This window comes from Oryzias latipes, chromosome 12 (assembly GCF_002234675.1).
Source record: "Oryzias latipes chromosome 12, ASM223467v1".
In the NCBI taxonomy this organism is placed as follows: Eukaryota; Metazoa; Chordata; class Actinopteri; order Beloniformes; family Adrianichthyidae; genus Oryzias; species Oryzias latipes.
In genome coordinates, this window is record NC_019870.2 from 12095024 (window position 1) to 12227223 (window position 132200).

The 132200-nt window shown below is 38.3% G+C and overlaps 7 protein-coding genes and 1 non-coding gene across 21 annotated transcripts in view; 6 read left to right on the plus strand and 2 right to left on the minus strand.

The window, feature by feature from the left end:
- Positions 1–19380, plus strand: part of golga2 (golgin A2) — a 22100-nt gene extending 2720 nt beyond the window's left edge. The window contains exons 2-28 of one of the 8 annotated variants that reach the window (XM_011481743.3): positions 11–163; positions 1016–1084; positions 1955–2107; positions 3056–3102; positions 3313–3376; positions 3656–3715; positions 4245–4325; positions 5416–5454; positions 5542–5604; positions 5913–6006; positions 6112–6218; positions 6648–6706; positions 6853–6994; positions 7188–7277; positions 7359–7466; positions 7549–7636; positions 11324–11466; positions 11559–11777; positions 11952–12065; positions 12205–12429; positions 12505–12604; positions 14405–14496; positions 14719–14941; positions 15028–15189; positions 15278–15384; positions 15612–15795; positions 16025–19380. In XM_011481743.3, coding sequence (XP_011480045.2) covers positions 11–163; positions 1016–1084; positions 1955–2107; positions 3056–3102; positions 3313–3376; positions 3656–3715; positions 4245–4325; positions 5416–5454; positions 5542–5604; positions 5913–6006; positions 6112–6218; positions 6648–6706; positions 6853–6994; positions 7188–7277; positions 7359–7466; positions 7549–7636; positions 11324–11466; positions 11559–11777; positions 11952–12065; positions 12205–12429; positions 12505–12604; positions 14405–14496; positions 14719–14941; positions 15028–15189; positions 15278–15384; positions 15612–15795; positions 16025–16293 — 3255 coding nt within the window. In that variant the 3' untranslated portion in view covers positions 16294–19380. The remainder of the gene's footprint in view (positions 1–10; positions 164–1015; positions 1085–1954; positions 2108–3055; positions 3103–3312; positions 3377–3655; positions 3716–4244; positions 4326–5415; positions 5455–5541; positions 5605–5912; positions 6007–6111; positions 6219–6647; positions 6707–6852; positions 6995–7187; positions 7278–7358; positions 7467–7548; positions 7637–11323; positions 11467–11558; positions 11778–11951; positions 12066–12204; positions 12430–12504; positions 12605–14404; positions 14497–14718; positions 14942–15027; positions 15190–15277; positions 15385–15611; positions 15796–16024) is intronic. The other 7 variants (XM_020707641.2, XM_020707642.2, XM_011481745.3 and 4 more) reach the window with 7 other exon arrangements.
- Positions 19381–24900: 5520 nt separating this feature from the next.
- On the minus strand, positions 24901–68647 carry dnm1 (dynamin 1). Of its 7 annotated transcripts, XM_020707646.2 has the most exons (24): positions 68567–68647; positions 68261–68480; positions 58965–59038; positions 58492–58641; positions 58142–58345; positions 57815–57913; positions 56828–56988; positions 56592–56734; positions 56383–56518; positions 55057–55124; positions 53439–53577; positions 48313–48399; positions 47062–47132; positions 46932–46983; positions 45728–45739; positions 44218–44247; positions 43825–43938; positions 30709–30818; positions 30411–30522; positions 29690–29704; positions 28779–28949; positions 28432–28673; positions 27997–28200; positions 26541–26885 (listed from the first exon to the last, which is right to left on the minus strand). In XM_020707646.2, exons 2-24 carry the CDS (start codon positions 68419–68421, stop codon positions 26855–26857), a joined length of 2586 nt encoding a protein of 861 aa, XP_020563305.1. In that variant the 5' UTR covers positions 68422–68480; positions 68567–68647; the 3' UTR covers positions 26541–26854. The 7 variants fall into 7 exon arrangements, with proteins under 7 accessions (XP_011480053.1, XP_020563305.1, XP_011480052.1 ...); XM_011481751.3 differs by lacking the exon at positions 26541–26885 and adding an exon at positions 24901–25361 and having other exon boundaries at positions 68261–68646; XM_011481750.3 differs by lacking the exon at positions 53439–53577 and adding an exon at positions 52187–52325 and having other exon boundaries at positions 68261–68647.
- mir199a-3 (microRNA 199a-3) lies at positions 40003–40105 on the plus strand. Its single transcript, NR_107149.1, has one exon. It is a non-coding gene; the product is annotated as a microRNA 199a-3 (primary transcript).
- Positions 68648–71147: 2500 nt separating the features above from the next.
- LOC101158040 (cip1-interacting zinc finger protein) lies at positions 71148–78176 on the plus strand. The gene is made up of 16 exons (XM_004074750.3): positions 71148–71326; positions 71757–72009; positions 72457–72584; positions 72718–72917; positions 73165–73294; positions 73465–73546; positions 75064–75155; positions 75260–75336; positions 75426–75623; positions 75711–75841; positions 75957–76050; positions 76137–76241; positions 76346–76477; positions 76568–76646; positions 76731–76852; positions 76931–78176. The coding sequence occupies exons 2-16, from the start codon at positions 71852–71854 to the stop codon at positions 77438–77440; spliced, it is 2238 nt and encodes a 745-aa protein (XP_004074798.1). The 5' UTR covers positions 71148–71326; positions 71757–71851; the 3' UTR covers positions 77441–78176.
- Positions 78177–79608: 1432 nt separating this feature from the next.
- On the minus strand, positions 79609–80913 carry c12h9orf16 (chromosome 12 C9orf16 homolog). Its single transcript, XM_004074753.4, has 2 exons — positions 80565–80913; positions 79609–80142 (listed from the first exon to the last, which is right to left on the minus strand). Exons 1-2 carry the CDS (start codon positions 80641–80643, stop codon positions 79868–79870), a joined length of 354 nt encoding a protein of 117 aa, XP_004074801.1. The 5' UTR covers positions 80644–80913; the 3' UTR covers positions 79609–79867.
- Positions 80914–81525: 612 nt separating this feature from the next.
- Positions 81526–83502, plus strand: surf2 (surfeit 2). Its single transcript, XM_004074752.4, has 6 exons — positions 81526–81697; positions 81926–82077; positions 82211–82314; positions 82673–82861; positions 82961–83079; positions 83184–83502. The coding sequence occupies exons 1-6, from the start codon at positions 81623–81625 to the stop codon at positions 83271–83273; spliced, it is 729 nt and encodes a 242-aa protein (XP_004074800.1). The 5' UTR covers positions 81526–81622; the 3' UTR covers positions 83274–83502.
- A 997-nt stretch (positions 83503–84499) lies between these two features.
- On the plus strand, positions 84500–92626 carry surf4 (surfeit 4). The gene is made up of 6 exons (XM_004074751.4): positions 84500–84754; positions 87238–87424; positions 88606–88682; positions 88778–88821; positions 89471–89657; positions 91496–92626. The coding sequence occupies exons 1-6, from the start codon at positions 84707–84709 to the stop codon at positions 91760–91762; spliced, it is 810 nt and encodes a 269-aa protein (XP_004074799.1). The 5' UTR covers positions 84500–84706; the 3' UTR covers positions 91763–92626.
- Positions 92627–95042: 2416 nt separating this feature from the next.
- Positions 95043–119611, plus strand: ass1 (argininosuccinate synthase 1). The gene is made up of 15 exons (XM_004074754.4): positions 95043–95173; positions 96199–96330; positions 98841–98909; positions 99315–99503; positions 101228–101284; positions 101362–101436; positions 101967–102037; positions 102142–102172; positions 107035–107125; positions 110729–110813; positions 112656–112720; positions 114673–114804; positions 116077–116233; positions 119089–119154; positions 119260–119611. Exons 2-15 carry the CDS (start codon positions 96229–96231, stop codon positions 119306–119308), a joined length of 1239 nt encoding a protein of 412 aa, XP_004074802.1. The 5' UTR covers positions 95043–95173; positions 96199–96228; the 3' UTR covers positions 119309–119611.
- The last annotated feature ends 12589 nt before the right edge of the window (positions 119612–132200 follow it).

Here is a 132200-nt window from a genome sequence, read left to right on the forward strand (position 1 = left end):
TGTCTCCCAGCTGAAGGAGTTTCAACAGAAGAGCTCTCCTGCTCCTGGAGGAGGGGAAAAGGGAGGTGGAGGTGGTGGTGGTGGTGGAGCAGGGGCCAAGAAAAAAAGGAAAATGAAGGGCCAAGCTGACGCACCTTCAGCAGACAGAGACTCTCCTGACACAGTAAGTTTGTAAAATGCATTTTATTTATATTTTTCAGGGGTCAAATTATTCTCTGTTTAATAGTTTATTTGCATTCTGGCTGTGTCTTATTCAAACAAGAGATTTAGAAAAAAATACTTCATGGTTATCTTATTTTAGTTGATGAGATTACAAGCTAATTTAGGTGATTAGCTGCTTTTAGAGACTGCTTTATGTTTTTGGATCTTCAGTCCTGCTGCTGCTATGGGATAACTGTTCTGAGTTCCTATTATTTGGCTAGTTTTATAACTATATTGTGTACGTACTCAAAAGTCGGCGTGCTCTTTTAGGACACACACAGATCAAACATAGTTGGAAGCAGTCATTGCCAGACTCCGCGATCAGCAATGTCTGACAAAGTTTTCACTTTAACATGCATGTTCAAAAAGGAATGGAAGCCAAAACACACTCGAACTGATACACACCGTTGTATATTTTAAGCCTGGAGACAAGCGAACACACAAACAAAAGTTGTATTAGTTTGTTTTTTTTATATGTAAGTTTACACATTTCAGTTCATATCTTGGTGCACAGTTGGTTGACGGGCTTTTCTTCTTTGTCGCCATGGTTACATATTAACGTTTGTTGCTGCAACTAAATGGATAGCTCCATCTAGCAAACCTGTACCTCATTTAAATGCATTTTTGTGTGACTGATCTGGATGACGATGATGTAAAAAAAATGTTGCTAAGTATTTTTTTCCTTACTCACTCACTTTTTGACTTACTACGGCTAGCTGCTTCTCTATGTCCCTTTTTTTCTTTAACTATCCCGTCACCTGACATAGTTCCTTTTTCTGCCACATCTCTCTGTCTTTTGTTCTTTTTCCTGTAGTTTGACAGTTTTCTGAAAGCTCTTAGTCAAAGCAATGGAGTAGTCCTCTCACCTAATGGCAACTGTCAGGTGAGCATCTGCTGTCTCTTTCTGCTCTGCCCCTTTCATTTATTACAACTCCTGAAGTAAATCTTTTTTGGTGTTTGATATTCTACTGAGCTGCTTTGCTATTTACACTTTCATATAATAAAGCAAATAAAACACTTAAAGGCGTATGAAGTGGACTCTTCACCAGTGCTTTTTCTTCTTTTGGCTTTATGTAATCTTTAAGAGGTGTTCTTTAAGAAAACTTTTTGACAGTTTCTGGAAAAACTAAAAACACAGTTTTATATTAAAGGTTCCATAAGTTCTTTTTGTCGTATTTTTTTCTCTCTCTCGCTCTTTGACATGCAATCATTTTTTAAAATAGCCAAGTAATCATTATAGATAATCTCAAATATCTTGACTTGAGTCACATGGTGAAAAATGGTACCTGATCATCCACATTACCCAGATTTCTTTCCGGCACCGACTGTCTCCATTTGATCCTAGCTTTACAGACTTTGTGCCTAAAGGTTTGACCAGAAAAAAAAGGTTTTAAGCTTTTTTGTGTTCTGCATAGCTCTGTCAGGTTTTGTGCATTTTGGACTTTAAAGAATGCATTTAGGAATTTACAAATATAACTTGCTGAACTCCACTTTTGTTGCAATTAAATTCCAAAGAAACATGCTTGGGGACCAGCATTTTTCAAAGCAGCTTTGTTGTCACATGATGACAAATAATTAGTTTACAAAGTAAAAAAAACTTAGTTTTTTTACAGCTAACAGGTTAATGTGTTTTTAAAATGAACCTTTTCTTTACTGGCATATTAAAGATTGAATAGTGTTGCTTCACTTTGCTTATCGTAGGAGCTTTTAGTGAGCGTGTGGATTTTGTGTGTGTGTGTGTGTGTTGTCTCAGACGCCCGCTGCCATAGAGCCTGCCAGGTTTCCAAGTCCCCAGTTTTTGGAGGAGCCAAACAGCGAGCCTGAGCATGGCGCTCCTGTGTTAAAGCCCGCTGTTGCTAACCCCGCTACTAACCCCAAGTCTGACAGTCACATCACTGACCTGCAGGTGTGTTTCCCATCATCTACCTTCTCCCACTTTTCTCCGCTCTACCAAACAAGTCGTTTGTCCTTTTATTGTGCAAAAGTTTGTCCAACAGCAGTGACTAATGACTGTTTGATTTGGAATCTTTTGTACGCACAAGATGAAAACAGAGGCTCTTTGTATTTTCAAGTAATCTTTAAAACGTGGTGTCTTGAAACATGAAAAGATACACTAAAATATGTAATCAAACAGTCATTTATCAATAATTTATTCGGTCCGTGTGATTTTTAGTAAGTTGTTCCTTAAGTTCTCAAATGACATCCTCTACAGGTTTAAGGTCACATTGATTTTTCTAAAGTAAAGTAACGCTATTTCTTATTTTGGAATTGCTTTCGGAAATGGAACTGGTTTATTTCACGCAATCTACAAAAAAACCTAATAATGCCAAACAAAGAAATTTTTAATATATATATATATATATATATATATATATATATATATATATATATATATATATATATATATATATATATATATATATATATATATATATATATATATATATATATATATACTGGACTTATGTTTTTTTTTTGCTTGAGAGTGGGAAGAAGTACCGGTATATGTATATAATCCCACCCCTGCTGTGTTTCACTTAACTTTTTTTTTACATAGTTACCATAATCCTTTTCTTAATTTCTATTTGGAGTTTATTATACTTTACCAGTGTAAGTGAAGATCATTTATTAAATCCTTATATATTATTAATATCAAATAAACTCGTCAACTTGTTGGGTACCTGAGAAAATTTTGTGTTTTTTTTTTTTTCTAAAAAAAATCTTCTTAAGTTTGTGTTCATTGAGTCCTAAATGGATATCGTTATCAAAAAGGCCCAATTTATGCAGTTTGCTTCCAGTTTTTCTCCTTTGTGTATCTCTGTGCTTCCCTCCTCTGCTTCTGTTCCTCCTGTAGGAGTATCCTGATACCAACTGCAACGAGAGTCTACAGGAGGAAAACAGGTGGGTGTTTGTTACTTTGGTACATTTTTGTGTAGTCATACAACACATTTGTTTTTTTGCTGGGCATTGATAATATGATAACAATAAAGCAGTATTAAATGATATTTGAAAATGTATATATGGATGTCTACAAAAAAAGCAATGCTTTTGCACGTATACAGTAAAATGCTAACGGTTGGCCTATAACGCCTTCTCTGCATCATCCTGCAGGCCGCTGTCTTCCACAGAGAGCCTACGGCAGCTCTCACAGCAACTGAATGGTCTCCTCTCTGAGGTATCAACCTTCATTCTGGTTTTGCTTCTCCTTTGTGTCCAAATGGCACGCTTTTATTTTTTCTTCTTCTCAAGTACGGCTCAGGTTTTACCATCTCAAGCTTCTATATAAACATGGTTCCCAAGTTCAGTAGAAGTGCTTAAATATGTCAAGCTTTTTAAAAAAAACATTTGAATGTCTTGATCACCTTTTCTTTCAAACTTTTAACATTTTGTAAAAAAAAAATTTTTCTAAGAGGGCTTACATCTGATACATCTGCCTGTCTTTGTTTCGTTCCAGTCATCTGCTGCGTATGTGAACGGGGAGACCGCACCTCCCGTCAGTGAAAAGGAACTGGAGGTAATACAGGAATGCTTTATTTCCTGTCTGTCATGTTGGAAACAGCCTTTGGAATTCAAAGCAGTAGCATTTTATGAGACATGTTTATATCACAGTACAGATAGACCATCAGACAAGATATGATTCTGTCAACAAAAACAAACTATAATACTAATATTTTAATAAATACATACAAGTACTATTATTTAAGTTTTTTTAGGATGGTGATTAAAAAGTAGATTTCAAGTGTTTAAATCAAGTATAACTAATAAATAATTTCAATTATGCTTTGAAAAGGTCCTAAACATGAACAATGATCACTTTAATACTCAATCATTTTGTGGATGATTTGTGTCACTTCTCATCAGTGAAAGTATTTGTTTATGATGCTGTCGTTTCACTCATGTTTTTTTTTTTACTCACTTTTGAATATTGTTTCTCCTTCATATTCTTTTCTTGACTTCTGTTCCTGCACTTTATCCATCGGTTTCATTTATTTCTTTTTGATGTTTTCCTCCCCTTTTCCTCGATGCATGCGTGCACGTAATAGAGTCGGAACCAGGAGCTTGCGGCTGCCCTGGAGTCCAGCAAGTTAACAAACTCTCAGCTCAATACCAAGCTAGACCAGCTGGTAAGAAGCTGCGTTGTTCTGCATGTTTTTCTTTCCTTCCTTTCACTGTTTTTTTCCCCCATGATGTTATGCATGCCATCTGATCAGACCACATTATTAAAAAAAAACAAATGAAGTTGAGTGAATATATGTGAATATATTCCAACTAAAACAGACATATAAACACAAGATTGTATTTTTCTTTAGTTAAATAAAAACCATGTTATTACCTCAGATGACCAACAACACAATTAGCAAATAGGACCGAGTATAGAGGCGGGAAAATAGAAAGCAGACACTGGCTGCTGATTAAATGACTGGTCATAAGTAAAATAAAAAAGGAAGATTTCTTCTCCATTGCATTCAGACTGGTGTTAACTATTTCAAGGAAAAACAACCGGAGGGATCATGGAGAAGCAGCTGTTTCTATCATAAGGGTTTTTTTCCAGTGTGTTTTTGCTGAGTGAGTAACTTTAGTTTATGAAACATTCAGGATAGACAGTTCTCCCAATTTGTTTTGCTCTATATTTTGTGATCATTTGGTTTGATTCTTTAGCTGTAGGACATTTAACCCATTCCAGTTATCTGTTTGACTTTTTCACATGAAAGCTCCAGTCACAAGCAAGAATGAATGAGCTGAAAAGTTATTCATTTTGTCCATAACAATGTCGTCTTCTATATTTAATTATAGAAATTTAATGATAATTTAGTCAGTAAATATTAACACAGCATGAATATTATTTGTCTTATTTTAACTTTGCAAACCCAGGTAACTTATTTTGACCTGTAAAATAACATTTTTGTTTTTTTTTTGAGTGTTTTGTATTTTTCGCAACGTAAGAACCTCGGTGCGTTTTGGCCCGAGCTTTCAACTATTAAATGGTTTGTTTGAAAAGAAATTATTCATAAATCAGCTGAACAGAAACGAATCAGACAATAAATAAAAAAAATATACAATAAAATTAACCAAACTTTGCATCGCAATTTCCTTGCTGGCATGCTTAATAGGTCTTTTTTTATTACTTATTTTGTAACGTGTATTTTACAAATAAAATACACTTGCGTATTTTTAAATATTTTATTTCTTTCTTTTCTGCTGTTCTTCTGGCAGGCACAACAAACGCAGGAACTCACAGATCAACTTCAAAAGGTGGGATGTTTTTCTCTCTATTTGTTGTACCATAGTGTAGTCTGACGTTTGCTGTGGTGTCCGCTCATCATGTTTACTTTGTTCCAGGAGCGAAAAGAATTTGAACAGAGGTTTTCTAAAGAGCAGGGAGCCATTCGGGAACAGTTACAGGTACATTTTTATTTTATCCTAAAGGGAAAAAAAACCTCTGCATTTTTCTTGGAGTTACATTTTAAGCATTCCTTCTATGTCACAACAGTTTAAACAAAAGATTTCCAAAAGGTCTGAGCGTTGGTATTCAAACACACCCTTTCTCTTTCAATAGGAGTCTAGAATCTTTCTAAACTAGACAGAAAAACAGAACTGTGTCCATTGATTCTCTGATGACCTTTATCTGATTCTACTTGTGATCTAATTAGGGGCTTGTAGTCAAACCACATGCTAGTATTTAGCTCTAAACTCTTGTGTACTTTCTCAAGGTTCATATCCAGACTATTGGTATTCTAGTATCTGAGAAGTCAGAGCTGCAAACGGCACTACAATACACACAACAAGCGGCACGACAGAAAACAGGTGTGTGTGTGCGTTTTTTTTCAATATACATTTTCAAAGATCTTAACTACGCAGCAGTCATTTGACTATGCGCTATTGCATGTGTACATCTTTGTGTGTGTATAGTTGAAGCAGAGGAGCTGAATAACCGTCTGCAGGCGACGAAGCAGAGAGTGTCAGAGCTGGAGCGGACCCTTTCTTCTGTCTCCACTCAGCAGAAGCAGTTTGAAAAGGTGACAAACCACTGATTTGTTTGTCAGCGGGTTTCTCTAATGCAAGCTAGCACACACTCACTGGCTACTTAAATATGCACAGTTCCATAACCAAAAGCAGTTCTTGCATTCTTCCTTTTACAATCTTCAATTGTGTAGGATTTTAAGTTAAAATAAAAATAAAGAGTTCACCTGTTTATTAAGCTTTGAAAAATGGAGAATTGTTACAAAGCTGCTTCACATTTAGAGTTTTCATAATTTGGCAACTTTTCTCATATCACAGTGCATCAAAATGCTTCATCTTTGCAGGTGTTCCAATTAAAAGTCCAGTAAGATGTAAAATGAAAAGGAAATTATTTTCAGTTTTACATTTTCTGCTCTTGTTGTTGTTTTTTTTTTTTTTTTTTCAAATTCTACTTCAGTTATAAATGCTTTGCTATTTGTCTGCAGTCCCTAAAAGAAGTGGAAAAGGAAAGGGACGGCCTCCGACTTGAAGTTTTAAGATTAAAGTAAGTAATTATGCTGTAAAATGAGCGGCTCAAAGATTTACCTCAATATAAAGTTGTGTTTAAATTGAATTGGTACTGAAACCGGTGTATCGGGCTGTGTACAGTATGATTAAGTTCCCAACAAATGACCTGTTAAATGTTTTCAGCAACTTGAGTGAAGAGTCAAAACAGCAGAGCTCAGAGCTGTCGGAGCAACTGAAGCTGAGTAATCAGGATAATGCTGCAATCAAGCTGGAGGTGGAGGACCTTCGCAAGAGGCTGGAGATTTCTGATCTCATGTTGCAACAGGTGAGTCCAAATGGTCCGATTCTGTGTATCGTAAATTATGTTTTAGTTGGATTTCAGTTGTTTTCATCTGGAGTTTCTTGGAAAAATGTGTACATTTTTATGATTAGAGCTCTGTTTATGAGTTCCAGTCAGGTTGAGCTAATCAGGTAACATTTATATGTATGCTTTCTTCTGTATTTTGATTTGCCTTTAGTGTTCAAACCAGTCAGATCCCACTATTGCCAACCAACAAGTTCATTTACTGCTGGAAGAGAAGCAACAACTGGAGGCTGTAAATCACCAGGTCGGTTAGGATGTTGCTGAAACTATATTTTGTCCAAACTGCAGATTCTGATCCTGTTTGTTGTCTATTTTTTTGTTGTAGCTGATGGAGTCCGTCTCCCAGCTGAAGACGGAGAGAGACTGTTATGCTGAACAGATCCAGAAGGAGGGTCTCCTATGGAAGGACAAAACGGAGCAGCTGCTAACGCAGGTCCAGAGCAGCTAACATTTTTGTGGATTCCACTCTAGCTGTTGTTCCTGTGCAAGTAACCTTTTTCTTTCTTCATCTGAAGGTGACTTTGGTGGCAGAGGAGAGGGATAAAAACATCAACCGAGTGCTAGAGCTGGAGGCTAGCATTGCGGAGCTAAAAAATGCTGCAGGTGAGTCATGCCCGCTTACCTCTGAGGCTTCACGTTTCCTTGGTGTGAACTTGGGACTTTAAGGCACACAAGGATTAAATTGTCCTGAAGGTTGATGTGTGGAGGGAAAATAATCCAACAAAAAGAGAATATACTCACTACTCACATCCTCATAACGCGTACTCCCGTCTAGATTACATATTTATGTTCAAAAATGACCTACTAAGAGTGAAAAACAGTGATATTGGAATTTGTGCAATTTCTGACCATAATCCAGTTACAGTGAGTCTCTACTTGGCTGGACAGAAAAGAGCCACTGTTTGGAGATTAAACAATAACATCTTAAATTATCCAAATATCAAAGATAAATTAAGCTATGAAATTAAAGAATACTTAATACATAATGATAATGGTGAGGTATCACCAGGAACTCTCTGGGATGCTCTAAAAGCAGTTCTGAGAGGGAAAATAATTAGCATCTCATCCTACCAGAAAAAAGCTAATCAACAGAAACTGAAGTGCTTAGAAGAAAAACTGTTAAAACTTCAACAGGAGCATTTCCAAAGTGTAAAGACCAAAAATAACACTGAAATTATAAAATTAAAGAAAGAAATTGACGACATCAATACACTGGCGGTACAGAAAAAACTTGTTTTAATGAAACAAAAATACTATGAAGTAGGCAGCAAATCTTTGAAACTTCTATCTTATAAACTGAGAAAACAACAAGCAGAGAGAGCAATTTATAAAATAAAAAATCCTTCAAGTAAAAAAATTGAAACGGACCAGGAGAAAATTCAACAGTGTTTTCATGAATACTATAAAAATCTCTACTCAGAAACAAACCTAAATAATAGTGACCAAATAGATGCATTTTTAAAAAATTTGGATTTGCCAACTCTAACAGTTGAGCAAAATGAAAAATTGCTTACAGCAATTACTAGTGAAGAAATTCAATTTGCGATCAGAAAACTAAAAAGCGGAAAAATGGCAGGAGCAGATGGGTTTAGTCCAGAATGGTATAAAACGATGGAAAACTCATCTAATTCCAACCTTATTAAAAACATTTAACTGGGTGATGGAGAAAAAAATGACTCCATTGTCTTGGAACGAAGCAATAATCTCAATAATCCCCAAAGAGGGAAAGGACAGACTGGATTGTGCTAACTACCAGCCAGTTAGTGTTTTAAACATCGACTACAAACTATTCACTTCTATAATATCACGGAGATTGGAAACAATTCTCCCAATGCTGATACATAAGGACCAGACAGGATTCATTAAACAGAGACAGACACAGGACAGCATCAGGAAAGTACTAAACATAATTCATCAAGTTGTTCAACAAAAACAGGAGACTCTAGTGATCAGCCTGGATGCCGAGAAGGCATTTGACTCGGTGAGGTGGACCTTTTTATATAAAGTACTCGGCAAATTTGGCTTTTGCAAATCAATCATTGAGACAATTTCAGGGTTATATAACAAACCAACAGCCAGGATTAAAATCAATGGAGACCTCACTGAGACGATAACCTTAGAGAGAGGAACGCGGCAGGGATGTAACATGTCTGCCCTTTTATTTGCATTATACATTGAACCTCTTGGGCAATGGATCAGGCAAAGAGCAGACATTAAAGGAGTAAAAGTTTCAGGAAAGGAACAAAAGCTTTCCTTATTCGCAGATGATCTACTATTAACTATATCTCAACCTACAAAAACTCTACCAATAATTATGGACTCCCTTAAAGATTTTGGCACTCTGTCAGGATATAAAATTAATGTAAACAAGACACAGGTTTTAACTTTAAACTACAGCCCTCCTCAAAATATTAAAGACGAGTACAAATGGGAATGGCAGGCAGACTCAATTAAATATTTAGGCATTGCTCTGCACAAAGATTTTACAAAGATGTTTGAAGTGAACTATGGACCACTTAACACTAAACTACAGTCAGATCTACAAAGGTGGAATGCAATACCATTTTTAGACCTTCACTCACGGATTGACTCAATAAGAATGAATATATTACCACGAATGTTATATTTATTTCAATGTTTACCACTTCCCATACCCCAAAAGCAGTTTGTAGAATGGGATAAGATGTTATCAAGATACATATGGAGAGGGAAAAAACCCAGAATTAAATATAAAACCTTACAATTAAAAACAGATCAGGGTGGCAGAAATCTTCCTTGTCTACAAGACTATTTCTGTGCTGCCCAGCTGAGGCCTCTTATCTGCATGTGTTCTCCAGTTTACACTGCAGGGTGGAAAGATCTAGAGCTGAAAACTTTTGAAAAAATGCCATTAAAAGCTTTATTAGCAGATATCAAGTTACAGGGGGAACTTCCTTTACAAGATGACCCCTTACTGAATATGATGATTAAAACCTGGAATGACACAGTTAAAAAATGCAACTTGATGGAAGACTCAAAAATTCTCAGATGGTGTGCGTACGACTCAGAGTTCACCCCCAACAAATATGATGGTAGATTTAAGTTATGGATTGCCAAAGGGCTAACTGATTTCAACTCATTTGTTCATAAGGGAGCATTTCAAACATTTGATACCCTAAAAAAAAAACACGGGTTAATTTCTGACGATTTCTTCAGATATCTACAGGTCCGGCACTATTTCAATCAAAAAATTAAAATATCCACAGATGACCCAAGGTTTCTTAAAACTTTTAAAACGTTAATAAAAGCAATATGCCCTACGAAAATAATTTCTAAGTTATACAATAGTATCTTGTCGCACAAGGGGGAGAACACATACTATGTAAAGGAAAGATGGGAACGAGAAGGACAGCTCACTATCACAGAGGAGGATTGGGAACAAATATGTCGGAAACAATGGATCACAACAGGATCAAACATTTGGCGTGAATTCTGTTGGAAAAGCATAATGAGGTTTTTTACTACACCCTCTCAAAAAAAATACCTAGGAAATAGTAAATGTTGGAGGTGTGGTAACAATGGAGCCAATCACTTCCATATATTTTGGGACTGTGTGATTATCAAGAAGTATTGGTCTGACATACATGAACATCTGCAAAATGTGTTTTCTATTGTTTTCCCCTTGTCTTTTGAAAGTCTGTTTTTGAGTAAAATTGATGGCCTAGACAACAAAAATAAGAAACTGCTCTACATTCTGCTGGCAGCCAGTAAGAAAGCAATAACCAGAAAATGGCTTAAACCTGAACAACCAACGACAGAGGACTGGATTGATGTGGTACAAAGAATTTATATAATGGAAAGAATCTCACACTCTTTACAAATACGGCTGGATGTTTTTTACGCTACTTGGTCTATATGGACAGAATATGTTAAGCCTGTTAGATCAGATTTCATCTGAAATCATGTCATATCATTTATGTTTTGAAGCTCCCTGCTTCCTCACATGTTCCTTTTTTATTTATTATTATCTTGTTTTTTTTGTTTTTCAATTAAAAAACTGAGAAAGCATGAACATTGTAACACGTCAAAACAATGTACAATTTATCCTGTGCTTTTTCAATAAAAAATAAATTTGAAAAAAAAAAATTGTCCTGAAGGAAAGGAGCTGAGAGCAGACGAGTTTACACCCACAAAGCAAACAGACTGTTCACAAGTGGAAGAATGTTTTTCAAGGATGTACAAACACTGCACTCAGCTACTTTAGTCTGTTGTTTCTTGTTAAATGTGATAAACTTTATCCTCCCATTGTAGCCTTGTTATCTGCAGAGAAAGAAACACGAGATCATCCAGAGCCTCCGACGTCCGGGCCGTCCGAGCAGGAGGTGGCTCTGCAGGAGGCCCTCAGCAACTTACAAGAAGAGAAAGAAGCTATTGCTGCACAGTATCAGGCACAGGTACAAACTGCTTTTGCGAGTAATGACTGATTGTTTTACTTTCGCAGGCGTAACGTTTCAGTAACCGTTCTCTGTGGTGTGTTTCCTTTCAGCTGCGAGATAACGAGCAGCTGAGTCGTCTGTGTGCCGAGCAGGAGGCACGTCTGGGGGAGTTGGAGCGGCAGGTTGAGAGCCAAGCCCACGAGGAGGAGGACCGCCGACGCATGTTGGAGGATGTTCAGTCGGACAAAGCCACCATCAGTCGCGCTCTCACCCAGAACCGCACGCTGAAGGATCAGCTGGCTGAGCTGCAGAACGGATTTGTCAAGCTGGTACATTTGTGTAAATTATAATTATGTGGTGTGTAAATTAAATTGTAACATTTTTTTTTGGGTCTTTCTAGACCTGGATTTAAAAAAAACCAGAGAATATGAATGTCGTGGGATCTCTGAAAACTCCAGCCTTTTTTCAGACCAAATCTTCTCTTGCGTCTTTGAAATTTGCAGACAAATGAGAACATGGAGCTCACCACTGCCATCCAGTCAGAACATCATGTAAAGAAGGAGTTGGCCCGCAGAATGGGAGAGCTGCAGGAGGAGCTGCACAATGTGAAAGAGCAGGTACAAACCAAAGACTGCTGATGGCTTTAAGTGATCAATTCACATCTGTTAGTTATTAGTTTCATTAAAAAAAAAAAGAGAGAAACTGTTTGGGGCATAAAATACTTATGTCACTCATTTCTTTGTTGTCCTGCCCCAGATGGAGCTGAAATGTCAGGAGGTCCAAGGTGCAGTGGAGCAAAGAGACCAGGTGGTAGCCCACCTGCAGCAGTACTCTGCTGCCTACCAGACACTGGTCTCTGAGCGGGAGCAGCTCCACAAACTGTATCTGCAGCAGTGCCAGCTCCTGGACCGGCTGCAGCATGACGAAAGCCAGGGGCGTACACAGCTGGAGATCAGTCACAGTCAGCTCAAGCAAGCACAGGTGCGATTTACAAGTGGGATCCCAGCATGTGCATCCAAAAAACGGTTTGACTTTCTTTTTTCTTTTTATATACAGGAGCATTTGGAAAAGCTAGTCAGAGACAATGAGGAGTTGAAGGCTGAGGTGATGGAGCTCCTCAACAGCTCAGCTCTCATGTCATCATCTAGAGACCAGGGTAAGGCTCCCCCATCAGGGCTGTGGTAGGATTCTATTTACCCCCATGTTTGTGTTTCACTGTAACTGTCTGAGAATGACAGTAAGACACATATGGCGGTACTAAGTACTACCACCATATGTGTTTCACTATCACTCTTCATTTTTCCGATGAATGAAAGTTCTCTTTTCAGGAATTACAGTGATATGTTTGTTTGTTTTTGTTCAAGCAAACTAAATAGGACGACTAGTTAGTAGGGGTGTAACGATACAATAAAATCTCAATTCAGTTCGGGCTGGGGCTCGGTTCGGTACATTTCGGTTCGGTACAGCTGTTTTACAAATCTGCATGATATGAACTGCTATTTTATGAACTCTTATTTTAATGTTATTTATTGTGTCCGTTTTGCTGCCGGACACCTGAATTTTTCCCTTGGGAGATTAATAAAGTTTTTATCTATCTATTTATCCATCTTTTTTCTGTATTTTTTCGGTACAAAAAAAGGCAGGAAAAAAATGACTTACAAAATGCATTTATTGGTTTTACATAACAATAAATAAAATTGACCTATGTAGGTGATCTGCTTAATAAAATAAGAAAAACTATGGAACCCAAAACTTTGGATAATTAATGCTGGCCTAAAGAAACATTTTAACTTGCACATATTTTTTCCTTGTAGACCTGATTGTTACAGTCAGGTGATGCCGTTTTAATTCGTTAACAGATCAGATGTGTTACCTGTGGCTTACGCTATGTTTGTGTAACAATGTCAACACACAACATTCGCCAAAGTGCTCCCACACAGGAGAGCATAAGGAGATGTGTGTGGGGGGGGGGTCCCTCATCTCTGGCCTTGCGTCTGCATTAGCCATATGTTAACATGTTTACTTTAAGTCCGTCACCTAATAGTATCTCAGAGGAAACTAGGCTAACATTACTTCCGCCTCGGCGCAAAGTTAATACTGTGGCGACCAGGGGGTTAGCCCCGCCACTAAGACTTTTCAAGATGAAGAAGTGTGAAATCTTGTGTGTTGAATTCTTCCCCATCACTGAGAGAGCTGTGAAGAGAAGTGAAGTTCATGCTGTTACGCTATTCGTGCGTGTTCACAAGAAATCACTTTAAGTGCCGTAAAGGAGATGGAGCAATGCATTTCTGTGTCTACCTCTCCCTCTCTGAGACTGTTTGAGGGCGTGTGAAGTATGGGGCAAGGACAATCAACGCAGCTAGTTCATTAGCAGCTCGGCTCTCGTTTCCCAGCAGTTGGGTCATTACAATGCATATGCGGGGGGGAAAAAAGAAAAAAAGTACCGAAATGGTACAGAAGTGAACCAAACCAAAACAGTTCGGTTCAACTACGTCTATCATTACACCCCTACTAGTTAAGAGTGCACCAACCTACTTTCCCCCATGATTTGGTTCAATCCTCATCCTCGGGTTACAGTTTTGTTTTGGTTCAATATATGATATATGTATTGCAAAACCACAACAAAAAAGTACAAACTTTGAAACCTTTTTTTTTCTTTCTAATAAGTGAGTAAAAACGAAGACAAACTCTTCAGTTGGCTCATACTAAGCCTGGTGTAATGTTATAAACCAATACATAATAAATCCTTAAAATTAGCACAACAATTGCTTGACATTGTCAACATAAACGTACTGGTATTGAGTAGAGATGGAGAGATTCACTTTCCCCATGATTCAGTTTAACATAACGGTTTGGTTTTGAATTGTGGCATCCTTACTACTTTTTTAAAGTGTTAAAATGTTGGCATGATTGTAAAATAGGGACAAATTTATTTATTACATTTCTCATGTTTTAGGAGATGGAATCGAAAGTCAATCGCTGCAAGAGAACCCGGAAGAGTCACCCTCCATAGTTATTCCAGAAGACTTTGAAAGCGGAAAAGAGATGGTAAAGAGTCTGTTATATCATACAATTTAAAAAAACAACAACATTTGGTTGACCTTTTTTTCTTTTTTTTGCCGTCTGTCCACTTCTTTGTTAGTTGGAAGCCTCAATGTGTGTTAAAAACAAAACTCTCGGTTGTGGCATTGAGGTTTTTATTGTTTACAGACAAAATGATTTGTTTATTGAGAATAACTTTACATTACATGTCATTGATCTAATTTTTAGGAGGATTTCATCCATGGTGCTTTGGCACAGTTGAAAGCAGAGAGGGATGAGGCCAGGAGGCAGCTGGAGGAGGAGCACAGGCTCCACATGGCAGCCAGACAGCAGGCCGCTGTGGCTGTCAGACTGGAGCAGCAGCATCACAGCCACAGTGCCGCTCATCAACATGAGCACAGCAGCAGCCAGGAACAGTGTGGTGACTGTGATCACAAACATGAGCATTCAGGTCAGAGAAGAAAAACAACAAAAGTAGCCTTTAGAATCACAACGCTGTATAAAACCTAAAATACTCTGTGCTCACGACTTGATCAGAAGGTGGAGTGCCGGTAGAAATACATCAGGCCCTGCAAACTGCGATGGAGAAACTCCAGCAGCGGTTTATGTCGCTCATGCAGGAAAAAGCTGACCTGAAGGAGCGAGTGGAGGAGCTGGAGCATCGCTGCATCCAGTTATCTGGAGAGACGGACACTATAGGTATCAGGGGAACTGTCCTGAATGTTGACTTTTTTTTCTTTCAGCTTCTAAAACGACCTTTTTTTGTTCTTTTTCCTCGTCTTTTCAGGAGAGTACATCGCCCTTTACCAGAGTCAGAGAGCCATCATGAAGCAGAAGCATCAGGAGAAGGAGCAATACATCAGCATGCTCGCCCAGGACAAGGAGGAGATGAAGGTCATTCACAAAAACATTTTACTGCCTCACTACAATAAGGAAAACTAAATTTTCTTCTAGTATGTAATACATTTTATATTTAATATCCAAATAGTGTGGTTGCACTGAAGAAAGCCCATCATAATCAGTTAAATGTTGATTTTAAAAGCATTCCAAATGTGAAATCATGGAATTATCCGTTGAAAACTTGACATGCTGCTCCTTCCTATCTGACATCTGTTTATCAGGCAAAGCTGGCGGAGCTGCAGAACCTGGTGATGAGGCTGGTGGCTGAGAGGAACGAGTGGTACAACCGCTACACTGGAGCGGCAGCAGGCGCGGGAACAGTGAACCCCGATCTACTGCCTGTTGGAGAGGATCATGCACCTTCAGAGCAGCAGTCGCGCACACACACAGAACTCAGCGGAGCAGGTAAATGGCAGAGAGATGGGTCCCCGTGAGAAGAATTTTAACCCTGAGCTTAGAAAATGAGGTCTGTCTTCACTGCAAGGAGTGGATAAAAACGTTTAATGCACTTGTGTAGAAGTGCACAAGTTTGTTTGCATGTCTGCTATGAATGTGTAAGAACAATTTAGAATGTCCAGGAGAATACTTTGTTATGGTTTGTAATAAATTTCACAAATGACTTCTCTCTCCATAGAAGCCATGGAGGCCGTCGCTTCTTTTGAGCGCTCTTCAGGTTTCGAAGCCTCCTCATTGCACACCCCATCATCTGGACTTGTTCAGACTGAACCCAAGCCCCTGGTGCCCAAAGAGGACGGTACAGCCCAGCAAATCATGCAGCTCCTCCATGAGATCCAGAACCCCCAGGGAGCTCCCAGGTCACCCCCATTCCTTGGCGAGAACCCTTGCATCCCGTTCTTTTATCGACCCGACGAACAAGACGAAGTCAAGATACTGGTTGTTTGAGTGAGTGTGCCTGAGTGCGAGCATGGGAGAAAGTCCACATGTCTTGAAATTTGGGGAAATATTAAACACTGCAGTTTGCTTTGTTGTTAGCTCATTAATAATACTCTGAAAATGCTGTGGCATGTGGGGGTCAACACTGTCCTTGGATCTCTGGGCTTGGAATCGCCCCCATTTATTTAAATGTTGCCACATTTTCATTGTAAAAGGACTTAGCTGCACTTTTGTTTGTTTCCTTGACAACAGTATCCTCACAACACCCCCCCCCCCACCCCTTCTTTTTACTTTTTGTTCTTTAGCTCTATCCACTGATATTCAAGTCATAGCTCTGACTGCTGCGATGCAAAGAAGTTGTTCAGTGGATGGCGGCGTTGACAGCAGTCCTGTAAATATCATCAGCAATAGTTAATGAGAAAGGAGCCTTATTCTGGGCTTGATTAAAGTAAAGAAACAGGAACGTGTTGACAGTGATGTCAACTCCAGTCCATTTTACGGACTAAATGGCACTCAGGCCTCTTTTTTCCTCACCTCCATTTTCATTTTAGTCACTATCTCATCAGCATTTTGCCTCTCCAATCATTGTTCCCTTGCTATGTGATATGGCTCAGGAGAGATATTCCTCTTTTATTCCCAAACCAAGTATTTTTCTGAAAGTGATCACTGCGCATTTACGTTTTTTTTCCCCTAAGGATGTGTTAACAGCTGTTTCCTCTAGGGGGCAGCAAACACCCTTTACTGAGAAAGACCATGTGGACATATTTCTCCAAATTGCACCGTCCTTTCTTTTGTTGTGTGTAGGTGTGTGTGTGTGTGTGTGTGACTGAAATGCAAAATAATTTTTTTGCTTGTTAGTTGTTGGAGAAGATGAGCGATATTTCCACACACATTCGGATCCCCCTGCCCACATCAATCTCTTCCTCACCCGCCTCACACGTATGTGCAATAAAAAGGGGGTCATGTATTTTAATACCATATTATTATTATAATTAGCTTTCTAAAAGAAGCAGCTTTTGTACAATTGTGTTGAAGTGAAAGTTTAGTTCAGATTCACTGTACACATGCCAAAAAGAGCATCTGTCTTGAATGTAATAACTCTAATATTTAAAGTATGTGAGCCTGAGGAGGTTTGAGAAAAGTGCAGAGAGAGGACGTCAGCTTTCGGTGGCCATTTATTTATTCTAGTTGAGAAATGAAGGTGGCAAATAGAAGCATTTGAGCTTCAGCAGCTGTTCTGCTGGTCCACTAACCGATACAGAGTCAGGAAGGTGAAGGGGTTTGAGACTGGAACTGTTCATAACATCTCATTGTGATTTTTGTTGTCCAACACTGAAGACGTTTTATTGTCGTGCATGCATAGAAATCACCAAATACATCAGTAAAACTCATCACTAGACTGAGATTTAAGATTTAAGTCAAGTTGAGGCTCTTTTTTTGGATAAAAAATTACAGTTTGAGTTGCAGTTTTCCAGCGTTCCCAGAAATGTTGGATCCGTTTTTTTTTTCTACTCGACACATTCCTGTCCGGATTCCTCCCCACACTTCATTTGGCAGAAACATGTTTCTGCAAGGGTGTATTTTCTTTTCTTTTTTTTAGGAATTATCATCTGAACTTCTATGCACAAACATCAGGGGCCTCGATGTGTTTACAGGTGAACTCTATTGGGATCAGACAGAAATAAAATGACAAAAATGAAAAATGGGGGTTCCTGACTATTAATTTTTTTCTTTTATGTCTCCATTTGTAACTTCCTCTGTCATTCAACTAATCCCAATCCCAAAAGCGCATGAGTTTTTAAAAGCTAAATGTTACATTCAGAAAATGGTTACATTTGAAATAAAACGTTGGAAATTTGTGCTCCAAATTTAGAAATCGTTGGTTTTGACCTAAATCAAACACTAGAAATGAAATCCTTGCCATTATACTGTTGGTTTATTTGTAGTTGGACATATCAAAGATGTCTTAATGCACCTTTATGACAACTGGACTGTGTTTGTCAGATGCTTCTCATTTGGACTGTGATGTTTCTGCCACAGAAAGGGGGGGGGGGGTCCTGTGAAGCTTGCTGCTGAAGCTGAGGATCCTGGTGAACCTCTCATTGTGTGTGTGTGTGTGTGTGTTTGCTGTGAGGAGGGCAATGATGTGCGAGTAGGGAAAGAAGGTAAAGGAATATTTGTTGTGGTTTTCTCCAAAGCTTTGATGAGAAGGAACGAGTCTGTTTTTTTTTAGCACACTTCTTCATCAAACTGAAGTTCTTTTGGGGCATTATGAAGCAGAACTGAAGTGTTGCTTCCTTTAGCATCACAGCCAGGAGTGACGTCCGTTTCAGTTTGACTCTCATCAATCTGTTATAGAGATGCTGTGATTTTCATTCAAGGTAACTGAGCAGAAGTTGGATAAAAATGTCCAGTTTGATTCCAAAATAAAAGCCTTGCTGCAGTGAAGTGAGCCTGCTGGTGTCGACTGAAGCACTTTGACTTCAATGATCGGTGTTGGAAGTGAAATTACGTCGTCATTTTCTCCTCTGGAATTCCTTACATCCTGTTCCCTCTGGTTTTAACATGCCACCGATGATCTGTTTCTTTAGAGTTTTTTTTTTTTTGGATGAGTTGGGGTTTAGTGGGCAAAGATGTAAACATTTAAATCTTTCTGGAGCGTGTGAAAAGAACGGGGAATTAAAGGATTTTTGGATACTGTAATCGCATTTATTTGTCCTTGATGTAACAGCGGTGGTGTATATAATGTAACTGTGTAATATATTGTACATTCATTATGCCTGGTGTGTGTGTGTGGGGGGGCTTCTCTGACTGTGTGTTAGTACAGGCCTGGGGTGTTGGCTGTTACTGACTGCCTGTGATTTAATACAAAGACGGGAAAAAAAAGATAATATTTATTTGAAATGAGTTAGTACTAAAACTAATCAGCTTTATTATAAACTAGAAAAGAGTAGGATGGGAATGAAGGATCATTGAGAGACACGGTTAAATATTTTTGAATGCTGCTTCTGAAAGGAGCTCTTACATTTTTTTTCTTTTTTTTTTTCTTGAGTAATATTTTCTCTTGATTCTCCTGAATAAAACTGATTGAGTATCTTGGTGTTTCTGTGTTATTTTTGGCATTTTCATATGCAAATGTATTTTTAAAAAGGGGTTTACCAAAATCGTATCTTATGATTCCTAAACAACGGAAAATTTAGAAAACTGTTTATATTAAGTACATTTCTTGGACTCTTTTTATTTTTATTTTCCTGCTGCTGTATCATGACATCTGAGGCAGGATATCGTTGCTTTAGTGCAGGGTAGGTGTGCGAGAAACTAGTGTTCGATTCCCTGGGGTGAAATGAACCATAAGTGGCATAATTAGTGTTAGAATAATCTTACATAACCATAGCTGTGATCATAACATTTATGTTTTATGTAGTGCATAATTGTTATGGTGATATGGCAGAGTATTTACAGGCATTTCCCTTTTTCAATTTTTCTTGATATTTGATCCATAAAATCTTTAATAATCAGGCAATCCCAAAATGTGTTTTTCAATTTTTTCTCCAACATAATGATAATTAAGTGACTTTAGAAATGGCTATAGGTGGAGAGAAATATTGTTTTTACTTTCCAGTTAAATTATCTCCCCTGTTGAAACTGTAAAACTTTTATGTCAGCTTTCACACAATTCATCCCAGAAAGTTATTTTCAATTAAAGTGTTAGACTCTAATTTTTATTTTTCTTATAATATTAATAATGGATTGGATTTATCTGTGCTTTTCCAGATGCTCAAAGCGCTCACAATGTGTTCATTATTCATTCACTCCTCATTCATACTCGGTGATGGTAAGTTACTGATGTAGTCACAGCTGCCCTGGGACAGACTGACAGAGGAGTGGCTGCCAGTATGTGCCTACGGCCCCTCTGACCATCACAGGGATACATTCACACACATTCACACACCAGTGGAGCCACACTGGAGACAGGGAGGGCGAAGTGTCTTGCCCAAGGACACAACGACAGTTGGCTTGGGGGAGCGGGGATAGAACCGCTGACCCTTCGATTATTGGACGACCTGCTCTACTGCCTCAGCCACTGCTGTCATAAATAGTACAAGATGGTAGTTTTGGAAGTAAGGTTTTGAGCTCGAATTCATTGTTTTTTTAACTAAAAGTTTTGACTTATATAAGCAGAATTATTCTTAACTCACTTTAAATGGAAAAGTCATTAGAAGCAAAAATTCATTTTTAATAATAATAATAATAATAATACATTTTATTTATAAGGCGCCTTTCTGGGCACTCAAGGTCGCCCCACAGCATGTATACAGTATAAAATACAATAAACACTTAAAACAACAACAACAATTTAAATAAATACAAAATTAAATAAAAAAATATAAAAACGTGAAAAGGTTAATGTTAAAGTGAATAGGCCATTTGGAAAAGATGAGTTTTTAGCTTTGATTTGAAATGTGGGAGTGTGTCAGTGTTGCGGAGGTCAGGGGGGAGTGAGTTCCAAAGCTGGGGAGCAGAGCAACTGAATGCCCGGCTCCCCATGGTGACAAGACGGGCAGAAGGGACAGAAAACTGGATAGAAGAAGAGGAGCGGAGGGAGCGAGCAGGTATGAAGACATGAAGGAGGTCAGAGAGATATGGAGGTGCAAGGTTGTGAAAGGCTTTGAATGTGTAGAGCAAGATTTTGTATTGAATGCGGAATGGGATGGGTAGCCAGTGAAGCTGTTGAAGAATAGGTGTGATATGGTTGATGGAGGGAGTGCGTGTGATGATACGAGCTGCTGAATTCTGAACCATTTGAAGTTTATGGAGGGTTTTTTGTGGGAGACCAAATAGAAGAGAGTTACAATAGTCCAGGCGGGAAGTAACAAGACTATGTACCAGTACAGCAGTGGACTGAGTAGTGAGGGAGGGACGTAGACGTTGGATGTTGCGTAGATGGAAGTAAGCTGATCTGGTGACGCTGTTTATGTGAGAAGTGAAAGAGAGACTACTGTCGAGGATGACACCCAAACTCTTTACCTGAGGGGAGGGAGAGATGGTGGAACCGTCAATGGAAAGAGAGAAATGGTTGGTCTTGCTCAGGGTGGATTTGGTGCCAATCAGAAGAAGTTCAGTTTTATTGCTATTGAGTTTTAAAAAGTTTGAGGTGAACCAGGATTTGACTTCATTGATGCAGTCAACCAGTGCTAATGGAGGCAGTGTGGAGTTGGGTTGGCTGGAAAGATAGAGCTGGGTGTCATCCGCATAGCAATGGAAATGGATGTGGTGTTTTTGGAAAATATGACCAAGCGGGAGAAGGTAGATAATAAAGAGGAGTGGACCGAGCACAGAACCCTGAGGGACACCAGTTGTGATGGGGACAGAATGAGAAGTGAAAGATTTCAGTTGGATAAACTGAGTACGGTCAGACAGGTAGGAATGAAACCAGGAGAGGACGGTGCCAGAGATGCCAATGGAAGAGAGTCTGTTCAAGAGGATAGAATGAGAAATGGTGTCAAAAGCTGAACTGAGATCAAGTAAAAGAAGGATGGATAATAAACCACAGTCAGCAGAGAGGAGAAGGTCATTAGTAATTTTTAGAAGAGCAGTTTCAGTACTATGAAGGGGACGGAAGGCAGATTGGAAAAGTTCATACAGATTATTGGAGGACAGATGAGATTGAAGCTGAGCAGATACTGTTTTCTCAAGAATTTTTGAAATGAATGGAAGGTTGGAAATGGGACGGTAATTATTGAGGTCTGTGGGATCTGCACCCAGTTTTTTAAGTATGGGAGTGACAGCAGCAGTTTTCAATGCAGGAGGAACGATTCCAGAGGAGAGGGAAGCATGGATTATGTTGGTGATGAGAGGACAAAGAGAGGGAGCTGTAGCTTTAACAAGGATGGTGGGCAGTGGGTCAAGCTGGCATGTGGAAGGTTTGGATTTTTTAATTAATGTAGAGATTTGACTAACTGTGGGTAGGGTAAATGAAGAAAACGAATCATCAGACGTAAAAGATGGAATGGAAGATAGAAATGGAGCAGAGTAGGGGGTGAGCTGTTGATGGATAAGGTGGATTTTTGTGGTGAAAAATGAAGCCAAGGTGTTGCAGAAATCAGTTGAATAGAGATGTGATGGAAGGGAGTCAGGAGGTTTGATGATGTTAGAGATGAGGGAGAAAAGAATCTTTGAATTTTCTTTATTTGAATTGATGAGATTGGAGTAGAAAGCAGATTTGGTTTTAGAGATGCACTCTTTATAGTGGAGAATGTGCTGTGTGTACATGTCTTTATGGATACTTAGTCCGGTTTTGGTGTAGAGTCTTTCAAGTTGGCGGCCTTTTGCTTTTAACTGTCTTAGAGAGGGGGTGTACCAGGGTGCAGTATAGGTGAATGAGACAGATCTGGATTTTAGTGGAGCAAGTGTGTTGAGGATGTGGTGCAGGTGTGTGTTGTAGTGTGAAACAAGTTGATCTGGAGCTGTAAAACTGTCTGTATTTGGGAGTTCACTGATCAGGGCAGATAAATTCTCCAGGTTGATATCCTTAGCATTACGGAAGGTAATATTGCGTGGAGGCTTGTGTTTGGAAAGAAACAAATTGACATTAAATGTCACAAGCATATGGTCGGAAAACGGGATGAAGTTTGATTTACAGTCCATGGGTATGATACCTGAGCAGCAGATTAAGTCCAGAATGTGTCCTTTTGAGTGAGTGGGAAAATCAACAAATTGTTGAAAACCAAAACTGTCCAAACAGGATAGGAAATCATTAGTAAGTGAATTGTTAACATTATCCAGGTGAATATTTAGGTCTCCTAGTAATAAAACATTTGGTGAAAGAGCAGAGATATATGTTAGAAAAGTTGAAAAGTCTGACATGAAATCCTTGTTAGGTTTTGGTGGTCTGTAAATAGTGGCAATGATGGTCGGGGTGGATCCAGAAAGCTGACATACAGTGGCCTCAAATGACTGGAAGGTAGGAACTGTTATAGGAGCTGCTCTCAAACACTCACGGAAAATTAATGCAAGACCACCTCCACGACCAGTGACACGTGGTTGGGAGAAATAAACAAACCCTGTTGAAGTGGCGTCGTTCAGATCCATGAAGACATTCTTCTGCTGCCACGTTTCAGTCAGGCATAAAAAGTCTAATTTACCGTCCACCACCAAATCCTGGATGAGATGGCCTTTTTTGGTGAGAGAGCGGGTGTTCAGTAGACCAAAGTTTACTTTTGAGCTGCTGCCGGTGGTTGTGTTCGACGTTCTTGGGACTCGCACCACGACCCGTTCAGCCCGGCGACCCGTGTTTCTCTTTAAGGTGCGAGTAGTGGACCAAAAAGAAGGGATGGAGCTGGAGTTGTCATATTGAAAGTTCCGATGACTGCCCCGATGAATGGGTCTGCGGCGGAAAATGTAGGGAAGATCCAGTCGCTGGAGGAAAGCAGGTGCATCATGTAGGGGTATGTGGAGCTTAGCCTCGGAGGCAGGGTGCTGGAACAGGGCTTTCACTGGGTGGCGAGCAACCCACAGGATGAACCAAAGGAGTACCAGCCACACACAGTTAATCCACATCGCTGTTTAAACTGGTTGCCACTCAAAAGTAAGCAGTGCAGGGCGGGTTGGTGCTAGAGGTTAGCAGTGCTGGGCACAATCTTGTCGACAGCTCTATGCTGATAGGCAGGAGATGCCTCCTGAAAAGTGAAGTGGACTGAAGCAACAGCAGGTTAGCAGAGTAGCAGGCCTCACACGAGGAGTGGACTGAAGCAGCAGCAGGTTAGCAGAGCAGCAGGCCTCACACGAGGAGTGGAACCAGGAGTGGACTGAAGCAGCAGCAGGTTAGCAGAGCAGCAGGCCTCACACGAGGAGTGGACTGAAGCAGCAGCAGGTTAGCAGAGCAGCAGGCCTCACACGAGGAGTGGACTGAAGCAGCAGCAGGTTAGCAGAGCAGCAGGCCTCACACGAGGAGTGGAACCAGGAGTGGACTGAAGCAGCAGCAGGTTAGCAGAGTAGCAGGCCTTTTAAGCATCAGAACCCAGTTTTTATACTTAGTTTTCTACAGAATTCCCAAAACCTATTGATTTAAATTCCCCCTTAATACCTGAATTTGTTTCCAGCAACAACAAAAAAAATTAATCACATATATATTAAGCAGCATTGTTGCATATTTGCATCAATATGCATTAAGAGGTTAAAGGTTTTTACCAGTTTTACCATGAGTCTCTGTACAACCGCAAAAGTGATTAGTAACGTCTTTATTCTATCAGATAATGGTGTGTGAAATCAAACATCAATTGTTTACACATACATCTGTTTAAACAATAAAATCAAACGTTTTTGGATGCATAGTTAAAGATCTACCCATGTTGGTTTTGTCAGATTTGTTACTAATTCTTACAGATTTTTAATGTTTTTTTCCTCCTTGGTTAAGCTCAAGAGCTGTGAGTTCCAGGTGTTCTCTGGCGCCCTCTTGTGGTACAACACATACTCACATCTGTTTCCTTAGCCTTGTTAGGGAGGAAACTGCACTTTTTACAGCACACTGAAGATTTTGATGTGTTGACAGAGCACAGCAGTCAGCTGACTAATTCTACAGTTTTAAATACATCAAAGCAAAGACACCCACCAGTGTTCACGTCTTTATTTGTTTTTTTATTCATTTGAAACTGTATTTCATACGCATATTTGTAATAATTTAAATATTGAGCTGTTTCACACAGCGGAGGCTAAACTTTCTAAACACTGGGAGTACAAGTCTGATAAGATGCACTATACACATACATAAGATCACATAATGGTATGTAAACTAACTTAAAGTTGCAAAATATGCTTTGTTGCTGTGAAGACACGGGGCACAAAGATGCACAAGGAGTGGATATTTTTTAAAATGACTTAGTTAGAATACAAAGATCTTATTTTTCTTTAAGTGCAATGGAGACAAATTACAATCAATCACAACAAGCTTAGTGGTTACAAAAAAGGAAAGTTTTAAAAAGACAGGTTTGAAACAGCAATGTGACGGCGAAACACACGGAGCACAAGCTAGTTCAGTGCATAGACTGTTTGCAGGCTCTCACTCGCCCCCTTGACCACTGAGAGGAGGGAGAAAAGAACAAAAGAAGGTGGGGGGGGAAAGAAAGCAGCAGATTATCAACCGTTCAGAATAGCAAAACCTCGTATGCATAATGTGATCGACCTTGACTTAAAGGTCACAAGGCCATGGGTTCCCCTTCAGGCACCGGAGTCCCTCTAATTCCTAACAGCCTCTCACTGCAAAGTTCTGTCCTTTCAAGTGTAAAAATCTTTGATTCCTGCATGTTTGGACTTTTCCAAAGAATTTTTTAATATAGTCTATGTATTCTTATATATTTTTACATTCTATTATACTTGAGCAGTAAATAGTGTTCCCTGAACAGGAGAGGAGAAAAAGAAGGGAAAAGAGGCATTGTTTTTTTAAAGAGAACTATCTTTTTTTTTTTAAATCTTCTTTGTAGTTGCATAGGCTTTAAGGAAAACTTGGAGGAAATGGTTAGCATGAGTTCCAGGGAGAAAAGGTAAGAGGTACTAAGTTTCTGAAGGATATAACAATTCAGATGATCCTTCAAATCCTTTTATCTGTTGTCATTCTGTGAGGAAAAAGCAGGGAAACGCTACTTCCCTATTTATATATGTATATATATATATATATATATATATATATATATATATATATATATATATATATATATATATATATATATATATATATATAAAGATATAGAAAAACAACTAAAACTGAACAAACATTGCAGATGGTAAAAATAAATATATCTGCACTTATTTTTGACTTTAATTAATTCAAAAAATTGTTACTGCTACAAAACAAAAGCTCCTTCTGAATGGTTTGTCTAACTAGAACAAATTAATTAATGTGTCTGCAAAAAAAATGTAGAAAACAAATGAGGAAAGAACTTTTGACTCTGGAGGAGTGCAGATATCAGTCCCAGATTTAAACATGTAACAAATATCTAAATTCCTTTATATTCATTAGAAGAAATGCTTGACATGAGGTTTGTGTCTGTTAATTTTAATGCTGAAAAGCAAAAACCATTTAAAAAATCAATTATTCAAATTCCGTCTGCAATAAAAGCAACAACCCAAAACGTATTTGTTTTCCTAAATAACTTAAAAAAGGGGGGAAAAACAGAGAATACTTAGAAATATTATAACATCATGCTAATTAAATATGTCGAAGTTTACCCTGCTTGGTTTAAAAAGATGAACACTTGTGGTTTTTTTTTTGCTTGTATACCTATAAATGTACATGTATGTTAACTCAGTAACTCCTTCTTCTCTTTAACAGTCTACATCTGAGAGTAAAATGTGTTTGCAGATCGTGCAAATGGGGTTCAAGTATTCAGCATGTGTAGAAGGGTGAGGAAGAGAAGAGCTGCAGCTAGTTTCTTTCTACAGGTGAGACAGGAGCAGGAGAGGAGCGGTTTGGGTGAGGCAGAAGGCAACAGGGAGGTGGTGTTGTTGTCTTTGGGCCTTTCGTCAAGAAGAGGGTCATAGTGGTGGAGGAAGGAGGAGGAAGGAGCTCCCAGGTTTAGTGGGTTGGAGAGGGCGGGGGTCTCCGGCTGGAAGGGACACATTCAGGAAAAGCAAATCAATATTAGTTGTTGTTTTCTTAAAGGAATAATTTTGGGAGAGTCCACACAGACTAGACGGAATAAATACTAAAAGCTGCATCATTAAAAAACAAACAAACATGAATTTAAACTTTAAAGTGAGCAAAGAGGAAGGAACTGCATGGTTTAGAGAAACATGCTCTATCACTGATGACGCTGTATAGCCCCCAAACAAGCTAACGCTAAAGTGTCATCTAACCCGTTTCACCGCTGCACCGCATCAACGCCACAAACTCCAAGCAGACTTCTGAATGGGGTCATTGGGGAAATGTCATGCAGTGGAGAGAGAATGGAGATGCTGGCAAAACAGCTCCAAACATACCGGGAAGTCCTCACTGGTCAGTGACAGTGATTCTGCAGGAGCAACATGTGTGTAACAGACGTGTGGAGAGGTTCAGAGAAGTGATGGGGCAGAGCAGGAGGAGAAAAAAAGAGAGGCAATTACAGCACTGACCAACGCCGAGTCTGCTCAGCTCTCTTTGAAGCTTAAGCATTTGTTTTTTTATGTCTCGAGGGATGATTTTAGATTCTACCAAATTGAATTTGTTTTCTTTTGGGGAGAGCTTTGCTTGGCGGCGTTAGTGTCCATCTTATCAAAAGAGGCAAGCAGCTAATCAGGGTTGGAAAGAGACTGGAGGAAACAGAGGCAGATCCATAAGAAAGCAGAAGCAGGTGGATGTGATGGAGGAAAGTATTTAGATGTTCTGTGGTGGAGCTGAATGCAAAGCCAAGAACTCTGTTTCGCTCACAACAATGCAGAAAGTTCAAAATCATTAAAGTCCGACGTTACCTCGCACTGAAACATAGAATACCCAATGAAAGAGGAAAAATTATAATTTATGCATCTATTGTGGGGTTGCTTGCATTTTTTTCTTCTCTAATCCATCTTCTATCACAATCAGCTCTTCTTTATTGAATTTACCTCTTTCTTTTTCACTCATCCGAAAGTCTTCACATCCCCCTAACATCAAAATGCCATTAAGTATCGTTTGAATCATCGCCTCCTCAGAGAGTCTGTTGTAGGAAGGGGCTGGAAAGTCCTTTTTGACAGTTTTCTCACCTCGGCACGCTCGGAGGAGCGCGGTTTGGGCGGGATGGCACAGAGGGTGGGGGTCCAGCGTGGGGGTCCAGAGAAGCTCCAGGGCGAGACGGAACAGGAGGACCTCCAGCAGGAGGAGGCCCGGGCGGAGGACCGCGGGACCCTGGACGAGCTGGAGGTCCTGGTGGAGCCCTTCGGTTTGGGGTGGGACTAGTTGCTGGAGATCTGAATAAAACAAGGAAGAAGGAGAGCAGACACTGCAGGAATTAGAGGGTTCCTGCTACCTCCGATCTCACCTAATCGATGGATCTTACTGAGATGAGATCTTAATTAAAAATCTGTAACCATTTAAAAGCAAAATATATCTCTTTCATTGTTTGCTGTTTAAACGTAACCCCTTTGCTTGCAGTTCTGCTTAAATTCTCCAAATGATAATGCCGCCTGTGGGTTGGTTACCTTCCCCCAGGACTGCCCCGCTGCACCTGCAGCCAGGAGTCATCCACGGGTGGTGGGTTGGCCGTGCTCACGGTGGTTGTGCTGATGTCGCCGATGATCCGGAGGGCCTCTCGCAGGGCGTGGTACATCCGCAGCATCTCGTCACGGTGCTGCGCCTGCTCCTGAGACTCCTCCATCAGGGAGTTTTGGTCTCCGCAGGAGTACAGCTGTGCCAGCAGCTCGGCATTAATGAATTCCTTAGTCTGCACACAGAAATGTTAACAAAACATGTTAACAATCAAAACACAGTCTTTTCTGTTTCTTTTTATTGACTTAAGCAGTGGTACGTCCTAAAAAAGGAGGCGTACGTTGTTGATCATGAGGTGCATGATGGTCTTTGGCATCAGGTCCCGCACAGTCTTGTTGACGATGGACATGTAGGAGTCAACCAGGTTGCGGATGGTCTCCACCTGCCGCTCCAGCTGAGGGTCCATGCTGTGCATCAAGTTGTCCGAGTCGTTATCATCCCCACCATCACTCTGACAAAACAAAAACAAAGGATTAACCGAAAGACAAGCTCCTGCTCCAGGGAAACCAACGTTACACACATATCAGAAAGGAACATGAAGTTAAATTTAACAGCAAATAGATGAGGAGTCTAAAACACAGTTTGCAGATGCAAAATGATTTATAACACATCTGCCTCTAGTCCTGTACATTCATGTGTGCAAATATAACATGACGTCTCTGGTACCCTCTTCACTCAGTGAAATAATTCATTAAGTTAAGTTAAATTTGCACCCAGACAGACATCTCAAATAATCGACTTTTAATGATAGAAACGCAAGCTAACAAGGTTCAGCTCACAAGCAAAGCATTTGTTCTGAAAATCAAAACCTTGAGAAAAAAATCCTCTCATACCCAAGCAGAAGGTAAAATGATCTTATTTTCACTGTGATGGCACAAATACTAGCTTTTTTTTAAACTTTTTACCTAAATTTCTAAGTATGTTCTCTGCTATGTAAATTAGCTAGGACCGAACATTAAAAAACTCTTACGTGAGTAATTATGTGCAAGTTCACACAGTCACTTTAGTTCAAACGGATCGGAAAAGTGCATCTTTTTCAAAAAGAATTTGGCTACTTTTACATTGTTTGTGATTTGATCTCAACTTCTGCAAGAAAGACACTAAATGCATCATTTTTTTCCCCAAAGGTAGAAAACAAACACACACACACAAGGAAATGATGAAATTGAGATGCAGACAGAAATGACATACCTTCCCTTCTTTTTCCTACAAGATGCAACAGCAGTGAAAAAAAGTTTGATGGACACAACATGAGAGATTCAGCAACATAGAGAAGACAACATGTAAACATTACAGCAAAGATCTAAAACAGAAGTAACATAAAAAAAAACATGTTCAAATTTACTGCAAAACTTTTTAAAAACATTTTGTCTCCTTTTCAATGTAAAATACAGTTTTAATATGTTAAGACTTCTTTTTTAAGTTATGGTTAAAAATGTCAAAATGCAAAATTTTTATGTATCACATCCAAAAAATAAATAAAAGAAAAAGATCAAATTTTAATAATATAAATATGAACCAAAGGAAAATGAATGAAGTATTAAATGCAGAAATATAGTTTAAATAACTTGTGTTGTGCTTTAAAAATTACAGTTCTTGTTTTTATGGGCATTTAGATTGAATCCTATTGTTTAGATGAATATTTTTTTTAATTTATTGGTTACCATGATTAAAATTAACTGTACAAATTTAATTTGACAAATAAATCGATTAATGCAATTTCTTGTCAAGACAATGTACAATCTCAACTATAGATCTTGCCACCCCAGTTTTAAAGTGACATTCTGAAAATTACACAAATTTTCACAAACAAAAACTTTCAATATACTTTCAAACATATCTTTTAGTGATTTATTACCAAATTGATGTTTTGCCATTTTTAGTGTGCTCGTATGTTTAAACTAAATCTCACCGTGACACGCTCAGGATAAACTCCAGCTCTGAGGAAGGAGGCTTTCCAGGCATCTACGTCTTCCTGACTCTCACAGGCCAGCTCCAGCTGACGGTAGTCCTTATACACATTTCTGTACACATTCAAAAAAGATCTAAGCATTCATGTAAAGATGCATCAATAATTAGACAAAACACCAAAAAAATTGCATCAAAACTTAAATGTGAGCTTGTTTTTCTGGTGACAATTTTTTCTTTTTCTTTTTCTCGCTCAAATGTTCCTGTCATGTGATAAGTAATAGCTGTTTGTTCAACAAGACCTCTGCTCAGTGTTGAAGAGGGCAAAAATATGCTTGCTGGACATGAAACCCTTCTCGACATCCCTCAGCTTCAAGTTGTCCACCTGGAGCATGTACTTCTTCTCTTTTTCCTGCAGGGGGCGACACAGCAACACAGAGGTCAGAAAAACTGGTTTTGAGAAGTGACACTGATCAGAGGAGAGTCCAGCAGAAGGCAGATCAACAATATTTTAACTAAAAGTTATTAAAGGAGGAAAAAACAAATTTATGCCAGCAAAGAAAAATTAAAAGAAAAAGAAGAAATAAAAGGTTATTAAGTTAAGTAAATAGATTAGCAAACAAAAACACAATAGAAATGCAAAAGTTATGTTAGGCTTCAGTAACATTTGTTGTACTAGTAAATCTGCACACAACTTATAATACACAGACGTGCCCTTATTTATGGTGCCGTTAGCTCCAACATGAGTCACACTCAGTGGTGCTGTAGTTATAAACTCTAAAAGTTTTATGATTGAGTCAAAGTTTTTCATGTTAGAAAGCCACAAAGATGCATGAATAAGAATAAACAAAACAACTATAAATAGATCAGATTATGTGAGTTTCTAAAAACATACAGAAAACATAAACACACATGCATGAAAACGCAGTCGGGCTAAAAAAAAGTACCTTCTGAGCACAGTCTCTAACTAAACTTAAAACCATCTGGATGCCTAACCACAAGCTCGCCCTGCCCAACCTTGCGTTTGTGAGCGTGTGCACAGGAGTGTGTGTTTGTGTGTGTGTGTGTGCATGCACCATAGCAGGAGAAAGGCAGGGGATTTCTTCTGAGGCCAAACTCCTCAATCAAAGGATTTATGACCTGTGCAGCCAAACAGTCAAATCCCCTAAATGTGTGTAAAATCTCCACTTTCAAAGAACAACAGAAACACAATCATATAAAAGCGCACATAAACAGATGCAATTGGCAGTGACGAGTGTCTATGACACTGAAAAAAATACTAAAAACAGGAGCACAGCAGTGGACCCAGACTGCTGAATGCTGACTTCATCATTTGCAGACTCTTCATTCTGCACTTTTTCTCTTTCAGTCCTTTACTTCTTAATCCTTATATTCCATCTTTCTCTCCCTTCTTAACCCCCCCCCCCCTTACTCTGGTTTTCCCTCTCCCAGGGAGTTAGCTGCCTTGGATTGATTCATATATTTTCCTCTCTTCTGGCCAGTAAATTCAGTCTGGAGAATTTTGGAAAGACAAGGATAAAGGAGGGGGAGGACGAGATGGAGGAAGGCTTCAGAGTTTGTATGTGATAACCTAAGAAAAAAATGAATTTAAGCAGAGAAGCAAAGACCAATCATAGTTAAAAAAAAAAAAAAAAGAAAAACTAAATTAAAGGCTCTAATGTTTTTCTATTATAGATTGTTCAAGATGTTTTTTTGTCTTGTTGTGTTTTCATTCTATTGTCCACATTTGATTTGCCACACGCGTGTTCTTGATTTTGGAGAGCCCTAAGTGATTTTCCATATGTTCCTCTGAAATCCAGTCAGCGGGATTGAGCAGCGGCACAGATTTCAGATATTAAACACACACAGGAATACATAAAAAATTATTTTGAACACACCCACGAAAAATCCACCCATGAAGAAAGATTCAAAACTGTATATCTACAATAAACTGCCCCCATGGGACCTTTTTGTGTTTCTCTGCGCAGACAGACAATGACAAACATCATCAGTGGGGTATGAAAATATTAAACAGCCTCTGGATTGTTAGGAAACTTTGCCTGGATTAGAAATATAAGTACCTTGGAAACAGCAACACAAAGCAGTGTGTGTCTGTGGTCATCTGTGATTGCATCCATGTGTGGAGTGTCATTAATGTGCAAGAGAAAGTTATGCGCAACGCAGAGCAACAACTCTCGAAAACTTTTAGAACATTGCAAGAAAAAAAAATTTCTTTGTTTTTTAAAAAGAACATTTTAAAAATTAGGGCAGGAACAAGCAGGTCACAAATAAAAAGGATTTATGTGATTTTGATATTTTCAGAAGATTTTTGCAACTGTAATTACAGCTTTTCAGTTTAGGTAAAACATTTTTGCTTTTTATAATAAGTAAAAAAAACCAAGAAAAAGAAACCTTATTATCCACATGAACTCTGTGACCTTCTGGCCTGTTAAAGACCCCACTCTGATGGATAGCTCCAACATTGCTCGCCATTTACGTTGCACCAGGGATATTAGGGTTGAGATGGGCCAGTGGGAGAGAGTGTAAACGGCTAGATGATGGGAAGTCAGGGCAGGCTTACTCCATTCCAACAGTCCTGCTGACAACTAAGAGGAAAATTTCTACTGAACTACTGTTGCTCTGCAGAAAACATGTCCTAATAAAAGACAGTTTGTGTGTTTATGATTTTGGATAAAAACAGCATTACCATAATTAAAAGAACACTTGGAATACTTTGAAAATAGATCAAAAGATGGTTGGAGTGTGACGTTAAAAATCAGGAACTACTTTTTTTTCTGTGTTCCATTGACTGATGAAATTCAGATATTAAGATGTAATGTCAATCACTATTTTTGCAGACTTCCCTTATAATTTCTGTCATTCTTGAAAACTATGTCTTTTCCAGCTTGTCAAAACTTTGGAAGGTCCAAGTTCATGTCTGGTAAATGCACAACTTTGCTAATACGTGAGAAATGCTAAGTTAGGAAAAATGTAGAACATATTTTTTAATAAAGATGAAAGAATTCGAAAGTACGGTAGATCAAATGTCCATTTAGGTGAGAAAGAAAACGAACATGCTCAGGATTATATGACTTTCCTCTGTGTCTGAACTTCCACACGGCACTGGCGTTGCTCTTGATGGTGCAGGAATAAAATATTTTCCATGGGTTTTGTTTGGTTTGTGAGTAATAGCGGGCTCATTTTAAGGAAAGGCAAAAGGAAGTTCACCTCTGCATTCATAAATGCACTTCACCTCTCAGTACCACTTCATGACAAAAACATATTTAGAATTTTAAAACGCTCATGGAATATGAGTGACTCACTGACACTAAAACATGAGTACGTTCTGCAAAACCAAGGAGATGCTTTTATTGCGTTCACTGTGTTTTAGGAGTTGGCAAGACTTATGTGTGTGTGTGTGTGCGTCTGTGTGTGTGTGTGTCTTGATGGGACTCTGACAGAAAAGTCCTGGGCCGTGCATCAAAGCGGTGCGGAAAAGCCGCACGACATCTGGGAGCAATAATGCCGCTTCTAGCCCTTCATTACCGCAAAGACTGGGCCCTGGGTGGCAGCCAGCGCCAATTTTCACAACCCTCCTCCTTACCTCCCTTCATTTTTTTCTTCCCTTGCAGTCGTCTTGCATTCTCCTGTTGCGCCGTGTCTTTTACAAAAGTGATTTTTCTATTAGCCTCACATGTTAGTATTGCGGACACTTTTTGTTGAACCCATGGAATGTTGGAAAACTAGGTTTGCTATGTCTTTTATGCACACAAAGCAGAAAATTATGGGAAAACATCATTTTTAATTCAAAATAAAAACTGGTTATGCACTTTAAACTTCTTTAAGTCTTTATCTTGTGAGAAACAAGTTTGAAACTTTGTGTGTGTGTCCAACATTTAAATCAGGAACAGAAAACCAAGAGAAGCTAGTTGTCTGGAGCTATTTGAGCGTTTTGTGTAAAAACCTCTCAGCTGTTGATGCATCACCAATGCTGCAAATTGTGCAAAAACACTGATAACAAACAACCCAAAGGCGTCACGCTACAGCACTTCAGCTGTTAGTCAAAGAGCTACCGGATAAACTCAGACAAGAAAGTCTGGAAACAGCAGTGTCCCAAAAAATCCTTCATTTTCACCCTCCAAGATTTTTTTTTTCATTTTGGAACACATTTTTCAGTTCTTCCTGTGGGAACAATAGGAAGAAATTACTGCAGGAGGAGGGAAAAACACATCCACAGCTACACTGGTAATTGCCAGATTGCCCGTTACCTATTCTTCATTTGCTCCTGCAGAATGTTCTTCCCAGAACATGTAATCAATCATCGGACCACCGCAGTGCTCCGACAAAAAGAGAGGACACATGAGACACTCACAGATTTTCCTTTTAACAGCAAGTTTTTGTCTAAACACATCAGTGAAGGCTGAAGGAGAGCCTGAAAGTCCAACACTCTACAATGATACATCTATAGGACTGTTTGGGTGTTTTTCTGCTGTGTCAAAATGACAAATAAGACAAAGCAAAAAGGCTCCTATAGGCCTGACGTGCACATGCTAAGTGCATGAAAGGTAAATCTTCACACAACCTACAAAAAAAAGAAACCATTGACTTTTCATTCAAATAGAAAATATCCCTTTTATTTTTACTTTTTTTGAAAAAAAAACACGTGTTTAGGTAAATAATATAGGTCAGAGCTGGAATTTTTACCGAAAAGTTAAACAAAATATCAAAACATTGCAGAAAAAACTTCTACACGTAGAACCAAACTAAAAAATAACATGGGGTAATGCTTTGAACTTTCTATTAAAACATTTTTCCTTTGTGGTTGCATGATCTTAGATGTGTTATGTGAGGGTTATTTGCAGCTTTATCTCAAATGGTTATGTTTAGAAAAACTTAGCCAGAGTAATAACTAATAAGCCAGAGCTTTTATAGTTTTAGCATTATTTTTTCAAATTTAAAGTAAACTTAAAAAATTAAAAAGTTCATATTTGATAGCAGAACACTTAACATTTGTTAAAATTTGATCTCAAGATGATTTATAATAACGGCAAAATGTGATAAGAAAAACTATTGAATATAAAAAATAAGATCTAAATGAACAATACGAAATTATGGAAGCCGCCAATGGCCTACCTTGGTTTTCTTGTTATAACCATCTACCTCTCCTTTTCTTACCACCGTTTTCTCTGAACTGCAGCCGCCTATGCAGCTGTAGCCAGGCCCACTATCTCCTCAAATGACGATGCCTGATTTGGACGTTGCTTATGACCAACAACATCAGCACAATCTCCGACCATGATTAAAGTGATCAATTATAAATTGATCAGCTTGTTTTGTGTTTGACATTTTCTTTGACAAACTGCTTTGTGTAGCTACGGATTGCAGAAAAATAGAAAAAGGTATATTCTTATCTCATTATTACAGATTTGTTTTCTCTTGATGACAACATCTACTATCTCTTTATCACAAAAAAAAGGTTTTCTCTTGACATCGACATCTACCATCTTTTTATCATCACGCAAAAAATCCAAAAACTGTAGTTAGGAGGATAGCAAACATGGTAATCCCCTCATTTGTGTGCGATTGCTCACTGTGCATACAGCAGACGCACATTCAGGAGTGCTGTGCCAGTATAAGAGGCTGAAACAACTAGACAAGTTGTAAAGTGCTTCAGGATAAGGTCAAAAAGTCCTATATAAAAGTGAACCGCTAACACAAATACAGTTGTGTTTCCATCTTGTCACAGGAAATTACACAGAAACGTTACACTTGGGCTAAACCCTGCCTTTACACCACACCTTAAACCCTGTATTAACATACTAACCTACAATGAAAGCAGATCCCAGTGTGACTCACACACTAACACACAACTGTGAGCTTTTTACTTATCTTTTCTCTGTTTGTTTGGGACCAGTCCTTTTTTCTTTTTTTTCCTCCAGAACTAACCAAACCCAACAATCACTAAAATATGATAATTAACGGGACATAAAAGCTACCATACCTTTTTTTTTTCATCACAACGGTCAGCTAAAGAAAACATTTTAATTTAAATCCTCTGAGTCGACTGTCTCATCTTGCAGCCATCACTCAGTTTTTGTCTATTTTACAATTTTTAACCATGTTTTCTTTCACAAGACACCATGTTATTTATTCATTACTATAAGTCTTTGTTTTATGTGATAATAACCACTGACTCTCATTATTCATCCAAACAGCATTAGTTTCTTTTAGATATCATTAAATTCTACTTAAATATACATTTATCAATGAAATATTTTCTTGACTTTTCTATCATAAACAGGGAAAGAATTATGTATTTTCAAGCTTGTTTCTTAAAACTAGTGTTCTGTGTAAAGATCAGTTTGCCTGAAGCAGTCTAAAACTTTTTTTTCTTCTTTTGATTAATTGTTATTGGTTGGTTTTACCCTAGGATCTGCAACCATCATAATTTAAAGAGCCATTTGGGTTGATTTCTCACTTATGTTATCTAAATAAGAGCCATAAAGTCTTCCTTCTACCTTAAAAAAACAGATTTGTATTTTTGCTATTGTTATTATTATAATACTTATAAATGAACTATTGTTTTTTGTTTGGCATACATATGTCATGAACACAAAGATAATATAGCCTTTTTTCCAAATTTTTAATAATTTATCACTTTTAACAGAAATTACAAGGACTTCCTTTCAAAATAAAAGCCACCTCATGTCATATAGGAATATCTCAATGCAGCAAAAGAAATTGGTTGTATCAACAGTGATTAAAAACAAAAACAAAAAACAGCTTATTTTACTGTTTGGTGAAGAAAACCTTAAATCTAACTAACCAACGTTAAATCGGAGTTACCATATTTTCTAACCATAAGGCACACTTAAAATTCTTGAATTTGTTCAAAGACGGAGCACATGAGTTGAATATAGTTTGGGTTAATTTGTTTGACTTTTTTTTACTTACTTTTTACTTTGCAGCTACTTTTTTAAAGTTAAAAAGTGTTTTATTTTTGTTTAACCAGTGCACAGCAACATAGAGGTAAAAGAGTCACATGTGGCTCCAGAGCTGCAGGTTGCAGACCCGTGGTTTGACCAAAAGACATTAAAAAAAGAGTCAAATACTGTTTACAACTGCACTACTCTAAAGAAATTACGGAGAAAGAAAGTAAAAAACAGGCTGACATTTGTGGAAAATATGTCTGAACACATTTTGGCTTGTAACACCTTCCTAAATAAATGTGCAGCGTGATGTTAACAGTTTCCCACACTCATACAAACACATAAAACATCCCGTTTTTAGGGGCATAGCTGTAAATAACAAGGAGTTTCTCTAAAGTATTATGGAAAAATGGTGTGTGCTTTTCATATTTCCACAGTGTTTCTGCTTGTTCTGAGTCTGAGAAGGCAGCCTGGTCATCCAAACAGTGGAAACAATGTTGGTGCGACCACAGAACTCCTCCCTTCCATCCGTTCAAATCCACTCTTTCCAGTCTCCGAGCTCCGAACTCATCTGCAGGAATGATCTGCAAAATTTCACGTGAGGATTGATTCCTGTCCCTCACAGCCTCCTGTACTCCCGCTCTGCTCCCTGGACATCCCTTCACCTCCTTGCATTTCTCCCCCCACATCTCTCCGGCTTCCCCTATGCAGCAGGACTGCTGACTTTCTCCTCTTGGGATTGCGCCTGCTACGATTGCCACCGCTAAAACAAACACTCGGCCGCACACATGCACACACCTGGAAACTTTAGTACTGATTACTTCTGTCAGCCACAAGTCAGAAAGGGACAGAAATGTATAGGAGGGCAAGGAAAGCAAACTTTGGGCCTTTGTTTCTCCGCATACGCAGCATCTTTGCTCTGGTTCTGATTTACCAGTAGTGTGTCACCTTTTCGAATCCTAGCCACCCCTCCCTCCATCGCTCTTTGTGTGTGTTGGAAGGGCAGCATAAAGGGCCCTTTATTTCAGTCGGACAGGGAGAGGAAATCAGCTTTAGAAGTAAAAACAGAGGGAGCAAGAAAGAGACGGAGACCACAGGGCTGCACATCTGGAGTTATTACAAGGCTTCCTCCCGCTTGCCAAGAAAGCGCCGACATTCCTGCCCTCGCTACAAAGACCGTGGAGTTTCTGCTCTCATCCAGCCCAACTCCTAAACACACATCCATCACTCAGATGTCCAAAACCGCATATGTGCTCAGGTTTACCATACGCAGGGCTTCATACACAAGCTGGATTATTAAAGAGGAGCTTAGAAAACATACATGTGTCTCTGTGGAAGAGCACCCTACCATCAGTCTACAGGCTTCCACTACAAAGCAAATGCTTCACTACTTTTTTGAAATTTTACAGCACACATGACAAATGGAAGCATTTTCACTTCCTGTTCACCTCTGACCTTCCACTTTCTCCCCATAACCCAGAGAAGAAAAAGTAAAGGAGTGAAGGGGGATGCAGACAGAAGGAGGGGAGACAAAAAGAAAAGAGGAGAAAAGGAAAAATGGGGGGCCGGAGAGCTCCGCCTCTTTCCTTCTCCATATCTCCTCTCTGCCTCCTTCCTTTTCTCCTTCTGTCTCTGGTAGCAGGACCTCCGTAGCCAGTCTGTCTGCCACGTCAAACTTCCAGCCTTCTTCTCTATCGTTCCGGTCTTTTCCCGTGTCGTTTCTTTTTAAAAAACCCTTTCTACGCCACAGAGCAGCATTGAGCAAGAAGATGCAGAAACTCTGCGGCTGAGTAAAACAGTCGAGATGGAGAAAAAAATGGAGACAAAGAAACTCTACAAAACCAGAGGAGATCTCGCCAGCTTTAAGGTATTCCATCTTCGAGCTAAACTTCTACCTGTGTGGATGTGCTGAAGAAAAACGCTTCTGTAGAACTGTGCTTTAGCGGAAAGTGTTGGGCCAGGGTTACATGATCTCAGCTGACCACAAATATTCCAACACAAGTTCCTCTCTACAAGAGACTCCTTGGAGGCAAAATAGTTTGTGTTTTTCTATCACTTATGAAATATCCTGAGCTATTTGTTTAGCCTAGGCCAGGGTTCAGAGGGGTCAAGCATAGATTAGCTTTACAAATGTGGGCTTTATGGGGTATGACCCTTTGTGTGTGTTTGCTCTTTGCCTATGTGATCCTATTTAATCCACATCCAGAAAACTAATTGCTAGGGAAAACTATTATTTTGCATTGTTTTTGTCAAAATGAAGTTAAGTTTGGATCAAAAGCAAACACTTATTATTAATAATACCCTATTAAATGCATAAACCTTAATTAAAAAGTGTGCATAACATTGCTGAGTGTCTTGTGCTTTTCCCGCCCAGGATGATGATGTGGAATGTTGCTTCTCGCTGCAGGAAACTGGAGAGAATGTCGTAGAGTCTGCCAGTGAGTGACTATCAGATTCAACTAACCTGTCCTCCTCTACATCCATGTTCCTCTCATCCATCAGCTAGTTAGATCAGCCCTTTGTAGTGGTCAGACTGAGAACAGGAAACTCAAATATCTCAATTTTAGAACCGCAGTAAGTGCAATTTTGCATTGATGTGCATGAATGTCAAATATCTCTGATGTAAAAATGTATCAATAAATGAGAAGTTCTCCTCTTCAGCAAATTTACCCCTCCCCCCATCCCGCCTGCCCAGTGTTCAGACTACCTGTTCAGGAAGTAGTGGTTGTACAGTAGTCTGCACATTGGTTAGGCTGGTTAGGGAAGTGCGCGGATACCTTTTAAAGCTTCAGGAACGAGAGACTGAGACCAAGGAGGCATCCAGGAGCGCCACTCTTGGTCCTTCTGGACCTCGGTGCACAAGCCAGGATGAAGCACTCAAAAGCTCCACCACCTCAGAGGCCCAACATCTACCAGGGATGGATTTACCAAACCGTACAAACTGAAATAAAATGCAGTTTCATTCAATGTAGTCTTTAAGTTCAAAACTTGGAATAGCTAATAAAATATTTTTGTGTGACACTGTTTCTGTCTTTATTTTCTCAAAAAAGGTAGAAACATGAAACACAGTTTATTGAACACAAACATCTGTGTAAAAGCAGAATAATTTAACCACACAGAGAGACATATAGATTTGATTTAATTACAGAGTAAATCTGAGGTATCATGCTGAAAAATCTTTAATTTTGCATCAGATTTTATTGCATTAGCATCTTAAATGACTATATAAATTATAGGGAGCCAGGAAAACAAAACACCTCTACAAAAATGCCAAAAAAGGAGCAACTCTGTCATGGTCTCCCTTTTTGAAAATCTTTCAACAGCATTCCTAAAGGAAAAGTCAGAAAATTGTTTTTGTGGTTTGCGGGTTAAGGGGTAGAAGTTTAGTACCCCCCACCCCCCCTAAAAAAATTGAATATCATCGTGTTCCCCCCCTTTTTTATTCTCTTTCATCCTGGGCCCACAGCTTGCTTTTAGGCCTCGTCTGTGTTTGATAGAGCAAAGCGACAAACACACAAAGCAGAGAAGGCAAAAACATTTGCACAATGTCCTATCACAGAATACCGTCTGCAGGGAGGAAAAAAAACACACAAACCAAACTGTTTTCATTTGAAGCCCCGCCACCACATACTTTTTTTGTTGTTGTTGTTCTTTTGGGCCAGGAACATGCATACCCCCCCCCCCCCCCCCCCCCCCCCCCCCCCAGTGCGGGCTCACATATACACATCTTGCGGACATTCTGTTAGGGTGCACTGAAAGCAGCAATCGACTGTGTCGTCCCCCCCAAGGATGTTTACAGCTGGGATCACCAGGAGAGTCTGGCATTCTGGCAGCTTTACAGCTGGAGCAGGGAAACCCAGGCACACAAACACACACAACATACACACACATGTGAGCAGACTCATAGGAATACACACAGCAACTCAGGGGCAGCTCTTGTCATTAATCTAACTTTGAAAGTGCTCTTCATGACAATTGTATTCCAAGTGCATCTTTTGTGCAAATTTCTATTTTTCTTTAACCCTTGTGCGATCCTAGGCACTTTAACATTGGGAGTTGGGTCATCTAGACCCACTAGACAGTGCTCTAAATCTTTTTTCTTCAATGATTTGTGATCTTCACTGGTTTCCATGGATTACATGAAATCTTTCCACCTTTATCCACTTTTGTCAAGGTAGGGAGAACACGTCAATGTATGGATCGGGTCATCTGGACCCCATAGGATTGCACAAGGGTTAAATGAATCAGTTTTTACCACGCCGACTTTTCCTCACTCCACCATCCCCCCCATCACCTTCTTGGCTTGTTTAAATCCAAAGGGCAGTTGGATTCAAAGTTTTGGCATCTGCTGTGGTAACACAGACCAGAAGGTTTCCAAAAGTGCATGAACACACCAACCAAAACATCCTGGCACAGATAATTGGGTTTAAATGTATTATTAGTGTCTGAAGGTGGTTTTAGCTTGTGTTTCTGTGTGTGTTGCCAGTCTTGAGAAGGGGTTTTCCCCATGACAAGAGGCAGCCAGTAAAACAGAAATGCCCTGCCTTTTTGAGCAAAAAAAAGAAAGAAACATGTCCATATTAAAACTGCAGAAAAGATGCACAAAACCTGCTTGTGCTGACATTTTTCCAGCTTAAACTAAACATTACATTTCAAGAACTGTGTGTTTTTTGGCAAAAGTTCACCCTGGCTCACAGTATGGGTCCTCCAGAGTGTTCCAGCTTCTGGTGTGTGTGTGGGTTTATGATTAAGAGGCTTGTGTAAAATGTTCAAGTCAGACCAAAAAAAAAAAAAAAAAAGAAACACAAAGGAATGAGTCTTTTTTACTTCTTTTTTTAAATACAAAAATTGAGTGCATACAGCGCTGCTGTGCCCTCCAGCCTCGGCACCAAGTGTTGATTTTTGATTCCCATGCACCCTCGCAGCTCCATGTTCAAATAAATACAGAAAGGGGGAGATTGAAGGGACTGATGGAGGGAGGAGACAGTAAGGAGGGAGAGAGTGATGGAGAAATATTGGAACTTTCAAAGAAGTATTTTTTTTGGATATTGAAAGCTGACAGTAATGAGAGGGAAATGAAAGAAAGGCAGGAAGTTCATCCAAAGCAGTCTTTTTCTTCTTCTTCTCTGTCTCATCCTTAGAGCCACTTCTTTTTCACACTTTTCCTTCACATGGACCTTGTTATTCCTTCTGCTGACCATTTAGACGATCCTGCCCCCCTTCCCAACTGCAACCCAGTACCTCTTGTGCCCCGTGTCCTTTCTTTGAAATCAAGTAAGTTTATTGGAAGCAGCTTGTGTGTGTATGTGTGTGTAATTGGGAACAGGGCAGGGTTGGGGGGCTCTGGTATGCACATGTGGGCTCCAGCTTTGGTGTCTGACATGCTGGGGGGTCTTGACTTTTTCGAAAGGCCTTTCTCAACCCTAAACACATACCAACACACACACTCTCGCACAGCGGCTGCGGCTGAGGCCTGGAGACAGCGAGACTGTGGCAAGCTTCTAATAGTTCTGTGAAGCATCATGGGACACCGCTTTGACCAGTACATGCTGAAGCAAAGCAGGTCAAATCATTCCAGCGTGCGGAAGAAAACCTCCGAACTTGACTGATGATCATTTTTGCTAAAAGAATCGGCTGGAATTAATTTAGTTGAAGAAAGTGGATCCTGAGTATAAACAGCCGCCTCGATGGAATAGTTCTGGTTTTGTAATTACTTAAAAAATATTCTACAAGTAAAAGTTGATGGGTGATTCAGAAGACCAACAAGCTAGTATAAAGCAAAAGGTGAGACAAAATTGACAAAGGAAGAGTTATTTTTGAACAAAGCCCCAATGTAATTTTGGTGAAATAGGTAAAGGAACACTTGCCACAGCCTGGGTGAACTTAAATTTAGTCTACCTTTTGAGGATGACATGGTTCTAGTCTGTCATTGGTTGATAGGCAAGGGAAGGAAGAAGAGTGAAATCAACAGTACCAGTTCATTGTGACGAAGAGATAGCTAAGTCGCCTAAGGCCTTAGTTACATGCACCCATACAAGGGATGAATCCTACAATCTTAAAATTACCTGCATGCCACGTACAGATTTGCCCATTTTTCAAACAGCCTGTATCCACCGGTAAGGGCAGTTGAGGTTAGGGCATAAGCTGTGTGTGGAGGGGCTAAACACCAATTCTGACAGGACAAGAGACCTCCTATTCTTTTGCATCAGGAAAGTCAGTTTAGGTGTTTTGGACATCTGGAAAAAGTGCCATCCAGACAGCATCTGACATTACAGGTAAGTGATACCAAGAAGAGGCGCCATGACAGACTCTTGAAACCCTTTGGCGATTGAATCTCTCAACATCTCAGCGTTCTCCTGGAGCAGAAGCTTCCTTGAAAGCACTGCCGTAGTCATGACACAAACTCCAACAAGCAATAGACGATTGAAAGCGTTGAAAAGACACATCCCTCCTTCTCTTTTGTATTTGGGTATCTCTGCGTGAGCTCACCTCATCATCTTTGTACCAGGACAGAGACTCAGCAGTGAGGACGAACCAGTACTCCTTGGCTCCGCCCTTCATGATGCCAATGTTGTTGATGGTCAGCCATCCCTTTCTGATGACCTGAGAAACAGACCAGTCCACAAGCACAAGTTAAGAATCAACATGTAGCAATTCAAATGATACCAGCTTTTTAAGTCGAACTCATTCCAAAAGTTGATCTACTGCATTACAAGATCTTCACAACAAAATGCATAGCAATTATGTTATTTAGAGTCTGCTACACTTTCACCACAAGCCACGCTTTCTTGCATCCCATTATAAATCCACTTAGCGCTTTTCCAGCTCATTTTATCCTACTGAAAGAAACTATAGACAAATCAGGATGAATGAGTTCTTTACCTTGAACCGATCGTTAACTCCTCTCTCAGGCTAAATGAAAACGTGGAGAGAATATTACAAAAGCTACGCCGACGCAGGACATGGCACAAAGGCCAAGCGCACAAGGTAGCTTATTGCCAGCACCTTAAAGCTGGCAGCTTTGGGTCACAACAAGGATACAGCAAGCGGTGTGGGGATGAAAAAGGGGAAAGTCGGATGCTTCAGGGATAGCCCATGACATCAATGTTTTCAGTTCATGCACTAAGATGCAGAGGCTTTGATGTTTTATATTGCACTTTATGTGCTGTTCAAACAATTCTGTTTTTTTAATCTGTTATGTTTTTGTTTTTAAGAAGCCATAAACTTGACTTTTTGTTGTTGCAAGAAATGATACATTTATTTTACAAATACATTCCATGTAACATCTGGGCTGAATAAGGTCATTTTATTTGAAATTATAAATATCAATGCATGCCTTATTGGTCCAGTAAACAACCTCATTAAATGAAAGAAACAAGGCAATAAACCCCAAAAACTAATCTATCCCACTAATGTACTTCAACTTTCTTTCTGGAGATCAGGTGAAGCTTAATGTCAAAACTTTTATTCACACACTTAGTTTATGCAGCCCATACTTATTAGCCGGCAAAAGAAGCTTTAAAAAAAAACTAAAGAATACAACATTCAATTAATGAAATGCAAATTCAACATCTGCACCATAAAATGTTTTATGCTGTGCTCCTGATTTAACTAAAACCAAATGGTGTCGCAGAGAGATGTGTGACCAGATGTGTCCAAAACAGACAAAACTTTCACTTATGTTAAAAAAAAAGAAACTTGTGCTTCACAGTTGCTCACATAATTACGCTGAACTACAAAAAAACAAAAGCTGTGAGGTCCTAAGCACCAAAAAAGATCCATATATACACAGGAAGTGAAGTTCACTGCTTTGTTTACTATGCCTGACCTCCGAGCCCTAGTCCAGGTGGTTACCATGACGACTGAAAGGGGGAAACCATATGTGTATCACATTTAGTACTTCATTAATTATCTTTTGTTACTTTAGATAAGGGTAAAAAAAAGCCTTAAAATACATCTTTCATGTTTGACAAATACCCCAAATATCTTCCAATAGGTAAGATGGACATTTTTCAGCCTTTTTGCATCACTAAAATGACTTAAAAATAATTTGATTTAATTTAAATAAAAGCTTTCATTAATTTGTAATGTTTGGTGAAAAGTGTGTATGTGTGTGTGTGTGGGGGGGGGGGGGGGGACCTTGGCTGAGAAAAGAGAGGAAAGGGAAGCAGCCAAGCGTTGCTCTCTACAGCCGCTTGCCATCAAATAGCAGTTACTTGAGTCTTCACACACACACAAAAACTCCAATATATACTGCCAGTCATTATCCAAAATAAATATAAACGTATATAAATCCTGAGTTTGTTTGAAGCAGGAGCTCATACAAGTAGAAGCCTACCTGCAGACATGCAGACATCCCAAACACATGTTACAGCCCACACCCTGTACTCACCATGATTTCATCCTGAAGCAGAAAAGCCACAGAGAGGAAGTAGAAAGGAAGAAAAAAGGTAAAAAAAAAAAAAGAAAGGAAGAGTTCAGAAGAACTATGAGGAAACAAATTGACAGATTTATGAGCTCAGAAGCTGCACCGTGAGATAAAAACCGAAAAGGAATAAGAGTTTCTAAAATGCATCTAACAGCAGAAGGAAAGCCAAGCATTTCATGCAAAATGTGCCTTTGTGCCACATGTGTCAAACTCAAGGCCCAGGGGCCAAATGTGGCCCGCCATGTCACTGTATGTGGCCCGCGTGAGCATAAAACGTTTTTAATTTCTTAAAATACAAACTTTCTTTGTTGATTACATATTATTTATGTGTAGCTGCAGTTGTAATTATTCAATGTTCGCAGGACTTATGTGTGTATGCAGAGAAATTGTTGTCATCAAACCATCTGTGTGCAGCCTTTTTCTGTAAAATGTTACATGTTTAATACATGTTCTTTGCAGCTCAGTTTTATGTAGTTTTTCTTTATTCACTTGGACAGTTCGATTGTGGGTTTTAATAAGCAGACAAAATTTAAAAGGATTTATGCTAGAGTAACAAGAAAACATGTGTTTTCTATGCAACTGTAATTGTCACTTAAAAAAGTTATAATAAATAAATAATGAGTTTATTTAACATTAGGGAGTAGTTACACTTATTTTTCATTACATTTAATTACATGTATAAGTTATATCTGGCCCTTTGAGGACGGCCACTATGCCGATGTGGCCCTCAGTGAAAATGAGTTTGACACCCCTGCTTCATGCCATTAATGTTTTTCCTTTCATGAATAGATAACTCTTTATTGGCTTTTTCATTTTTTCTTTTTTGTGTGAAAGCTTATATTGTAAGCTATTTTTACTCTCAAAACACGAGTATTGCACAGCAGATAACTACGCTGTGGAGGCCCCGCCACAGAAAAAAATCATGATTCCCTGAGATTTTGCAACATGCTTTAGCTGCGCTGACACAACAGTTTGGTTTCAGCAAAACCCACAAGCCTGAATTAGTTTTGCATAACTGTCGTCCATCAATTTTTACACATTAACTACAACATTTTGTAGTATCACTTGTGTAAACTAAATACCATGCAGCTGTGCAACACACAATTATGACTGCATTAAAAACTGCAAATTATGCAACTGGAACGTCCTCACAGTGTGGGTTCACTACCTGGTTGCCGGCTGCCTTCTTCTTGTTTATTTGGTTGATCCTCTGCTGAGCGCTGAACATCGGATGAAAACAAAATGATGAGCATACTTAACATTCAAGCGATCGGCCGGTTCTTCATACAAACACTCACTTGGCAAATCCAATGAAGTCTTCATGGTTGGTGTTCATATATGATAACTCAATATCTATTAATAGCAGCACCTAAACAGAGAGATAAATGGTTTAAGGAAAACAGAATCATTTTGTTTGTTTTCATTAATTGACTCACAGAAACATTTAAAATTGAATCAATGTTGTTCTTCTCATTTACTGTATTGGATAAAATCAAGCAATATTTCTAATTTTTGTACTAAACTCCCAGTGATACATAGAAGATTATAGAAGTTGCAACATTTAAAAGTATTTTTGTCATTTTATCAAATAAGTTTTGGGAAAAAAAATTCATGTCTGTGACAGAAATGCGGATTAACTAATAACTTTTATCATTTATTTGAAGGTTGGTCAAATGTTCTGATACTGCTTGAATAGACGAATTCAGAAAACAAAATTCTAGAAGAAGAGGTGTAATTATATAAAACTAACAGCTGGATTTTTTTTCTGGTTATTTTGTGGTCAATAGTGTTTTTTTTTTATTCTCAAACCTTCCCTCCAACCGAAATATTTTTACTATTGATAGAGACATAAAGCTTCTCCTTTATGTGCTGTCCCCCTGTAAAAACAGGACTTCTAATAAATGCACACATTTTCGGATGAGGACGTTGCTGAAAATTAGAGAATTTTATTTATTTTATTTTCATGTCCTTTATTTACTTCACCAATAATCCACTATATACATGAATGTAAAATGTAGAAGTTTAGGGATGCAAATCAATGCAGATCAACAAAAATCTAGAGTTTTTCCCACATTAGTACAGGCCTTTTTATTTGAAAGAATGGATAATGCAGAAAGCCTGGAGCCACCAGTCAGTTAGAATAGCTGTACAGCCTAAAACAAGCTATTACCCCTAAAAAAAGATGAATAAAACCAGCTTCTAATTACTTGCACAACTATTTTTGATTCTCTCATTTTTTTGGATTCATAGACTTTGTTTTTCCAAGAAGCAAATCCATGGAGCAAGAAAACTGAGTCAACCTTTAAAACTTTTCTCCATGAAAGTTGATCTCAATTGTTGTGTGGAGTTCCAGAGTTCTGATTTGGTTCTGATGTTTGAGCTCGACAGCTTAGTCATTTAAGATAAATAAAATTTTTTGCAAAGAAATAATCCAGATCTCCTATTAAATGTGTTTTTATTCTTATATTCTATCCATACGTTAATCCATACAAAAGCTGGTTACAAACACAAAATCAGAACTCTCCCCACACGGTCCATGAGACTTTCACCTGTTCTTTTGTGTCTCTCTCTCTGTCTCTGATGTGCTGGGTAACAATCCTCTCCATCTCCTCTCTCAGCAGGGGATATTGAGCCAGCTGTGAGAACAGGAAACAGTAGGTAGGTAAACAGTAAACGGACACATGTGCGGCATCACATACGCACACTCTGACAACAACACAGAAGCTACAGTAAACCACGCAACCACTCATCTGACTGAACCACAACAGCCTTCCATCAATGAAATACATCACCTAAAGTACCTAACAAACCCCAAATGAAACATGATGTGTTCTGACGGCTCTGGACTTCACACAGGCTCAGCCCTAACCCCAGAACATGCCGTCCACACTGGACTGGGTTCTGTTGGGTTGGATTTCATGAAGAAAGCGTCCATTTGTTGTGGATATGGGACAAATGAAAAAGGATAGGGCAGAGTCTGTGATATTACCACACAAGCGCAGAATAAACAATGTTTCTGGCTGAAATGTGTTTCCTTTTCAGCACGCAATGGGTCTTTTTCCATGAGCTCATTGCAAACCCACAAGTGCAGACACTGGTGGGCTCCAATGTGACACAAACACAATTTTAGAAGTGTGAGGAGAGAAGAAAAATCATAACCAAAGCACAGTAAAGAGAAACTTTGTTGCAAGCTGCAGTGCATCTTTCATTTTTTGTGATGGGCTGTGTTCATTTTGGTTTGTAGGTGGGTATTCTGCTTCCTGGGCCCAATTGTAAAAGTGAAAATGTTGACATATTTTGATTGAGTATTTTGGTACGTTAACCCCAATCACTGGGACGCCAACATGTGAACTGTTAACATTTTTTTCTGCTGCAGTTGCAAACTATTTGATACTTGCAAAGATTTAGAAATTCAAGATATTTCCCAGGTTTTGAGGTGTTTTTAATTTGTGCTCTACACCTTTCCAACATTTCTGAAAATCAGCATATCTATTTGTTGTCTCATTAAACATTAGAATCTAACATTAACATTAAAATAAGTCTAAATCCTTTTGCTCCATACTCTTGACAATAGAAAACTTGATTTAAGACTCAAATACCTCAAAATGCACTGTAAGTTTTAGTGACATTTTAAGAACGTTATTTTTAAAGTTCAATACATGTTGACAGGTTTCACTGCATTGTCATCATTTTGGAAACCAAAATTTAGATTTATGTCCCAGTGCTAGTTTTAGATTTTATGAGGATTTATTGAAGTGGGCTAACTTGAATTCTCATTTTGTTCACATTTTGATCTAAAATTAGTCATTTCAACTCATTACACTAGTTTTTTGCACGGGGATAAAATTAAACTACAATTAGGTCCATGAAAACCACAAAAATACAAACCATTTGTTTAGAACTTGTTTAGAAATGATTATTGGGCTGTGAAACATTCAGTTTTAAGAAATTCAATCTAACAGTTTTTATAGCTCATTTTTTTCTTTTTTGAAAGCTTGTGTGGGACTCCTTGTTTTTTATAACTTAAACATTTCTGGTTAAGTAAATGACTTTCTGAATCAACAAAAATTGTAATACGTTCCAGTAATTTTCTTCCTAAAATTAGTTTTCTTTTCTTACTTTTTAGGCTACCTCTTTTTGCAGTTAATAATGATGGACAAATGTTTTTTTGGTGGGAATCACACATAGCTCCAGTTGTGTGTGTAATACTGCAGAAAACAGCTCTGTTAAACCATTTGGAACGACAGAGAAAGCTATTTCTGGTTGAAAACCTTGTAAATTTCCCATTTTTCTCTTTATTTAATATCCATTTTCTTCACTTAATAGTAAGGATTTGAGAAGATATCCAAAACCTGACTTTAATGTTTGCGTTAGACAGATTATGTTGAACTAAAGCTGATCTCCTAAGGGTCACTGTCTCATTATATCAAAATGATCTAGAAATTTTAAATAAACAATATCAGATGATGTTGTAGTTTATCAACTCAAAAGATGCATGACAGCTTTAGGACAAAAAAAAAAGATTTGAAAGTCTGTATGTTCAGACAAAGAAACATAAAATCCCTGACAAAGGACAAAACGAGATAATGGATTACTAAAAGTCATCACCATGCAGAGGATTCACTGTGATGAAGACATGCAATGCAAAGAGGCAGGGAGTGGAATAAAGGATAATGGAAGACAGGGAGAAGAACGTCAGACTGACCCCACTGTGGATTTCCCCCCAAACATTGTACTCTGTGATGCAGTATCAGAGTGAAATCTAATTAAAACTTTGACACAGCAGAGAAATCCAAAGGAGGTCACACTTTGGGTGAGGAAGCGACCTTAAAGATTTAGAGAATGAGAGGATGGGAGGACAGAGAGGGAATGAAAAGTCAAAGAAAACGCTCTGTGTGTGTCAGTCACGGAGTGGATTTCTACAGTCACTTTGGTTCATTAAACGCACTGACAGAGACAAAAGATAAAAAAACCTGTTTCCAAAAAGTTGACAAATTAACATTTTAGAAAATGTTTTGACAGAAACGAAGTTAAACTAAAAGAAAAGATGCTAAAGAATATTATTTTACTATAAATTATGAATGACTCTCTAAATATTAACAGTATTTCAAGTCCATTATGGACTATAACATATATATAGAAATATAATATATAGAAATTAGACCTGGAGGAACTCTAAAATAATTTACTGTACCAAAATGAAAACAACGTTAGTGTGTCATTTAGAAGAAACACAAAAGTTTATGAACTTATTCATCTGTTCAAACTGCATCCAATGATGGTCTTGAATGTCTGGGTCCAGAATCAAAAACCTAATATCATTTAAAAAAAATAAACAAAAGTGGAGAATTATGCCATTATTATCCATCAAATTTGGGTTTAAAAGAGTTAGAACTGACTCCATTTGATCAGGGTTACACAGAATGAGAACACTCTTGGAAACAGGTTTGTGTGAGAAAAAATTATTTTGTTATTAAAATAAATAATGAAAATAAAATAACTCATGCAGTTAAACTATTTTAGTTTAAAGCCCAAAATAACTGACTAGAGACAGATGAGAAAAGAAATCTCTGTGAAATTAAGGGTAAGGGTGGACTGATATTCACTTTAGGAATTTTTCTTATTCGTTTGCATTTTTTAACTTAAAATAATTATTATATATCAATGATATGTTTATAAAAACTATGATAAAAATATGCATAACAAGTGAATGTTCATTTGCTGTTTTCAAAACCTCTGTTGAGATTTAAATATAACCTACTTATTTTTCATCTATATAGTGATTTAGTGGTCTTGTTTTATTCTCTTGCTGCGCCATAACTAGGATATTTTTCAAGATTTTTAATCAGTAACGTTAAATAATAAATCCTGATTTTAATTCAAGTAAAAACAGAAAGTATTTGATGCACAAAAACCATTTCAAATTGGAGAATTGTACAATTTTGAAACCCAGGTTCAACTCCGGGCTGCTCCCTGTTCCCTTCTCTACTTCTATGCTGGTCCCAAGCCCGGTTGCTTTGAGAGGGTTGCGTCAGGAAGGGCATCCGGCGTAAAACATTGCCAAGTTTCCCATGCGACTCGTTCGCTGTGGCGACCCCAGATGGGAAAAGCCGAAAGAGAAACAACACATGTAATTTATGATTTTCCCAATGTCTGTAAAGTCAGACATTAAAAAGGCTTTCATTAAATGTGGGATTGTTTAAACTCACTAATTAATCAACTATAAGTTAGATTGTCTAACTTTTTAGGTAAAAGATTTGAGGACAAATTGAATCTGCATATAAAGCAGAGCCCCTGCTGTAATATTACTGTAAATCACCATAATGCACATAAATAAAATGCAACTCTATCCATCAGTCTACCCTTACATATGAGTCAAACAGAAAAAAATGAAAACCTGGACTCTTCTTGTAGGATTTTTACCTTTTGACTACACTTGTGTATGGTGGAGGTGAGTTCGCTTACTACCATATCTACACACTTCAGTATGGGCTCCTTCAGCTTTTGGATCTGCTTTTTTACTATGGCCTCAAAGGCCAAGTCAGGGGTAAATAGACCCGTCCTGTTGGAATAAGCAGGCGGGACAAAGGAGAGGAGTAAAATAATAAAATTAAGTGGCAAAAAGGGGAGTTAAAAACATCATGTAAAGAGTGAGAAAAGTGAAAGAAACAAAAGAAATTAAGTAGAGAGGGGTAATAAACACGTAACCAAAAGAAATCGGAGATGGTAAAAAGGGAAAACTGACCGAGGAGGAAAAAGATGGGAAGGGGTGAGGGGTTGGACGGGTAAACAGCACAGAAAGAAAAAAAGAAGCAAGTGAGATTATTATTTTCCCCTTAAGCCATTCTACAGCAGAGTAGCGTTGGACTCTTTCGGGACAGAGTGAACATAAAGACATAAAGACCCCCCCCCCAGCCTGCTGGCCTCCACCAGCCAAAAAACGTTAAATTTGCACCAGGAGACTGCAGCTGTACACCTCCAGCCAAAACTCCCGATCCCCCCCTTGTTGTTGACCCTTTTTCCACCCGTCCTCTTGTGAAAACAAAATATTACCATTTCTTTCTGAGAGGGCTACATGTTATTGTAGCCGAGCCACTCCTGCATTTCACAGCAGATCCTTTGGATTGAGACTACTGCCATTTGTTTTGGCCCCAACTTGGGAGAGTGTGGCCTCTGAGGCAAACCTAAGAGCCCCTGAGCAGGAAAAGTTTTGAATGTAGGTGCAAAGCCGCCGTCCTCAACACAAGGGAGTCTGGAAACTGATGTCATCTAGTACAGCTGCCAGTAAAATAAACCTACTGAATGTGCATAAGAATAGGTAATGCAAAAAACCCTTTGGATAAAACTTTATTGTAACCTTTAAAATATATTGTGTGATGCTAATTTTCAACTGTATTTTGATGACTTTTCAGCTTCCAAACTGGAATTATTCAGCACAACTATCCACCACAGCAGGTCTGTCCAGCCAGTCACATCCAAAGCCGCACAGCAGGCAGAAAGGCAGGCAGACAGGTAAACCACAGCCCACCCGGCCACTGCAACTAATCAGCGATTCATGTGGGTAAAATCCAAACAGGGAGGGACAGCTCAAGGAAGAGTGGACAAGGTTTTTTTTGTGTTATTTTAGCATCAACACCAAAACTATTGTTTACCGGTACTTTCTTTATTCTTTTACCTTCTTGGTACACTGCCTAACTGTACTGACTAGCTCAGAAATGACCATGTCCACGCATTTGGTGCAAGGCTCTTTTATCTTCCCGATCTGCCTTTTCACAATGGTCTCAAAGGCCATGTCCGGGGTGAAGAGGCCGGTTCTGCCCGACACAGAAAAGAACAGCAACCGGGGCCAAAAGAGGAGCGGGGACGGCAGAAAGAAAGAAGACAAAAGAAGGGAGGAGGAATGAGTAAAGAAGAGAAAAAGTTAATTGTCAAGATTGAGCCTTCATTTCTCAGCTTTTGTTGTTGTTTTTGTCACATGTTAAATGGTTGGTGAAATCTATATTGACTTAATACAATTTTGTTTAAATTGTTTGTTCAGGAGTCTGCAACCTTTAACAGTAAAAGCGCCATTTGGGTCTGTTTCCTTCTGATCAAAACCTAGTAGGAATTTTTTCCTCTTTAGGAAAATGTTTATACTGCTTTGCATTCATTACATTGTTACTCTTATAATAAATGTGAAAAATAAAGAGAAACTATCATTTTCTCAAAATGTGAAATAGTTTTTTTCTTTTACTTTGGACAGAAGCTCTCATGACTTCCTTTCAAAATAAAAGACTATGCCAAACAGGATTATCCTGGTGCAGCTAATTCCCTCATTAACTTAACCAAAACAGCATTTCTTGTTAGACCTTGGACTTTGGCGTTTATGGTCCAGTAAAAAAAGTAAAGACTACCGATACACAAATATAAATGTACTTTAGCATATCCCTCTTAATATTGTTGTGCAGCATAAGATATGAGCTTTAAACTCATAAAATAAACGGAACAATCAGAAAAGATCAGATTTTTTACCTTATTTTGTCTAGTATTTGAAAAGTGTGCATTCTGGAGATTCGTAGAGCAAACAAGGCCTTTGGATGTCAGCAGGGATATTAAATCCTTTAGTTTATCTCACTTCTAGGTGCCCTTCAGCCATACTTTTATAAACTTTACGAACATAAATTAAGGTAATGCTAATTTAGCAACCATTACTTTTAAAATGTGTTTTTTTTTCTTTAACCAGAAAGCCACTATGGAGCAGCCAAAGAGCCACATGTGACTCCAGGGCCTCAGGTTTCAGACCCCTGGTATAGTTGTCCCAATTTTAAGAAAAACATCATTAAATACAATTTTCTGCACAAATCTGACTGTCTCACACAATAAAATTGCCGATTGTTAACACAAATAATAAAAACTTTGCCTAAAAAAAGAATATATATATATATATATTGTTAAATTTCTGCTGCTTTTTCTTTGTGTTCACATATAACGTGTATTCAATGGGTGTAGAAAAATAGAGCAGCAACACATCCAAGGTTAAAAATAAATGCAAGATTTCACCAACCAGACAGGTGAAAAAGCCAAACACCAGCATTAAGTCATAAGCAAAGAACAGTGCATGGAAAACAAGAGAATTTGACAAATACCAACTCATTCCCAACCCCCTCTGTTCAATTTTTTGCTATCAGGTTGCAACTCAGCAATCAATTCAGAAGCCCCGGCTTGGATTTCTCTAAGCACAAGTGTTAATTAAAACACAGAGACAAGAGGAGGTGAAGTGAAGGAGTGATGAAGGAGTCGAAGGGCAGACATGCCTGATGCCATGAATGTTCTTGATAGCATAGCTGATCTCCTTGCGGAGCTCCTTCTCATTGAACTCCATCTGAAAAACAGACGGAGGGGAGATGAAACAAACAGTCTGCCAGACAAGTTAGCCAATTGTTCTTTCACTAACTGCTATTTATGTATTTATCCAAGTTTGTCTCTTGTTTACGGAAAGGTTTATTTGTCCCTGTTTTCTTTAACGTCTCCCTCCAGAGCATTTCATAAAAAATCTGTGATGAATAGAGCTAAAGCACGTCTGTGTTTTGAGTCAGTCACAACTTCGCCGTCTCAGACGGTAAGCTTAAATCCTCAGAGGGAAGAAGAGAGCAGATGAGAGAGGAAGAAAATGGGGAGGGTGTTGGCTTTCATCCAGGAGGAAAACAGGGATCAGCCATGTAAATGGGGGAGTGAGGTAAGAGCTTAAATTGACATGAGCCTGGAAGGATATCTGGAAATAAAAAAGGTGGAAGATTTAAAAAGAAAATGGGGAGGTAGCACATACAATCATTAGGAAATAAAGTCATACTCCTTAAAGCTGATAAAGAAGCTCATTCGTCTCTTTTAACGTGTCAAGGTGGGACTTGCACATGTTACAGGTGCTTTCTATCGTGGGAAACTCCGGTTGTAGACCGAATTCACAGAAAATGTAAATGAATAAATACATTTTAATGTTAAAATCTTTCCTTGAGTTTGTAATGCTGTGTTGGCACTTTTATTGCACATAACAGTCCATAGGACATAACTGTCCTTGGAAACAAAAAGCCTGGTTAAAAAATGCTAAATTGTGAATAAAAAGACTAAAAACTGAACCTTTCTCCACTACATAAAAAAAATACTTTACTTTGTTTTTTCCATGATATCTGACATAGTAACAACCTTTTTTCAATCAGTCAATGAAGAATGTAATGACTCTAATTAAGGTTTTTTGCTTTGAAACAAAACATTCAATCAGGAACTGTAATATTTCTTCTAAAAACAGATAGAATGAGAGACCACAGATGTGTGATTTCCTTTTTTCTTTGGTACAACACAATTCTACAACAGCTTAAAGCTGCTGATAAACCATGGATGAGGTCATTGGTAGCTAATCATGCAATATAAATGTAAACTGTAGAAAAAGAAGAGGTGTTAGTGTTAAAATATGTGTCCTGTTTGTGTTTTAGAGTGACATCACTTCCAGGTGAATTAGAGGCAGTCTGTTGGCATCATATTTTAGTGTCAGCTTAGCAAGCCTGGAACAATTTTACCAGGTAATACCCCTAAAAAGGGCAGGTAGAGTTAATATTATTTCCCACCCCAGTTTATCCGAAACACACCTTGACCAGTTCAAAGGGGAATCGTTCATGGAAGATCCGATTGATCTTGGCACCTCCTGACAGTTCTGCCGTGTCAATCTTGTCTCCAGAGCCCTCTATGCACTTATCAAAGTCCACAGAGAACTGCTGCACCATCCTACAAGGAACAAGTAAAAATGTACATTTCTGTCTTTTTAGCTATCTATCTGCGATTATGGCGGTCTACTCACTGGAGAAGAACCTTGGTTTTGCGAGACGGATCATCAGGCCGGAAGTTTTTGTACTCCTCTACCTCCTTCTCTATAGAGAGGAGCTGACTCTGCAGCTTGGACCGCAGAGCAGGCAGCGTGTCCCGAATGTGGTTGGTTAGTTGCTGTTAAAAGCATAGAGTCAATATCAAATCACTAGGAATTCTGCAAATGTTATAAAACAGTTCTTTTGGACTAAGGTTAACACTTTTTCAGACCTCATTGAGGACTTTCTGTAGATAGGGTGTGCCCATACGGTCTGCCAGGTGTCTGTACGCAGGATGAGAGAGGAAGAACTTCCTCTCAGCAGCTATGGCAGCATTTATGTCCTTCTTTCCATCTATGTCCTTTTGGCTTCTGTTCACCACACCAATGTAGCCTACACACAAGCAAGAGTTTCAAAATCTTCTGCAAGATTTACGGCAAAAAAAACTGAATTGAAAAAACCTATTTTGATGAATTTATCCTGTTTCTGAAAACAGACATATTTGGCAAAAATGTAAGACAAAATGTTAGAGTGTCACATGATCTTTACTAGTTTTTGTTTTCATGGACTCCATTCCCAAAATGAGATGTAAAAGAGGATACAAAGTACAAAGTATCTTTACTTATTTATGTGAAAAAGAAGTACATTTGGGAGACAAAATTACAAAAAAAAGAGACATAAGTTTAGGTCACAGGCATCCCATCAGTTAAGTTTCCGCATGCTTCCCTCTGCTAAAGCCATTTCATGCACCATAACTAGGAGAACTCAGAGCCAGCAGGCTCTTAAAGAGGAGCATCTACATCATGCAAAAAGAAGGAAAGTGAAAAACACACAAAAAAACGTGGAAAATATCAAAAGTGCATTCCTGGGGTTTAACCATGCGCAAATGGAAAAGAAAAGCTCTGCATCAGCACAAAACAACACCGACTACCCACAAAATACATGAAAGCACTGATCCAGGAAACTTATTCCTCCTTTCTTTCAACAAGTTTCTTTCGTCCACACTTTTCATGTGTTTTGATTTGTTACTCGGTTCATCACTGCCTCCCACATCCCCTCATCCCACTGTGACTGCGGTCTCCCCCAGCGGTCGGACTGTTGAACAGCCCCGTGTTTGCTTTTGACCACAAGAGGGAAACAGTGCGTCCCTGCACTGACCGTCCGTCAGATGTGAAAGGAGTGTGTCTGTGCAAAATACAACATGTATGTAAGAGCTCACCCCTCCGGAGTGGAAGAAGTTTGTTCTCCAGGATGTCTTTAGCGTCTGTCCCCTCATCCATCAGGTCAAGCTTGGTAATCACACCAATTGTCCTTAAGCCTAAACCAATGCATACGTAGCAGTTAGACATGCATCAAATAGTTCCACAGCTAAACAGCATGAACAGCACAAAAAAAGGCAGAGAATTGAAAAATATCCAATAAATAAAAATAAAATTTTGAAATAATTTTGTAAACTTGTGCCAAATTTCAAAATCTTTTATGAAATAAGTGTGGAGCATAACACAAAAAAACACTACAGAACAAGGGGATGCCTGCATCCACTCACCCTGAGGGTCGACCTCTTTGGCAATCTTTAAAGCATCAGAGTTGGCTAGATCCGAGTTAGCCGGGGACACGGCCAACATCAGACAATTCTCCTTGGTGACAAACTGCAACAGCATGTCCCTGATCTGGGCCTCGATGTCTGCGGGCTGATCGCCCACAGGCACCTTGGTCATTCCCGGCAGGTCCACCAGCGTCAGGTTCAACACTGTCAGCACAAAAAAAAAAAAAAAAGCAGGGGAGCAATAATACAATCCCTCATAAAAACTCATGATCACATCATTGATTCAGCCAAATCAAAGTATGAAAAATGTCAAAACCAAGAAGGTGTGAGTGAAGTGGTAATTGACGCACCATGAGGTGAATAGACTCGCAGGTTAATTGGAACTGGGGAGATGCCCTTGTTGGCTCCTGTGACGCGGTCAGTCTCAGCCTCAATCTCCTGCCGGACTTCATCAAAGTCTGTGAATTTTTTGCCCTTGCAGTGCAGAAATTCAGCATGTTCTGGATGTGAGAAAAAAGAGAAATTTACCAGCAATTAAATGGTAAATATTTGGCAAGTGGATTGATTTTCTGATTTTAAAAAATCAAGCTTTACTAAACATAATTACAACTAAGCATGCACAACACGCGCATTATTAAAACTGTGTTAAGAAAACCCTACATTTGATATCTATTTTTATCTAAATTAACTAATCAACTGATGTATAATAACTTTAATATGACCAGAAACTAACTTTACAAGTTTGTAATTTTGTCCATTTTTATGTTTGATGTAAAAAAAAAGAAGACAAAAAGAAATTGAGTTCCATCAAAAACATATGCACCTGTGGGGCTGTTCATCAGCTGCAGAACCAAAGGGCGACGAGTCACGATGCCAGACCCACGGGGAAGGAAATCCCTGTAACACACAGATTATCAGATGAAAAACAATTAGCCGTAGATGAAAAAAAGTAAACTCCCCCTGAAAACCTGAGCATTATTCCTGTGAATTAAAAAGTTGTTTTTCATTAAATTTGGGGTTTTAGTTAATTAGTAGTGCTTAAATTCTATTTAAATTCCACACAAAAAATTGTATGAAGAGCAATTAATGTGGAAAGGCACAAAAAAGTATCAAGAAGTAAAACATATGAAAGCTTACCAGTTTAAATTAAAATGATGCAACCCACGACCACATTTGACAGATGAAAATTTATTTTTATTTATTTTTTGTTAGACTAAGTATTACACTATCATTTTATTAACATTTTTAATCATTATTTTAATAGCTTACTGAAAGTTAGCTATTAATCTAATTTAATTTAAATTCCAAAAGCAGAAATATGAGTTGTGGGATTCTTAACCTCGTAGGGCCGGGTGTCCACCTGCGTGGACATCACATTTTGGGTTTTATTACCATGCTAGTTAATTCTGCTTAACTGAGACCCTGTCAAAGAGAAATAATAAGGTATATCAAACAAGAGTTTGGGTCTTAAGATGTTGAAAATGATGTTGAAAATAATACCTAATAACTAGAAAAACAAATTATGAAAAAATAAGTGAAATTTATATTTTTATTCATTTTTCTGAACAATTTCTGTTGTAAAATCACATAAAGTACATCCTGCTTCATTTTAAAGGATCAGTTCAGCATTTTGCAAATATTATTTATCAGAATGCTGAAGCTGGTTGAATCACAGGTAAAGGTTGTCATCTATGTGATACATATTGGTTTTTCATTCTTACAAAAACAACAATAAAATGTGAATAGCACACTGGTTAGCGCTACCATTCATATCTTGTTTTTCTGGTCTAGCTAATTACTAGAAAAGTTTACAGAGTGTCAATTTTGTCAACTTTAAGAATTAATAAATATACATTACATTTTTGTTTCAGAACAAACGTTCTTTGGGTTTTAGGCAAAAAAAAAATCAGATGTTGTTTCAATGTGCCTTTAACAAAGAAATCGTTTTTTATGTTTTGAATGCTTTCCTATTTATTTATGTTTATTTAGACTTTATTTTAACATCTGACATGTTAGGTCATCCAACAAACATAGCGGTACCCCATATTTGTCTATTTAATAATTACATAATGTGATTTTTATAATATATCATTTAATTAGGATGGAGGTAGACAATGGTTGTTAACCCTGAAAAAACAGGCTGTTCACAGCAGTATCTAAGCACATAAAAATACAAAAAAGGATCAAAATAGATAAATGCAGCTTTGAGGGGAAACAAAGCCCATTCAAAATCTTAGGGAGACTTGTACAAGTGGATCACTCAGTAGTTCAAAGGAAATCATTGGTTGATGTATCTAGAACGCATGCTTCCATGATTACTCTCCCCGTGTTAATCCACTCTTAAACCAGAGATGTCACAGGTGTTTCGTGTAGCTCAATGGTCCAAATTTCTCCATTCAGATTATAGATTTTTCCAAGTATTTCCTTTGGAAATCAAAATCCCATTCTAAAAATAGAACGAAGCACAGAATTAAATTGCTAAAGGTTGACTGTGAAGTCCTCACTCAGAGATTGGGGGGGGGGGTCATCTGTTTGCTGTTGGTCCACTATGTTTTATCAGGTGCAAAGTCAGCCATCTGTCAAGTTAATTTAAAGCATTCGTGTTGATTTCCTTATCCAGAAGAAGTTGGCACCTGCTCATACTGCCAGATTTAAAATCAAACTCCTGGCTGTGGGACCATAGCATCTCTTTAGTTGTTTGACCAGCAAAGTGACTTGACCTAAGCCCCATTGAGAGGTTACACTGATAGAGAAAAGTACGATTCAACCTGCCAACTAACAAAGTCCCAACAGGACACGTGTATTCTTTTACAACACTTTTGATGTTGAAGTTGATTTATTTTAGTGTTCTTAAGTCTTTTAAACTTTTAAATCTGGATTTGGTCTGGATGGCTCCTGGACGGCTTCCTGGGGAGGTGTTCAGAGCATTTCCCAGGAACACCAGAGACACTCTGGACTGATTACATCTCTCGGCTGGCCTGGGAACCCCCCCCCCAGAGAAGTTGGAGGAAGTGGCCGAGGAGAGGAACGTCTGGACATCCCTGCCTGGACTGCTGCCCCCATGACCCAGTCCCAGATGAGCGAAAGAAAATGAAAACATGGATGGAAAACTTTGTGTTTTTCTGTTTTAAAAATAGTTTTAAAATAGTTATTTCAAGTAAAAAAAATGTTCAAATATTCAAGAAAAGGTGTAAAGAAACTCTGATTTCACAATATGAAGACAAGAGGAGTGAAGTCAATAAGTGTTTGAATAATTCCAAAGTATTTCCAAAAATGTGTAAACTTGATTGTGGTGAAATAATTAAAACTCTTTTAATTACAATCAATGAGTATTACATTGTAATGTGCAATAATGATTACTCAAATGTTTAAATTACAATTAATAAAATATTGATTTTCTTTACTTGATCTGCAATGTGTAGCAATAATTACTGGTTTATTGTGATAATGTGTTCTAATGATTATTACATATTGGTTACTGATACTGTTTACTGAAATCACGAATGAATGTTTTCCAAAGATAATCAATCATTTTGTTACTTGAAAAGAATCTATCAGATCAGAACCGGATAACAAAAACTGTAAAATTGTAAAAGAAATTAACTTAGTAGGGGTGGGATTATATAAATTTGCTTCTTCCCACTCATTTTCAAGCAATAAATCAAGCTCTCCTTGACTTTAGTTAATGATCACTATATTTAATTAAGCAAAATGTTATTTAAGTGACTTTTTTGTTTTTTTTTATTTTCTGTCTTTTTAATCTATGCATTTCAAAATTTCTGTAATGAGTTTGAAAAATATGTCTAAATTCTTTATTGCTTTGACTACAATCCTTGAAATAAATCAATAAATCAATCAATGAGGATATTTGTATGTGTAATAAATACAAATACATTTTATTCATTGAGCTGCTAATCCATCTGTACTTCCCAGAATGCAAATTTTCCTGTGTCAGGCATGTGTGGATTTTGTTTTTGTTTTTTTGTACTGAAATAAAAGAACAGATGGTCCTAACTGCAGCTCTTCCTCTTCACTCACTTTCCTCACTCTGGGACCACAGTGCCTTTCCACTTAAAGGGAATAGGCACAGACACACTTTTCTTACAAGAAAACATTTAGCTGTTTAGCTACAAAATAAATTCAAAAGAGAATGTTTTCTGAAAAGTATAAAAACAAATGCATTCTCTAATCATTTTACTCATCGTTTCAAAGTGTCACAGCTTTAGCCATCAGGCCATTGGACCTGACTTCAATAAAGTTTGAATAAAAATGATAATGTATATATAAATTAAACTGATGTATTTTTATGTTTAGATGTTTAAAAATCATTTTTTACAGATATATATGCCTAAAGGCACTTTTGTTTCATCATCGAAAGTAGTTTTATGCTTATTTGTCAAAATAAGCATAATAAACGTTAAGACTGATCTTTTAACTCAAAGTAATGATGACATTTTTTTAAGTATCTAGGACAGGCTGGAGGCAAAAAACCTTTTAAGCCTGCCAAAGTGGGACAAATATTCAGTTATCAAACACTTCCTGTTAGTTTAAATCCCCGACAGTAAACCGGTTTCTGACGGTTACAGGAATATCAAAATTAATTTAAATTCCCAACTGAAGTCCTAACATTGAAAAATGTAAGTTTTGTCCTTTAATCGTAAAATATGGTGTAAAAATATCTCTTAAATGCTTTTAAGTAGTGAACAGCAGGGAATATTTTACTCACTAAATGTGGTTAATTTTGAATCAACACCTCTGGGAATTTAATTACATTCATTTCTGAAAGAAATGGAATAATGGTTTTGTGTTAGAGGAGGGAAGAGTGTATGTAAATGTGTGGGAGGAAACTGTGCTCACTAATGCAGGTCACTTAGCATTTACACAGCGTTACCTCAGCTAAGCACGAGCAGATTAGTTTGACTAATGGATATTAAATTAGTTTTCCCATTACAGGACCTGAAAGATTACTGTCCTTGATTTTTGTTACTTTGTTTTGCATATTTTTACCCCATGCACACAAGCTTACAGGCATCCAGTAAGGACTAATATCAGTCAGTGGTGTTAGAACAAAACAAACATTTTAGGCAGGGTGCATTTGCATTTGCTCTGAAGTCACGCTAGTGCTTCTTTTGACAGCTAGTTTTTCCACTTGTCCCTGAAGAGCTTAAAGTTTTGCTGCAGACTAAGGAGGTGTTGATGAGTTCAATCTTTTTCTATTTCTTCTATTTGTTTACTAATCTGTTAGGACTGTCAATTTTTTTCTGCTGGGCACAGCCGCCCTACTACAAACTCAAAGTCAGCATGCAGCTAAGCTCGCCCTGCTATGTGTGTCGACACACTTCCGCTCCCCAGACAGTCTGAGCCTCCTCTAAACACTGTGATGTGTGCAGCATTACCAGGCCTGACAGCGTAGAACAAACACAACCAGGCAACTGTGCTCCGTGAAAGGGCCAAACACAGCAGAAAGGGCTTTGTTGATGAATAATGTACAATAACACACATATCTGAACATGAAACAACACCAAACCACAGCAGATAGCGGAGCCAATGAGAGCTGGAATTACTGGATGGTCAGACTCGAGATTAGAGCTGAACCAATGAAAGAATGTGTTGCAGGGCAAAATACTGCCCAAACAGAGATTAGTGGTAATCCTCTGCAGCAGTGTCAGAACAAATAAAGCTCCCTCTCTGTTTTTTTTAATCTTCATTTTCTCACTCCTCCTCAACAAGGTTTTATCCACCTCCTCAGTCTTTGAAAAGGATGTTTTACGACTCCCACAATACCAATGGCATCCTGAGAAATGTTCATCAGGAAGCTCTAATTACTTGCCAGAGCTAAACTTCAGTTTGTTTTTGGTGTCAGGCAAATATTACATTCAGCACTTCATAATTGTTAAAATGGGTTTTATTGAAAATCTGTTGCCACTATTATAGAATTACGGTAACTAAACTGTTTATCAATGTCTATAAAGAAAAATCAATAAAACACGATACTATCTCTAGCCATATTTATTCATAATATTCATAGAATAACACATAATTTCTTTTAATTTCTTTTATTAAACTCAAAATCTTAAAAAGTAATATATTTGGATTTGTTTAAAACAAATTTAAAAAAAACTTTGGAAGTTTAGAGAATGTTTTGCTTAGACATTGAGGAACATATTCTAATCTACAATTTAAGCAAAAGTAATGTGATTACACTGCAAAAAATACTTGAAACTCCCTTGAAAGAAAAAAAAGAAGTCTAAAAAAGGATGTGGGTAAAATGTAATTTTATACAGAGTATTAAAAGTAGGTAACAAAAATAAAGGTAGTTTACTTTTTGGTCATTTGTCTATGAAGACTCTCATTCATCTAGGTTGGTTCCATTGCACATAGGTTTTTGGTCATGTATAGGCTACATTTCTTATTAGGAAGAATTACTTAAAACTATTTTAAATATCACAGCTTTTTAGTCGGTCATCTTAATTGTAAATTATTTAATTAGCAAACACTTAACACTGAAACGCCTGAGTTCACATAAAGACACATTTTAAGTTTATTGGATTTGTTATTTTAATGACTTTGCAGTAACTTGTGGGCAAACATTTAGTTAAGCTAAACAGATGTTTTTAAAGTAAATTGTGTTCAAATTATACCTTATACCTTTATGCTTAATAGCAAACAAGTGATGCCCCCTTAGATACCCTTTATTATGAATATGAACATTACTTTTATCATGTTCAGATTATAAATTAATCACAAATAAATAAATTTAAAAATGTATTTGATGAAATGACAATAAAATGAAATCAACGTTTTCTTTTCTTCTGTATTTTAAAGAAAATGCCGAAAATCAATCAACTGCATTTACCATTTACAACTGCCAGAACATTTACACTAAGTCTCAGGAGGAACATTACTCAGCAGACAAGAAAATTAATCTTTAAATGTGTGAGAGTCTTACGTTAAGTTTTAATTATTCTTCATATTGTGATTTGTTAACGGATTGTCTGTATCCTTTGCTTATTCACTTGCCCCTCCTTAGGCTAGGCAGATTGAATGTTTCAGTGCATCTATGTGCATTGACTTAATGCAAACCCCCTTTTAACAGTACCAGCACTCTTTGTGCTATGCAACACACCTGGTATGTAAGATTAATGATGGCGACAGAAGAGGAGTAAACTTGTTATGTTGTCATTTTAACACTTGTCTCCTGCACTAAAGGTCTAGATTTTTATAAAGTACAGAAATCCCACCTCCTGCAATAATCACAGGACATCCATGGGTCATTATTGATCTATCCTGCATTTAAACCTTTTTTAAATATTGATTGTTGCTCTTTTCTTGTGATCCTAAGTCGTAACATTCAGATTTTGTTTCATTGTAAGGATTTCCTCATGGGCAGTTTTTTAAAGGAGCTGTCCGTGGTGCTGAAGTTTGTATCAAGAAGCAGGTCACAACACAGACCACCTACTGAACAACGGGTACTTAAGTCCCAGTAAAACAAGCAAATAGACAACTATGTCAGGTTATTTTATATAAGAGTCTTTCACACAGTGTCATAAGTGTATTTGGTCCGCCTCAAGTATCCTAATCTCTAAAGACAACTCACTTTGAGTCTGGACACAAAATAACCGCACCTTTGATTCACAGAATGCTTAATTTTAACAGTTGTTATAACCTCCGGCAGCTCTGTGTGGTTTTGGATTTCTGCCAACTTCTTTCCTACTAAATTTAAGCTGATTTCTGTTATATTTTAAAGGTAAATATTTGCAGCATTTAATAAAAGAACATAGATTTCCCATCCACCTTTGGTGTGTCCTCACAGGGATTCACATGTTTTTGCCTCTGGAGACCAGCTCTGTCTGAGATAATTAAACTCACGGGAGTCTGAAGTAAAAGCTGGGTGGTTTTGAAAACATTGTAGTTGAGCTCCAATATAAAGCCTCGAGATGTTTTTTTTTTCTTTATAAAAAAATATTTAAATCAATGGACTGTGCCCAGAGGATGAGATTGTTGAACATAGTAAGGCTGTTGTACTCTTTTTCAGCTTGCTGCTTTTGCTGCAGTGTTTTTTGCAACAATATATAATTTTTTAAAACAAACTTGAGCTATGCAATAATTAAAGATTAGTGACACAAAGAGCAAAGGCAAGACTAGATTAAGTGGCATAAAAATTAAAATATCTTAGAATATATTCATAAATTTTGTTTGCCTGTAGCCATGTTGTGCACCTACCAAAAAGGTGATAGCACAGGGAAGTCAATAAACCTCTCTAAGCAAAGTTTAGTCTAAGCCCATTCTAACTCAATTTCTACAGCTATGGTTGTTTCAAACTATTAAGATAAAGGGGGAAAAATAATTATCTTTGCCGAACCAAATGCCATGTGCTCTGGAAGAATAGAATTGAATAAATAGAACTAGCTTAGAATCATAAATGTGGTTAAAATATTCACAATTTATTACTAAGTAAAATCAAAGGAAAAATTCAAAACTCAAGGGCATCTTCCTGCATATCAAAATATTTCTATTTTCTAAAGGTATTTGTTACATCACAAAGACAGCAGAACAAAAGAATAAATGAAAACAGACGTCACGATAAGGGTGTATCTAGGATAGTTAAATTAAGTATATAGTTAATGACAATAAATAATAATAACTCGTGAAAGTTGCAGGTCTTTCTACATTTTTCAGAAAAAAAACCCATTTGATTCCTTTTGTTACAATACTTGAATAACAGCTGAAGCCCTGGATTCCCAGGGTGGAAAAGCAGAATTAGCCTTAGCCTGTTTCTATGACTACAAATGAGCAATACAGCACTATTGAGAGTAACAGAATTGTTAAACCCTGAGTATTTAATAGATCTTTATGGGGAGAGTAATTTAAAAAAAAAGAAGAGCAGCAAAGCTAGCAAAAAGGGGAAATAAAAGAAGAAGAGAACTCTGTATGCAATTATGAATACTATTTGAATAAAATGTTTGTGCAACTGACAGATACCGGAAGATGCTGGCTATATGTAAATCAATAGAGTTTGTAGAAGACTAAAAAGGGGGGGGGAGGGGGCACAAAGGTTTACATGTCAACAGCAGGCACCCCTCACCTTTTAACACTTAAGACGGAGATCAGCAACTACACGAACTTTGGTCAAACTGTGAGGTTGAGGGATCTGTTGCAAATCTCATCTGCCCTCTTACTGTGCAGATGGATCCCATCCGCTCGTATAAAGATAAAGAACCGTTTACCATTCAATAGCCATGCATGGGGTAGGTGGGTGGGTGAGGGGTTAGGTTGGCTTATAGCCAGGGTGGACATTCTCTCCCATCATACTTGAGCAAAAAATACTGCTGAATCACTGTCTACGGACAATAAAATACACTGGAATTAACTAAAATGGGCATGCTTCACAGCTCCCATGTTTTTGCCTGAGTAAAGTAACATCAAGGTGGATGGGTGAGCTGGAAGAGCTTCCAGCTCAGGTGGTCATTCTCTCATCACAAGGTCATGAGGGACTGCAGCATGACAGATCAGATTTGCCCTCCTCTGCGCTGTTTTTTTTACCATCATCAGCAGAAGAAAAAGAAGAATAAGCTTCTGGGGTGCACAAAAAAGCAGTATGCTTGCACAACTAAAACCTGTGTTGTTGGGTTTTTTTTAGGTTTACATAGCCAAGGGGCAATAAAATGATAGCCCTGCCACAAAAACCCCCACTAGCAGCCAGAAACAGTATCTGCTTTAACTGTAAATCCTCCTCCTCTCTGCTCTAAAAGGCAGATTTACAATAGTGCTTGAACCAGACTTATGTATTCGTCATAATACCCAATATTTTAATTCTAAAGTCTACTATATATTTTAAAGCATTTTTAGCAGGGATCTGTGACATCTGAATGCATCATGAGGCGGTAAACAGCTGAACTTCACCAGGGGATTTATGTAGGCCACACAAATAATCTCCCTGCCATCGTGCTGTGGAAATAATGTAAGATGCGCTTTGGAGCTTTAAACCAAGAACAAAACGTGCTGGTTTCAATTATAACTCCATTACTGCGGTGCATCTGAACCTGTCCATAAGGATAAAGACTGGGCAGCTTGCGTGATGCACCAGAGAGCGCTTAGGATCCCGGAAAAGCTGCTTACTTCCCGACGAAGTTCTCCAGCACCGAGCTCTTCCCTGCGCTCTGGCCGCCCACCACGGCGATCTGCGGCAGGTCCAGGTTGGCGTTTTGTCCGATTGCGGTGAAGGCATCCTGCATTCGGTTCACCATCGGAATCAAATCCTCCATTCCCCGGTTCCCCATCTTTGCGCAGCCAGAGGGAGGAATTTCCTCCGAGTGTATATATGTTGTCTCTTCTCTTCCTGTCTCGCGCACAAAGCAGGGCAGCTTTAGATTATTTCTTTTTTTTTTTCTACTTATCGGTTTCTTCCTCGGTCTGTCAGATCACCTCAGATAGGACTCTCTACCGCACTCCTCTCCAAGCGCCACAGGGGAGGAGGATGATCTCGTTTATTTCCTCAGGAGATCCTTGCAATACTCCAAGTATACCGTTAGGTGACGTTGTATCCCTCTAATGCTCATTATTATAGGTTCTAGTAGTTCTAGCAGACAAAAATGGGACGATGAAAAACAAACACTACTTTTTCTGCCAGAGGATACAGATGTGTCAAAGTTGTTTTGTTTTTTACTTTAGAATCCAAGTTTTGCACACACACGCACAAAGATTTTAAATAAAAGGGTTGCTGAGTGGTTGAAACACAAATCAAAAATACATTAGTTAAAGACCGACTCCAATCAAAAAAAGGGTTTTTTAGTGTTTCTAACATGTTCTTGGGGTACTTTTTCCACAAAGGAGGACCTACAGGAAGAAAATTAAGATTAAAATGGCATTTTTGAGTATTTCTTTATTTAAATTGTTGTGATTCCGGAGCAGACAAAAACATAGCTTGTAGCTGTGACGTAGGTCCCTGCTTTTTGCAGTGTACGTCTATGTTTTCCTCATCCAAGCTGACTTCTGGCTTGGATGAGGCTGGATAGTTGAGACATTGCTCGCCATTTCTTGTTGAACGGGCAATGTTAGGTTGGGGTTTTGAGGGGCTGTAAGCTAGTTGGAGTTAGGAGAGCACGTAAACAAACAGATGGGTCCGCAGAAACTATGTCCTAGAAAACGTCACATGTTTTTTTAAATTTTGGCTCAAAACAGCATAATCATAATTAAAAGACCACTGGGAACGCTACAAAATAGATCAAAAGATGACTGGGGTGGGACTTTAACAAATTAATTTCCAGGTTAGAAAGGACTGCAGCACCTCTCTCTTTCCCCACCAACTCCAAAGAACTCGCCTGCATTGGGGATCTTTGAACGAGACATGCATCAACACTCTTAGAAACAAAAGATCAGGAAGGCTCCAGGACCTGATAGAGTGTCTCCGTCCTGCCTGTTGGCTCCCATCTTCACCCGGATCTTCAACAGCCCACAGTCCTGCCTCTTGGTAAGAGTTGCTGGGAGCCAACAGGCAGGACAGAGGCACTCCCATCTTCACCCGGATGTATGTGGTCTTTTCTTGCTCCAAACGCTCTACCATCATCCCAGTTCCCAAGAAGTCCCCTGTCACAGCATTAAATTACTACAGACCAGTCGCCCTGAGCTCTGTGGTCATGAAGATCGGCTGGTGCTGGTCCATCTGAAGAACATCACTGACCCTCTGCTAGACCCCCTGCAGTTTGCCTATGGGTCAGGGGATGACATGGTCACAATAGCTTCAATACACCCTGCACCACCTCGACTCTGAGAGGACCTAAGCACGGTTCCTGTTTGTGGCTCTGCATACGACACCACAGTCATTGAGCTCATCCAGGATGGCAATGAGTCTGCATACAGAGGAGAAGTGGAGCAGTTGGTGCAGTCAGAATCACTTGGAGCTGAACCCATTTAAAACTGTAGAGATTACAGTTAACTTCAGGAAGAACCCCCTCCACTTACGTATAATCCTCAACAGAACAATCCCCTCAAAAGACTCACACAGGTTCCTGGGGGTCCATAATCTCACGGGTCCTGAAGTGGATCTCCCACACTGACTCACTCCAGAAGAAGGCCCAGCAGAGGTTGTACTTCCTGCAATAACTTAAGAAGTTCAACCTGCATTAAGAGCAGCTGCTACTTCTCTGCAATAATCCAGTCTGTCCTTACCAGATCCATCACGGTCTGGTTTGGATCCACAACCAGACACAACAGGGACAGACTGCAGAGAACCATCAGGTCTGCGGAAAGGATTATAGGTTCCAACCTTCCCTCTATCCAGAACCAGTCCAGGGTTAGGATGCGGGCTGTTAACATCCCAATAGACCCCTCACACCCTCACATTTTTTTAGATTGTGTCCGGGGTGTGAGCTCTGAAACGTCAGCTCACACCCAGGCATTTTCCACTAAATACCCATGTGAACTAGAAAGTAGTTGCCCACAGTTAGTAAAGCCAGATGTCCTAACCTTAGCATTCAAAAGTAGATCCAGAAGACAGCAAAATAATTAGGTGGTTTTATGCCATCTGTGATTGTAGAGAATCAGCTGAAGTTCTTTCAGTCCCATAATCAGTCAGACTGACATTTCAGAGCTCTGTACGCCAAAATCACATGCCACAAAGACGGCGTCCAAGCTGTTGCTCTGATTAACTCTTGACCAAACATATAGTGTGAAACCACAAACATGAGAACTTTTAAATCTACTTAAATGTTGTATTTATCTTTTTCTTTCTGTTTTTTTACACCCATTTATGTTTTGCCCTTGTTTGCTTCGCCCTTTTAAGTAACATTATAAGACACTGAAGTCAAAGTCATCGTATGTGCACTCATACTTGAGCAATAAAACTGACTCTGATTTAGGATGCATATTATGCTAAGTTTATTTTTTTAGATTAAAAAATAATAAATGTAACAAGTTTAGCGTGTAATTTGGCAACAAAGCAGCTGTCACTTTTGAAAAATACCACATTATTTAAAGATATTTGTTATGCAGATTAGTTCTGGTGCTTGGACACTAGGGGGAGACAGAGTTCACTAGCAGAAGCTGAATGGGTTTCTGCTCCTAGCAAGTTGCAGCGCACCTCTCGCGGCGAGTAAATTCTGCGGCATGACTTCGGTTGGATAATATATGAGCGTTGCTGCCTTTTTCCCTGAAGTATTACCTCTTTACACGCAAAGGAAACTCAAGGTAAAGTGCGGAAATCTTCTTTGAGTTGGGAATATCTACGAAGCTTTGTGGCTATGCTAAGCTAACCAGTACAGCGTCAGATTAGCTTTGTTCATGTCAAATTATTAAAGCTGGAGAAATTTCGTAGGAATCCCAATTATTTGTTTGTTTTTTGTGGTTTTTCTTTTGGTTAACAGATAGGCTGTAGTTTCTCGATAAAGATGCTCTAAACGTGCGTTTTTCTTAGATATTTGCGGTGGCAAGAAATCAAAATAAACTGCTTAGCCCATTGTGGTTAGCATGTTTGCTAGCGCAGCTACTTGTGAAATATGAGAGCGACCTGTTGTCTCAGGAGGTGCGCACTGCTAATAAAAGTCTGTGTTTACATTTCGGTGTTGTGCCGACAAGACATGCCATCTCATATCTGTGTGTTTTTGCGCACTTTTTCCAGGGGTTTCATGCTGTAGCAGGTGTCAGACGTTGGCTCCTCGCAGGTCAGGTTGAAAGCTCTGGGGCAACTTGACGGATGATATAACACAGTCCGTGATGTTCAACCCACACATCCATCAACAGCAGCAGCAGCAGCAACAGCTTCAGCAACACTTGCGGCATTTACACCAACTTTTCCAACAGCAACCTCCTCCTCCTCCACCACCGCAGCCACCCCCGGCACACCATGTGGCCCATCACCACCAGACGCCGCGGTAAGGCTGTTTACTCGAGACCCGGGATTCAATCGGGGCCCTCGGAATGAAATATTCCTCAGATAAATCTAAATTTTTGTTTTTTATGATAATAAAATAGTGTGCTTGTTTTAATTTAGCATAAATCTAATACCATTTCTAGCTTCAACTTTAATTGTTTCTCATTTGTGGCATTTTGTGTTGTTGTCATTTCCTTTTCATTTATACAAACTGCCTTACTTTAGATTGTTGCTTAAAAAATAGTCTTGACAGATATTTTAAAGTGTTCTTTAAAGTTCCGACAGCAGCGTTTTGAAGAAAACTCAACTGAAGGTGCTGTTATTTCTCATTTGTGTAATAATAAACATGTGCAGGTTTGCAGGACTCGCCTTGTTTTGCTTTTAAACATGACTTTGGTTGCAGATTTCATTGAAGGTGTCCTTGATCCGACTTTTGTTTGTCGTCCAGAGCGATTCCTGTTCCAGCTCAGGCCGCCCCTCCTCCAAGAATGGTCAACCTGTGCCAGACAAACCAGACAACCATTATTGCCCCCAATCCAATGCTGCAGGGCGCTCTACTGATGCAACAGATGCAGGGTACAGTGCTACAGAAAGCAGTTATCTTGTTTTGTAAAAAAGGCATACGCTTTAGCTACTTTTGAGAAATTAGAGTCAAAATATTACCAGACTAACAAGACTGAAGTGTTGGTTCATTCCTTGTTTCATCCAGGCAACATGCGGAGTTTTGGCATGGGCGGGCAGCAGTTCCGACAGTTCTACGCCGCGGGAAGCAGGTCGTCCCTGCTCGGGCCGGTTCCCATGGGCATGGCCATCAAGTCCCCCATAATGGGTTTCCCAGCTGCACGACCCTTCCACCCACACACTCGCTTCTTCAACCCCACCACCTCAGCCTCGGTCATCTCTGCCACAGTAATAACTGCAGTTTTGTGTTTTTATATGTTTTTAGGCCACTACTTTTTATACTTTGAGGTGTATCAGTTGAACCAACAAATTAAGAATTGGGGAATTTAGTTTTAGTTCAAAGTTGGCTTTGAAATCTGAAAAAGAAATAATAATTTGGAACAGAATTGATCAGATAGCTGATATTGGAGCCAACTTTTAAAGGCATGTCTCTTTCTTGAGGGTATATTTAGAGTTCTGTTGTGTTTATGTGCAGGATGTTGCAGCTCGCTATGCAGACAGGAAGAGGGACAGTGAACAGATGGCAGGAGGGAGCACAGATGACCAGCCAGCTGCTGCAGCAGCAGCCAGCAGCACAAGTGAAGCTACTGACAAGTCTCAAGCAGGTATCACTGTGAGGCAACCGCATTGCACTGAAATATGTTCAACACTAAATGGAAAGACGAGGAGAAGAGCACAGATTCACTGCAGAATGCTTCTGAAGCACTTCAAGGAAAAAGAAGTGAGTGATATTTCACTTGTTCATTTGCGCCCTTCTTACATCTTCTGCCCACAGATGGTTCTGTGGCATCGGTGGAGGAGCAGAACTCAGAGGAGCAGTTTAAGGAGCCATTAGTGAAGAGGCAGAGGACAGAAGGGTGCGTGATCATAGAAAACATACTTTGTGTTTTTTGGTGGATCCCATTCCAAGTCATTTAAATTTGAGGATCTGCCCGTTTAAAAAATGAACATATTAATAAAGAGATCCAGGTTGTCCCTGATTATTGTTTTAAAAACTTTCTTTTATCATTTAACACTTAATCAGAGCACGTCTGTGAAGAAATAGTGCAACTAGAGAAAATTGTTAACTAATAACTAGTAAAATAGGTGATAATTGATTCATAGCTCCAGTAAAATGTTTTAAATTATAAAATGACTTTCTTCTAAAATCATGCGTTAGTATGATTCATGGTAATTATTCATGAATAGCTCATATTAATGTAACTATTTATTCGTTTTGGTTGTCTTTGATTACTTTTTTAAATCACTTTTCCTTGATGCTGCGGTCCCTTGGCTTCCGTTTCTGTCAGCAGCACAGAGCGCACTTTTCTCATTGAAAAGAAATAAAAACCCATCATTTTTCTATTGAAATGCCTTTGTAGGTCGTTGTTTGAGTTAAGACAAAACACAAGAGACACTTGCTATCATTTTAAAACATTTATGTCAAAGGTTATTAAGCCCAGAAGTCTGAATCTGTGAATATCTTGCATACTTTACTGAGCTGTTTTTGTGTGCCTCCTGCTCAAACTAGAGTCATATTCTTTGGCGCTTTACAGCAATAAAATGTGATCCGGTCATGATATGCACACTTCGAGTAGTCTAGTCCTTAATAATGAATACAAATATTTAAAAGAATAATTAATAATGGTTCCTAAGCACTCTTCTGACAGTACCTGACAGCTTTGTCATGGATCTAATGTGGACAATGAGACTTTAATTTTATAATTTCAAGACATTTTGCAGTAATAAAATGTATGTCCCAAAAAGTGATATCCTTTTTGTATTGTTGTGTCTCCTGATTATATAGAGGTTTCTATGTGTTCTTCTGAATATTTTACATCAATTTAACACAAAGTTTCATTGTTGGAAGTCTGTATTTAATACTTTCTTTAGCTTCTTTCATATTCTCACATTTAGACTTAAGAAGAGGAACAGATTGATGGATTCCTCTCCTTTTTCTTGCCAGTGCTTTAAGTTTCAAACTTGACCCAGTGCTCTGTTGATTTGCACAAAGCCAGGGTATTTCCATATCTCCATGACAACCGGGCTATTGTGTTGTGTGCAGCTGTAACGACCCAAATTTCTTTTTTATTTTTTATTTTTTTGCCATAGAAGCGCTTTAGCAACTTTATTCAATAAAATGAAACCCATTACATTTCAGATTTATTCAGAGCTCAGTTTGTACATCCACTAAAACAAATCATGATTTAGAATAAGAATTCTTTTTTAATTTCTAAAGAAACGTATGTATAGAATATTTATTCAGATCATTGCTGCAGACTTTGAATGTCTTGGCAACTCTCTAACGGTTTCATTGGAGATTTTATTAAGACTTAAAAAAACAAAAACAAATAAATCTGCTTAAAACTTGACTTTGTGTTTTTTTTTGTCTCAGGTCAGAAAAACCTAAAATACCAAGTGGGGGTGAAACAGCCACTGCCTCTCAATTGGAGTTGAACAGCAACACAGAGGAAATACCACCTGAAGGTAAAGCAGTGGCTTGGACAATGAATGCAGTTAGATCCCCTTTAAAACACACACTTCAAAATAACAAAGACACATCTGACAAACTATATGTTTGCTTTTTGCAGGCAGCATACAGGAAGATTCTGGCTCCAGCAAAGGGTCAGACGCTGCTGACGTACCGGAGGACACAATAGAGAACCAGGTAAGAGAGGTTGTTATTTTCACATAATTACAATAACTCCTTAAAGCTTCTCACAACAACGAATGGTGCGAACTGTGGTTTCACCGCAGGATTTCAGCTGTTTGTCAGCCAAATCACCCTCCGGTCAGCCGAGCGAGGAGGATCAGAAAGTAAATGCACCAGCAGAAGACCACAAAGATACCTCTTTGGCTTCCCCAGCCAGCCAGGAAGAAGATGAGGAAGTTGTAGCAGAAGGCTCAAACAAGTTCTACTGCTACCTCTGCAGCATCACCTGCCACAACCAGCAAGTAAGACAGATAAACACACAAAAACAGTTTATAACCGTTGCTGTTCAGTCTTAATTCTCTGTTCTCTGTTTGTTTTTTTGTGTGCAGAACTTCAGGAGTCACATGAACAGCATTTCTCACCAGCAAAGGATGATGGAGATACAGTACATGAGTAACGCCTGTCTGGTTACTTTGCTGCCACGAGTACAGGAGTCTCTTCAAGGAGCAAACAAAGATGGGTCCGTTATGGTTAAATTGAGTTTTTGGTTGTTGTTGTTTTTTCCCCATCCCTTTTTTTCCATGTCTACTTTATGACTTATGAGGATAATATTTTTTCTGTTGTTTATTCTGCAGAGATAAAAAGTCTGAATCAAAGCGATGGTGTGCAACATGTCACAGCCATTTCACCTGCAGCACCACAGAGCACCGATGCTCAGAGGAGCACAAAGTAATGATCAAAAATTCATATATATTTATATATGTATATATTTTTTTTTATCATATTGAATTTGATCACCCTTGTTTTTTCCACAGCTTGCTACTGCAACAAATGTCTCATTCTGCATCGTCTGCAAGAAACAATTCAAGACATCTCAAAACTTTTTGGAGCACTTGCACTCTCAGGGACACAAACAGAAGGTATAAGTCATGTCTTTTTAAATCAGACCTAGAAAATGTATTCTGTTGTCTAAGTTCGCCTCTATGTCCTTTCTCACCGATGTTCCTTTTTTGTTGCGTGACAGCTGCAGGAAAAAGGCTGCGACGCCTTGGTGAAGCTGACGGCGTTGGACACAGTCGAATTTTCATTAGAGAACGAGGAGGAAGGTGGGGGGGGTGGAGAGACGGACACTGAAGGAAATCAAAGAGACACACAGGTGACCTGCATTTCAGATGTTTACAGTGTTCATCTTGAATTCTTCCACGAGCACGATAAAGATGTATTCCATTCTTGACCTTCTTTATAGGATGACTGGTCATCCCTAAAAGAAGTGACCTTAAACGACATTTCGAGGGATGAGCAGTACGATCCTGACACAGTTTATGGTTCGTTCCGTTTTCCTTCAACATTTTTTACCTTTAAAAGAGACGTTGTATCTTCTTTTAATTGTGATGATTGATCTCCAACAGGATCTAGTTTTTTAGTTCCTGTCGCAGGGTTCATCTGCAAACTCTGCAACAAGTTTTACTACTTTGACTCGTCGGCTGCACACACCCACTGCAAATCCTTGAAGCACTTTGAGAACCTCAGGGTGAGTTTGCCCCCACTTTCAGGAGTTTGACCAAACGCTTTTATGCTCATTGAAGTGTGGTTATGCTTCCATTTTCAGAGCTACAGAGAGTCGGTGATTCAGAAAGGTGAAGGTAGTCAATCCTCCAGGAAGTCTTCTGCAGCAGCGGACAGTGGCGGGACAGCAACACAGAGTTCTACAGACTGTTCAGAAGAAAAGCTGCTCTCCGTTGAAAAAGATGTAGCCCCTAACTTAAACTCTTTGCAGTCTATTATTTCTGTTAACCGGCCGAAGGAGAAGCAGCCAGCAGAAACTGACTCTAACTCACAGGACTTGACCATCTCCACATTAAGCTCTGGCAGCCCAGACGAAGCCGTCTGCACGCAGCACAGAGATGAAGAAAACACGCCCTATGCATCTGCAGCTCTAGAGAGCGAAGCCGATTTGCCTCGTAGCAGCACAGAAGAGGCAGACTCAGAACCTGCCGCAGCGGCAGAGAATTCAAACGACGAGGACGAAGCTCCTGCTGGTCCAGGAAAGAAGAACGGCACAGGGAAAGCGAGAACGGCACCCAAACGCAGGTCAGGGAGAGCGACAAACAGGCGCTGACTTTAAGAAGTAACGCAGACTGGAAACCACGTTGTTTTGTTACAACAGAGGACTGTAGAGAGGTGCTTTCATGGAACTGAGACAAATGAGTTTCCAGACCATTATCTCTATGCTGGAAGGTCAGAGTTGTGAACACAACGAGGCAATACTGAAACTGATTGTGAAGTTAAATTGGTTTCCCTGGTGGGAAGCTGACTGTTCTTATATAAAGACTGAAATTATCTACTGAGGAAAAGTCTGTATTTTCAGCTCACAGTTGGAAAACTGTGTTGGCCAAACCTAAGTAATTAAAACTGGATCAATTTAAATTTATTTAAAAAGTCAACGTTTTTGGTCCTTGAAGTGAAATTTGATTGTTGCAGTTGTGTGCATCAATCAAATTTAAACTTGTTAGATTGCTGTAGAGACTCATTATGGGGTCGTAGTAACTGCCGACATAAGTGGACTTCTTCAAGTGCTCAGTGTTGCAGGAGATCCAATGAAGTCCCATTTAAGACACTTACTTCATTTGTATGTTGTGCAGAAGGTGTGCTGTGTTGTTCATCATGTTGTGCGTTTTTATGAAACATTATTCTTTGCAAAAGCAGCTCCAGAAAGTTCCATTCTCATCCCCAGCTCTGATGCTGCTGCCCTGACAGATGATTGCATTAAAAAAACAAACATTCTCCCCCGCAGACCTGTAGAAGATTCAACATGTCATAAGGCAAACATTAAAGGATGTAAACTTCCTCCAAAACTGCAGTCAACTGGGCTTTTTTTGGTCCACCATAACCATACATTTTCAGTTCAGTTCCTTTCAATTCTTCACCACCACATCGCTTATCTTCTCCTCTGTTATAATAAAGCAGGGTTCTGCAACCTGAGGCTCCAGAGCCACATGTAACCCTTCACCGCTCCATCGTGGCCCTCTGGTAGAATGTTTTTAAAAAGTAACATATATTTGGACAGATTTTTGTGTGCCGTCTACAACAGAAAATTAAATTGAAGTCGGTAATCACGACCAGAATTTATACTCAAGGTTCACCGGATTACAAGGGAGAATTTCTGTTATTGAAAAAAACCTTCTAGGGATTTTAAGTGGTCCAAAAAAATCTAATAAGGGTCAATTAGCTGTGATTTGATTTTGGTTACATTTCTTAATTTTTTGGCTGAGATGCACCATAAATGGTGTATTTGGTATGCTGATTTTACTGACATTAATCTACCGACTACTACATTTTCTGCCTTGAGATGGTCTTAAATGGTGCTGGGTGTCTTTTATTTTGAAAGGAAGTCGTGTAAACCGCTGTCAAAAGTTATCTATTTCCTCATTTAGAAAAGAGGCTGTTTTTTCTTTGTTTATATTGATGGGGACAAAAATAGTTAATTTAAATGTAAAAGCATAATATAAATGCCAATTGGTGTCTTCTTAATCTAAAGGGTGAACAAGGACTTTGTGGCCAGTGAGAATTGAAGTTTTGAAAGTTGCAGACCCCTAATCTAGAGCTATGTCTGTGTGTGAAAAAGCCTTAGGTGAGCTCTGATCCTCAGATGGATCTGCATGAAGGTTCATTGTCAACCGTCAGCTGTAAAACACATTTATATTCAGAGGTTCAGTCATTGCTGATCAGAAAACATGTAAACAGATGTCATCTTACTAATCAAATACAGAAATTGGGCAGGAAAGTGTATTTTTTTTACATGGTATATGGTGTATACTTATATAGCGCTTTTTCTACCTACAAGGCCCAAAGCGCTTTACACTCACAGACCCATTCACTCACACATTCACACACTGACATGTCTTGTCCTCTTAGTCACTTGAGGCTTATTTTGTCCCGTAAATACAGGTTCTATTTTATGAAGTTCCTGCACATGTTGGAGTACAAAATAAATAAATTGTTAGTGTTGAAGTGAAGGAGAAAGATGACTGTGGCTTCTATCAACACCAGATAGTTTTAGAGCAACCGGGGAATTATTTATGATATAAATTCAGGTGAAAACGTTAGTTCTCATGTTCTTTTAGAGATATATTCTGTAATGAGACATCTGACTATTTTTGACATTTTATTTTGATCTTTTGTACTTAAAAACATATTTCATATTCGGGTATTAACTCGAAATAAGACAAAAATAAACTAAATAGCACAATCTGGACCAGCACAATGACATAATCCAGGACAACAGTACACAAGCATCTGGGTTATTTATATTTGCATACAATAATTACAAAGCAGGGAGCTTTTTCCAAAGCAAATGATGCAGGTCAGTAAAAATCTGACCAGGAACCACTACCAATGTGTCATAAATCATCCAAAGAGGAAAAGATGGAATGTAATCTGGGAAACCATTGAAGCACATGACTGCTATGGACTAAAGATAGCTTGTTCAGCATAGATTAGGAGTTGAAGCCACCTTCTCTGTCTTTCCACACTAAAAATAGCAGATCTATGCACTCTTATCATTAATTTCTGAGCCCTTGTTTGTATTTTGCTCTTCCTTGTTGGACGGAGAAGCTGACAGCTCTGCAGATTGGTCCCCCCCCTGGATGGACTGCTCCTCTTGGTTTTGAGACTCAAGAATCTGGGCCCTGAACTCAAGGCGAGCTTGCCGGTTCGACTCCAGCAGTTCGTGCAGTTTTCCATTAAGTGCATCGTTCCGGTCCTCCAGGTCATCCAGGTAGGAGTTGATCTGGTCCAGCATGGAGTTTATGGCAGCGTACTCTGTGAAGGAGCACAACAGTCCAACATTAACGCCTGATGAAAGACATGGAGATTCAACAAAGACTGGAATGAGGAGAAATATAAAAATCAGAGCTTTGATGTCTGCAGTAAAATATAAAAAAAAAATTGTGACATTTTTCATATTTTTATGCAATTTTAAATAAAGTTGGGAGTTTTTGTTTTATTTCTTCTATTCTTAAATAAGGTTTGACCTACATTGGAATGCACTATTTTTTCCCACCTGCTAATCCATTTAAAAGTCAATGTCAAACCAAGATAAATGTGTACGAGGATGACCCTACACTTTGGTAAACAGTTACTTTAGGCAATTTTGTAATTAAAAATGAAAAGAAGGCGACAGAAAACAGGTGTTGTAGTGTAAATAAACCAGTTAGTCAAATCACAATGAACGGAAACATTACCCTCATCGCCAAATTCGTCCTCGTCGTCAATAATCCCATTGTCAGTGGAGATATTTGGATCGCCATTTGGTCCAGACATGATGACGAAGACACGAACAATATTACTTTAACACACCGATTACGTCTCCTTTGCTGTTCTTTTGCTAGCTAGATGCTTGTTAACCAACTAGCATCGATGATCTGCAACCATCGGGTCATCAGAATTACAAACTTATCTTGAATTTATTTTCAGATGATCGACTTTTGGTTTAAATAGTTATTAACAGCAGCTCCTCGGCAAGCCTGACATCTGTTGTCGACAGACGTTGTTTTAAGATCCAATTGAGTGCAGGAAATAAATTGTGTTCTATCAGTCCATAGTAAGAGGACTCACTACCAATTTATTGTCTGAATGAATGATAATTTTAAATCAGTTCTATTTGATGGCACATCGTTTTTATTATTAAAGGTTTTAGACTTTATTTTTACTTATTTATATCGTATTTACAGTAGTTAGTAAAAAATAAAGAATCTTAGTTTTGTAGACAACAGTTGTAATTTTGTAGAATATATCAAGAGTGACGCCTCTTTCTACTCAAACAATCTTGGTGCTTGAACTGTCACAGTCATCTGACGCAGCTCACATGACTTTTAGAAAATGTTTGAATAGTTTTGCTGTGTGTAGTTGTACACGGATTTTAATTGTCTACTTTCCATTTAAGTACACACAAAAAATATGTCTATTACTTGAAGTCGGATTTATATTTAAAACTTATTTTTTTGCCAGCAGCTTACTGATTTGCCCGCTATTCTTTTAAATTAAAACGTAAGGTTCCGATAATCTTATTATTTTAGATTGGAAAAAATAAACGTCAGATTATTTCTTTTTAGATTTATTTATCATTATTATTTGTTTCTGTTTAAAATATGTGACCGGTCCCGGTTTTGACCAGTGGGGGGCGCTTATTTTAACCCACTGAGTTTGCGCAAATGACCACGTGTATGTAGCTTCCGGTGGAGTAGGGTAATATTTTTTTTACCAGGAACTTTGTTTTGAAGATTTTGTTCTTGTTACTACTATGGAGGATTTACCTGCGGACCTCAGAGCTTTTCTCGTCACTCAACCGTTTTTTGAGCTTACAGATAATAAAAAGGTTAGCAACAATTTGCATGCGTCATTTGAGACACACGTGCACCCAAACAACTTTATGCTAGCACAGTGCTAATAATTAAGTGGAATGGCATTGTTTAACAATTTTAAATGTAATTGGTCGCATCGATGGGGGGAGGGGGGTAATATTATTTTTTATATACAACCACTCATATTTGTCATACACTCAGCAGCACCGCCTCGTTTTAACCATTTACATGTTTCTTTGCAGATCAAGTGCACTCTGAATGGTCATGAACTTCCTTGCAACCTGACTGAGCTGCAGAATTTCACTGAAGGGAAAAAGTATAAGAAACTGAGCTCTAGAGCTGAGTTCAACTACAGCCAGTATGAACCACATATCATTCCCAGCACAAAACAACCGTAAGGCCATTCTATGTCAGTCAATTATTTTTGGGGGTTAGGCCAATAAGTGATCAAAAGTGCACACAATGGAACAGGATAGTTTGGATTTTGGAATGTCTTCTCTGATGATACTTGTCTTTTTTTCTTCCAGCAATCAGCTTTTCTGTAAGTTGACTCTCAGGCATCTGAACCGGGAGCCACGCCATGTCCTCATCCACATCAATGGGAAACGCTTCAAGAAAGCCCTTGCTCAATGTTAGTGCATCACTTTATTATTAAACTTCGGAATTGTAACATTATAAAGCAACATTATTAAACATAAAAATCAACCAAATAAAATCAAATAGTAAGGGTTCTGAAATGACTCGTTGTCATCAACATATGACATCACTTTTTCTTCATGCACAATAGTTCCTTGTGAGCAATGAGGAAGTGACTAGGATTAGACAAATAAATCTGCACCAAAGTTATACAAACTTGTTTAAACATCTGCCACTCAAAAAAAACATGTAGGGATAAAAAGAAAGGGGGGGTGGGGGTGATTGGACAATCCATTTGGTAAACTCATCTGTATTTCACCTCTTTTAATCGACTTTTTGTGTTTTGTTTTTAGATGAGGAGTGTGTAAAACAGGGGATTGAATTTGTTCCGGAAAGGCTGAAACATAAAAAGCCCAAAGACACAGATGTAGATTTCAGTCGAGGGATGTCCTCGAAGCACTCGAGCAGCATGTGGGAACACTCATCCAGCGATGACGATGGGCACAGCGACTCTGAAGACAGCATGAGTGACCTCTACCCTTGTCAGTATATTTAATGCACTTTACTGCTGATCCATCTTTTGCTTAAACATCCAGTCTTACAGATTTGTTACTTAATATTATTCTTTATTTGTCCCACAGCTTCTATGTTTACATTAAAAAATGTCGCGGAAGAAAGTATGGAGGTCAAAGGAGAAGAAGAAGATGAGTTCCAAACAGATGAGGAGATGGAAGAGCAAGTTGTACAGAAACGCAAAAAGGCATCTATCAATAATAAAAAAAACGTTTTTTAAAAAGTACATTTGTCTTGGATGCCAGTCTTCCTCTCAGGATTTAATGCTCTTTTGTTTTTCTGTTTTTATAGGTACAGAGTGGCGGCTTTCAGAAGAAATTTAGAAATAATCAGTGGAAATCAGGACGCAAGAAACAACGAAAAGTTCACAATGGAAAGTAAAAATGTAAAGACAGCTTTTCTTTAAATCTGGTTTATTGTCAGATGGCAACATTGATCCATTAACACTTTTAGTTATTTCATCTAATTTACAACATTATTTGTTGTTGTATGTCAGTCTTTGCACAAAACTTGGAAAGCATGTAAGTTTATAGCTGAGTCACAACTTCTAATTTAAATCTTTGTTAAAACAAAGAAAACAACAATAAAATTTCATTTGGATTTGGCAAAAGTTGTCTTTTTTCTGAATATTTGTACCATAGTCCTAAAGATGGTCCACTTCCTTTTTTCCTGAGATTAATTGTGGTTAAGAATAACACAAAACCGATTTTTAACCTTAATAAATGATTCAAAACATTGGCATTCCCATGCCAGGGATTAAATGAAATCTCGGGGGGGGGGGGGAAGAAACAAGTTTAATTGAATTCTTTCTAGTTTCTCGATCTTATTGTATTTGCCTTTTTACATTCTGGCTGATGAAAAATATTAATTTAAACTAGAGCTACGTTGGTTGTAATAGCAGGTGTAATGGCAGCAGTGGTAAATTATTTGTGACTTACATTAAAAAAAATTTTTAAAAACATTTTTATAAATACAGTATTGTTTTTTGCTAAAAAAAATAAATAAATAAATGTTGGCATCTTGTATGTGGCGTTGGGGGGGTATGGATATAGCCCTTAAATGTAAAATAAATCTGAAATATAAAAATGAAAGGAAATGTGTTTTCTACCTTTTTTGTAGGCTGTGATATGTTAATTTAAAAAAGTTTTGATTACATTTACACTCTGTGTGATGTAACAATTTGCCATTTTACATATATAACGTTCATGAGTTTGTTTGTTTTTTAAGCTTGAAATAGTCATCTCATCAAGATAGGTTTTCCATTTAATGAGAATAATTTTAGTTTTGGGATACTCGTCGAAATGTTTCTTTTTTTATAGGCTAAAAAAGAGATTGCTTTTGAAAACTTATATTTTACTACTATGAATGAATTTTGAAGCTGGCCATTAAAATAGATTTTTATGATTTTCTCCAAACTTTGTCATAACTTTTTGAGGCGTAACTTTTTTTTAATTACGTACGCTGGAATTGCAAGTTTGTTTAGCGCCTCTTCATTTCCAGTTGGTGGGTCTAAACCTGCCTGTTTACCTGTGTGCAGCCTGAGCAGTGCAGGGCGTCCGCCTAAAGCCCCTGCCTGATTCGGCATACGTGGCAGGCAGCGGTTGCAGTACCATGTAGGGGGGCTCCGCTGTGTCGCTCGTCAAATCGCGGGGCATTGTGGGGCGGAGGCGGCCTTTCTCTGCGTTCAGACGATCGGAAATCTTCAAGTAAATAACGGGAGGAGGAACGGTCTGAACGCAGCTTCCAGACAACGCAAAGCTCAACTTGAAGTTGCGTCCATTCTCTGATATTAATAACTTGAATAATAAACAAGCATGGGGCAGGAGGATTTTATGAACAAAGCCGAAGACGTGGCAGACCAGGTAACTTCATTTCTAGCATGACATGGCTAGCTCTCGTTAGCATGTTAGCCGCTAACTAGTTTGCAAAGAACTAAGTAAAGCTGCGGAGTGATTTCTTCAACTCTTTGACGGTTTTTGATTTAATACGCATCATTTACGATTTGTACATGAACATAAATGGCTAACTGACTTGAGTTTTTACCTGTAAGAATGAAATCTTTTGAGATCAATAGTCATGTGTCACTCAAGAATTGATTTGATGTTGTTAATTTAAAAACAAATATTTAGCGAGATTGGCACGCGTTAGGTTAGCTTAGAGTTGAGTTGACAGGTTAACATGTGTCTGGCTACTTAACTTAGTAGTTTACAATCCACTTGGTACACTTAATAGCTTAAGTGTGAGCGGAGGCAGACAGTGCCAGGAAAGTGTTGTGAAATCCCCTCGAAAAGAACACAAATATTAGCTAACATTTTTTGTAGTGTATTGCGGTTTTGCTTAAATTGAACAGGTTTGATGCAGTTCCTGTAAATCAATGCGCAACATCTAGGAATCACCGTGTGTGCGTGGCCTGCATCCTCAGTCAAACTAACTAAATGTCTATTTTTATTTAGGTTTATTTTCTCCATGTGATAATAATCTGCAGCTTTTTACCGATGTTGGCTCTCACGCCTGTTCTCAGTGGCAGTAACTTTTATCTGATTTCATGTCTTCTTATGACTCATGTTATACCCTTTTTGTACACCCGAGAAACCCTCAAGTGTAGTCCTTTTTTATTGTTTATCTGAAGATTTACAGTTAAAGTGTTTGTGCTACTGTTTCAGCTACCTCATTTCCCTATTCTGTCTCCATCCACACCTTTTACCAAACAGAACACCAAAAGGGTCAGAGACGTGAAACACGGTGCTTCCTCTTCCTTTTAGAGCAGTGTTTTACAGAGAGATGCAACTCCCTTTAATGAGCGCATTAAGTTGGACATTAGAGTTCAGAATTGTCCATTTCTAGGTAACCCCTGGGTTTGTCTGGATTGGCTCCAGGTTCGTCCATTCATGTCTCACCCAGCATCTTAAGTGGGAGTTGGTGATTGCTGATAGGCTGTGGAGGTTTGGCTGTGCTGATGTGGACTGCTGAATGGGCGGGACGAGGAAGGCCACTGCTGCTCTGATGAGAAGCACCTGATTAAAAGCATGAATTGTGTTCATGACGAATATAGGGCACTTTGTTTTGTCCATGGACTTGTTTTATCATTCTCTTTTATTTTTTTTTGTTTTGAGGTTTTTTTTAACAAACAACTGTATGTCCCCTTTGCTTCTGATAAATTGAGATATGTAATCTCTCATTATGTAATATTAACGATAGAATTGTGCAAGAGAACCATGTCTATAGAGGATATTTGCCCTACTTACAGTAGCCTGGTTCATCTTTCTAAAATTGCAGTAATTGTACTGCTTATGATGACTATCTCAGCCAAATACCAGGCTGTCCAACTAATAATCTATATGTCGAAACATCAGAAAGAACTTAAGCAGTATGAATTTTTACTCTACATGTGGTGGTTTTGGTTCAAGTGTTAGAAAGTCTCCTCAGTAGTAGAAAACCTAACAGCCACAGCCTCGGGAACCGCTGTGCTCCATTCCCTACTTTACAAGGAGAGCCAGATGTTGTAACACAACTTGTTGGGAATTGTCGCTCGCCTTTGTGTTGTAATGCCAAGCTCACACACCAGTTGAGAAACTTTTGTTTAGTTTCATGCTTGGTGACTAGTTATAAAGGTTAGCTTTTATGATTATGTAATTTAAATGCGTTTGTCTGCTTTTGTGAATAAACATTTGACGGCTTTTCAGTAGGTTCATTTTACCTGAAAGCCAGAATAGGGTTTTTTGTTTTAATTTTTGTTTTTAAAACACTTTTTTAGCAATATTACAAAAGTATTTTTAAAGATCCACAATGATCATCTTTTGATCTGCTTTAAAAGCGTTCCCAGTGGTCTTTTATTTATGATTGACATTTTTAGACAAAATAAAAAAATAAAACTTGTGTAGAGTGCAAGGACCTAGCTGGTGCAGAGCAGCAGGAGTTCATTGGAAAATTTGCCTCTGAGTTGTGGGTGGAGCCATTGGCGTGGAGCAACCCCACCACCCTTACCCTCACCCCCTCCCTTCTGCTGACAGCTCAGAGCAGTGAGCTTGTGTCCCCCCCCCCCCCCCCCCCCCGTGTATTTCCTACATCACAATTAAGCGCCTTTTTAGCTAGCATTTTATTCATATGCTCCCGATTCACAATTATTTGAATAAAGAAATGCAAATCCCAAAATGCAATTTTGAGCCTAATTTTCTTTTATATACATCCCCCATCATCAGAAAAATGCCACAAGAACTTGTTAAAAACACATTTTCATCAGAGCGGGTCTTTGAGAATTACTTTGACTTTAGTTTGGTCAGTAACGTTGCTATTTTGTATGAATCGTGATTTAATTTTAAATTGTAGCCTTTACCTTGTGTTTCAGTTCTTGCGGGTCACCAAGCAGTACCTGCCCCATTTGGCGCGTCTGTGTCTTATCAGCACTTTCCTTGAAGATGGCATCCGCATGTGGTTCCAGTGGAACGAGCAGAGAGACTACATTGAAGCCACCTGGAACTGTGGCTACTTCTTGGCTACATGCTTTGTGTTGCTTAACCTTATTGGACAGCTAGGTGAGTGAATGGATCATGACTCATAGTCCAGTTTTATTTAGAGCAATGTTTTTGCCTGATCATACATACAGTGACTTTCATAATAAATAACAGAAGCAAGATTTAACCCACATATGTTGTAAGTTGGCCCAATATGAAAGCATACAATTCAGTTTAGTCGATAAAGTTTGACAAAACGGGTTGTGGTTGATTTAAAAAAAGGAAGTTTAATGGTGTAGCATTTACGTTTTTTTTAATAGAAGGTTGTTAATGTCTTTTCTATCATAATAATGAATGGCAAAAAAAGAGTTACATTCTTATTATTGCAATGCAGATTATTCATGCTTAACACAGAAAGGAATTCATTTCAATGAGACATGTTTTGTGACCTCAAATCAGAAAATCTGTTGAATTTATTGAAATTGATGAAGGTTCATTCATCAAGATCATCTTATCACAAGTTTAGATCAGAAATTATAAAATGCAGTTAAGCTCAAGTAAAAAAAAAAAAAAAAGCCCAATAAAAAAAAAGAACGTTCTCAGTCTTTTCTTTCATTTCATTTTAAACTGCGCAGATCCAATGTACTTCTAGTTTTTAGTCAATCACATTTGGGTCGGAATTTCTGAAAATTCAAGAATGTTAACTAAATCTCTGACCACTATATAGTGTTGTCAAACCCTGTAAAGTTGGGATTAAAAAACTCATATTTTGGTTTTAAAGTGATAGAATTCAGGAAATAGTTAATAATTTGCAAACAGAATGTTTTTTTTTACGAAAGCTTGTTTTATATGGGAGCTTTGGGAAGAAATAACAGTATTTAAATATTATTTTGGAGGAAAAATTATAGTTTGGATTGCGTATATACTCTATTTGTATTTCAGAGTAAACTAAGTACTTAAAGGTTGTGCAGACTTGGTTGTGCAACGTGTTGCTGTTACTGTGGCATATCCTAAATCTGTTTACTGTTAAATTAAATAAATATTGCATAAATACTTCATGTTTCCTTTATTGAAAACTGTAAAAACCGTATATCTGTTTTTTTTATGAAAGCTCTGGATGTAAACAACCTTATCACCAATCAATTGTCTGTTGAATCCTTTTATTACAGATTGTCTTGAAGAATGCTAACAATTCTGAAAGAATTGTGACTATGAATGGTTAAAAGAAGTATGTGAAATAAAATTGTATCTCTTCTCAACAGGTGGCTGCGTCCTCATCCTCAGTAGGAATTTTGTACAGTATGCTTGCTTTGGATTATTCGGCATCATAGCTCTTCAGGTAAACAACACTTGTGGTATAAACTTCAAAAGTATATATAAATATTACCATTTTTTTATTTTTTACTTACCTGAATGATCTCTTTTTCTCATTAGACTATTGCATACAGCATTTTATGGGACCTTAAGTTTTTGATGAGGTAAGTATCTCTAATGACCAATTTCAATATCAGGTAGAAAATTCAACAATTTGGTTTCGATTTTTTTTAATTTATTTATTTATTTTTTTCCACTTCATTATCTGATCAAGTCCTAGCAAACAAAGCTGTCATGTATAGCTTATTTCTTGTGTATTTTTTATGCGCATGCTTCATCTCAGCTCCCTGGTGTAGAGCAAAGAAGTGTCTTTTTGTTTTTTTTTACTTTTTGGACATGCAGACATGTTTTAATTTGCTGACGGTGGCATTGGATCTGAAAGCATGCCTACTATTGTTGCAGTTGTAATTACTGTAATTACTTGTGTCAAGACCTGCTTCATATTGAAATGTCAGCAAAGTGAATGAGTCAACCATCTAGGCTCATCTGTTAAACACTGTTATCAGTTTCTCTGGTTTTGCATTTTATATATTTTGCTGTTTGCTAGTAAAAAAATAGTTTCAGTTTAAGAATCACAGGTGAAACAAAAATTAAAATTATTACACGGCAGGTGTATTATTTTCAAGACTATTGAGTCCTAAAAAAGAGTTCAGAACATTTAGTTTTCAGATTATATCTATATTTTCCATTTAATATTACTATTGTCACTTGTATAGCTTCATAAAGGACTTTTTAAATGTCTTCTTTCCTCAGGAACCTGGCCCTGGGAGGTGGTCTTCTCCTGCTGCTGGCGGAGTCTCGTTCAGAGGGAAAGAGCATGTTTGCCGGGGTCCCCTCCATGGGGGAGAGTTCACCGAAGCAGTACATGCAGCTGGGAGGCCGAGTTCTGCTCGTGCTCATGTTCATGACCCTGCTGCACTTCGACTCCAGCTTCTTCTCTGTGAGTGGTCACAATGTCGCTGTTTGCAGCCTTTCCACACGCTTCAATTTCCTTCTGAAAATGTATTTAGTTTTAGCTGAAATCAAAAAGTTTTTTTATTGTAGAAGTTGGACTCTCTCTTCGAAACATTAAACCAAACTGTTGGGGCTAGATGTACAAATTAGTCTAACAATTGCTTTCTAAAAAGATATTCTCACTTTTCACAGTTGAATAAGTTTCAAGACGTATTTAATTATTATCCAAAATCAGCTGTAAATGTCAACCATGGTCATTTCTTCACCATATTCATCCAGATTAACCTAGTCTTGTTGTTCTAGCTTCAGTTTACTAGAACTCTGTGCAAGTAAACAGAGGGACAGAAAAAAAAGGAGGCTGTGCCAAAGGTCAGCAACAGATCAGACGTAACCTGACTCCATGAGAGACTAGTATGCTGACATGCAGAGGGGTCTAATAATAGAACCAACGTTCTTTTATAAGTAGACCTAAACTATTCATACATTGTGCACCACGCAGACTAAAAATACATTTAAAAAGCTGAATAGTAAGTAAATCAGAGAATTTGAGGTCACAATGATTGTTACAGAACATTTATCGCATTCCACCATGAGCCTGATCTCAACTTATATGGTGGGAAAATATCTTACGGGATATATCCTTTGATAAATCATTCACTCTCATTTTCAATGTCGCTTTTTTTTTCTATAAACAGGAGCATTTATTGTTTTTTTTATCCTTATTTTAATGTTGGTGAAAATGCCTATAATGATGTTTGGTGAACTTTGCATTACAAGCAGGAGTTAGACTCACTGAGATACCGAAGATACGGAAATGTGATCGACTTTTAATAAAGAAAGCTGTTTCCTACCGTTGGAGGTAGTTGTGACAGCATGACACATGCACTAACCAGTCAGAGAGCTGATTCTGTTTTAGTACCAATTTTCTTTTTCCCTCGTTTATGGCCGGTGTTGCAGTAGAATTATAGGTGTTGTAAGGCTATAAACCTTTTCTAAGACAAACATGAACATTCTCACAATTTCTTTCTTGTTTAAACTCTCAAAGTAAGAACCTTCATAAAAACAAAGTCCAGTATTATAGAATTAAAAACAAAGATCTGTTTGTGATCTAAGGATTATGCAACTTTGGCAAACTGATTGGATTCTGTACATGAGGCAGCACAGAGGAGATTGACAAGCCCTACAGGAGTCAGAACAGGGTGCACTGTTTAAGAAAAGAAGGGGAAAAATGTGAGACACAGTTAGGGAACACTACTTCAAGGCCTCAAGAGGCTCACACACAAAAACTAAATGGAGAGACTAAACAGTTCAGCAAAGTGGATTTGAAATCCTGCAGGGAAAGAAACAAATTAAATCAAATTAATTAAATGAAGAATTTATGTAATCTTGTTATCTGTAAAGGAAACAAAAATTTGAAATTCAATTGGAAATTTATTAACGGTCTTCAGCCTGGATAAAATACAGGGTTGTGTCAGGAAGGGCATCCGGCATAAATATTTCTGTTAAACCGCCTGTGTGAATCAGTAAAAGCTGATTTGCTGTGGCGGCCCCTGAAGGGATGTGCTAAAAGTTCAACATTCATCCACTATTTCATAAAATACAAGTCCTATTTTAAAGTGGAATTTAAAATGAGGAATCACAAAACGCGTTGCCATTTATTCTATTTTTTTGGGAATTTGAAATTGTATTAATTAATCTATGTATTTGATTCACCAAAAACCTTTTCTAAGACTCCACAGCTGTCAGGTTCTGATCGAATCTACAAATCCTGTTTTGCCTTGTCATGGTTTACTGTTATCCTTCATTCTTGAATGTTTTCAACAGATCCTGCAGAACATTGTCGGGACAGCACTCATCATCCTGGTAGCCATCGGCTTTAAAACCAAGCTCGCAGCTTTGACTCTGGTGGTGTGGCTCATGGCTATTAATGTCTACTTCAATGCCTTTTGGACCATCCCCGCCTACAAGCCCATGCACGATTTCCTGAAGTACGATTTCTTCCAAACCACTTCGGTCATCGGTGGTCTTCTGTTGGTGGTAGCTCTCGGGCCCGGCGGAGTGTCCATGGATGAGAAGAAAAAAGAATGGTAGGGTAACGCGGGGAGAGGATCCTGTTCCGCCACAAACCTCCCCATACCAGCTGGGACACAAAGACCTTCCCTCTATTCAAGTTTGGCCCGTTGGGCTATGCAGTTCTGTTTGTTTTACCTATTTGGCCAATTCTCAAGAAAAAAAAAAATCAGTGGACAATTTTTTTTCCTCACAGTATCAACCCCTGCAATAATTTTTTTCTTGTTACTGTCATTGACGTTGCCACTTTTTTGTCCCCCTAAATATGTTGTATGTCAATTCTTTTTTTTGACATAATGATGAATTGCCTGTTTATTTTCAGATGCAAGTAAAAAGGAAAAAAATATATATTCTGTGAACTGAAAAAAGTCATGCATTTTTTTAGGTGTTATGTCATAAGTTATATTTTCACTTTAATGTTTTTTTTTAAATAAACTGGCAATTGCATTCAAGCTGGATCTGTAGGGTTCCCCACAATGTAGACCCTTCTGAAATCAGAAATCTTGGGAGTTTAGTGGACTCGGTCTTTTGGAACTTGGGCACTGATTTGATACCAGCTCCAGGTTTTCTGTGTATGTCTCTTACATTCGTACACTTTCCACTCAAATGTCAGAAATCACATTTCATGCAGGATTGAGTCTGAAGACGTGTACGTTGAAATCGCAAGTGGTGACTGGCAGTCATTGAAATGTTCCTGAACGGTTACTATAATGTTCCTGGACTTGTAATTGGGAACTTTGTATATTACATTTCTGGCACCTGCCGAACTAGCGAACTATCTGAATTGTTTAAGGGGCTCTAAACATGTGTTGCGATCTAGAACAGTGAAAAGCATCAAACGGAGTCGTTACCCACATGGACTTTTGTCTCTACTTGGTGTTTTTGCTTTGTGAGAGAATAATCTTTAAAAAAAAGTGTTCATTGTAATACTTTTCAGAAGTTTATATTGTATTTTTGGTCATGTTTTTTTTTTTTTTTTTTAATTTTGAAAGTTCATGGAGACAATAAATATTCAGAAATATAAAAACAAATGCCGAGAGTGGGTTTTAATGTTTCTGCTTTGACTACTGAGAAACCAGAGATTTAAATCAGACAAAAACAAATTCGGTTCACTTAAAAGGAACTGTAAAACACAATTTTGTGTGAAACAAACCCAAAAAGCCTTGAACAGCAATGATGTAAATGATCAGAGAACAAGGACACCTTGAGGATTATTTTAGTAGTTCACCCAGATTTTTAATTGTCTTTTTTTTTTCCAGGAAGTCCCAGCCAAATCCATGTTTTTTTAATGGAGCATTATAATAATGTGCATCTTGTAGGTACGGTAATCACTTCCATCCTTTTCATGATGAGCTGTTGCTGGTTGCCTCCTGGTTTCTTATGATGTGAATTTTAACTAGGTAATGGTCTCTCCTTAGGGAAGCTAATGTACCCCTGTACAAATGAGGCTTTAATACTGTTTGTCTGTTGCCAGACAGATGGTCTGATGGCATCCTGACAGCTGCAGCAGCCTGTGGGGAACAAATGTCTGATGGTCAACTGTGGTGACCTGATGTGTTCAGTAGTTGCATCCGGCTGTCTTTGGGCAGCTGTAGGCTGCAACTCATAGACGCAGCTGGTGAACGTTTCTTTTTAAAAGGTTAATATTCTGTAATAAAAGAAAATATAACTCCACATTAATCTGTTGTACATTTTTATGTAATGATGAAGAAATTGTTTTTTGTAATTTATACAAAAGGATCATTTTGCGATTGTAAAAACAAATGCAGTTTTGTGTTCCGTAAAGTGTTAATGAAAACCGCCCCAGGAGTGGTTGTACCTTCAGAAAAGATTATAAATAACCTCTCTTTTAACCAAAAAGTATACAGAATTTTAAGAGTGACATGGTGTGTACCACACTGATCATTAACTACAAAAGGGGGAGATGGTTGTCTTTGGAGATTGGAAGGAACATCACAGAAGAACCTGTTAGACGTCTGGACAAAAGGCCATCTCCCAGCCGCTTAATGTTCCTGCTACTAAAATTTTACATACTTTTCTAAACTGTAGGCTTAAGCGATTTTCTGCCAACTTCCCTGGATGTGTCTGCAAGTTGAATAACGCAAAAGAATAGCTGAAAAAAAAACATTGGGCTTCTCTGAGGAGGTACCATCACTTTTGTCAAGGCCGGTTTTTATTGTTTTATGTTTTAAAGCAGTTGATTTAATTGTGTGTGTTTAAAGATATTGCAAGGATTTCATTCATCAACAGGAGGAACCTAACATTTTCAAAAATGTGTTCATCTCTTGCTTTTTTCCCCCCAGACGTTTGTTGGTTTTTTATTTTACTTTACTGCACCCTGTTGTCATCACTTTAAAAACTGTGTTTTTATATATGACCCAATTAAAATAATTACATCTTAGAAAATGAAAAATACTATGATAAAAAATGATTCTCAAGCAAAAGTGTAGATGAAGATTTTCTGATTTACTGGTGTTTCACCTAACTAGGTTTTCTAAGAGCACAAGGCAAAAACAAGAAGAGAAATTTTAAATTGAAGTTACATACTGTGCATATAGGTCAACATTTCCTTTTTCTTTCTCTTATTCTTGTTTTTAATACATTTACAGAACATATAGACATTTTTACACAAAATAACAGCCCTGGGACAGACCGGCATCCTGTCCAAGAAAAAAATAACAACAGTACATGGGCAACCTTATGAACCTGAAAGGGATAATAGCAGGTTCAGAAATTGATGGATGGATGGATGAATAAGAAGTTAACAAATGTAAACAGACAATAGTAAAAGAAATAAAGAAGAAATATTATTTAAGAAGCAGGGAAGTACAAAGTTCCACTGTATGGTACACATTGGATGTATGAATTTTTATAAAAGTAATAAAATTCAGTAATGTAATATATCCAAAAAAGTTAGGTATTTTTTCTTACTTTGAAATTATGTAAATAAAATTTGATTTAAAGAAATAATAAATATACAGTATTTTCAAATGTTTTATACAATTAAAATAGGTGTTTATATGTTTGAGGTTTATGACGCTATTCATTTTCAATTTGGTATTTATAAATAGTCCCAAATGGTTTCAGAGCTCAAAAGAAAATAGGAAATGTGAGGTACAGATTCACGAGTCATTGCAAAGTTATGATACATATGTGGACATTTTTTCTATGCACCTATTTGTTGAATAAAAACGTTATTATTAATGCAATTTTTTCATATTACTGAAGAGATTGCTCCGTAAAATTATTATTGCCTTTTTATGTCAGATTCTTTTTGTCTGGTGCTTTTGGAGGAGGCTCCCTGGTTGAGTGACGTAGACAGCGACGTGCAACAGTTAGTATTCCGGGTGGACTGAAGTCGGTGTCGCACTTCGTCTCTCCAGCGTGCAGACCAGCGCTCATCCCGCATCTGATCAGACGTCCCTGCAGCCTGTGAGTAACACTCCACCCTCACATCACTATTTTTCAGGAAATGTTTGTTTCTAAATCTCTGCGTCGGTCGGTGTCGTCTCGATGGCAGCCAGTCGTCTCAATCAGAGCGCCGTTGGTGTCGCAAAGCCCCGTGTGCATCATCATCATGATCATCTGCTGGCAAACAAACGCCTCGGTTTGAATTCGAACCGGTAAAAACCGGGTTATCAGCCCACACTGGTTACTGCGCGCTGTTCCATCACACTGGGAAAACGGGACATAGTGACTCATAGGTTAAAAAAAAAAGTCAAAATACAAAAAACGTTTTGTTAAAAAATGCCTTAAGAAGACGAGTAAAACTATCCTCATTTTTCACAGAGTAAATTTTATGATAAATGAATATTATAGCAAATTTTCTTTTAAAACTGTTATCTATGTTCTTGTGACATTTTTTCTGACATATATGTAAAGGTCTCAGGTGTCCCTTGAAAAAAAGACCTCATCAAAAATGTGTCAGAGGATTTCTTTATCCAAATCGCTGTGAATCAGGAGCAGATGCAACGAAATGCAGTTGGAAAAAGCTTGTAGCTGTAATAGGGGCCACAGTCATTGGCCACAAGCTCCCTGCTCTATTCCTTCGCAGCCGCTTGCAAACGACTAGATCCATGTACGTCTGCGTTTTCCTCGTCTAAGCTGGCACATCGATAGCTCTGATATTTCTCGCCATTTTTGGTGCACCACTAATATCATGTTGGGGGTGTGAGGGGCTGTAAGATAGAGAGTGTCAACAAAGGGATGATGACTTATTCTGCACCAAATCCTGCCCCACCCACAACTCAGGTTTAAATTTCTAATGAACTCCTGCCGCCCTGCAGAAACTATGTCCTAGAAAACAGCACAAGTTTTTTTAAATAGTCTAATAACCGCATAATCATGATTATAAGACCACTGGGGACGCTTTTGAAAATGGATCAAAAGCTGATCAGAGTGGGACTTTAAAAGCAGTTCAAAGTGACCTAACTGATTTTTTTCCTCTGGTTTGACAGCTGTTTTTGACGCTGACACCCATCATCATCATGTCTAAAGGCACCGTGGTTCTGGCGTACAGCGGCGGGCTGGACACCTCCTGCATTCTCGTGTGGCTCAAGGAGCAAGGCTATGACGTCATCACATACTTGGTAAAGTTTTGTGACAACAGCAGGTGGCCCGGTGATGGTCGGCCCGCAGCTGCCTCTCCGCACGCCAAGCATTGTTGAAGAGTTCTGCCTGGCTGATTGCAGCATCAACAGCTCAGGCGCGCTTTGTCCAGCTGTGTGCACGCGGGTCAACCCTCATCCCTGGATTTGGCTTCATAATAGGAGCCTAAATCTGGCTAGATTTACGTTTTGACCCGGAGGGCACATTGGAAATGCAGAGGCAGCAGATTTTATGCTTCATCTTCACGAAGTGTTATTTTAGTGTTGGGGGTCGGTGTGTTTTTAGTATTTTTATCATGTTCTTGTGGCATTTTTCTGAGCATGGAGGACATATATGGACATATATAAAGAAAATTAAGCTTAAATTGAATTTCTATTCAAACTATTATTAATTTAAAAAAATATTATATTTGTGACGTGAAATTACACTGGGTGGACCCCTTGTAAGCGCTCTATTCCACTCCATTCTGATACATTCACTTGCAGACAAATGGATCCAAGTCTGTCTTTGTGCTCATCGTCTGAGGTGGCAAAACTATACAGTTGGATGGCTCCAGTATGGATGGATGGATGGATGGATGGATGGATGGATGGAGAGAAAGAAAGAAAGAAAGTACTTTATTAATCCTGAGGGAACTTGCAAGTCCATCCATTGCTCCAAATATACCCAATAAATTAAATATGAGAATCATAAAATAGTAATAAATAATCATAAAAACGTGTTTTAAATTCATTATCTCCTTCCAGTTTATATGATAGATCCCTGATAAACGTCAGTACTAAAAAGAAGTTAATGTATGTCTGAATTTTTAACAAACAAAAATATGAATTTGGAAAAACTGTCAATCTTTATTTCAGATAAAACACACCTTGTTCTAAGTATATGTGCTGCTGGTTGACTGCACCTGTTAACATTTCACAGGAATGTGTTTCCTTCAAGCTCGCAGGAGATCTGGCAGCGTCTCTGTGCCCTTAAGCATATTTCATTTCCTCGGGACACCTGGTCTGAATAACAAGCTGGTGGATTCTCAGAAATAACGCTTGCTTGGTCACGTGTCTTTGTGCTCATCCATTAAGTGTGGACGTTTAAAGAATTATTTATTGCAATTTTGTTTAATTGGATTTTGACTACAAACATAAACAGATACATTCGCTGAGCTCTAGAGTGATTGATTGCATCATCTCTGGCACTACTTAGAACTAATGCATTTCTGGATGCAATTCAATTTCCTGCAGTTGAACAATGAGAGGGAAGTTTTGGAGGTAAGGAAAGTTGCAGCTTGGCTTTTGACCTGTAAGGAGTAAAAAAAAAAGACAGGTTAGTGTTTAAGAGCCATAGTTTTTTTTTGACTTTTGTTTAACTGCTCAAATAAAGGGTTACATTTAAATATATATATACTTTAACCAGGTTCACTTGGTGTGACTTAGATGTTTCAACCAAAAGTAGAGAAATATCATTTATGCCTCCATCTCGAGCAAATTTTATATAACACATTTGTCATTGTGGCAGTACCGAAAAAATACACTTGAGTAAGGGTACACTTACAAAAAAGTTAAAATACCCTTGAGAAAGAATATGAATATAAGTGGTTTAAATAAAAGTTAAAATAGTGGTTAATATAACTACTCAACTAATTATTTGATTTCGGCATATCTGATTTATGGTTTAAAGAATTGTGCCAAAAAAAATCTAATACTTAATGTGCAATTTGTAAAAAATCCTCATGAATCATCTTGACAACAAGACATTTACTAATGTTTAGAGTAAAATAGTGGTACATAATGTAAAAATGTTGTTTATTACTGAAAAGACTTGTTTGCAGACATATTTACCCCTGTCAATATCAATTGTCCTTTCATCCAGTTGATCCCTAATATTCCAGATACAACATGAGCATCCTTAGAATAAATGGTTGTAACAAAAAGAGAGAGACAGGTTTGACTTTCACTTCAAGTCAATAATATATTTTGGTTCAGTAAAACTATTTTTTTAAAACAACTTTTACAAGAAGTTAATTATATAAATGTAAATGAATGAATTGAAATTGTTACTTCCCACCTTGTGGTGGTCAGAGTTTTAGCCATAAGCCAGAAGAACCGACCTTTCTTCTTCTGCAGACCTTAAACTAGCTATTGATTATTATTACACTATATTGCTAATTAGGGATAGTATACGTTTATATCCTACTTATTCAAATGGTATAAGTTCATGTCTGACCTCTTTGCAGTACACAAACCTAACAGATCTGCAATAAACAGAGCACTGGAAGGTAAACTCTTGGTTTAGAATTAGAAAAATCAAGCTGCTTCCGCAACATAAAACTTTGCCCTTCTCTTAAACTTTACTTTAAAAGGATGACATTTCTGTATTTTTGTCTTTTCCTTTTTTCATTTCCTTTTTTAAGATTTAGCCATAATTCTATTGTTGTATTGTGAATCTGCCTGTAAATGGTTTTGTGCAAATAATGTGTAATTATTTGTGTTTGTTTCAGGCCAACATTGGACAAGATGAAGATTTTGAAGCTGCAAGAAAAAAGGCAGAAAGTCTTGGTGCAAAGAAGGTGAGTGACAGGAAATGGAGGGTTTGATTGAGCCTTCAGGATAAAATCCCACTTATAGTTCATCTACAATGCTATTGTTAATTCACTAATAACCAGATCCTCTTCATGTTTGGTCCTAATCTATGATTAAAGTACTTTTTTATATACATAAGTCATTCAATAATGAATGTCTCATTAATAGACTAATTAAGAAGTCTAATAGCAACTAGATTACTTATTTAAATAACTATGAGTGAGGTTTTACATTTTATAGTCAGATTACACAGCAGAATTATGAAAAATCAATTTGTGTTCTAATCTTGTATACATTTTTTAGCTTTTGCTTGTTTGAAGGGAACACTATCTTCCAATTTCCGCCCAACTTGCCCTCTTTGTAAATGGAAGTAACACACATCTGCTCTGTAGATTTTCATTGAAGACCTGCGCAAAGAGTTTGTGGAGGACTTCATCTGGCCTTCAGTTCAGGCCAATGCAGTCTATGAGGACCGGTACCTGATGGGCACTGCCATAGCAAGGCCTTGCATTGCCCGTCGTCAGGTTGAGATTGCACGGAAAGAGGGTGCCCAGTTTGTCTCCCATGGCGCCACTGGAAAGGTTAGTCATGCATGCAACAACAACCTCCAATCTCCTTGCAATCCCAAGATTTCACGTTGCTGTATTGTTGACCAGCAGATGGTAAAGCTTAAAATTTAGTGGGAAGTATAACTTCATCAAGCTTACTTGTTCAGTGACTGATTTACTGTGGTGTCATCCCAAACAGCCTTTTCTAAACATCAGGAAGTTAAAAAGGTCAGAAAATGTGGACCACTTGTAGGCAGGGTTGTACATTAACTCTTTTTAACCAAAATGCAACCAGGAGTTTGAAGCTTTATACTTTTGAGAAATTACGCTGTTTATATTTTATTGCAATTATTAAAATGTTTAATCGGGATTCATCGCATGATCGTCTGTGATCAATCTTGCTTCTTTCATATTGCTCATTCCAAAATTGCATAATAATGTATCCAAACTTTTTTTGATTGCAAAATTTTAATTGGGAAAGTAGTTTGCTTTAAAAAAAAAAGATTGTTTGCTGTACTATCCAAACCGCAGTTGGAATTTAACCATTATTGTTTGAGCAACAAAAAGTCAACATTTTATAATGGGGTAATTTTTGTTTATTCAATACTTTGAACCGACATATGTTTTTCTCAAATCAGAGAACAGCAGAAAAACCCTGTAATCAGTCATAAATGCCTCTGTTGGAGGAACAAAAGTGTATTGAAATACTATTTTGGCATTTATTCAGTCACACGTTTATGCATTATTAATAAGTTAACATGCCCAGCCCTTCCATTTACACATGAAAATGAAAATGTTTTTACTGAGAACTAGAAAATATAAACCATATTGCTCATTCATCAAGTTTTTTCACATTATGGTCATTTTTTGCTTTATTTATATAATAAAAAGTATTTTTCAGACATTGATTGTATTATTTACCCTGTAATGAGAATTTATTTTTAAATGTTAAGTTATTATTACAAAAGGAGAGCTCACTTTTAGCATCATGTGTGGTTTTGTTGTTACACAATATAGTAAATACAGTTTCTTCCCTGTATAATCTATGTACGTGACAGAAATAAAACAACAGAAGATGGTGATGGGAGAAAAGATATATGTATGGCCCGCAGCAGTCACTGACTGCAAAGACCATATCTCTCTGTAAAATTGTTGTAACCCTTGTGATATCCTAGGCACTTTAACATTGAGATTTGGGTCATCTAGACCCACTAGACAGTGCGTTGAACCTTTTTTCTTCAATGATTTGTGAACCTCACTGGTGTCCATGGATTACATGAAATCTTTCCACCTTTATCCACCTATGTCATGCTAGGGAGAACACGTCAATGCAAGGGTGGGGTCATCTAAGGTAGCACAAGGCTGAACCCTTGTGCTACCTTGACCATCTCCCACGTCACACTAGTGTGCCGCGGCACACTGGTTGAAAAACACTGCCTTAGAGGGTTAACTTCTAATGCAATACATGTTTTGTCCTGTAGGTGGAGGCAAACACCACTCGTTATTTAAAATCAACTTGATATTAGACCCAACAAACTTGGAATCTTTTAGTCATATCTCTAACTCTGCACTAGAACTAAAACTGGGATGCACCAAAGTGACAAAGGGAACTAATTAAATTGAGTTATCTGACAAAGACTCATAATCAGACTGAATTTGTAAATTTAATAGCTGTTTGTTTTTTTTTCCTGTTTTATTAAAGTTAAGATTAATACAGATGGGATACATGGAGATAAGTCCTTTTTTGTATTTTTCAGGGAAATGACCAGATACGCTTTGAACTCACATGCTATGCCCTGTACCCTGAGGTCAAGGTTAGTTTGTTTCACTGTCTGAAGGAATGAATTTTTAAAAAAGTGTTTAAAAAAATACTGCAGCCATGTTTCCTTAGATCATTGCACCGTGGAGAATCCCTGAGTTTTACAACCGCTTCAGAGGGAGAAAAGACCTAATGGAATATGCGCAGGTATTTGCACACTGTTTTAGTAATCAGACAGTGTATGTCTGTTGAAATAGATTATAAAATGGCTAAAAATGTTAAAATACAGATTTAGCCATAAACAAATACGAATAAGTAGTAACAAACATGTAGTTGGACCGAATGTAGTAGAAAACTTGTTTCAGGAAAATCTATGTGAGCTTAATGCAATGGTTATGGTGTATGTGAGATCACAGTATAGGTGGAAATGTGTATTTCTTTTCCAAAACTGACTCATAACCCCAAAACCTCTATTTACAGGCTCCTCCACTAGAGGGCAGTAATGATATTTTAATTCAACACTGTAAAAATCATAAACACATGTAAAAATACATCTACATAACACAGAATTGGTAAAATTACATTTATTTTAAACTGAATGTCTCATAGGTAGCAGAGTTAATTAACACATCATTGTTAAAAGAAGGACACAAGCCAGTTACTTTAAATAAAAGCTTTCTTTGCTCTTAAAAAAAATACTTTTTTTTTTTTGTAACTGCTGCTTTGTGGAATTATAGAAATTTGGCATTCCAGTTCCTGTTACTCCAAAGGCACCCTGGAGCATGGATGCTAATCTCATGCACATAAGGTGAGAGGAACGCATGTGAATGTGTCGACAGCTTTTATTTTAAGTAAGCAACAAAACAGCTGCAGTTCATTAAAAAAAAATCTTTGGTCCCTTTTATTTTACAGTTATGAATCTGGTATTCTGGAAAATCCCAAGGTAAGTTTCTGTTTTAAAATCTCATCTTTTTAATGAAATTTCATTTTTTTGGTCCTCCTTGTCAGAGAGAAACCATTTTCAGACCACTTTGTTTTTGCTTAGTTGAGTACATTGAACATTTGGAGTGACACTGAAGTGAAACCTTTATTCTCTCTCTGACAAATTCACCCGGGACAAACTTGTTCTTTTAATGATACCACAGTGAAGACATGGGTTTGATCCTCGCTGGGGTCATAGATCAGTGCAGTACATACAGGTTGCCCCAAATGACCCCCAAAGCTCCCATCCCTTCGTCAATGTGTCTGTGTCTCTCTTTCTCCTCACCCCGGGTCCTCGCCGGGCCCTGGGAAGAACCTGGGACACACAGACACTGACTTGTCGTCAGCAACGCTTCTGCTAATTCCCAATTTCATGGGAGCCTCGGAGGGGGAAGGGTTAGAGCGTTGCGCCCAGCTGGGGCCTCCTGAGTTCCAGCCCCAACTCCTCGGGACTTCATTGTTCCACTGGTTGTGCTGCCGCAGGCTGCGACGTGGGAGGGGAGCCACTTCACCATGACACCGTGACACCAAAATGTCACCAATAACAGTAAAGTACAAAGACAGTTTGCCAGACAGATGAGTCCCCATGCACAGGGTGTCATAGGGAGAAGAAGGCTCCCGCTCTGTTGGAGAGGAGGTGCAGGGGCAAGACCACTGTAACTCACAGACCTCTGGGGCATTCTGTCCCTTTCCCACCCTTCACCGCCTCTTTAGTGGCCGTCCTGTGAAGAAATGTTTTGAAAAGAATGAAACAACCCAGCTCAAAAGCATAGCTATGTATCATAGGATTGCATAACTGATTTTATTCAGGGATTTTGTGTTAGACCAGTTACTCCAGTATTGCATCAAATATTGGTATTAAATACAATAAAATATTTATGGTCCCAAGCCCTGAAAGACTAAAAGGATTTGAGTACATCAGGACAGCCACAAAATAATATTTGAATCTTCATAAAAGGAGTTTAATCATTCAAAAATATTTTAGGAGGTCTGAAATGTTTCATCTTCTAAGAGGGTTTATTACAACAAAAAGAAGAAGATCAACCAACATTTTTCTCAAATTTTGACTTTTAACTTTTTTCTTTCTTAAATTACCAAATCCGTTTTATTAAGGGGCGGTTTAATGCAAATATGAATAAATTTGATCTAAATAATGTTTAAAACAGATTATAATCTCCAATATTGATTTTGGCTATTTGACATTTCCTGTGGACTTTATTTGCTTACTTTAAGTTTTTTTAAAGGCGACACAATTTAGAAGAGTTGTTTTTAAGGGTTTTTATTGTTTTTAGTATAATTCCTGTAATTCCTTTCCTTTGTCTGAATGATAAAACAGTGTTTTAACATTTTATTTCACAGAACGCGTAACTTCTAAACCTTTTTAAAAGTTTTAGCTTCCTCAGAGATTGGTAAACGGCAAATGCCAGTCACTGGGGTGTTCATTTTAGACATTTTCATAGGTAGCAATGCTGATTCCATGCTTTGTTTTTAGCCATAACAATGTAACTAATGTGGATTTTACCACAAAAAGTTGAACTTTTCTTCATAAAGTTTTAGAACTAGCTACCTTTGCATGTGTACCTAGTGATTATAGATAAAAACGTTTGTTAAAAGTATATTTTTTAGATTGAAAATGAGCAAAACCGATATTTGTTTCCATTTTTTGCAATCAATGTTTTATTTCATTAGCCGGACTAATAATAATTGAAGTTGATGTAATTGACAAAAAATCCTACTATCATTTAAACAAAACCAATTTTATTACAAGCTGTCAGACAACCATGGGAAATTCTGATGCATCTCACGACCATCAGAAAGAGGCCACTTTGTCCTGAGCGGCTCCCTCCATGTTTCAGCGTCCGCCTCTCCTTTAGTTTCAGCCCTAAAGGCTGAGCCCAGACCGAACTGGAGCCCGGCTCCGCCCACCTTTGACACAATGCTCCCTCTTTGCTCTACGCAGTCAGATTAGGAAATGTCTAAATGGTCGCTCACGTGTTTCCCCATAGATAAGAGAGTTCAGATTACTGTGTGATTAACGCTGGATCCTTCCTGATAACCCACATTGTTTCCTTTTGACCTACAGATTTTTACTTACTCATCAGCATTTGCTAATGTTAACTTTAATCTTAAAAAGGTTGTTATTCACTCAATCAAAGCAAAGCAAAGTTGCAAGAATTTTTTTTTATTTTTTTCCTTTATTTAAGAAGCACTCTCTTGTTTTGGAATATAATCTGTAACATGTGAAACACTAAATTCAGTATTTTAAGTTTTAACTATTAATAAGATTAGTAGGTAGCAGCTGAAATGAAACCAAGCACCGCTGCTTTGCACACTGGTCAGACTTTGTCATGTAATTGCATTCTTTATTTCTCCACACACGAGCATCTAGTGAGCGTCCAGAGGCAGCTCGACACCTGTCTCAACTCATTAACACATCATCTTAGCAGTAATTACAGCCTCTGTCATGACATGTCCCCAGGCCCACTTAATTCTTTGATCAGGGAGGTGATGGGCCACTGCTCGTGTTGACCAGAGGTAAATGAGCGAAACGCTGAACCTCAGCTCACTGGGGAGGAAATGAAAACTTGTGTGCCGCTGGTCGCATGGCTAGCTGGAAAGATGGATGGTCGGAGAGCTGCCTGTAGGGGTAGGAAGTGGACTCATAGGCGAACATGTGGATGTGAATGTGTGCTTTGAAGCAAAGAGGTCAGGGCCGGTCCTGTGCCCTCGCTACCCTCAGGCCTGATAAGCTTGACCTGCAGTACTTAGCAAGTGGTGTCCCTCTCTTAGCATCCCCTCATTTGTCTGTTGTCTCTGCTAAAAGGTCAAAATAAGAACCAAACTTTTTTTTTTTAGTCAAACATGATATCTGTTTTACACAAAGCATGTATATTGTTTTATCTTTATGTCCATTTTCCCTGTTTGCATTTAAATAAGACAGATAGACCTGAAATGTAGTGAATTAAGCATCACTTCAAACCAATATTTCTCTTCCTTTTTCCTCCCTCGTCTTACCTCCTGCTACCTCTATCTCTTTTTAGGCCTTTTGGCTTTGATTGAAAACCAATGAGGCAACTAATAAGAGGAAAGAAGTGGAATTTTACTTGCTTTAGGTTCATGCGTCAGCCTTCTTTTTTTTTTTCCTGGACGGGAGAGCGTTTTGCACAACAATATCGCCAAAGCAAAGACTGCCAAAGGAGCTGCTCTGTGCTACATGATGGTGCGCTTCACGCCCCATTTCCTACCAATACCCTCGGCCCCCCGCCTCCTCCATCTTTACCTTTTTCCTCTTTTTCGGGGCCACGGCTTTGGGACGGGTCCATCTGCAGGGGGTTTAAATTGAAATGCATTGATCTCCTGGATGGATGGATGATCTTCTGCTTACTGAAAGCAACCCATATTCCCTTTTTTTTAACCCAGTAGCTTGTGACTTGTTGTTAGATTGTGGTATGTTTGTATTTAGAGTTAAAAAAAACATACATTTTTTAAAAATTGATCAGTTTATCTGTTTTTTTATTAACCAAATTCTACATATACTTTCACCTTTTTTCACCACTTCAAAGTAACTTTTTTGCAACATCTTTTTATAAGAATGATAAAGATAGTGAGAAAAGTCAGTAATTTACAACAAGAATATCTTTTAAAACTGTCACATATAGTGACGTTAATGTTTTAAATAAAAAAAATGTTCTCGGTAATTTTTGTTATTGTTTTTTTTCCTGTAAATCACCGCTAACAGTAATAATGAACTGTAAAAAAAAAAGTCTTAAAAATACGTTAATACAAAAACTCAAGTATGTCTTTTCGTGTTTTATCCTAAGGCTCAAATAAAGCCAAATCAAAATGTTGGCTTCCTTGTTTCTGCTCTAGTAGAATAAGCATCTGAAAGCTTTTCAGAGTTGTCATCATACTTGTCTTTCACTGGCTCTCATTTGGGATCTTTCAGAGCACTGAGGCAGAAAATAAAGAAGGAGACAGTCGCCTTCCCAGTCAATTTTAGTGTTTAGTTAAAAGGAAGGAAAGTGATTGCGCTGCTCGTTTCCCCCTCAGTGACAGGCGGCGAGCAGATGCCCGTTTAGTTATTGTATGATGATTTAGACTCTGGTAAAGCTTTCCATTTAAATGCACCCAGTAGTTATTTTGCATGCTCCCCCCTGCAATTTGATTCAGCTCAGGAGACATTGGCCATCGTCTTGTCCTAATGCTGTGTAATTGTTGCAAGCACAAATTGGTGGATGGACTCACGCTCCCCTAGGTCCCAACCATGACTTACTGAAATTGAAATCACTTCCTGCACCCAGGGACTGTGAGAGTGACAAATATCTGTCAACTACAACAACTTAAGTGGGCTTTGGTTTTAGGTTTGGTTGCTTGATGGCCATGTAAGAAATGTCTTTGTTGAAAATGGATCAAAATTGGAATGTCACTCAGAAAGTAAGCCTTGGAAAAATATTGGAGACAAGGATGGCTTTAAAAAAAGAAAAAAAAGAAGCCTTCGCATGACAGCAACTCTGTCTTTGTGTCGGATGTTTTTTTGGCTCGTCTGATGGGTATGTGAGTTATTTTACCGTGGACTTTTCCTGTAGTGAAGTGTCTCCTGGAGAGTGGGAAGTCAAACTGCAAAAAGCTCACTCGTCTCTTGATGCTGTCAAGATATCTTTTGTACAGGTTCATCCTTATCACTTGCCATGTGTTGACTTTTTCTGATATTTCTTTAAAAGGCAGCCAAACTATTGTTCTATCAATAAGGTCCAGTTATTTAACAGTAAGACTTGTGAAATAATTTGAGGGGGAAAATGAGATTGCTTTTTCTTTCCCCCCCAGAGTCAAGCTCCACCTGACCTGTACTTGATGACCAAAAACCCAGCGGATTCCCCCAATGACCCGGATGTCCTGGAGATGGAGTTTAGAAATGGTTAGTTACTCTTTAGCTTGTCAGTTAAATTCTACATATGTATCACTTTCAAATAAAAAAAATGCATGTAATAGAAACATGAGCCATGCCAACCTTTCCCAGCATTCTGAACTACACAATTTTGAGGCAATTCACCTGTGCAGCTCAGCGTTAGTATTCCAAACCAATTTCAGTTCAAATTTAACTTTATTTATATAGGACCTTACCTTCTAGTAATAGTACTAAAATTAATAATCATAATTTAAAAAAAGAACCCAGCAAACACGTTCCACAAAAACAAACAGTCCTTTAAATCAAATTACGTAAACACGAGGAAATGTAAAAACGTCTTGAAAGCGAAGCTAAAAAATGGGCTTTGAGTTCTTAAAAATCTCCACAGTGGATGAAACCCTCATGTCCTCAGGCAGGCTGTCCCACAGGCGAGGCCCACGGTGCTGAAATGCTGACATTTAGAGACACTGATCTAGATCTGGGTGGTTGCAAACCAATTTATCCATTTGTGAATAATGTCAAATTGCCGCATGGTTTACCCGTATAAACTTTGATTAGTAGTTCATGCTCAACATCTCAATTCCAGGTCCTCTAGCTGCAGAAAAAAAGCCAAAATGATTATTCCTCCAGTAGCTTCCAGCAATTAGATGCCTGTGCACATTTTTTTCCACTATGGGTTTGGATTCTTTTAGGTTGTGCTATTGTGCTTTTTTGTCAAACTGATTTAATCATTGTAGAAAATCATTTCAAAATGTCCTTTTTATTTATAAAGTTTCATTTTTATTTTAAGTTGTGTCATGTATTTGGGAAAAAAGTCAAAATCATGCCACTTGAAAATCTACTGAAATCTTTGTGTATTGGGTGTAGAAATTTAGGAAATGTTTTGAACATTTTTGTCAATTGGCATCGTGTCACTTTTTCCCTAAATCAGTTCCTGAGTTTGAACTGAAGCAAAGTGGAAATATTGTAGATTCTTCTTTAATTTATTGAGTCTTTTTTTAATGCATTAAATGATTTGCTAGACTAGGGAGCAAAAATATTTTCTAAAAAAATATATATCTTTTTCAAAATATTTAAAAAATGAAATTCTTGTTTCCACTGATTTTTTTATGTGTTGTCCTAATACTGTCTTCAGCAATATAATTGTGTTACAATGAATTTATAAACCAACACGGTTTATTGGTGAAAATTCTCTTAAAAATTACAGTTATATCTTGAGCTCTACATCTTCTAAAGCTGACCCTCTTCTGCACTTTTTATCTTCTCTTCTGACCACCCAGACTTATCCTTAACCCCTGACAGTTATTTGGCCCAAAGCTGAGATGTTTGGCCCAAGGGCTCACTCTCAGTCCGGAAGTATTAACTCCAGCGAATACACCAGCCCCCAAGGCTCAGAGAAGCGCTCATTAGATGATGTTGCTGCAAGGGCCATGGCTGAACAGTGGAAAGTGTCACTTGTTTGTGCAAAAAAGAAAAAGAAAATGGCAAAACAGATCCAGGCCTGAGGCAAACCTCATAGATGTCCCTTCATCTTTGGTCAGCAGGGGAGGCTGATGTGCAAAAATACCAATCAGCTGTGAGGTAGAGCCTTATCGGATCCACTTTTCGGGGTCTATAGTAGCTGGAACTGTAGTTTAAGGTGTTACATATATTTACAAGATCCGTAAAGCTGAAAAGGTAATATAAATGAGTGTAAATTGAAGTTTCCTACTTTGTGTGGCCGTAGAAGCAAAAGGGTGTCCACATCTTTTTACCAGCTGCCCAAAGAAAATGTTAACTGTGAAAGAAGTTGGTTTCACTCCAGCTTGAGATGAGATGTGCTTTTGTAAAACACTGATGCACTAGACTGGTTTTTCGGGTTTTCTTTTTTTTTTTTTTTTTTTTTTTGCAGGCCTGGGGTCCATTTTCACACATATTCTCTGCCCCTTTTATTGAGTGCCCGATGACAAAAGCTGTTTTAGTTGTCCACACAAAGGCCCAAGCCTACTCCTCCCTCTGAGCACAAGATCAGCACAAGAATGTTTCATTTCATTCTCCCTCCCACCTTTTCATCCCTGCCTTTCTCACCAAAGTTTTCTCATTGATTAAAAAAGAATATTTTAACAACAGGAACCTTTTACCCCCGTCAAACGCTCCATTCCCCGGTGCTCTCCCCTTTTTTGAGGGAAAAAGCATCATCCCTCCCTCCTGTCATGCTAAAAAAGAGAGGAGGGAAAAGAGACGGAGTGGAAAAATGTAAAGCAGTAATTTTTCCTACAACTGTGTCTGTGCAGCCATTGTTTGCACTGTTAGGGAGCAGAAAAACTGAAGAAAAAGGATCATGAGGAGAGAAAGAGCGCCCAGTGAGTGATGGAACCTGCAAGATGGGCAGAACGAGAAAAAAAGAGCATAGCCACCGAAAGCTACACCTCCGTGTTTGGCCTCGGTTAAACTATTGGAACTTTTAATCAAACTATTAGACATCTGGAGTAGGTGAAGTGCTTTAGAAAAACACATAGGGCTCTGTCTTTTCTCTGAACAAGATTCTCCATTTAAAGATGACCAATCATCTTGCTGCAAGTCAATCAGGAGCTCTTCTCTTCAGATGTCTTCACTGACATCTGTGTGCATGTGTGAAGAGGCCCACAACATGGATGTACATTTCCTTTATTTTGCTTTTGTAAACACATCAATCCTCCATCATGTCTCTTTTTCCTTCCGTTGCTCCCTTCATCCACTGAAGTTGCTTATAGAAAATCATGAACGAGAACCTTTTTTTTGACAGTAATTGATGTGCACTTGGTTTAAGTGGCTGTGGAGAGGAAGTGAAGGTGTCTTCATGAGATGTTCTCAAAGTGTTAGACACATAATAGCCTGGGGAATGATGGATCTGCAGGTGGTTCTGACTTCTGCACATGGACATGAGGACACTGAAAAAATAAATCGAAGTAATGAAGACAAGACAAGAAACATGAATGTAATTGAATTAGGTAAAGGTCTACCCACAATGTAACAGCTCTAAAATGAGAATTTTTTGGATTTTTCACTACTGCGTTTACAAAATGTTTACCTTATTACTGTCTGGAATTAACGAAGAATTTTTCAAGGAGACTTCATAAACTATTTTTTACAGAAATTAATTTTTTTTTGATATAATAATTTGACCTTTTTAAATCTGTCATGAGTATTCGAAATGTAAAAAAAAACCACTTATAAAAACATACACTTATATTCTTTTATATTTTATGTCAAAAAAAAGTGTCTGTTGGGTGATAAATATACAGTTTTTCCATTAACATGTTTATGCTTTTATCAGCTGAAATGCCTGTAAAGTCAATTAACCCTTGTGCTATCTTAGATGACCCCACCCTTACATTGACGTGTTATTCCTACCATGACAAAGGTGGATAAAGGTGGAAAGATTTCATGTAATCCATGGACACCAGTGAAGATCACAAATCATTGAAGAAAAAAGGTTCAGAGCACTGTCTAGTGGGTCTAGATGACCCAACTCCCAATGTTAAAGTGCTTAGGACAGCACAAGGGTTAAAAGAACATGTTCAGTAGAAGTCTTTCAAATGGTTGATTTTAAGAGTAGTACTGAAATGTTTTTGTTTTTTGGGTTTTTTATAGGAGTGCCTATCAAAGTGACCAACGAGACCAATGGCATATCCAAAAATGCACCACTGGAAATTTTCTCCTACCTCAATGAAATAGGGTAAGTGTCATTATTTATTTATCTAAACATTTGAAAAGCAATGGGAGGAGTTAAGAATGGAAACAAATACAGAGAAACAGAAAAAGTAAATACAAATTATAGTACAGGCTAGGTATTTAACAAACAAGATACCAAGATATTAGAAAATCTCTGTTCTTTGAAGTGGAAAAGGAATAAGAAAAATACTCATTTAGATTTGATCCTTCAAATAGGAGGATTTTTTTTTATTCAGAATGAATTTATTTGATGATAGCCATTTTTGTATGGAGTCAAAATCTTGTTGCAATGAATTATAGATATCCAAGATGTTTTTAAAACAATAGATTATAGCATCATCTGCGTAGAGTTGAATATCACATTTTGAGCAGTAATTTGGCAAATCATTATTAAATATGGAAATTAATAGGGGCCCAAGAGAAGAAATTTGTGGAATAACTTTGTTTATACCAAAAAATGTGACTGACTGCCCCTGTGTGACACACAATGACATGTGGTTCCACTAATTTCTTTACAGTATTTAAATTATAAACCTTCAGTGTTTCTCCATTGAGGAATTCCTCACCTCAGCTTTTCATCACAGACACAAACTTTTGAAATTAAAAAAAAAAAATTATAGATTTTAAATTGCCAAAGTGTTAAGTTAAAGTGTGCTCCTATAATAATAAAAACAAACAATTTTTATCTTAGGGAAAAATAGTTCATTAGATCATGCGTTAAGTTTTAAGGGAAATTCCCTTCAGGTGAAATTCACTCTTGCTGACAAAACACAGTTAAAACGTTTTCTTTTTTCTTTTCCTCAAGTTTCAGATGTGCATTTTCACTTTTTGTGATGTAAGATAAAATGCCCGAATCCAGAAACTGTATGTTTTACCTCTAAATTGTGTGATATGAGACAGTACTATATCCCACAGCCACCTATAGACAGAGCTGTCATGATAAGAGATTACAATATTTTTGTGCCCTTTTAAGGTCAATCTATTGTTATCCATATCATTTTTTTCCTATTAATGAAGTTTTTGTGACACCAAACTAAAAAGACTGAGGTTGTGTCCAAATTCACTCATTACTCACTACTCAGTGCAATATATTGGGTGTTTACCATTTTGAAGAGCTGCCTGAATCTACAATTCCAAATCGAATGCCCTGGAAATTTCCCAGAAGTCCCTGCAAAAAACTAGTGTGGATCAGTCCTCATTAGATTAGGAAATAAAGACCAAAGTGCATTGTGTTTGAACGATTTGTCACAGAAAAAAAAGTATTTACATTTATTTTTTATTAATCATCAACGTTTTTATCACCTGAACACTGTGGATTCATAAATAGTCTTCATAAAATGTTAATATAAATCTTCTTATGATATCTACAGGTGATCCAAACAATGCTGTGAATAAAAAGCTGCAATAAACTCGTTCAAAAACAAAATTATGATAGTTAATATATAGAGTTAATATTTATTAGATTTTAAATTCTTAAATGGGTGAAATCAAATTAATAAAGAAAAAAAGCCTTGGCCATGTATCCGAATTATGTTAAAATCCAGAGGACTAGATAGTCCCGCTCCATATTGTCTCTCATATGTTAGAGAGTAGTGAGGGAAATTGAACTCAGCCTGAAACTAATTTTGTTTTGCATAGTGTTAACCACAAGGCAATAGGTCTAACTATATATTTTCAGTATTTTAAGCCACAGTGCTGCGCAAAGATAAAAAGAGAATAAAATGCCATTTCTGTTGTTTGTTTAGTTTATTTTTTGCTGTAATTTCTTGAAATAAACCATTTCCAAATCCAAGAATAAAATGCAAACTTTCAGAAAAAAAGTAGTTGTCATTTCTTCCTCTTCTAGAGGAAAGCATGGGGTGGGCCGCATCGACATAGTGGAAAACCGGTTCATCGGCATGAAGTCACGAGGTAACAATGTTTTTAGTCTCTGTCACTTTGCTCTGAGAGGTGTCTTTGTCTCTTTCAGTTATTTAACTTGACATCCTTTCAAAACATGATTTTTTCTAACATTCAGACCAGTCAAGCACTTTGAAATGAAATATCTGTTTCACATCAGAGCTCACTCTCTCTTTTTTTTCCCCTCTTCTACTGTCATGAACCTAGATAAACTGCAATCAAAGGTTTGCCTGTCCATCTCTGCTATACATTCTCTTTTGACAAGCTGAGCAGTAAATAAAAAAGCGGATGTGCAGTGTGCACAGCCTGACATGACACATACACGTGCTTGAACACAAACTCCTTTTCCCTCAAGACACTATGTTCCGTGATTGGCAAATTGACTGGCCGGCAGACTGTGGCTGCAGCGCAGCTTGGCAGGTAGAAATTGGAAAATGGGAAGCCTATTTTTCTGTCCCCTCAGTTGAACAAAAGATCAAAGCTGTTTCCTGCTCTGAAGGCGATGGGAGGGGGAGGAAAGCACAAGGTGCCCAAGTGGTTGAATAACTACCATCGAGGGTACTTGCTGGTCTTCTCCGGAGCGGCAGCCGTGTCAGCACAATAGATGATGGGAGGGATCGACTGGGAATGTGACATACTTATTTGTGCCGGGTCATATTTATTTGTGTTGGGTCAGAGAGGCGGAGGGAGGGTGATTGAAATGGTTTGTCAAGAATGTTGTCAGTGCACAACATAACATTTGACATCTTGTGTGCCAGACTAACATTTCCCAGCTGTCATTGCACTGTCAAACCTCTGACTTGCTGATGGACTCAATAGAAACACACTTTTGAGGCTTCTTGTCAAACTGCTGTAAAACTTTTGAAACATTCGGTCTAAAATAGTTTCTCAAAAGACTTTTCTGATGCATTCACTTTTCTATTTGAAATATGAAAATACTCATACTTACATTCAGTTACTGAGGCGGGGGGATTTCTATATTTTAAAAATCTATTCATGTGAGCTGCTTGGTTTTGGTCCAAAAGATTAGTTTCAGAAGACCTCATCCCAGACCTGAAGCCCTGCAGGCGTTGACATGGTTTGCATACCTTCAGTGACTAACTGTAACAAAAAAAAGGTTAAAACCCCTAAAACCATCAGTCTGGAGGGTTTAACCCCTTTAAGCCCAACCAAACTGCCACAGTTTGAAGCTTAACCAGATAGCCTTGCATTGCTTGCTTCTCTCTGTTAAGCTAGTTCCCTTTTGGACCTCTTAAGCCAAACTGCGTTTGTCAGGTAGTTTTAACTCATTAATCTGATAGAGACAACAGGAAATGTCCGTACGTGCCCTCTGCAGCTCAGGAACACCAGAAAGAACACAAGTAGTTGCAGCTCAGGCGTCAATCTTTTTTTCAAGTTTTGGACAAGTAACGGCATCCTTTAGTTGTGTTTCAGCACAGACAGATTTTTCAAATCCAACATTTGTATTTAAGGCGTTGCAAATTGAAGCTCACAAAGCTATTTGGGTCAGCTTTAGTTTAAATTGAATCTTAAGAAATCCACCTTCCTCTTACTTTTTTTTTTTAATCTAGTGACATTGTTAACGTCACTAGATTAATGCCAATATGTCTTTTTTTCCACAATTTCTCAAAGGGATACACAAGGGTTTCACAGAGCTATGATCCACATTCCAGGCTGCCAGCTGCCTCTTACCTTATCAGTTACCCAAGAAAGACCTATTACTCTTGCCTAATAGAGTACTTTTATGCAGCTAACCTTTCTACATTTACAAAATCTCTGTATTAATTGCGGTAAGACAAGTTGTTGCAAATTAAGGCACTTTAAAATAATTCTTTTAAGGATAGACTTAAAAATATGTAGATCGCAAATGTATTACAGTTCAAGTTGATATAGGAGACATGCATCTATTTACCTATTGAGCTATTTTGATTTGTAAATTTGACAGTGTCTATTTGTTTTTTCAGGGATATATGAAACTCCTGGAGGCACAATCCTGCTGAAGGCCCATCTCGACATTGAGACGTTCACCATGGACAAAGAGGTGCGCCGCATAAAACAGGGACTCGGTATCAAATTCTCTGAACTTGTCTACAATGGTAAGTAGCAGAAATGCATCGTTTTCATTACAATTTTAGTTGTTGCTGGGTTTTTTATCTAGCTGTTAAAGCACAGCTCACATGGAACACATGTGTGCATTCATTCCTGTGTGTGTTTGCACATGTGAGAGCTTTCTGTGGCTCAGGTGTCTTAATCCTCCCTTATGCCCAATCCACAGTCGTCTGCACCTTCATTCACATAATAGGATCAGTGCTATTACAGACTGACTGCTAGGCTGCTTCATTTATACCCTGCAGACACAAGAAGAACCCCACCACCACCGCCACCACCACACACACACACACACACAGCTATACGATGGCGTTACCTTTAGAGATTAAACCCACAGTGGGTTTAAATCATTAAGAAGTGCAGACTGTACATGGAAGATAGGGATTTAAGTTAACAATCCAGCTGTCTTGCATGTGTTTTCTGCACCAAAACCACAATATATTGTGACTCTTTGGGCAGTTAAACAATGTGCAGCAAATTAAATCTGAGTCCAAAGAAAAGAAAAATAACGTCTATTAATGAAAATTTTGACGTGAATTAACTTTTTAAACCTAAAATAGTTATGTCTGTCTTATAGAAACATTTTTGACTTGAAAATCAAGTTTATTTTCAAAAGTGAGGCTGTAATTGTACGACGCATTGTGCCAAATCGGCAGCAATGATAGCAGGAGGGGCTCGTGTCTTTGAACATGGGCAGACGATGAGGTGGAGGTCGGCCTCTGATGGGTGGAGGACCCCCGCTGAGTAGGGTGTGCCTGGCCTCTGAACAAATAGAGACATCCCTCGCCCATCTGTCCCACAGACTTGACTGTTCAGGTCAGAAATGAGTGCACAAACGCCTCATGAAACGAGTTTCTGTCAGACGATAAAGAAGAAAGAAATCCGAGCCAAAATGTCATGATTTTGTTGTCAATCAAGACTTAGATAAAAGGAGGGACGGGTCCCCTTAGCAGCCTGAGTGCGGGGGCCATGCCTGCCTGTCTTAAAAGAGATTTGCACATATATAAGTAGTAGAAATTTGCTCCAAATAACTCAGAGGGAGACTTCATCTCTTAAGCACTTGAGCAACATTAACCCTTAATGGGTAATAAATGAGTAAAAATAAAATTTTGATGTATTTGAAAAACAGCGTGACTGTCTTCTATACATTAGTTAAAGCAGAATTACAGTTGTTACTCACAGGTGGATTTTATCAAAGGATTCATAGGGAATTTTATCTCAAGTCTATTTTTTGTTTGTTTTAAATCTTTCTGTTGCAGGTTTTTGGTACAGTCCTGAGTGTGATTTTGTGCGGCATTGCATAGCCAAATCCCAGGAAAACGTGGAGGGCAAAGTGCAGTTGTCTGTCTTCAAGGGTCAGGTCTACATCCTGGGACGGGAGTCTCCCAAGTCCCTGTACAATGAGGAGCTGGTCAGGTGGGTGAACTTTTGAGGAAATGTGTGTGTGTGTTTGGAAAGCAGCTGTGTGTCCATGAGTCAAAGTGTGTGCTTGTTCTAGCTTGACAGATGTTGCTTTGCTGCTCTAGGCAGAGTGCAGCTATTTCACTTGTTGACCAGTCCGCTTGTCCAAGTTCTCTGATGACCTCCCCACATCAGCATACTAAAGTGACCCAGTCTCATAAAGACATCAGAGAAGTGTCCTTGTAGGGTCCCCCCCTGACCCCAACCTCACCACCTCCAGAGCCCCCTGCCCTTCTCGCTGCAGTAACAGTGGGCTGGTTCAGGAGGCTGACCTCTGAAGCCCTCTGGGCAGGCTCAGCACTGACCAAAGTGGAAAAAAAAACCCTCCATATGGCTCTCCATCTCCACTTAAGTCACACACTCCACTTGTACCCTAGAGTCAGGGAGCTAATGGTGTTTTCTGCTGGAGGAGAGAGGTGATTTCAATGAGCTTTTAAGAGAAAAGAACCAGGGTGTCATGGTAGTTAGGCAGGTCAGAAAGAGCGAGGCAAGAAAAAGAAAAAAAGCACAGCTCACACAGTCGGGCATTCATCGGCCAGTTGGAACGTGGACAAGAAAGCAAAAAGTCAATACAGTTCAAGAGAAAGAGACAGAAGCACTGTACTCAGATACATTTCTTCAGGTTTAGTAAAAATGATTGTGTGTACAATAGAAGGAAAAATGGGGTCAATCCGTTGTTTGTTTTCCCATTTCAACTCTTGGACACATGCCTAAGCTTGGTCAGCACATCTGTCTAGGTGGAGCCAATGACAGATGGGGCCAGTTTCTTATAAAGACACTCATTACAAACACCCCACAGACACACATACACATACAAAAACATCTACACCCTCAAGTGCTCTAATCAATGGTGAGGGGCTTAGTTTTTAAGCATCTCTGTTTTAGATACACTTTTTGATGGGCGCACATGTACAGTTTATGACGAGCTAGCACACTTTGACATAATCATCGTTTTTGTTGTATATGTATGAGAATATCAGAAAGAATTTTTTTTCTTTTTTTTAAACTCAGTCACACTAGAAATGCTTCTATCAAGAGTCAGTGTCACTGTGTAGGAAAAATCGAACAATTGAGCAAAGAAAATTAGAGTACCAATTTAACATAACCTTGAAACTCAGGTAAAAAATATTATTTTGTAATACCATATGTGCCTGTAAGCCTTTCTGTTTTATTAAACAAAACATCTGCAACAACCTCGATTTTTTCAGTTCTAAAAAATCAGCTAAAGATTTACAAAAGTACAACTTTTGTGCTTGAAATGAAGCATAATTGTTTTTAATTCTGGGACAAAAACTACTCTGGTGTTCTCAGGCTCTCTCAACAAGCTTTGACTATTTTTATTTTTATATCTACTAAAGCAAAAGGTAGAAAATGCTTTCATTTTATCAGATGTTTCCCTGGCGAACAAAAGAAACATGCAACGGTTTTAGAAAAACATCACGTTAACATTTATGTTTTGGATTTAGCAAATCCTCTGGAGTTTGTTAGCATCTGTAGCTCTTAACCTAAATGTATACATTTAAAGAACATTGAAGACATTTTAATTTAAATCTCATGTACATGAACTGATGATATCTAGATTGAATAATTGATTCGTCTCAAACTAAAATGTTCTCAATTTTATCTGAGTTTATCAAACAAAACTCTCCATTTCCTGCAAGAAATCCACTATAAGGATAAACTATCTGTATAAAATATCTTTCTTAGACAAAAAAATAGGTAAAAATATTACTTAATAAAAGGCCCAGGTTTTGATACACCTGGAGGCGGGCAGTATCTCACATTTTTAATTCTTTGCAGCTACACAAAAATCTGCCACAATGACACACTCACACACAGACCAGATTAGGCATGAAACCCCCGCTGACATCCTGTTGGCTCTCCACAGGCAACAGTAATCGGCGTCATTAACACAGTGGTAATACAGCCCGTCAGCGCACCCATCAGAGACATAAATGTCACCCTGCACACACTCGGCTGGCTCCGCTTTCAATTATTCGGCAGGGTTTCTTCAAGGAATACACAAACACGCGCACACACAAAATGCCATATTCTTTGCAAGCCACTCACTCATAATGGTGCTCAGGTGCCGGGTAGGGAGCCTTGTATTGAGAGTTGATGATTTAGTTGTCGGTCTTTCTTTTTCTATAATGTTTATCCTATCATTTGTTGGCAATTTCCTTTTTGCTAAGTGCTTCTGAATATTGAGCACAAGCTGTACACCAGGAGTTGGGGGGTGTCAACGGGGAGAAGAGGACTCCGTAAGGGAGTGTATTAAACGCTGCAGGTAGAAACTGCTGTAATTACTCTGCGCTCATTGTGAGGCGCTCGCACACACAAAGCAGAGGTATCCACACAAAGAGCGGCCTCAACGCCAAGCGGACACAAGTTAGAGATTTACTACTTTCTTAGAAGAAGTGGGTAAACTGCAGGATGACATCAGATTACAAAATCGTTTCAGCTCTTATTTTACACCTGATATGATGGGATTGTTTTTTAAAGGAGTTATGCTGGCTTTTGTGTCTCTGTAAATGAGGGTGTTTTCATCCGTTCGGATTGATTCTCCATTATTCAGGACGAGCAGAAGTAAAAGTCGAGCGCTTAGAGAAAAATCAATCCAAGCATCATTTGAAGAGAAATGGTCAGCGATCCAGTCCTTGCAGCGGATGAAAACACTAACTTTTATATGCTGCAATCAGAAGTGTTGTCCAACATTTCAATTAGTTGTTTAATGCTTTTATGTTTAGCATGCCAATCTTTTGTTTTTTTCTTGTCTCTGAAACCTCTATCTTGACTTTTCCTCTCTCCAGCATGGATGTGCAGGGAGACTACGACCCGTGCGACGCTTCTGGGTTCATCAGGATCAACGCCGTCAGGTTTGCACAAAATATTCCGAAAATTTTCTAACAGCTGGGCAGATCTTTTTTTTTTTTTTAAATAACTCACACTGCTTCTCTTTCTTTCTTTTTTTTGCACCACAGGTTAAGGGAGCATCACCGTTTGCAGGGCTTTTCTGGCAAAAAGCAGTAACTGTGGGAGACCAGTGAATCATCATTTTCACTTCCCTTTTTCTTCCCATCGTGTCTTAACTACTAAAAGGTCAACATTGTGCCTCTAGTGTCTACCTGCTGCCTTATTGTAAGCTGTGTTAGGTTGTAAACAAAACGAGTAAACAAGTTTGTAGCACTGAATACAGAAATGGTAAATAGTTTGTATTCTAACTATAGTGTTTTTGCAGGCCTGTTAGATGTGTTTATCTTCTGAATGTGCTTTAAAAATAATTAATTAATTAGTAAATGTTGAAATCATGTTAAATAAAAGGAGTAAAAAGTCTTTTCTCTGTTGTATTTTGAACTAATTTGCACACAAACTCTGCTCTAAAGCATACCATGCTTATAACTTTAAGTCTTTAGGCGCCATTTCCATCATTAATGCCTGCCTGGTTAACTCCTGGGGCTGTCCTGGCTAACCTCTGCAGCATATTCACCTTATGCAGATGGAGCTGCGCGCCGGTCTGAGCGATCATGGCGGCTCGTTTGCATTCACTCGACTGGAAGCGATGAGGCTGTTTCTGAGCTGAAATGGTGCAAGTCAAATGGAAGGGGGGGGGGAAAGATAACAATCTGCCAGATAGGTGTATTTCACAGCTCAGCACGGGGTCCCGACATTAAGAGAAGACGGGAAAGCGTTTAAAAGACAAAGAAATGGTGCTGGTTTTCACCTTTGGTTTGCACCAGGATAATGCAGGAAAGACAGTAGCAGCTCATTAACATCATTCAGGAGCAGTGAACTGTTTTCAGATGAAAGTATATCCAACACCATTTTAGCATCAACTAAATGCACAAATCTCAAACTTAATAGTTAGAAAGACTGGAAAACTACTTAAGTATCATAGCTGGCTTGATTAATTCTGATGCACAAACTGGAAATCTGAGCCAAAAAAGTAATAATGTTCCTGAAAGGACAGTTGGACACTTAAATCTAATTCATTTTACACATGAATCAAGGTAAAAAATGTGATGAACATGGTTATTTAGTTATGTCTGATACTACAAATAAAAAACCCACTGAATCCTCTCCCTGGACCATGAATTATATATTTTTAATTCAGCTCAAAACAAAAGAGGACATAAAGACATGCACTGCTTACTGCATTACTCTGCCCATAATCTTATTTAATAATTGGGCTAATCGCCTTCCAACTCTTTACCTTCTTAACTTGTGAAAATCTGTAAGTTCGTATTGTAAATCTGCATTGCTGGCTGTGGCAGTGGTTTTTGTATCAGCTGTGCTTTACACTGGTTTAGCCCGTACAGCTGCCTCTCCTTTGTCCCAGCCGCTGAAAGGTGTTAGTCCTTCTTCCGAATGCTGTGTACTTTGTGGGCCTCAATATTCAAGTCCACAGGAGACCCCCTGCTGGGTCTAATGGGCAGTGAGGAACCTTCGGACCCTTTCAGTCCTGCGAGAGCCCCTCCGCCCCCGCTCAATTACACGGCGGGCGTCTCAGACTTTGCCTGGTCAATTACAAGCCAGGCCCCTACATTTATGTCACAAACACAGACAGGTTGCAAGAAAATCAGTGTCCAAAATTGCCCGGTTCGAATTGAGGGATGGATGGAGGGGTATTCAGATTAGTTATTCAAGCTGAAGGGGAGGCAGGAGTGATGTGGACAGCTATCAATCTCAAGCGTGCATCAAGAGCTTGGTGAGGAGAAATCCCGGTGACCTTTCAACTTTTCTTCAGAAAAAATATGATCCTGTGGAATTTCTGCTGATGCACCAGCTGCCCTGTATATGTGCCTATGACCATTTTTGACTACAAGTACCAAAAAAGTACACATCTCCCACTGATACCAAGTTTAAAATTTGGCACAGTACTGTCATAGATGTGTATTGTCTTCACATCTTTTTGTTGCAATCAAGATTATTTTTAAAAAACTTTGTCACTTGTATGTCGTTGTAGTTGAATCTTGCTTTGTCATGGCAAAGTGTCTATTTTCATTTTCCAGACTTTTACAATATTTTGCTTATGCTTGGGTCGTTTTATTTAAAATTTTGTTTTGTTTGTCTCCGATTTTATTTTAATAGATTTTGCTTTTTTTAATATAGAAAAATATTTTGTATTTTAACCTTTGTCCTACTGTTTTTGTCATTGTTTATTTTTTGCGTCTTGGAATAGTTTTACAATGTTTTCAGAATTTTGGACTGATTTTATCTTGTTTAGCATTTATATTTTTAGATCATCTTATGTCTGATTTTATACTCTATATTTCTTCTGCAGAGCTTTGGTGTTAGTTTAACAATTTATATTCTTCTCTTGGTTCACAAATCTAAGCAGCTGCATGAGAGGGTTTTTTTTCCACACAGTTTTTTTAAAACTTTTTTTAAGCATTACCTTCTGATAATCTTATTTTTATTTAATTTTACCACTGCCTTTGTTGTGGTCTTTTGAAGATTAACCTCAAATATTATGTTCTGTGAGGCCCCCCCTTCTTCTTTAACTTTTACTGAAGTCCAGGCCTCTTTTTTTGAGCTATCCATCTACTTTTTCACTCATTTACCACATCTCATATTCCATCCATCTTCCCCTCCTTTCTACCTGCCTCCTCAGCTTGCCAGGTATAAAAACTGGCTGACACCTGACCATGGGAATTAATCATCCTTGACCCTGGACCAATTACCCCTCATTACCCACTCGGGGGCTGCCTCTCATGGGAGAGTTGTGTAACAATAGCGCAACATGAAAGTTGGCGGTAGCGCAGGACTGAGTCCTAATGGACACTCCTGTGCAACCATGTCTCCTTAGGAGTCCAGGTCGCCTAACCTTCAAGTCCTTGTCACTCTGACGGGACATGGACAAAGGAGGCTATTGTTCAGGTTCAGGGTCTGTGACCTTTTTAGATGAAGTGCGCTGGGCAGGGCTGCTGCCAAAGAAGGGGCGGCCATGCTAAAAATAATTGATTTAAGGTTTTGTGTTTACCAAGAAAGTAAACAGTTGGTCTTGCTTTAAATAACATGAAAGTTGCACTCATAAATATATAAAAAAAACCTTCTTTTTCAAAAGAAGTTTTAATCCTGAATAAATACAATTGTCCATGTTTTTTTTTCTTTTAAAATATCTTTTTAGACGGAAAAAATATATTCTGACTCTCACATCATTATTATTATGGCTTTCTGTAAAAGAAAATCGTTTATTACTTTGGTAAGCACAATAGTGACTGGATTGCGCCAGTATTTTTAGAAAGTTTTTGACCATCAGCAATTGAAAAACAAAAAAATAAATCAGAATATGCTGTGTTCATCTTTTCTGTGCCTTCAATCAACATATCACCATGAACAATGTTCTCATTTTTACTGATCTGCCCCTCCAAACTACAATAAGACAGGAACAATAACCACACAGAGTTAATTATCACCAATTATAAGGCAATGTGGCTCTGCCCCACCATGGTTTGTGTATAACCTCAGACGCTGGAGGCTCTTATTTTACTGACTGCGGAGTTTTCTCATCAGAATTTCATAAAAGAGTGAATGTGATCCAAAACTGGATCATTCCTACTGCTTTCTTGTCTTCTGAAAAAACTATCAACCTCTTTATCTGGTTTTGCCACCCATTGTTTTAAAAAACATATGCTTCAATAAACTGCCAGTTGTATCTTTCAGTACTTCACTTAATGCTCCTTTACTTAGCAGGTATGAGGGGTTAATGGACCAGTCCCTGGAGGTTGGCGTAGAAAGCTAATGGGCCTGGCAAAGATGATGAGGTCATCCTCAACAAGGAGTGATTTGTAGTCCAGGATACTAAATCTACTAGCTTATTATTGATCAATTATTCATTCGTGTACGTTTGATATTCATTGGTAGCCTCATATGGACTGAGATATATGTTTTAATTGAGGAGGAGTAGTCCACAGTGGAGGAGAGGCTGTTTTTTGCAAGCTCCTTTTGATGTAATGGATGAGTTTGAAAGAATTTGTTCTGTAAAAAGGATGCACGTCAATACTTTAGGAGGTAAAACCCATATTTATGGTGTAGTAGGTTTGAAATTAAACATATAAGTAGAGATATTGGTTGTTGATGTCATTTGTGTTTTCTGAAGGAGCCAATGCGTCTTGATAGCTGAGTTGTAGCTTCATTCATACTGTTGAAACTTGATCTCCGGCTGCAACCTTAAGAGACCATCTGTGAGGAATCATCAAAATAAAGAAGGGTGCTCTTTGCCTTCCAGGCTTTCTGACATCCTCCATTCCTGTGTATGTGTGTTGCATGGAGGGGAGGGGGGGTTACCTTGATGTCAAGGCTTATTTTCTGGTGTCAAAGGACACTCATACAGTGATGTCTGGACAATCTATAGACAGATGGACCATTACGGTCAAAGCCCCTGGCTTTGTTTGTCCTGAGCTGGTGCTGAAATATTGATGGAAAAATAGAATTATTTTGCCTGCTGCTCAATGTTGGCCATCTAAAAGGGTTAAGGAGCGTGAGACTTCCCTGTCTCCTGTTACAACAAAACGCAGCTCGACTACCCGCTTACATTGACTAGTCTGGAGCTGTAGACTTCACTGGGCCGAACAAGAATCGACAATCTTTCTTGATGTCAGATTAAGCTTCTCTAGTATGATGGCTTTGTAAGACAAAATCCTGATATCTAAAAGTCTTAAAAGTTCTCACCATATTCATTTTTAAAAAATAAATGGCACTTACTACATATATAGGTATGTCGCATGATGCATAAATTGTTGTGAATTGTATCTATATTAGCCAAGACTTGTAATGTAATGAACTTTTTATTAGAAGTAAAACTCCAAAACGCGCAATGTTCTTCAGATAATGCATGTAACTGACAGTTTGCCCGCTGATATCATATATTTCTGTGCCTGAAGTCAGACTCAAACAGCCCATGCTGTCTCATATCATCTGCATCAAAGCTTTTAGAAGGCATGCATCCTGTGCTCTTTGTGTTTCCTGTGACAGCAGAAATGCAGCAGTATGTTGATCTGAAATAAACAGATTTATTCATCCTGTCCCCCCTCCTCTTTCCTTCCCCTGCCCTCCCAGGGGTCCACTGGTGGGATTTGTTTGGGAGCACGCACTTTTATGTTCTTCGATCTGCTGCTCTATGGCTGTGAATGGATGTGGGCTCTTTCAGGCTCTGGGCCGGGAGCTCTGTGTGCAGCAGTCTAATTGAACCCCTCAGATGATGTAAATGTTTAATGGTTCTTTGGTCCTTATGGCGTGTGTTATGATGGATAGTAATGCAGTGTTTTCCGATGGTGCCTGAATTACACCACAACTTGTGAGTGGTGTTTGGGACGGGTGTTTAACTGGCCTTGATTATGGAGCCTGGTAAAACTGCTCTGAAATAACTGTATAAGTGAATGACTGGATCATTTTAAGATAACATTTCTAATTTAATCTTTTAATCTTTAATTTTTTAATCTTTTTTAATTTTGATATTTTTATGTTATTAATAGATTCAACACAAAATTGTAAAACTTTAAAATAAAATAGAAAAATTACAGAAAATACATACTGGTATACATTTCTGTTTTCTTTTTAAATTGTTTTTTTTATTTTCTTAACAATAAAAAAAAGAAAAATCCCTGCTGCATGAACAATGCAGGAATTAATAATGCATGTGTTTTTGAAATGTAATAAATAGCATTTCTTGTTTCCTTCTGTAGATATATCTCACCCTTGGACAAGCAAAGAGAAATACAAAGCAATTACAGTTTTATACTGGCTCTTATTTTGCTCTTTAGTGCACAAAGAGATGCTAAATTAAACTTGGTAAATGTTAGAAAAGCCTGGAACACCTGTGTGTTCAACAAAATAGACTTGACGTGCTTCAAGAGACTCGTGGCTGAAGTGCCACCTCAAATCCGATCCAGCCGGATGCTCCGTTCGAGCATCACTTGCCTCTTTGCACCTCAGTGCGTTTGAGCAACACAGCAGTGGGTGAAGGTTTTGTCTTGAAAGCAGATTCAACACCAGCAGAGAGTATGAATACTTGGCTTCACTCTTAAAAGGCCTTCCGGCTCCATAAGCTGTAGGTTTAGAGTGCTGAAAAGAATCCCATGTTTGCTTTGCTTCGAATGAATAAAAAAAAAGAAAAGAAAAACATTTTTTCCGTCTCTATGGTTCTGCCTGCTGATATTCTTTCATTTCTCTCACGCCTAGTGTTTGGGTTTGAGCAGTACTTCATGTCATCCTTAAGAAAGTCTTTTCGATGACTTGTTTTGTGGTGACAGCAGAGGCACTACCTGCAAAGCGCTTTTGTCAGCTCACCGTGCAGAGAGCTCACAAACAAGACCATTTAGCTATTATTTCCTCTCAGTCGCCGATACTCCCACCAAAGCGAATGTTTATCAAGAAGAAAAGGGCAACAGTGGGAGCAGCGCAAAATAGGACAGGTGGAAAGAGTGGCAAGAATGGAAGCACGGGGAAAAAGGAGGGGAGATACAGGAGCCAGGCAAGGGGGGTCATAGTGTCTCAGTGGAGAGAAATAGTGAAAAACATCCGTAATTTTCACTGCGGGATCCTGTGTAATTGTGTCATTTAAAATACAGATACAGAGCTGAATCCAAGCAAAGTGACTTGTTGTGGCAAAGAAAGAAGAGGCTGCAAAGTAAAATGGAAAAAGAGGCTGTATAAAAAACATATAAGGATAAAAAACTGCAGCCTCCAATTACTGAGCAAAGCCGGTCTGTTTATCCCTTTCATCTGTCAGTCAAGACAGGATGGGTTGTTTTCTTTTGTCTTTTATGGTATACACTTTGAGTCAACATGATACGGCTACTTTTACCAATCTTTATATAAGAATTTAGGCTGAAATGTGAACAAACTGATATTTTTTTTGTTACGGAACAAAAGAAATCTGTTTTGAGCTGCAAGGTGGTTAGTATTGTGGCCTCACACCAAAAAAGGTGCTGGTTCAAATTCTAGCAAGGTCATTACAGTGTGGAGTTTGCATGTTCTACAAATGCATGAGTGGGACTACTCCACGGGTTTGCCCCAGTCCAAAACCTCCATCCCCCCATCCATCTTTATATCTCGCTCAATGGGGGTTGCTGGAGCCAAACTCAGCTAGTGTTGGGCGAAGGCAGGGTACACTGTGAACAGGTCGCCAGGCAGTTGCACTTTTTGAAAAACACATTTTAAAGAAAAATGTCTAGTTTTCATTTTTATTTTTTTAAAATTAAAATGATTTTTTACTGCAGTACTTAGAAAGACACCTCTTTTTTAAGAATCTCCAAGTCTTGTCTCTTCCCTTCAGAGGTTACTCACTCTTGGCAGAGCCATTGCAATTACAAAGCAATTACAGTCTTACATTTGCTGTATTTTGGAGACAGAGGTAAAATCTCTAAGTGAATAATGACGCTCCTTTTTCTAACTGTCCAGCAGGGAACTTCAAATTAAGCGTCTATGTAAACACCACCTTTTTATTCCAGTATGATTAAAATCAAAGAGGATTAATTACCTAAACTTCAATTTGATAATTTGTTGAACTTTCATTCCTCAGAGACTTTGATGAATCTGTGCTCACAAGCTTTCACTTTCCTTCAAATCTGCCAGCTCTAAGAACAGGCAGCTATTCTTCACAACACTATTACACTGTGAAAACTGTCTGTGTTTACATATGTGGATGTGACTGACACTTCATTAGCCTCCTATGGTAACTGTAGCTCCACACACACAAACATGCACAATTATAACTAATCTCTCAGCGCTTGATTGGCAGGACTCCAGGGACCCACAACCGCTTTTAGTGCCTTTACTCTCTAGGCTGTCTGACCCAATGAGGGCTGAATTCATTTACGGTACACTGTATGTATGCATGCATTTGATCATGCGTGATCTGGCTGTGTGTGATGACCGCCAGTAAGCTCAGTCGTTGATACCGCAGCTAAAATGATTTCCCTGCTTCCTCCGGGTAAAGAATTGGAAAGATTTGCATCACAGCACATGGTTGCAATATGTGAGCAAACCATATCAAACTTCAGTCATGTGAAACTGGAGGTCTTCATTTAGAGGGATGCTTGGAACTGTTCTCAGCTGCCACTTAATTTTTCTACTTCTTTTTTTTTTTTAAGGTGATAACATGCCCGAAGGCTGATGACAAGCAGAGGCTCAATTTTTGACCCAAAGTCTGAAAGAAATAGTGTTATTGTTTTTCCCCCAAAAGTTAGGTGCTCATTCAACAACTGTCCTTTTGCATGAAAATGTCTGAAACTTACCGACACATCTCAAAACATCCCTGCAATATTTAAATTTTTAAAAATCTATTCTATATAATTAACCAGAAATGTTTCTCACAAAAAAATAAACAAGTAATTTTCTCTGACCTCAATTTCAGAGTCACTAGTTACTTTTTCTCAATGAGGTTTGCACCAGTTTATCAAGAAAGGAACTATTTTACATAAATTCCCAGCAATTTTACATTTTCTGTCTGGCTGCTGGCGTTTTCCAGATGTGCAACCATATATATTCTCACATGTGAAGGAATTGAGTGAATCAATAATCCTTCACGAAGGGAGAGGATTTTCTTTCTTTCAGATAAAAGAAATTGAAACTTTCAACAACAACTCACATTAAAATACCCAACTTAAAATATTTTCAGGATTTAGATTTAATCAAGATATCTAGCAAGTTTGCTATGGTAAACACAAGATTTTATGATCACAGATTTGCCCTGATACTGATCTGATGATAGAAAATGTAGACTGTGAGTTGAATCTGGCATCATAGTCATGTGCAAAACGTACTATCTTCATGTTTTGAAACTGTTTTTCTTTATAAAAAAAAAGATTTTAAATGTTTAATCACAGCAATTAAAGGTATTTAATTTCCATAGTTAGTCATTAAAAAACTTGTTAGTATAACGTTGATTAGCCAACACTCTAATAATAAGAAGGAAACTGCTAAATATACATTTATTGCTTAAATAGATGGCCATTAACGTGGTAGAGGTTTTGCCCATTGTTGTTTACAACACCATCAGTTTTGTATTATGATGGGACTTAAATTGGAACTTTTTTCATAACTTTTTAATTTCCTTTTGAGATGAACTTTAATACATCTTTTATTTTTTGGTAAAACTCCAGTTTATATATGTTCAGCCTTTGAACACTTAGGTTGCTTATTTGCACCCTAACAGTTTGTTTAGGTTAGGTGATGGCAAAAAAAAAAAAAAGCATTAAGTTTCCACCACCATGCTACAGTATACAGCAGAGATAGTTATCCTGCATTGTTCGGTTTTTTACTAAATGCAGATAACTCTATTTTAGTATTAACACTCGATTGGTCATAGCTTCATACACTTTTGTAAGATTGGGTAGTCTTTCACTGCTGCACAACATAGTTTTCTCAATGATGCCTGAAGTTTCTGAGATTTCAATCTTTGACATTTATTTTTGTTTGCAATCACTCCCTTTTTCTTCCATATGTATGTTGACATGTAAAACATTAACCAAACTATAACATGTAGGATATTTCCAATGAGTTATATTGCTAGAGGAGACATCACGTGATTCCTCATGGGAGGAGAGCACCACCATCTTGGTGAGGTCAAGTCACTGCTGCATGCATGTGAATACATTTTTTTGCAAAATGCCAGTTCATTGTGCGGGTTTCAACTGCCAACATCTGAGAAATGACTCCACGAAGGAGAAAGGCATAACATTTCACAGGTATGTACTATTTTCTTTTCTTTTTATGCTGCAGGGGAGTCATTAATAGTACACGTGTTGACATGCATGATGCTGCTGGGCTATTATGAACATGCTGCATGATGTACGTATAATTTGCAGTCGACATAAATGTAAACTTTATTGTGTTAAACCTGTATACAGTATACTAGGACTAGGCTATAATAGTAATATAGATTTATAAATTTCAAACTCAGTGACTGAACTTTTCTTGCAGGTTTCCAATGGATTCAGACTTAAGGAAAAAATGGGCCTTAGCAATCAAAAGAGCTAACCCAGATGGATCACTGTGGTTACCAACTAGTAATACAGTCTGGCTATGTTCAAAACATTATGTGGAAACAGATTTTGATAAGACTGGCCAGACTGTTTGCTTCAAACCCGGCACCATACCATCTGTGTTACACAAATTGATCTCTCACATGAATCAGTAGGGTAAATCTATTGTTTTCCGGGTTTTTTTCTTTCTTTTTTTTAGGGTAAATCTATTGTTAACTTTTGGACTTTTTGTTGACTTATTATGTATTATTATTTATTCATTATTATTATTATTATTATTATCCTTAATGATAATAAGTATTAATTGACTTGTTGATTTATTATTAATATTATTGACATATTTATTGTTATTATTTATTATTATTATTGACTTACTATTCATTCATTCATTCATTCATTTTCTTGACCGTTTTTCCCTTTCGGGGTCACGGGGCTGCCGGAGCCTATCCCGGCCACTTGTGGGCGAAGGCAGGGGACAACCTGGACAGGTCGCCAGTCTGTCGCAGGGTAGAATGTCCACAATCACACACCCATTCACTCTCACTCTCACACCTAGGGACAATTTAGAGTTGCCAATTAACCTATGAATAATAATAATAATAATACATTTTATTTATAAGGCGCCTTTCTGGGCACTCAAGGTCGCCGCACAGCATGTATACAGTATAAAATACAATAAACACTTAAAACAACAACAACAATTTAAATAAATACAAAATTAAATAAAAAAATATAAAAACGTGAAAAGGTTAATGTTTAAGTGAATAGGCCATTTGGAAAAGATGAGTTTTTAGCTTTGATTTGAAATGTGGGAGTGTGTCAGTGTTGCGGAGGTCAGGGGGGAGTGAGTTCCAAAGCTGGGGAGCAGAGCAACTGAATGCCCGGCTCCCCATGGTGACAAGACGGGCAGAAGGGACAGAAAACTGGATAGAAGAAGAGGAGCGGAGGGAGCGAGCAGGTATGGAGACATGAAGGAGGTCAGAGAGATATGGAGGTGCAAGGTTGTGAAAGGCTTTGAATGTGTAGAGCAAGATTTTGTATTGAATGCGGAATGGGATGGGTAGCCAGTGAAGCTGTTGAAGAATAGGTGTGATATGGTTGATGGAGGGAGTGCGTGTGATGATACGAGCTGCTGAATTCTGAACCATTTGAAGTTTATGGAGGGTTTTTTGTGGGAGACCAAATAGAAGAGAGTTACAATAGTCCAGGCGGGAAGTAACAAGACTATGTACCAGTACAGCAGTGGACTGAGTAGTGAGGGAGGGACGTAGACGTTGGATGTTGCGTAGATGGAAGTAGGCTGATCTGGTGACGCTGTTTATGTGAGAAGTGAAAGAGAGACTACTGTCGAGGATGACACCCAAACTCTTTACCTGAGGGGAGGGAGAGATGGTGGAGCCGTCAATGGAAAGAGAGAAATGGTTGGTCTTGCTCAGGGTGGATTTGGTGCCAATCAGAAGAAGTTCAGTTTTATTGCTATTGAGTTTTAAAAAGTTTGAGGTGAACCAGGATTTGACTTCATTGATGCAGTCAACCAGTGCTAATGGAGGCAGTGTGGAGTTGGGTTGGCTGGAAAGATAGAGCTGGGTGTCATCCGCATAGCAATGGAAATGGATGTGGTGTTTTTGGAAAATATGACCAAGCGGGAGAAGGTAGATAATAAAGAGGAGTGGACCGAGCACAGAACCCTGAGGGACACCAGTTGTGATGGGGACAGAATGAGAAGTGAAAGATTTCAGTTGGATAAACTGAGTACGGTCAGACAGGTAGGAATGAAACCAGGAGAGGACGGTGCCAGAGATGCCAATGGAAGAGAGTCTGTTCAAGAGGATAGAATGAGAAATGGTGTCAAAAGCTGAACTGAGATCAAGTAAAAGAAGGATGGATAATAAACCACAGTCAGCAGAGAGGAGAAGGTCATTAGTAATTTTTAGAAGAGCAGTTTCAGTACTATGAAGGGGACGGAAGGCAGATTGGAAAAGTTCATACAGATTATTGGAGGACAGATGAGATTGAAGTTGAGCAGATACTGTTTTCTCAAGAATTTTTGAAATGAATGGAAGGTTGGAAATGGGACGGTAATTATTGAGGTCTGTGGGATCTGCACCCATTTTTCTAAGTATGGGAGTGACAGCAGCAGTTTTCAATGCAGGAGGAACGATTCCAGAGGAGAGGGAAGCATGGATTATGTTGGTGATGAGAGGACAAAGAGAGGGAGCTGTAGCTTTAACAAGGATGGTGGGCAGTGGGTCAAGCTGGCATGTGGAAGGTTTGGATTGTTTAATTAATGTAGAGATTTGACTAACTGTGGGTAGGGTAAATGAAGAAAACGAATCATCAGACGTAAAAGATGGAATGGAAGATAGAAATGGAGCAGAGTAGGGGGTGAGCTGTTGATGGATAAGGTGGATTTTTGTGGTGAAAAATGAAGCCAAGGTGTTGCAGAAATCAGTTGAATAGAGATGTGATGGAAGGGAGTCAGGAGGTTTGATGATGTTAGAGATGAGGGAGAAAAGAATCTTTGAATTTTCTTTATTTGAATTGATGAGATTGGAGTAGAAAGCAGATTTGGTTTTAGAGATGCACTCTTTATAGTGGAGAATGTGCTGTGTGTACATGTCTTTATGGATACTTAGTCCGGTTTTGGTGTAGAGTCTTTCAAGTTGGCGGCCTTTTGCTTTTAACTGTCTTAGAGAGGGGGTGTACCAGGGTGCAGTATAGGTGAATGAGACAGATCTGGATTTTAGTGGAGCAAGTGTGTTGAGGATGTGGTGCAGGTGTGTGTTGTAGTGTGAAACAAGTTGATCTGGAGCTGTAAAACTGTCTGTATTTGGGAGTTCACTGATCAGGGCAGATAAATTCTCCAGGTTGATATCCTTAGCATTACGGAAGGTAATATTGCGTGGAGGCTTGTGTTTGGAAAGAAACAAATTGAC

What these genes read in the sequence shown, in the direction of transcription:
- ass1 (XM_004074754.4), top strand. Translation starts at nt 96,229, where the DNA reads ATGTCTAAAGGCACCGTGGTTCTGGCGTACAGCGGCGGGCTGGACACC. An exon ending in CCCTGTACCCTGAGGTCAAG is followed by an intron (nt 101,285 to 101,361) that starts GTTAGTTTGTTT and finishes ATGTTTCCTTAG; the next exon opens with ATCATTGCACCGTGGAGAAT. An exon ending in CTCTGAACTTGTCTACAATG is followed by an intron (nt 114,805 to 116,076) that starts GTAAGTAGCAGA and finishes TTTCTGTTGCAG; the next exon opens with GTTTTTGGTACAGTCCTGAG.
- surf2 (XM_004074752.4), top strand. Translation starts at nt 81,623, where the DNA reads ATGGAGGATTTACCTGCGGACCTCAGAGCTTTTCTCGTCACTCAACCG. An exon ending in AGCTTACAGATAATAAAAAG is followed by an intron (nt 81,698 to 81,925) that starts GTTAGCAACAAT and finishes GTTTCTTTGCAG; the next exon opens with ATCAAGTGCACTCTGAATGG. An exon ending in ATTCCCAGCACAAAACAACC is followed by an intron (nt 82,078 to 82,210) that starts GTAAGGCCATTC and finishes TTTTTCTTCCAG; the next exon opens with CAATCAGCTTTTCTGTAAGT.
- surf4 (XM_004074751.4), top strand. Translation starts at nt 84,707, where the DNA reads ATGGGGCAGGAGGATTTTATGAACAAAGCCGAAGACGTGGCAGACCAG. An exon ending in TAACCTTATTGGACAGCTAG is followed by an intron (nt 87,425 to 88,605) that starts GTGAGTGAATGG and finishes TCTTCTCAACAG; the next exon opens with GTGGCTGCGTCCTCATCCTC. An exon ending in GACCTTAAGTTTTTGATGAG is followed by an intron (nt 88,822 to 89,470) that starts GTAAGTATCTCT and finishes TTCTTTCCTCAG; the next exon opens with GAACCTGGCCCTGGGAGGTG.
- c12h9orf16 (XM_004074753.4), bottom strand. Translation starts at nt 80,643, where the DNA reads ATGTCTGGACCAAATGGCGATCCAAATATCTCCACTGACAATGGGATT. An exon ending in GGACGAATTTGGCGATGAGG is followed by an intron (nt 80,143 to 80,564) that starts GTAATGTTTCCG and finishes GCTCCTTCACAG; the next exon opens with AGTACGCTGCCATAAACTCC.
- dnm1 (XM_020707646.2), bottom strand. Translation starts at nt 68,421, where the DNA reads ATGGGGAACCGGGGAATGGAGGATTTGATTCCGATGGTGAACCGAATG. An exon ending in GCGAGTCTATTCACCTCATG is followed by an intron (nt 58,346 to 58,491) that starts GTGCGTCAATTA and finishes TTGTGCTGACAG; the next exon opens with TGTTGAACCTGACGCTGGTG. An exon ending in CCTGGTACAAAGATGATGAG is followed by an intron (nt 30,819 to 43,824) that starts GTGAGCTCACGC and finishes CGCCCCCTGCAG; the next exon opens with GAAAAAGAGAAGAAGTACAT.
- LOC101158040 (XM_004074750.3), top strand. Translation starts at nt 71,852, where the DNA reads ATGTTCAACCCACACATCCATCAACAGCAGCAGCAGCAGCAACAGCTT. An exon ending in CATCACCACCAGACGCCGCG is followed by an intron (nt 72,010 to 72,456) that starts GTAAGGCTGTTT and finishes TTTGTCGTCCAG; the next exon opens with AGCGATTCCTGTTCCAGCTC. An exon ending in AGCACTTTGAGAACCTCAGG is followed by an intron (nt 76,853 to 76,930) that starts GTGAGTTTGCCC and finishes TTCCATTTTCAG; the next exon opens with AGCTACAGAGAGTCGGTGAT.